The sequence below is a fragment of the Lutjanus erythropterus genome, chromosome 22, assembly GCF_056507025.1.
Source record: "Lutjanus erythropterus isolate fLutEry1 chromosome 22, fLutEry1.hap2, whole genome shotgun sequence".
Classification (NCBI taxonomy): Eukaryota; Metazoa; Chordata; class Actinopteri; order Lutjaniformes; family Lutjanidae; genus Lutjanus; species Lutjanus erythropterus.
In genome coordinates this window covers 1206272-1332540 of record NC_139338.1, presented here as the reverse complement: position 1 = coordinate 1332540, position 126269 = coordinate 1206272, and the positions used below count along the sequence as shown (strand labels likewise).

At 40.9% G+C, this 126269-nt stretch overlaps 2 protein-coding genes across 2 annotated transcripts; one reads left to right on the top strand and one right to left on the bottom strand.

Annotated features, from left to right (window-relative positions):
• Positions 1-11094: 11094 nt before the first annotated feature.
• On the top strand, positions 11095-81665 carry rint1 (RAD50 interactor 1). Its single transcript, XM_084710922.1, has 15 exons — positions 11095-11368; positions 20259-20384; positions 21523-21638; positions 23811-23984; positions 24098-24238; positions 25378-25561; positions 26368-26478; positions 26784-27009; positions 31983-32120; positions 32862-32956; positions 33740-33844; positions 39537-39757; positions 42120-42300; positions 79770-79888; positions 81182-81665. Exons 1-15 carry the CDS (start codon positions 11135-11137, stop codon positions 81393-81395), a joined length of 2385 nt encoding a protein of 794 aa, XP_084567048.1. The 5' UTR covers positions 11095-11134; the 3' UTR covers positions 81396-81665.
• A 9423-nt stretch (positions 81666-91088) lies between these two features.
• LOC146306371 (uncharacterized) lies at positions 91089-92113 on the bottom strand. The gene has a single exon (XM_084711496.1). It carries the CDS (start codon positions 91734-91736, stop codon positions 91089-91091), a length of 648 nt encoding a protein of 215 aa, XP_084567622.1. The 5' UTR covers positions 91737-92113.
• Between the last annotated feature and the right edge of the window lie 34156 nt (positions 92114-126269).

Genomic DNA, 126269 nt, shown 5'->3' with positions numbered 1-126269 from the left:
CTGAAGACCACAGCAGCTCGAGACTAACAAGATACTGCTGCAGTCGGGACAGGAGATACTGATGATGGCCCCACCAGGACTGGAGATGTGGATGGTGGCCGCACCAGGACTGGAGATGGAGCTGGCAGGAGGCTAGTAAGCCAATAACTAGCCTCTTCTGGAGCTGGAGTCAACAGAAAGCTAGTAGGTTGCAGGCTAGCCTCTTCAGGAGTTAGAGATGGTAGGGATGTACACTGGGCCAAGACCATGCCTAACTGCTGAACCAGGGCAGGTAAGCTTGCTGTGGCTTGAGGTGGACCCAGAGGCTCAGGATGAACGAGCCAAACATGGAAGCAGGAGAGTTTGGAGTCAGTGGAGCACACTTGCACACAACAGGGAGATAGAAGGTGTTGGTGAGGAGACTATGGGTCAAAAACCAGGTAAACACAGAGCCCAAGAAAACAATACAGCAGGGAGCAGACAGAAGGTGAGTCAAAGCCCCGCGAAGTCAGGGATCGGGGAGAAGTGAGTAGATACACTCCACTGGAACACACAGGCAGAAAAACTCAGACATTCACACTCCAACATAGTCAGAGGAAAACACTCAACAGCCACAGGGATAGGGAAAAAGAAAACAGGAACACTGTGGCAGATCTCATGGTCAGGAACTGAAGGAAGTGGTGATTTTTTTTGGGATTTAGACAGAGCAAGCAAGTCACAGGCAGGGTTGGCAACGGGGAAACAGTCTGTGAATATGTGCTGGAGAGTCTTGCGTTGATATACTGAAGAACAAACTGGCAGTGAGTGACTGAGCAGAAGTTTATATACTAGCCTAATTACAGAGGACTTTCAGCTGTGTGCACAGGTGAGTGGAGTTGGGCTGATGAGGTGAGAGTGACTGGCATGCAGGGCGGAGCAGAGACTGGGAGAGCTGGGAAACTGAGCAAGGGAAACTGGGCATGTAGCACTGTGACATATTTAGTTTGCTGAATAAATAAAAAGTCATTGAAATAAAAACAAAACAAATTATTTTGCATGATGAAGTTCTGAGGATGAATTAAAGGGATAGTTCATCCAAAAATTTAAATTCAGACATTACCTACTCACCTTCATGCCAATTGAAGGTTAGGTTTAGTTTGTTAGTCCACAAAAGACTGCTTTCACAGGAAAACAGCATTACAAACATCAAAAAACAACAGAATGAAAACATAAAATGCCTCCATACTGTTCATCTGGTGTAATCCAAGTCTCCTAAAGCCCCAGCATGCCAAGTTGACTTAAAAAAATGTTATTTACACCATGTTTTTTGCCTGAATCTTCACTGTAGATCCTTAGTTTGGAGCCACACTCGAACACGCAAACAGAATGTCGGAACTTTAGGAGGCTTGGATTATGCCTGACAAACAGTATGGAGGCATTTTATGTTTTTATCCAGTTATTTTTTACTTTTGAAAACTGGTTACCACTTATTTCCATTGTTTGTAATTCTGCAACACTTTTTCTGTGAAACTGCAGCAGTTTCTTGTGGACTAACAAAATAAACCCAACCTTCAGTCGGCATGAGTGTGAGTACATAATGACTGAATTTTCATTTTTGAGAGAACTATCCCTTTGAAGACTCTAAGAGCCTGAGGGGAAGAAGTTGTTCTTCAGTCTGGTGGTGCAGTGGCAGATATTTTGATATCTCTTGCCAGTTGGCAGCAGGGTGAACAGGCTATGGCTGCTGTGCTTATTGTTTCTTGGTGTCCTTTAGCTCTGCACAGACACCTCACCTCACCTCACCCCAATCTTTTGCTCAGACAGTTTTTCTCTGAAAGGACCAAAGTCCTGGAACTCACCACCTTATCACTTGAAATCTGCTGCAGACGTCACCACTTTAAAGAGAGGTACCAAGTCCTGGTTTAATTCAGCAACAGACTTGTACTCATGGGTTTTATATATGTCATGTCTTTAAATGTATGCTTTATTGTATCTTGTTGTATTCAGTTTTTTTATTGCATCCAATTGTGTATGTATACTGTATCTCTCCCAACAAATACACCTCAAATAAATAGAGGTTGGTGCTCCACGTGACTCTGCTGCACATTCACACATGCACACACCAACACACTCTCACCTCTACACTCGAACATAGTGTTGTTGGGCAGATGGTCTTGTGTTGTCATATTCAGGCTGACCTGCAAAGTAACAGGGTGACTGTTACAGCCATACATGCCCACAGGCCAGCACCGTCACAGGCTTTGGCCTTTCACTCCATTTTTACAGCACAATAACTTCTCCTGTGACTACTGACCAGCAACTGAGGCTATTGTAATGAAATATACTGCTTTGTTCATTAGCATTTGGTTTCTCTTTCAAGAAACTAGTCATCATTCATATTATTCATGACTTTTAGTTCAAGAATTCCAATATTTAAATAAAATCAAGTCTCCCACCTCTCTGCATCCAGCTTGTTGCTCTGCCTTCAAGTGTAGCCTTTCAGATCAACTATAAGCATATTTTGCTTCTCACAGTTAGCACAAATTAGTTATTTTCTGGCACAACCTGGCCTTTATAACTTTGACTGTACTGTCACTGGAAGTGTTCTATTTGCACAAGTCTTCAACACAGACGTTTCAAACTGAACTGACCACAGGGCCATTTTAAGACATACGTGATGAGCTAGGTGGTCGACTAGGGTGTTACCAGCTGGAGGTGTGCCGATACATTATTTTGCAATTAACTTTAGATAGAAGATGCAAGAAGCAAGATGCGAGATACAAGATATGAGAGTGATTTATTCAGTGGTGCAGTGGTGAATGGTGACTGTTACAGCTGGGACTTCAGTTTGGCTGAAACTTAGTAAAACACACCAAAAATATAGCAGCCCCCCCCCCAAAAAAAATAAAAATAAAATAAAATAAAATAAAAAAAAAAAAGCAGCAGGCAGTGGATAGATTGTGACATGTTGTGTTTCTACTGTAAAGTTGCCACATACAAAAAGTAGAGGGCAGCAAACACCACACAACAATAGTAGAATAAATCATATTTTTTCTTGAGTTCTCTGCACTTAAACTTGTATTAAACAGTAGATAATTGTCATTTACTCTCTTACTATTGTTTGAATGAGTTATAATTCAGTTTGTGTTTGATATAAAGAGTTGTAATAATCTATATGAATAATTCTGACTTTTTGTCATTGTTATTTCTCTGTTTCAATAACACACACAGTTACATGTACCACAAATTTCCAGTTATATTATTTCTGTCTGCCAACACAGCTCTGTCTGCTGTGCTGCACTGTTGGAAGTGGCTTTAAAAAAGAAGATTCAGTGTCTGAAAATTGTTTTCGAACAGATTCACTGACGAATTTCAGTCTAAACCAGGGGTCTGCAACCTTTAGGATCAAAAGAGCCATTTTGGGCCTTTTCACTGAAGATGTTTTTTTGGCAGCCATAGCTTATGGAGACTCAAGAAGACGAGCCATCATCACAATTTAGAGGAAAAGACACCAAACTATAGACACAGTCTTTGATATTTTAGTTGATGAAAATATTAACACTTGAAATTTGGTATACAACATACTGCAATAGATTTTTGAGTTTTGTGCCCAACTTTCTGCTGACCTTTAGTTGAGATAATTTACTATTCTTCTTTAGATAAATTTATAGTAAAAGTTAAAGTTAGAGAAACTAAAATAAATAAATAAATAAATAAATAAAAATTTGGTCAAAGTTAACTGTGAACCCGATTTGTTACTATTTTGTTGCCTTAAAATTAAATGGTTTATGCAATAATTTTTTAAATACATCATTTTGGCGTTTCTAAAATTCAAATATTTAAATTTGTCGAAAGAGGAAAAATAAACAAAAGATCAGTAGTTGGTAAAAATTTTTCAAAAAAATTGACTTGGGCTTAAAACTGATGTACTATGTATGTAGTATGTTGGCTTGAAATTTTGAGCTGTCTCAACTTTCATTCAGACACCTAAACCCAAGAGTGAAAATGCGTCTCTCAATGCTGCCTTTTCCAAACCATGTCTGTTCTGTGAAAAAAATCACATTTTGGAATCTGGGCTGTATTTCAGTTGTCTTACACATACATCTCAGCAAGGACTGTAAAAAATATATATCAAGTCAAGTTTGCTTTCAAAGACATCTAAGCCTTCTTCATTACACAAGACCTGAGGACAATAATGTTGCAAAATCAAGCAATGATGAGACAGAACCTCAGGCTGTGTCCAGTGCTCTTGCAGCAGTGCACATGGAAAAGAGTACATCCACAGGGGCAGGGGATGGTGACAGCATTGTGCCTGGTTAAGGCAAAGAAATATCCTGAAATGATAGAGACTTACACCTTCACGGACCCAGGAAGATCTGGTACATTTTGTACAGAAGATTTAGATAGACAACTGAATCTAACGGGCAGAAAAACAAAAAAACAAACAAAACTTTCTGACCACCATGAATCAAAGTGGATTTGTTAATAGTCATGTGTTGACTGACTTGGAAGTGAGTGGCTTAGAGAAGTGCACTTCCAAAGGTTTTCACACAAAAAAATGTACTGGTGAGCAAAATTCCTCTGCAAAAAGAGGTGGATAACTGGCCATATTTGAGAGATGTCAAACTGCCTTACATCAATGCTGACGTTGGACTGTTAATAAGGTACAAAGATATGGAGCCCTGGCAAGTGATAAACAGCCAGGAAGGAGGATTATATGCTGCGAAAACAGCTCTTGGCTGGGTATTAAAGGACCCCCTCAGAGAACCAAAAGATGCCCACATGAGGACAAATGGGCAACAAAGAATTAACGTCAACAGAATCACTCAACAGGACATAGAGGAGTTGACAAGATAGCAGTACAGTCATTACTTTCCAGAACAGAACTGCAATGACAAGTTGGAAATGTCATGGACAAGGTGACTTTCTTAGTGCATAACTACATCAACCTGTTAATAAAGAGCCTGTTTCAATGCCAGATTACAAAAGAGTGGCTGAACAATGTGCACTTAATCTCAAGAATCATTTCCTAAAAAACTCCATAAGGAGTACAAGGACTCAATCAGCGACATGATAGAGAAATCCAATGCAGTGAAGGTATCTCAGCAACAACAACAAGATGGCAGGGTTTGATATATCCCCTACCATGGGGTGTACCATCCTTGAAAACCAGAAGTTGCGTGTGGCCTTTGACTGTGTAGCTGTCATGGTTTTGGGTTTTGTTGGTTATTTCCTGTTTTATTTTGGTAGTTCTGGTCCTCCCTCGTGTGTCTTGTTTTTACTTCCTGACTTTGTCTGTTTTCCCTTTCTTTTTGATTGTCATTAGTTTCACCTGTTTGTCCACCTGTCTCTCGTTAGTTTTGTCTACTTAGTCCCTCTGTTTCTCTGTGTTGGTGTCAGTTCGTGCTTGTTTCCCTTGTCAGTCAGCCTGCATCCCATGTGTCTCCCTCCTGTGTCTCTACTGCGTTATTTTTCCCCCTGGACTGTTTTTTTAGTTTGTCTTTTGTGGATTCTGTTTTGTTGGTCTTTGGATTTTTACCTCGCTGGATCAGTGTAAGCCTTTGTTTCTTTTGTTTAATTTCATTAAACGGTGACCTCAAGGAGACTTAAAAGAAACCCTTGAAGAGTACAAAATGATGGTACATCTTTTTGGAAATATGTCCTCACTCAGCTGTGCAATATTTTCACCAGGAAAGACAGCAGAGGACAACTGAAGCAGATCATCTCCAGAAACAGTAGACTTTGTACTCAAAAAATGCTATGTGGATGACTGTTTGAAGGCTGTAGCAACTGAGAGTGAAGCTATTGCCATGGTTATGGAATTAGCTGCACTGTGTGCCACTGGTGGGTTTCATTTAACCAAGTGGGTGAGTAATAGTCGTGAGCTGTTGCCCTTAATCCCGGTAGAGGAGAAGGTGAAGGAGTTCAAGAATTTGGACTTAAATCATGATGCCCTGCCCATGAAAAGGGCTTTTGGAGTCCAATGGTGCACAGACACTGATAATTTTATGTTCACCATCAGTGTGAAAACTGAGCCAATCACAAGGCATGGAATTTTGTCAGCGGTGAGCTCAATTTATGATCCACTTGGCTTTCTCGCACCTCTTACCCTCCTCCTGAAGACACTTCTACAGCAGATGTGTAAAAAGAAACTTGGATGGAACAATTACATACCGGAGGGGTTTGCAGAAAAAAGGAAAAGATGGCTGGATGAACTTCTCTTACTTTCAGGGTTCTATGTGAAAAGATGCATCAAACCACCTGACTTTGGGCCTGTTGCATCACAGACACTGCATCATTTTTCTGATTGAAGCGACATAGGATCTGGAACAGTGTCATATCTTAGGCTTGTAAATGAGGAAAGAAAATACCATTGTGCTTTCATGGGAAATGCACGAGTTGCACCTGTAAAACAGATCACGATCCCAAGAATGGAAATCACTGTGGATGTTGTAGCTGTTCGAACTGACAAAATGAGAAAAGAGATGCAACTTAATCTGCAAGACTCCAGTTTTGGACGGACAGCTGCACAGTCCTGATATATATTGCAACAGAAACACAAAGATTGGAAACTTTTGTTGCAAACAGTGTGGCAGTCATCCAAGAGAATACAAAACCATGATAGTGAAGGTATGTCAGTACCACCCTCAATCCTGCAGACTGTGCTTCACTGGGGTTAAAAGCAGAAAATATGTTGAAGAACTACAATTGGATTAATGGTCCAACATTCTTCCAAAGTCCAGAACCAATGTGGCCTAAAGGCCCTGACCATAAAAACATGGGACATGATAATGTTGAGCTCAGTTACCAGTTAAAGTAAATGTAACTCTGTCAACAGAGACTAATAGTCCTGTAGACAAACAGATTTAACACTTTTCTAGCTGGTACAAGCTGAAGAAGGCAGCAGCATGGATACTGCAGCTCAAGGACATCCTGTTGCAGCTGAGGAGACAATGACAAATCCTTAAAAGGACAAACAGTGAAACAGCCACCATCCAAATATTGTGTGACTACAAGGCCAAACTGGAGAAGCCACCTTTGACTGTGCAGGGCATACAAAGAGCAGAGAAAGAAATCATTCAGTTCAGTCACGCCAGATAGAGGACATTTCCTCTTTGCAACATGGAGCCTGTGTGAGAAGCAGCAGATTTATAAGCTGGATACTGTTCTTCAGGATGGGACACTAAGGGTGGGGGGCAGGCTATGCAATTCAGCTATGCCCAAGGAGGCCATACACCCTGTTGTTCTCTCCAAGGACATGCACATCACAAGTGTAATTCTCCATGACATTCATGAGAAGTCAGGACATAGTGGCAGAGGCTATATACTGTCACAACGACGACAAAAGTGCTGGCTACCTAAGGCACATTCTGCAATACAGACACTGCTCTCCAATTGTTTTGTGAGCAGCAAACTACATGGAAAGCCAAAAGAGAACAAAAGATGTCTGACCTGCAAGACAGAGTACTTCGTGACCAACTTCCCTTTAGTACTGTAGGTGTGGATTACTTTGGGCTTATTGAAATAAGGAGAGGATGTAGAACAGGGAAAAGATATTGTATACTCTTCTCTTGTTTAGCATTCAGAGCACCTAGTGGCTCTCATCATGGTGGAGTATGGGAGAGGCAGATCCGCACTGTAAGAAAGGTGCTAAATTCAGTGCTGAAGCAACAAACACTTGGTGATGAAGGCCTTCAAGGCAATCGTTAATGCCAGACCCATCACAACTGCTTCAGATGACCCAAATGACCTTGAGCCACTAATCCTAAACCACTTGTTGGTGATGAAGAATCAACCCCTCTTACCTGCAGGATTTTTCCAAAGAGCAGATCTGTACGCACGGTGAAGATGGAGGCAGACACAATACATGGCAGATTTGTTCACAGAGTGTCTTCTGCTGCTTCAAGAAAGGCGAAAGTGGTCTCAAACCAGAGAGAACCTTGCAACTCTTTGTGGATGAGATGGAGCCCTGCAATTTATAGGCCATGGGCAGGGTCTTAAAAACTATGCCAAATAAAAAAGGGCATGTCTGTAAGGTTCTCATCAAGACGAAGACACTTGAGAGATCTATAGACAATTTTTTTCTGTTTCATAAAGCAGATTTATAAAAAGGGATGTTAATGTGAACTCTGGCCCTTGTGGTTAAATTTGTAATGAATAACTGACATGTTTGCTCAATATGCAAATATGGGGCAGGGAATGTAAGAGCCAGTGTCATTATGTTATATTTTTCTAGTGTATTTTTCTTCTTTTATTATTGTTGTATTGCACTAGTGAGGTTAATGGTTCACAGATTCTACATTTTTTATTGTTATTCCCTGTATCTGATTAATTGTGAGTATTTGAACAGACTTTTATTGGGAAAGTGTGCCTCCTACTATTGCAATTGAGAAGTCAGAAAAAAAGGCTGATTAGTCAGCAGTAATGAAGTAAGGAGGCAGCCTACAGCTAGTTTGGATCAATACAGCTATTTGGACTGTTACATTATTGTATCGGATGACCTTTTTTGTGGAATATTGTTTTTTGAACACTTATGTGGATCCTAATTTTGTTTTGCAAAAGGATTTTCCTCATGACGGATTTTATTTTGCTGTGTAAAAGGAGGATTATTTGCCTGTAAGTATGTAAAGTAAAAAGTCAACTATTCTTTTGACTCCATGTGGATTTGTAAGTAGTGTAAGATGGATGCACAGTGAAATATTCCAAAACAGAACATGTTCGGGCAGAAACCAAGTAGATAAGCAACCAACTGTCTCAAGGTGAACTGAAAGAATTTCCCATCACAACCACAACAGTAGCTAGCCTGATGCTAGTAGCCAGCTAGAGCATCTCCTCACCTGTTGTTGGGATCTAAACTCTTAAGCTTAGTTAGTGCACTGATAAGTAAAGCCTTAAAGTAAGAAATTGTTTAGTCTTCCTGGTTATGCAATGATGAAATCAGTGCACAAATATGATTGAGTGCATGCTTAAAGTTGCACAAACTTCATTTAAAAAAAAAATGTTGCCTTGCCTTGCTCTGCCTCCTCTTGCCCTCACTCTTCCTCTTCTTCTGTAGTCCATGCTGCTCTATTTTCCCCCAGCTTATTCAAGGTCTTTGGAAGCAGTAAAATATGATTTAGATTTTGGTTCACTAAAAAGGCCATTCTGCCTCTACCAGAAAGACTTTCTGACAGAAAGCCATGAAAGCTAACTTTTCCCATGTGTCACATTTTCAGGTTCAACTGACTTGTCCATGCTAGCTTCAGGTGAACATCATAACCAGAAGTTAATGAACAGTTAAAGTACCCCAATAACAATCATTCACAGCTATAAAAGCACAGTAAATTACTGTCTACTGAGTTTCCTTACTTTTACAGTTCATACTATAATTCTACAAAATCACACTGCTACATCACAGGAATTTGATGTGCATTTTACTGTTAAAAAGTGTGATACAGTGCATGCATTTGGTGCCCATGCAGCTGATGTCCTTTGTAATTTTTTTTGCCACTTCTCCTTACTGTTTGAGGTAAGTTGCATAAATGCTGGACTCTCCTCTGCTGACTACAGAATATTCTTATTGGTGTTTGGCGACCTCTGTTGGGCTTCATGCCAAATGGCAACATTGAATCTCTCCTGTATTATGACTGATTATGGGGGGTTACATCATAGATATAGCTACCATAAAAAGACAGTCATTTATTTTGATATCTCACTCCTTTAATCGTCTTGTGGATTCAGCCATTACCTGCTGGATAAGAGAGTTCCCATGTAACCAACTGCAGAGAGTTTAAGTAAGTGATTTTATGTCTGACAGTCTTGTTTTAAACATGTTGTACACACAACTTGTATTTTATCAGCAATTTCAATTTCATTATAGACAAATTAAAATATGTGCAATACAGAAAATCTGACATTAGTTAAATATGCAGATGACATGGCATTAGTGGCACAGTGTACAGTCATTAAATGTGCATTTCATCTATGTTGCAGACCTCATAAAGTGGTTTAATGATGATTTAATGATGAATATCATCTTTTACTGAATGTAACCAAGACAAAAGAAATGTGTCTACCAGGTAACACAAACAACCCCTCAAACCCTCTATTTGAACCAATTACAGTTCAGGGCCAAGAGGTGGAGCAAGTGAGCTCCTTTAAGCACCTGGGGACTGTGTTGGACCAGTCTCTTACTTTTACAGACCATGTGGAATGTTTTTACAAAAAAGCACAGCAAAGACTCTTCTTGTTGTGTAAACTAAGGAAATTTGATATTACTCAATGTACTTTAAACAGAGTATACCAATCCCTTACTGAAAGTATACTCTGTTTTAATATTGTGTCCTGGTTTGAGGACCTAAGTGTAAAAAACAAGATAAAGCTTTCCAAAGTAGTTAAACTAAAAGGACAGGCACCTTTCGAAGTCAGCCTACTACCTCAGCACACAACACTTTACATAGTTTTACTTTCTCTTAACCTCTACTCAGTCCCCACCTATCTATCTGTCTGTCTGTCTGTCTATCTACATATATGTATATATATATATGAAACAAGCTGAAATAATTGATTTTCTTATTTTTTCTTAATTTGTCTTTAGTCAATAATTACGAAATCGTGTGCAAGAAAATTTTGTTTTCATGTATTTTTGATTAATGTAATGTAATGCAATTTTGATTTAACTTTTCTTTTTTTTTTTTTTTTTTTTTTATCTTTTTGCGTGTTTCTTAATTTTGTGCATTAGGCCCAGTTTGTGTAACCAGAAACATTTGTAAACTGAATGCTGATGGTGAACTTTGATGAAAATAAAGAAATCTTAAAAAAAAAGAAAAAAAAAGAAAAAATCATTGTCGACGTGTCGTCAATGACGTGTAGACTCTCCAGTGTGAGTAATAGCCTTGTTTTCTCTCCCAGTCTGCCCAGTAGTGAACTTTAATGTTGGTGGAACAACCCTGCAAGGACTCACGTTCCAACAGACAGAGACTGAAAAGCACAAGTATCAACTTCTCTTTATTGATAACACACAGGCTAGAAATAAATTAAAATGTGGGCATATAATGACACGTAACCCCGTCTGAAGGCAGCGCCACCGCCCGCGGGTCATGCACAGATAGTAAACGAGCGCTTCCTCCCTGTACACACTACTAGCGCCTTCCTCCTCCCCCATACAGCAGTTTGTTGACGGCATTGAAGAGGAAAGATGGCGGCGCCCGCAGCAGCAGACCAAAGAATTAACAAATTGACAGATTCTCTTTTAAACCCTGTTTACACAACCAACCAAGACAGCGACTCTTTTTCTGAAGATTCGGGGGAGATACAGGAATATGTAGTGAATTTCCTTGAGAAAGAGGTTGGCAGCGACCTGAAATCGTTGAAGAATGTTGGTGACCTGCTCGAAAAGATGACAGAGGAAAACCACACACTGGAGGGACAGGTGAATTAAGAGCTTTGGCATTGTTTATGTGTAGTGACACCTTCAACACGATTATAATATTTTTTGGCTTTGTGTATCACACAGTTCTGCCCTTCAGTAGCTTTTCATGGGGTGCGATGACAGTACATCAAAGCTATATTCACAATGTAGCGTTAGTACATGTAGGAGTGTTCAGCGCCCAACTACAGAAGCGACCTAAAAGCACGTTCACTGATTTTATTTGAGTCCCCAAATAAATAGAAGACTGTGGAGAAAATTCTGCGAATTTAAGATTTAAATCTGCAAAACATCTGTTTTGCGTAAGTTGATGAGTAGTAAAAACAAGTGCTTGTTAATTCTGTCTAAAGGCACTTACTTGTCACGTTTATGAAGCAGGCTTAAATGATTTTTTTTTCCTGATACGAGGTAATAAAAAACAATTAAATTAAAGAAGCGTGTCTCCAGGAATAAAATTTAGGAAACACGGATAAAGGCCATTAGTTCCCAAACTGGGGTTTGGGCCCCCCTTAAGGGGTGCCAGAAATCATTGGGGGTTTCCCAAACTAATTTGCTCTGAGGTTGTCAAAATTAGATTTGTTTACTAATTTCATTTGTTAACTAAAACCATAATGTATGCAAAACTCTGAATACAAAACTAAAAACTATTTTAAAATATACATTCCTTTGTCCTAAATTAAAAACAGTAGGCTACTTTGTAGAGGTTAAATGTGTATAAACTGATGGTCTCAAGAATGGAAACAATGTAATTGATGTTTATTTGGGACAGTAAAGATTTGGATGAATCTTTTAGTGTATGTGTGTATGTGCTCAGGCTTGGGGGGGAGGGTCTTCATAATTCATTTAGTATCACCCAAAGGAAAAATTATTTTCTGCATCACCTACTGAAAGCATATAGTTTAAAGCAAATTGCATGACACTGCATTGTTTGGTGGTATTACTAATATATAGCTCAACACCTTTGCATATATGACATATTCTCTCAGCTGAGAATCTATTGTAGTGAGGAAATTGAGGGGGGGGGTGCTGTCTCCCTGTGGGTGAGTGAGTGTGGGGAGGAATTCCCATGTATCTGATTATTGATGACCATTTTGTTATCTAGTGCTGTGTGTAGTGGTCCTTGTATGGTGTGAGCAAAGTTATACTAATTCACTTGCAGTGTTGTGTGTTTAAGGGTTGGGGGGCTGCCTGAGATTATTAGTGATTGACTCTTGTGGGGCTTCCTAGGTTGGGGTGTCATTTAGCTTTTATAAATATCTATTTTCAATAAAGGTTATTTTTGCATTACATACCTGTCCTTGTGGGATGAATGTTTTCTTGCCTCTGACACCGGATCAGACTGGGTTAACAAAGGTGGTGGTAGCTTTATGCTAGGCAGTACGGTTGGTTGCAAGCGGTTCTGTGCCTATTCCTTGTCAGCTAGGGGTGGCGATCACCAAAGACGATATTATCACAGCACATAGCAAAACAATATCAGCATGATTTTACAACCTGATGAATATTGCATCTATTGCATTTATAGCCTAAACTGTGATTTATAGCAACTTATTAGCCTACCTTTTCAGCTGTAAATGATGTCCTTAAAGGAAAACTTTGTCAAGATTTGTGGACAACACAATCTTCCTCTTCTTTTTCTTTTTCTTCTTCTTCTTCTTCTTTTTCTTCTTCTTCTTCTTCTTCTTCTTCTTCTTATTGTTATTATTATTATTATTATTATTATTATTATTATTATTGTTGTTATCATCATTATTGTTATTGTTGTTGTTGTTTATATGAGGTTGAAACTGAATGTTAGTTGATATTGCTGCATTGTGTTTGGCAGGAGTGATTTTAGTAATTTGGAGGCCCTTCTCCATTTTGCTTAATGCAGTCACAGCTAGTGAACAAAAACTTATTAGTGTCTAGTAGTGTCCTAACAAAGTTCTGCCATGTGGCAGATAGCGCTGGTGTAGCTGGTTGTGTGCAGGACTGATGCAGCAACATGAGGAAAAAAACAGCAAGAAAGAAAATTCTAAAATCTATGAGCTGTAAACTAAATGCACTTCTAAAACTGATAACATAAGCACTCTTGATCCCGAGGAATTAGCTGATTCAGCTGATTATAGCATGGATATCTTTGTTGGTTCGTTTGTTTGTCTGCCAACAGAGAGCATGGCTTCCCTCTCTCCTTGCAATCCAAGTACAAGCACACCTACGTATCTGGATATGCTGGTAAGAGGACAAGCCAGAATGAATAAAAAGAAGAGACTGTCCAGCCATAGACTTGTACAAAGGCCTGAGCTCACAGACACGGAGTACAGCCTCATATTACTGTTTGAGGAGAAGATGTGTTTTTTGAATAAGCTCAATAAGCTGGACATCCTGGATGCCCTGCAGACAGAGATAAAGGAATTAAAAGAAACCATTAACGTTACGAAGTTTGAAAATGAGGAACTGAAGAATGGTTGGACATTGATAAAGAAATCAAACACCTCAAAGACAAGAATGAAGCTTGAAGGAGACCGTGACGGATCTTTAGCAGAGGTTGATGAGTGATAATTTAATGATCACTGGCATAAATGAGTTGTGGAAGAGTGAGTGAAAACTTTTTCCTGAAGGAGCTCATCCTCTCAGATGAGATGACAAATGAGATCAGCTTCTCCCAAGCACATTGTTTGGGTCTTTGTCTGTCTTGCTGCAAAACCAATTGCCCTTTGGGGACAAATAAAGTTGAAAGTTGAGTTGAGTTGATCTTATTTAGCCCATTTCTGTTTGAACTATGAATTTATTAGGGCCAGGGCCGATAAAAGACTATTAATAGCAGATCTTTTTCCTTATTTGATAAATTAACCCTTGTTATGAATGTTACCTTTGTGAAGGTGTAAAGAAAACACAGTTGTTGCACATATTTTGCCAATTTTACACTGCCGAACCTGCCACAACAGAAGTTCTGCTACTGTATACAGGCAGTGACTTTTTCTACTCTAATTTTTTTCCCTTCTTATGTACACTTTCGTTATGTGCTTTTTTCTCCATAATGTATTTCATTTTGTTTTATGTAGTTTTTGTTTTTTTCCCCTTTCAACCATTCATGTTGGTGTCATGTTAGTATCATTCCTATATTTAGAAATTAGGATATTACAGAATATGCTGAAGTACTACTATGTCTGCATTATCAGCATCAAGCTTTAGTTGTAATGTTTCAGCTGATAAAAAGAAGAGGGGAGACATTTTTACTTGGCGTATGGATAAAGACTGTGATATGTTTTGCTTACAAGAGACTCACTCTATTCAAGGATAGGGGGTGAGATCTCCTTCTCACACGGATGCTCAAACTCTAAAGGTGTTATCATTATGTATAGAAGGAAAATTAATATTGATGTTAAAGATACAATAATACATCATGCAGGGTAGGGCTGGGCGGTATGACAATTTTCTTATCACTTTTTTTTTTTTTTTTTTTAAATCATATCAGTTTCACGGTATTTGACGGTATTTTTCTTTCATGCAACAGTGTTCTAAACCACATTTTCTTCTAATGAGAAAAGAATTACTGCAGTTGATTGGCTTTAAACAGCCCATTTTACTGTCATAAGGATTGTATCATGTTTTTTTTTCATGTCCAGACAGGTAAAAGCATGACCCCTTCAAAGTATGGTTGCCATCACATGGCGGGGACGACTATACGATTAAACGTCCCCACACACACACTAGTCGGCACCAGAAATACTAGTATTTTAAATTTTTTAAAAATTAAATATTTAAAATATTTATCAATCTTTCATTCATGCATGATGCCAGTTATATGTTGCCTCTAAGTTTTTATGCAGCTGCATGCCACTAGTTGGGCTGCAGCACTGTCAGACGGCAGCCCCTCTCACCCAGTGCGTATGAACTGATCGCCTTGGCAACCCTGGATATTTACATCAGCAAAGTCAGACAGATGAATGTAGACTGTGACAGAATAAGCTGATATATATTCACTCGACTGGAGAAACATGTGCCCACATTAAGCACATACACAGACATAAACCTGCAAGCGGAGCTGCTGCTGCTGCTGCTGCTAGCACTGCTAAAGCTAGCCACACTGTGTGTCAGGCTGGCAGTTAACGTTAGCTATGGGTCCTTTACCCACAGACACTGTGACGCTCTTAGGTCTGAAAAGGTGAAGCGTTTAGTGAGTTGTTGTCATGTTTAGTACATTTGTTGAGAATTTATTTTGAAGGAACATATTATTTGTAAGAATTAATAAGTTAAAATATAAGTTACTGTTAATATTCATAAAAACAATTGAAATGTAGTTTAATAAGGGACTATATTCCAGCTCTAGGAGCAAAAGGGTGAACGCGATGTGATGACGTCAGTTTGTTGTTGTTGTGGCCAGCCATGCTGTGCCTCTTGTGTAGCACATGTTATATGTATGTTTCTCTCTTCTTTTTTTTATTTGCTAAAGAACGTCTGATTTGAATCAAGAGACTCGCTTCGACATTTTTTAGTAATAAGTTGAATCCGCGACACATTAATGTGTAAGGCTTGTATTGCACAGTGCAAAGTAGCGTGCATCTCAGCGGCATTTAAAGTACAATTTGGTGATTGTAGACTGTGACTAACTGCTTCAAATGGCTCTTAATACACCGAATTCTTTTCGGACAGTGTTTAACATTATAGATTAATAAATTCTACTAAATTTTAACTGCTTTCTGAGTGTTTTCTTAGTGTTAGACTAGTGGGCTAGTCTAAATTAAATTTTGCATTTAATCGACAGGGAATTTAGTTGCCAGGAACATCCCTAGTGCACACACTCAAGCAAGCACGCCTGTAGTATTGGTGTGCAGCAGTGAAATGGGTCCCTGCTGAAACACTCCCGCCGTGCACATTCTGGACGTTGCTTGGGTTATTCACTGGTATGGCGGTATATGAAAAATTAATATCATAATGAAAATAAAGACTGGTTTTCAGTACAAACCGGTATACCGCACAGGCCTAATGCAGGGAGATATACAAGCTTTAGTAGTGGATGGCCTAGAACAGGGGTGTCAAACTCATTTTGGTTCAGGGGCCACATACAGCCCAGTTTGATCTCTGACTGATGATGAAACACACAGGTTTGGTTTGTGACCAATTTTGGCTTTTTATTTTTTTAATCAGTCCGAGAGGACGACAGCATCCGCAATTGGTTAGTGATCAGTCTGCCCTCCTCTCCTCCCTCACCTGTTCACTCTGCTGTGAGAAGGTCTGAAAGTTTCTCACAGAGAAACACAGACCCTCCTGTTTTACATATAGGCCTCCTTATACAGTTGTTTAATTTTATAAGTGCATCTGGTTGGTGTCGATGTCATTAACCATCACGTTAGTTTCGACTGTTGTAATAAACTCCATCATTAACAACAGTCTCCTCCACACGCAGCTTCTCTGCTGCTGTGAAAACTGAATCGCGGGTGGATTAATATGTAGGGGAAAACCCAGAATGCGAGTTAGGTTTTGTCATTTTGTCTTCATAAAACATCCTGCTGATGAAGAAAGTCAACAGATCAGATACAGACAGGGTCAGAGAATCACACTGACCTCCTCTGTGTGTCTGTACTGTATGTGTGTGTATGGAGGAGCTGCACTGATGCAGAGAGGAGAGATGCTGGAGCCATGTGATAATAAATAACATCAAAATTTCAATGTCGGCCCTCATCAATACTCTGGTCTTTAATAACCACCACATGCCAAACACAGTGTGCTGTACAGCTGTTCAGATTTAAACGGATTTTAGTCATCGAATTACTCAAATTACTCTAGGAATGCTTTCAACTCTAAAATTAATGTCTTCTCTGTAATTTTCACACTTTGCAAAGTCATCCTGCGGGCCGGACTGGACCCTCTGGTGGGCTGGTTTTGGCCCGCGGGCCGTACGTTTGACACCCCTGGCCTAGAATTTGTCTAGATTAATCTACACGCAGCCAACTCTGATGATCTACTCTTTTTTGAAGATATTTTCAAAATGTTACAAAACAACAACAACAGTGCTAGAGTTAGACTTGGATCGAAAAGGCTTACAAACTAAAAATTATCATTCTAAAGCACATAATGCTATTTTTGATCTCATGAGCTCATTAGACTTAGTTGACATATGGAAAATGCAGTTTCCTAAGCAAACAAGATGGAGATGAGGGCATCAGGCAAGTAGAATAGGTTATTTTTTAATATCATTTTCATTGACTCCAAAAATTAATAAGGTTATGATTAAAGAGAGATTCAGGTTAGACCACCATCTTATAATGTTGAGTATTAGCACCACTAAGTTTCATAGGTGCCCAGGATATTGGAAATTAAACCTGCAGTTACTCAAAGATTTCATAAATATAACTGATAAATTTATTAAAGACTTTTTAAACTAAATAATGACACAGCTGACCCACTAATCATATGGGATGCTTTTAAATGCACCCTGAGGGGACACTGCATCCAGTATAGCTACAGGAAAAATAAACAGCGTGTGGAGAAAGAAAAAACATTGTTAACTGAGATAGAAAGCTTAACACATTAAATAGACAGTAATAAAAATCTATCCTAAACTCTACTGGACAATCTTGAACATAATGAAAGAGAGTTAGAAAGAAGAAGAAGAATTATAAGAATTAAGAAGAATTATATGCAGAGAAAGCTAATTTAATATATTTGAGAAACAGTTTAGAATGAATAGAAACAGGAGAGAGAACAACTAAATACTTTTTCAATTTGCAGGATGCAAACTCTGTAAAGAAAAATGTATAAAAACTTATAATAGGGGATAATAAAACCATTGAGAATCCAAAGGAAATTTTGCTTGAACAACACAAATATTTTGCAAAATTGTATTGATATCAGAGTCCTTCATTAGATCTATTCATACTAAAAAAAAAAAAAAGTTAAATTAACAGAGATAGAAATCATATTAGGGACTTACAGGAGGAGTTATATCAAGCCATTAACTCCTTTGAGAAAGGTAGAGATCCAGGAATTGATGGTTCTCCGGTAGACTTTTACCAAACTTTTTCTGAGTCTGTTAAGACTCCTGTGCTCAATACCTGTAACGGGTCATATAGAGTAGGGAAACTCACAGAAACACAACAAGAACGTGTAATCTCACTATTTTTGAAACAAGATACACGTAGAAAGTATAAGGATCCAACTACACTAAAAAATTGGAGGCCAATTACTAATTACTTATGATGCTAAAATATTAGCTAAATGTTGTCTCGCAAATAGACTGAAATAAGTACTGCAAAATATTATTCATCCAGATCAGTGATCACATAATTAAATAGTATGATCTTGTAAAAAATCTCTGCTTTAATATTCTTTGCTGATTTTGAAAAGGCATTTGATAAAATGGATTTTACTTATAAATATCTGGAATAATAATAATAACTTTGGACACTTAATAAATTGGATATAGGAAATGTATAAAAACCCAAAGTGTAAAGTAATAAATGTCTTTTTCTCTGAAACAATCCTTCAGTATTGAGGTTTAAAACAAGGCTGAGAGCACTTAATTTTGCATCAAAAGCATCCCTTATACTTAAATTTATTTTCAGTCCAAAGTGGTTCTCAGCAAAACTATTGAAATGTATTCATCCTTTGTTTCAAAAAGGACTCTATCCTTACCTGCAGTTAACTGGCTCTCAGTTTGCTGCATTAAAGAGAAAGTCCTTTCCATATTTATCAGGGGTTTTCCTAAAACGTGTGGAATATTCATATGTTTGTATTCATTTCCAAATATTGAATTAGTCTCTCAAAATAGTGACCTATATTAAGTCATTATTTTGAGAAAATGTTTTTATTATTTTGAAATACTAAATCATTATTTTGAGATGATAAGCTGTTATTTCAAGAAAGATTCACATTGCATTGACTTAGAGGTCTAATTTTTTTCCCATCATATTGGCAGAAATGGTCCTCCATAGGTAGAGACGTAATTGCCTGCCTATGCAATATGGTATAACTGCCTGTATTGTTTGAATTCACATCTCATCAGAGTTTTCAGCATATGGAAACTTTGTTTTTAGTGTTCATGCTTCAGAGACTTGGACTTGTGTGATGGCATCCTCAACCATTGTATTGCACTGTAGGATTGTGCCTTGTGAAGTTCCCATGTGCTACAGATAGTGCTGTGAAACCTACCCTATTGATGCAAAACTGACCAGCTTGTTAAGTCAACTATTTTATGTTCCAAAGTGAAAATGTTAGTTTTTGTTAGTGTTGGTATTGTCTTTCTTCAGGTATGGGCCCTTTATGCCTTTATTGATGAAACAGCTGAACAACTTAAGTTAGGTCAGGAAAGGGGGGCAAAGTTGGTGGACGACATTCAGTGTTAGGCTTCAGGCTGGAATGAAGTCCATAGCAGAGGACATTCAAAACAGAGTTAGCATCTAGTGTGATGACCCCATTGGTCAGACAAGTGATTCTGCTACCCTGCTCTTTTCTAATCAAACAGAATTATGAATGTATAATGTAATGCATTTTATGTGTTCCTGGATAAATGTGTCTTCTGCTACAGTGAATTTAAAGGTACAATCACTCTGTGTGATGATCTGCGGAAAGAGGTTTCTCTTCTCTGTGTGTGTGTCAGCTCATCTCTTTGTCTTTCTGTTACACAACTGACAGATATGTGAAAAAGTATGAGATTTAAAAAACACAACCCCAAACAGCATTGAATGTATGACAACAGCATCATGTCACATGCTTTTACACGTTCATTGATTCATCTCTTTATAGGTTTTATACAGAATTGCAAGGTAAAAGAAAATTTCAACATTCCCACCTTGAACAGGTGGTAGAAAGGGGCTACTGTGATTCAGTCTTTCCTTTTATACAGTCTGGTAGTCAATTTCTGTCTATTACTGTGTCAAATATGAGCAGTGATTCTGTAATTTGTGTCGCTTAGGTTCTGACTGTATCCAGCTCTGTGCCTCCTAAAGTTTCTGCTGCCCTGTCTGCTGCTGAGGATGCTAGATGTTCCCTGGATGACCTGCTGCAGAGAGAGCAACTTATATCCAACATGCTGAACCAGGTAGAAACCCAGAAAATAGAGGAAATAATACTAAATATTGATTAAAAGGAGCAATATGTAGCAATTGCACATGCAAAAATGTGTACAGCAGTCCAAATAGCAAGTTGAAGCCATAGACTGTATTTAAAATAGGTTCTATGGTTGAAGCAAATTGTTTGCCCTTGCCCTGAAGCTCAGGCTGGCTCCAAGAGCACTGTAGGAGTGCAAGATGTGCTCAACATTGAAAACTGATGATAACACGCAATGGCAAGTCCTCCACTGTAAGTTGATCAGCTGTTTAGAACTCTGTTAGTTGTCTGTCAGTATAAAGTTTAACCCGTTATCCTGAAAACAAAAGCCCACTGCTCTGAAAATACACACTATGGACTTTGAGTTAAGTGATTGCCTGTCTTACTGCCTGCTAGACCACATTAACATATTGCTAAATATAACCATTAACAACATACACGCCTTCTACAAGATTATTAATGATTTCTTATGACCTATAAACAGACACTAATCCATTCAGTGAACATTTGACATAAATTTGAACTCAGACTGATGAAGTTTTTCCATTCTGGAACAGAAATTTCAGAGGGCTCACCGCAGCTGTATAAGAGAGTTTGCATGTGACTCCCAATTTGACATAGTAAGCCAAACATCTCAAATTGCAAACGATTAGTATTTCTTCTTGTCACACAAACAGCTGTGCAACAGTTTAGTGTTCATTATTGACCCTAGAAAAAAATATAGTGTACGGTCCAATATAACATCAACTTCAAGGTCTGTACAATATCCATTTCATAATTAAGTATAAAATTAACAAAATCTCTGTTGAAAGCAGAAAATATCTGATCAGAGTAAGAGACTAGGAATCTGACTAAATTGTTCAATTAAATATATATATTTTTTTTTTCGATAGAACTTGCAACAAGGCTCTAATTTCAATTGAATACAGTCACAGTTACAGAATGGCTCCAGCATCCAGATGAGATTTTTTAAAAACAGGCTTACATAAATGTTCTCCATACCAACTGTTTCCATAATGTTACTTTAAGAGACAGAGTATACTCTGACTGAGATTATACAGTGTTTTCACCTATTCCATGCTTGGAGGAATAAACAATTATTTGTCTTGGATAATTATTTCATATTCTAGCACCTACAGGGGACCCAGCCTTGGATGGATAATCTTGGTCAGATGCTTAACGAAGTCGACACTATAGAGAGACACATGAAATACCTACAGTGCCTTCAACACATAGAGGAACTCAGGTACAGTAAATAATGGTAAGGGCTTGAAGACACCTGAGTTCTCAAACATAAATGGAAAATGGCACGACAGAAACAAAGAATGAGGAATTTGTGTAAAATAAATTTCACTGGCTCTCTGCAGAGTGGCCCTGCCTCCTCATGAACATAGAATGAATCTAAACCACTCTATCTAGACTCAAATCCAAAACATCTGTTTAAAAACTCTCACAAAACTCCTGTGGTGTAATCCCAGTCCCATTTATCTACTCATATGCTCAGTCCTTCCAAACAGCCTTGCTAATTAAATAATTACTGGAAGCCTTGAGGGCAAGTTGTACTTGTATAGATCAAAAAGCTTGGGACAGAATAATTCCTGTACAAATGCTGTTTAGGTTTATTGTGGATTTTTTTTTATATGCAATATATATAACTTTACTCCCATGCCTTGTGGTAACCCTTCTGCTTCTGCTCCTGCCTCAGTTTAGTGATATATATTGTAATCATAAAATTATGAACTTGGTGTTTCTCAGACTGCCTTGTGTAGTAGTAACTAAAAGTATGTTGTTGATAGACAAAGAAATTAAAAAGATTGACTTTTTGTGGTTCTTTATTTAAACTTAAAACTTCAGTCACACAACACTTATAGTCCAATATGTGTTGCCACCTGGTGGTGATTCCAGTCCACTGAAAAGCAGTGTAACTGACCTTTAATGCTGCTATATACAAATAGTATTTGGGAAACACACAAAAAAATGAGAGGAGTAAGATTTTTCTTTTGTATTTCAACAATAAAGTCAAATGTTAGGAATAAAGTGGAAATGTTGAGAATAAAGTTGAAATTTCGAGATAAAAGTTGAGCTTTTGAGAATATATCAAACTAGTATAGTTTTAAGTTTTAGTAACAAGGATTTCTTTTCTCTTTTAGCACTTAACACAGTGTTGTATTCAGTGATCAGAGATTGTGCCCTATCTAGATGATCTATAGTACATGGTCCAAAATGTATGGCGCAAGGGCATTTAGGGTGCGTCCACCTCCACTTTGCTCTTGAAACGACACATAGTAAGGCAGAGGCAGAGAGAGGTTGTATTTAGTCTCTTAATTAATTATAGGTCTGTTTTATTCAAACCAATCAGAGTGTTATCTGCCATTCTCTTGAAGAGCCAGATGTATGGAGTTATATTTGTGCCACAATCCTGAGTGAGCAATTGTAGATTTTGAGCACAGGAGAATATTTTGTGAGCACAGGGACATATTTTGTGAGCACAGAAAAAAAATTGTGCAAGCATACAAATCAATCTTTGAGGACAAATTAAATGTGTGTCTTCTCACAAACTCGTTCTTGGTGCAGGAGCAGTCCACAGCATACTCGCTCAAGATGTATCTCTCTCCCTCTCGACCTGCCCTCACTGTGCGCTCAAATTCCCCTGCTGCATGGAGGCCAGAACGCTACACCCAAGCTCCACACCTTCAGGATCAAACAACTTTATCAATTGTCCTATTGTGTCTTGTGATGCAACATATCCTCTATGAATTGCATGCAGTTGTTAACCATTGATTTCCTTGCATTTGGTCATTACCACCTATCTAGTTACTTAGCTAGCTTGTGTGGTTTCTACTTTTAAACAGACAATGTTTTTGGCACAGTCTCTTAAAAGTCCCAATACTGATAACCACACTGTTAATGATCTAAAAGAGAAAGAATTTCCTTGTTACTAAAACCAATTCTGAAGTAAAACTTCACCAATTCATCTGCACAAGGCATTTTGTAGAGAGTCACGTGTTGTGGTTAGTTCAATATATTATCAAAAGTTTGACTTTTTATCTTAAAATTTCAAGATCTGGCCCTAATACTCTGTTGTAGTTATTGCCAACTGCAACAGCAAAGAAAAAATGGTCGGTATCTGCTGATATGGCTCATAAACGATCGGCAGTCATATTAGCAGCAAAATAAACATGATCGAGGCATCCCCTCTGCAGAGCCAAGTGTCAGTGGGGATATGTTATTTATTTCTTGTATTTGTTGGTCTTATCTTTCTGAGAGTGTTTTTCACACATGCAAACCAATTTTGTCAACTGCATTGGCATTTGAATTTAAATCTTAATAGTCATAATAACAATATGACATTTAAAAAGGGTTCTCTCTGTCTGCTGTGGGCTTAAGCAGTAATGTGTGAAGTGTTGTGTGTCTACAGTGCTGAGGTTCAGCAGTGTCTGATGACCAGCAGTGTCTGGGACGCCATAAGAGCAGTAGACAGCATGGCTGCACTGGATGCTGGACTATACCAGTCGGAGTGTTCTCACCTCCAGGACTTCCTCCGAGAAACACTTAACTTCTGGCATAAGATCATCAAAGACCGACTTACAAAGTATATCTCCACCCAATCCCCATGTAGTGTTCCTTTATGTCACTTTGTGTCTAAATTTGGCATGGTTCAAAATGAAAAGTTAAATTGTATCATCTTCTTCATTTCTTTCACAGTGATTTTGAGAAAGTATTGACTCAACTTCATTGGCCAGTCATCTCCCCTCCTACTCAATCACTGACACCTACTGCCAATAATCAGGAGATCAGCAGTCAGCTGGAGCTGCTTGTCACACAGCTGCTTGCTCTGCAGACCTCGTATCCTTCAGTTTGGGATTCTAGACACCTATGTTCTGTCCACATCTATAGTTTATGCCTGTGGTAGCCTTCATTACCTTCAGACATACATAAACTTTATCTCCTACAAATTGTATTCATATACAACTCATGTGTGTTGGCTGATATGCTTAGTGGTGTGGCTGGAGGTAGAGTAGCTCTTAAGTAATCATAGGGTTGGCGGTTTGATACCCAGCCCCTACTGTGCACATGTCAAAGGGGTGACAAACACTGAAATTGCTTTAGAACGGGGTGTTAAACCCACTTTAATTCATGGGTCACATACAGCCAAATTCCATCTCAAGGGGGCTGGGCCAGTAAGACCATTGTATATAACCTAAATAAATAACAACACCTCCAACTCGACTTATCAGGGCACATCTCCTCAGACATATCCTCAGAGTAGGGTGTGACCGTGCTGCTGAAGCTGTTTTGTTTACCATATGGTAGTTATCTTTCTCAGCTGCATTGCTGATCTCTCGGCTATGACTAACAACAGGCTGCTGTTTCCTCAAACCTACCAAGAATTCATTTGTCTTCTCTGTTCTCAGTTGTCATTGTAAATTCTTGTATTTTTCACCACAGTGAGTCTGAAAGTGTTGCTGCATACTGTATTTCTTGCAAAGTCATCCAGTGGACTGGATTGGACCCTTTGGCCATATGTTTGACACCCCTGCTCTAGATTGTTAAATTAGCGCTTTGCATGGCAGCCCACTGCTACTGGTGTGAGTGAATGAGAATTACAAAGGGAACTTGGAAACTTGGATAAAAATGTGATATGTATATATACATACATATATATGTATATGTGTGTATATATATATATGTGTGTGTGTGTGATCTATTTACCCATAACTTTTTTAGTTATGTCATTGAATGAAGGTTAGCTGCCAGCAGTAGCTAAACATAGTATGTTGGCAACAACTCATGCATCTTAGAACTTTAATAGCATGAGCATCATCCAAGTATGTTTGAAGAAATGAATGACATGAGGCACAAAGTATAGGTTGACAGGGGTCATGACATGAAACAGGTCCCCAGCAGGATTTGAACTGAGGACTTTGTTGTTTCAGAAAACTACAGGTGCTTCAATGTTTGGTTTCTTTAACTTCCTCTGACAGTGATGACCTCTTATCACAGAGAACTTTGGCTTCTTGTGCACCCCCTACCCAGCCTGTTTCTCCAGCCACACCTCTGTCCCAAGCTCCTCCCCTCTGCCTTCCCATCCAGATCATGCTGCTGCCTCTCAGCAGGAGATTCAGATACCACTTCTATGGGAATCGACAGACCAACTCCCTCAGCAAGGTCTCTTATGCACAGAACACACACGACATTCTGTATACATGCATGTGCAAACACTCATAAATGTGCACTTAAGTTGATACACATCACTGTCAAGTCAAATTTTATTTGTATAGCTCAAAATCGCAATTTGCCTCAGGGGGCTTTACAGTCTATACAGTGTGCAAGACCAGCTGTCCTGTAAACAAAACAAGAAACTGAAACAAGAAACTAAAACAAAACAAATATACAATCTTCAGTTTATGTGTATAACCAAAGTAAGGTTAGTCACACAAACACATATCACTCACACATACACAGTAGTAATAAGCAGAATTCAAATAATACTGCAGCTTATTAACAAGTTTCTGTCTGTTTAAAATTAGTCTGGTTGTTTCATTACTATGATAAAATTATTATACACTCCCACAGTAGAAGCCCCACAAGTGGAGAGCACTTGGCATTCCAGTGCCTGGTATTTTAAATGTACCTCCTAACAACTGTTAAGTTAGGACCAAATATATGCCTGCTACTAAAGGATAAAGCTGTTAAATCTCTTCCCACACACACGTATTTCAAATACCATGCAACAGCTATGCATGCCTTCCAGGAGATATGGAGTGTATGAAAATATCTGCAGTTATCTCAGTGCTTAAATGACTAATTTGCTCTCTTTATTATGTTTATTATAAACATTTTGCTTGACTTGATGAATAAAGGTCCAATATGATACTAGTTTATAAAGTATATAAATGTTGTCAACCAAAAAATGTTTGTCATTGGCAAAGCTTTAGAACCCGAAACAACTCCTCTATCTGTGCGTTTTTCAGCCAGAGTGGTACCTCACACAGGTTCTGATGTGGATGGGTAACAACTCATCCTTCTTGGAGGAAAAGATCCAGCCTATTCTGGAACGAGCTGGGGCCACTGTCAGTGCCAGGGTATGTTGTTCTGTAATGGACTTTACTGCCTCGAACCCCTCAGGGTAGCAACAGTACAAACATAAATAACTTATTAATTCTTTGGAGTAGACACAAGCCACATACATGATGTTCTTTATACAACATAAATGAAGATTTAGAGATATGTCTGGTTTTATATATGCATGCTTCCTGGAAAACTCGCTTTTATTTTACTTTAGTCTGCATCAGTGGAATGTTTGGAATGTAGTAGGTGTCACTGTGATAAACGTGTGTGTGTGTGTGTATATACAGTAACTGTTGTATATGTGTGTGTGTGTGTATAGGTGGAGCTGTGTCGAGGCCTGTTGTCTCTGCTCCAGGAGAAGGTGGCCAGTGATGCTTCTAGACTGCTTTATGATGATATGCTGTTCTGTCACTTGGTGGAGGAGGTGCTCCAATTTGAGAAGGAGCTGCGAAGCAACCAGTCATACCCAGCAGCACTGCCTGGTCTGCTTCACCTCCTGCTTGAGGATTCAATCCTTCAGAAGTGGCTCACTGTGGAAAAGAAGAGTAAGTTGTCAAGTTTGAGGGTATGTAACTGTCCTGACCACTGTAATCTTTTGATTGTTTTTACATAAGTGTGATTTCATAGTCATAGACATATTTTAGTTATTTCATAAATCAGTTTATTATTAGGTCAACTACAATTAATTTTTTTATTTAACAACCCCTTGGCAATTTTAGTACAGAGTTTTGTGCTTTAGACACAATGTGGCTCTTTATAAGCTCAGTCAAGGTTTATCAGGGCAGGAATTTCATGGTGGCGGTGCCTGTTCAGGTTGGCCTCAGGCCCTGGGCTGTTTTGTGTGTTGACTCCTAGCACACAAGTGGCAGTGTTGAATATGGACAGAATTGTCGACATAAACTTTGTGTGATCACAAAGCCTGACATTGCTGTACAGTTCTGTTGCTGCAGACATGAGTCTGTTAACATTGGCAAACAGGTAGATTTGTGTTATATACACCTCTAAGAAGTGTTTTGTATTTTAATGTTTCTCAAAATAATGTGAAACTTTCACAAAGTAACGAGTTTGTTTCTCAAAACAGTCTCAAAATAATGGCTCACTAGTTCACAAATATTGACTTAGTACTTCAACATAACCTGAAAATAATGGCTTAGTATTTCAAAAACAATGATTTGTTATCTCTAAATAATGAGTTAGTTCAGTTAGGTTTTTATGAGAGACAGTAGCACTGTCAAATAGGCCTTGATAATGACTAGATGACTGAACAAAATATTGACATGCTAACATTTATTTGTGTTTAAAGGTAGAGTGAGTAGGATTTGTCAAAGCTGTTCCTAAATACATCAGAACATCAAATACTAACATTTTGGTGAAACGTCCTGAGCACAGCCAAACAATGAGAAAAAATTCGAAGTATAGGCAGAGAGCTGCAGGGCTTCTGCAAATACAGCCACCCCCACACACTTCTACTGCATCATAAGTAATGATTGAAAGGGATAATGTAATATGAATATACATTGTTTTGTAGGAAAATGGTGCAGATTATACCTGTAAATAATTGTTAGTCTATATTAATTGAGTAACCAAAATAGTCTGTAATAATTGATGTATTAGTCAGTAGATTACTCTCTGGAATAATTGAAACAGTAGTTGATAGATTAATAAATCATACTAATCATCAGTTTTCCAGAAAGGTGCAATTTGCAATACTAGAGGCCAAGTAGAACAGGAATATTTTGAATGGGCACTGCAGTAGTCTTTACAATTTATAAAACTGCTATTAGCTTAACAAGCACACTGTGGTTAAATAAAAAAAAACTGCTGAGGAAGCAGCTGGAATTATCGCTTTTATACTTTCTCTAATTGACCGGGTTCATTGTCTCCACTGCAGGCTCTCAGCTATGCTGTGTCTATGACCTGAGTGCCGCCCTCGGTCAAACATGCGTAGGAGAGAACAGAGAAGCTAGTGTGACCATAAAAGACAGCAAAAGAGCTATAGCTCTCTTAATGTAATTTTTCTTTTCATTTGTTTCTTTTCTGTCCTGTTACCCAGGATGAGTACATATTCACATACAACATTCAAAAGCTATGCAGCTTTTGAATTTTGGTTTAGAATTTGAAGGTCAGTGTTATGAATGAAGCTTCAAAGCGTCTATCTATTTGGTACAACCCTACACTGGATATTTCAATTCTCTCTTTCTACTTTGAGACTGGCTCATTATTAGAAGTCAAAGCATTAGAAGTCTTTTACAGCCAGATTTCAAGTCATAATGGGATGCATGTTTGATATAAAAAAAAGAAGACACGTTTTCAGTATGTTTTACTAATAAGAAAATGTTTGAATTAATATAATTGTCAATTTTTGCCACTTCACACAATTGAAGGTTGGACTATCTAGACTTCATACTGCATACATACATACATACTGCAGTTATACAGCTGGACTATACTGTCACATGCTATTTTAGGTCTTTATCCCATGAACTGAGGCTCAGCTAATGTGACAGTATCTCATCACAGTATACAGCATTGCATTTTCATTACATTTCTACCCCACCACACATCTTATTCAGTCATTCCAACTGACTCAATAATTATACCTTACCATATGCAACTCCCTCCACCTCAATTATTCTGCCTTAACCAAGTTGGCTTTGGCCCTCATCCTGATCCAAGTCCTTGACTAATTAGTATCTACCAGTACTGAATTTGATCTGATGTTTATATTTAGGCTACCTAAATTGATTAATAGTACAGATTAAAAAAGTATCTGATGCATTGAAATAAAAGCTGTAGACTGCTGACTTTGGCACACCTTATTTTTCAGGAGCTACTTGGTTCAGATAGTCAAGGCCCTGCTTCAAAACTGGTTAACTAAAATTATTGATATGATATAAATTAAGACGTATAGAAAATACAGAATTTTGTTCGAAGTGCAAAGTGGAAACTGTTTTCTCACAAAAGATCTTAGGCTGAGTACAGACACCAGTTTGGAAAGGCACCATAAACCAAAAAGTTCAATTTTGGCTTCCTATCAAATCAGGCACAGAGTTAACAGAAAGCTACAACAACTGATATGATCTGCCACCAATGCAATGTGTCATTTAATACTTGGCATGACTCTCAGCTTATCTCTGAAGACTAAATACCACCCAAAAAACTTAAGGTCAGCAGATGTTCAGTTGACCGAAGGCCACGGTTTCTGACAGTTTCAGGAAATATGAACCAACTGTACCTAGAAATTCTAAAAAAAAATATGCAGCATCTAAAGATTAACAGATGCTTGCCATTCCTTTGACCCATTTGAAAGACTGAATAACGTTAACAACCACTTATACGAAGTAACATCCATATGCAACAGCGCCCCCTGGGCTCACAGAAGTCATCGCAGCATATGGTGTCACAACAGCTAACAGTGAGAAGCCACAACATGAATATTTTGTAAGCTACTCTTTGAAGAGTCAGTGTTGGAGTTTAGCAAATCTATAATCCATCCATAATCCGTAATGCTGTTTTGTCAATCCAGATGTCAGAATCACTTACACCTGTGGGCATCATTACATCCCCACTGCAAGTTTGGATGTTGTATAAAACAACAATAAACAATAAAAGAAAATGCAACAATTTGCAAATCATTTTTGTTAAAATCGTTAAATATTTTCTCCTTGTACTGTATTTATTAGAGTAAAAGGACAGGATATTTAATGTTCAAACTGATAAAATTTATTGGTTTTTGCAAATATACATTTATTCTGAATTTGCTGTCTGCAACAACAAGAGTTTGGACAGGGGCTATGAAATTGTTGAATACTCAGAAACCACCTGTGTGCAACATTCCACAGGTAAACAGGTGAATTGGTAACAGGAGACAGTATCATGATTTGGTATTAAAGGGGCATCCTCAAAAGGCTCAGTAGTTCACAAGCATGGATAGGGTGAGGTTCACCACTTTGTGAAAAACTGCATGGGCAAATAACTTCCCAACACAAAACTGCAAGGACTTCACTCTACTCTTCACTCTACTCTACTTCAATCTACAATCCATATTATCATCATATCATCATAACATCATTAAAAATATAGGCAATCCAGAGAAATCTCAGCACGTAAGAGGCAGTGCTGAAAACCAACATTGAATGTCTGTGACCTTTGACCCCTCAGGTAGCACTGCATTGAAAAATGCATTAAATCATCATCACTGTATAAATGATATGACATGAGCTCAAGAACACTCTGGAAAACCATTGGCAAACGCAGTTTGTTGCTGCATCTACAAATGCAACTTAAGGCGCTACAACACAAAGAAAAAAACGAAAAAACAAAAATGTATCAACAACATCCAGAAATGTTGCAAACTTCTGTGGCACCCAAGCTAGTCTGACATATACTGACTCAAAGTGGAAGATGTGCTGTGGTCTGACAAGTCCACATTTTGGCTGTTTTAAGCAATCATGGACGTCATGTTCTCCATGCTAAAGAGGAGAAGGAACATCCAGGTTGTTACCAGCATTAACTTCAAAACACAGCATCTGTGAGACCCTGGACTGTTGAGCACCTGAAGTCATATATCAAGCAAGAATGAGAAAGAATTTAACTTTCAAAACTTTGACAATTGGTGTTCTCAGTTCCCAAACGCTGATTAAATGTTGTTAAAAGAAAAAGCGATGTATCACAGTGGTAAACATGCTCCTATCCCAGCAATGTGTTGCAGGCATCAAAATCATAATGACGGTATTTATTCTTCAGGTGAAGGGCTCATTGCATGGGTCAAACAGCCTCAGTAAAAAATAAAAAAATCAAGGTTCCTTCGAAAATTCACTAAGGCACAGTAAAGGCAAACTGTGAAGTCTGTATAAAATTAGAATGCCTTTGGCTACCTTCAACTTAGAAACTTCATTAGAATGAGCCAAAGTAATGTTCTAACTAAGCCCTCAAAATCTGACTTGAAGAAGATAGTGTCTAAGGATAGTTTAAGCAAAGGTGCTATCTCAGAGATATATAATTTATTACTATCCAATTCAACTGAGAATTCTAATTCTAAACGGAATGCATGGATAGAAGACCTTGAAAGAGATTTATCACAAGAGGATTGGGAATCAGTATGTATGAAAGCCCATTCTCAAACAGTCAATACTCGATTAAGATTGTTACAATATTGGTGGCTGATGAGAACATATATTACTCCTGTTAAGCTAAACAAATATAATAGTAATCTTCCAGATTTATGCACAAAATGCAATGAGGTGAAGGGGACACTGATTCATTGTGTTTGGCAGTGTAGTAAGATAAAATCTTTTTGGAAGGAGGTTAAAAAAGCAATGGAAAAGATTCTTGCAAATTGAATTGATCAGAAATAATAGATCAACATGTTCACAGTGGTGTTTTATTAGACATAGCCTAATATACAGTCCCTTACAAACATATGACAAGTCATGTGTTAGAAATGTATTTTGCATTGTCTCAACAAATTTCAAGAACGATGAAATAGAATTATAATCTACATTCTCCTGTTTACCAGTGGCAGTGGAGAAGATGGATGCCATGCTCTCAGCTGAGGGAGCTTGGAGCTCTCAGTACAAAGATATCAGTGATATGGATGAGCTGAAGGCTCCAGATTGTGCAGAGACTTTCATGACTTTGCTACAGGTCATCACAGGTAAGACTGTTCATTTAAACAATTTTGATGTATTTTAAAGAATCAGTTTGAGACATTTAAGAGGCTATATTAGAAGGTAGCTGAAGTATGTTTTCATTAGTGTATAATCTCCTGAAAATTGTTGTCTTTGCTACCTTAGAATGATGATGATGATGATGATGATGATGATGATGATGATGATGATGATGATGATGATACATGTGTCATCTTTCACGGAATCTGCCATGTTGTCAGTTAATTTGTCACTTGATCAGTCAAAACAGTCAATAAGCTATACAAGAATAGACTTTGTCAAAACTGGTGATGCACAGGTTAGTGGTTTTTAAGACCTGTACCCTGTACCTGTTCTACCTGAACATGAACTGAATGTTCTTCAGAGAGTGAGAAAAGGGACTTTTCAGCCTGCCAAAGTCTCAGCCATTGACCTCTCTGTGCTGTTCATGGTGCTGAACAGGAAGGCTACTGAAACACAGATGAGCTATATATCTATCTATAATTTGGTATTACATTTGTAGTAGGCAACTGCTACGATGTTTTGGGAAATTAATTACATTTGTGGTGTGGGTGTTACATGCAGCCCTAGTCCTTGTGTTCATACCTGCTCATAGCAACATTACTACATAGTTTAACAAGTGGCCAGATCTTCAACAAGGTACCTTTAAAGCATATTATGGCAATATATGCTGTTTGGGCACAGAAAACATTTTGAATAAAAGTTCTTTGTCATCTTGCTGTACTCAGAGCGGTATCGGGCCTTACCCTGTCCTTCTGCACAACTGAAGTTCCTGGGGCTACAGAGAGAACTGGTGGATGACTTTCGCATACGACTCACCCAGGTAATAATGTCAAAGACAGACCAGAGCAGGAATGCAGTGCAGCCAGTCAATCCAGGCCCTATACATAAGCAATTGAGCCAACAACTGTACACATTTGTGTCTGTAGTGGTTATTAGGGTAGTTACTAATGACTGATTTATACCACACTGAAACAAGTAACAAGCATTCTTTAAGATGTATGGTAAAACAGTAAAAAATACAGTAGAGTATACAGTAAAAAATCTTTTATGTTGTATTATGTTGTACTGAGTTCTTCTCAGTGTTGTTTAGTGCAATGACCTTTTATTGTTTTGTCTAATTGTCAGATTTACAGATGAAATAATAACTGGTTTCATGATAAACACTAAAATTGCTGTTGATCAGTATTACCGTTTCAAAATTTTAATCATCATTAATACCATGTTTGATTACCACACATTAAAAACCACTCTAAATGTTGTTCATCATCAACTTAATTTAGAAAGTCTCCCAATCGCAGGCACAGCAGCAGCATGGGTTTGTTTTTATTGAATGAGAACAGTAACATTGCAAAGGACCTATATGATACCATTTAAAACGTTTTCTCACTTGGAGTAATTATGTCTGTGTTTGTATCAGAACACTAAACATTTTCAGGACATTTTAACAAAACCATCATAATACCAATAACCAGGATAATTTTGATCACTGTAATTGCGATATGCAATTTTCATACTATTTCATGTCTAATATAATTATATATGGGCTGTAATCAATTGAAATTTTTAAAGATAGTAGTGGTTGATATTGTTTTATTCTTTCCAGGTGATGAAGGAGGAGTCCCGCTGCCCACTGGGTGCACGATATTGTGCCATCCTTAATGCAGTCAACTACATTTGCACCATCTTGGGAGACTGGGGAGACAATGTGGTGTGTGAAGTTAATTAAATGTATTTCTTTTATTTACGCATTTTTGTCACAGCACTAGAAGAATGTTGCCATGGCTGGACAGTTCTAGTTCTCATTTTTGTCACTCAAGCACAAGTACACAGCTCCATATTTTCATATGAAAGCTAATTTCACTGGGATTTTCTCATCTACATCAAGTGAGTCCTGACCTTGGCCTCATTTATTAATGTAATGCACAAAACAGGGCTTTAATGATGTGTACAACACTTAAAAGTTTGGATTTATGAGAATTCATTTGAAGGAGAATGTGCTCACCTATTTAGGGCTCTGAAAGGGCTGGCTGCATATCCTGAGTCACCACATTCACACAAACTTAAGTATTATCATACTTGTAGGCACACAGAAATCCAAGAAAAGTATTCATAAGGATTTTACATTCTTCATATGCTATATTGACAAAAGAATCACAACACCCCTCCAAAGCTCAAGAAGAGTGCGTAGAGAGCTTCATGGATTTGGTTTCCATGGCTGAGCAGCTGCATCCAAGCCTTACATCACCAAGTGCAATGCAAAGCGTCAGCTGTAGTGGTAGTGATAACTGAAAGCAAAAGGAAGACAGTAAAATACAATTTTTTATAGACTGAAGACTTGCTTCTACAAATTCTATAGCTGGAATGTTCCATAAGATGTAGAGGAGTGTGGGGACTGAGATAGCCCTTTTTTAAGGTGGTCCCTGAGGGACACAGCAATACCTGACCATGCTTGTACAGTGGCCAGCTTGGCCCTGTTAAGTCGTGCTGTTCTACACTCAAGAGAAACTATATACTGGTAAAATGCCAACTAGCATGCAAACATTGAAAATTTGGTACGAAACCACATTGACAGTATGTTTTTTTGTCCTGCAGTAAGGCCTGCTTACAGTAGTCTGCGCTGATTTGAGGTGAGAAAGAGATGAGTCATCACTAAGCAGGCATAGAATTAGGAGCTATTGAGGTTTCTAGTAGGTCTGGCACCGTCAACAGAAGACAGGTCCAAAGATCCCTGATCAGTGAGCACTCCCAGAACATATGCATTGAGTACAGTGAGTACAACTGGGACTCCGGTAAAAAGTAATTTCATTTTGAAGCATTTAATAGGTGTAACATATGCCCTGTGAATTGTCTTGAAATGTTGTAGTTGATGTGCAAGATTTTTAGATGTACTGCCTAAGTTGGACCATATTGTCTTCCAATTTGGTACCAGACCGTCTCTGCGGAGTCCATTGTCCCACACCTTTTCAGCGGCCAGTCAAGTAGAGAGTTGTAAATGCATGTTACTGTCCCCTGAGAGCCCTGTCCTGGGCCAATCCACTCCTCCATGGGGTGGTCTTGCAGGGGCTCATTCCTAGGCACCCTGTAAGCCTTCATTGCTGACCGCAGTCTCAAGTAAATAAAGTAAGATGTGCCCGGTAAATCATATTCCTCCTTAATATCCCAGAATGAACGGAGTCTAGTATTATCTAAAATATCACAGAGAATGTTAACACCTTTCTCAGACCGGGGAGGGAATGTAAACGACTGTCCACCTGATTGAAAATGATATGTTCCATAATGGAGATGTTTGATGTAATAAGTGTGTATTCCCCATCGTCTTTTCTGTTTTCTTCCAGACATTTATAGAATTGGTTATGATGCTCCTGAGTTGTAAATTGATGTTTCTGCACCCAATGCCTATGTACAGTTAGTCTTCCAGACGATGTGGTTTCACACGAGCTACCTTTAGCCCCCCCAAGAGACCTCAGATTCCAGGTTTCTCCAAACTTGCAATGGCCTAATTTGAAAAGCACAATAGTAAAAATAAAGGTTTGGGACAGCTAAGCCACCACTGAGTTTGCTTCTTTGTAAAGTTGTGAGCTTAACTCTAGCACACATTCCTTTCCAGATGAAATGTGAATGCATTCGGCAATAAATTTATGTGGTGGTTCTAGAGGGATCATAAACAACAGAAAATTAATGTGAGGCAGAATGTTCATTTTAAGTGCTGAAATTCTGCCATGCAAAGAGATATACAGAGACTCCCACCCCTTCAGATCATCTGTAATTTTCTTTTTTTCTGAATTATTTTATTAAGACTAAGGTAAATCTTAATGGCAAGGTACTTAAAGTAGATACATATGGGAATGTCAACAGTCAAATCGATATTCCTTGCAGCTGTGTTCAGTGGAAGTAGAGCAGATTTAGTCCAGTTAATTTTATATCCTGTCATTTTCCTGAATGAATTGAAGAGTTCTAGGATTTGTGGTAGTGAAGTCTGAATATTGGATATGAACAGGAGGCAATCATCTGCGTACAACGAAAGATAATGTCTAGATGTATATTATTATTACAGGGGTCAGCTGTACCTTACAATTTTGTACAAAAGATGAATATAAAAAAAACCCCAGACAATAATGACATCAGCAACATAAATTATTTACACAAACATCCCTGTCAATCTTGACAATACAAGAAGAAGTGCTGTCTTACAATCATAAACTTGCAGCTTTCAATGTTCAAACAGACAAACATTTCTGCAGCTTATTCTTTCTTAATCAGAGTTGATTTGATAAAGACAGAAGAAGCTGATAAGACATTTGTCTGTTTGTAATGAAGACTAAAAGCTGTGAGTTTATCATTATGTGGTCCTGACTGAGAACCGCCCTGATTCAGCTACTTATTACATGAGATTTGTAGTTTATATATTGAGATTTTTAGATTATTATTTATATGACTGAAATGTGGGCAATAACTATTAAAAAAGCTGATTATCAGATGTACATGATTTATTGCTTACAATTATACAATAGTCATGACAATAGTTCCCTGCAATGTCATGACATAAACAACTGGAGTCTCTTGCATTTTCCAGAGACACTGCACTGAACTCAGACACACCTACGTGAGGTGGATATTAGCTTCACTTTCAGTGCAAACATACCAACAATAGCCTATAAGAAGTACCGAACTATGAGAAATTCTTACACAGGGCTGTGTTTACTAATGGAGCAGATCCAGAGCTTCCCTTCGTTAGCTGCCAGTTAACTGCTAAAGTTAGCTCCGCAGCTGTAAAAACACTGAAGCCCACCAGCTACTAACAGCTAACGCTTACTAACGTTACCTGACCCTTTCCTGAATTCAACACTGATTTGTTGTCTAGACAGAGATTGTTCATGGGCTGGCAAGACTTACGGCTACCTAGCAATGGCTAAATTAAGTTAGCTGATACGTTTGCTGGTTGGGTATGTGACTTATAAGCAACTAATGTTTGCTAAGCTAGCTAGCTAGCCTGTTAGGAGTCAGCATCTGGGCTCTTCTGAAAATTTCCCCACTGTCGGACTAATAAAGGAATATCTTATCTTATTTTCACCTGTGCTAGCATACCCGGTCGGGGCTTCACAACTTATGTTGTTACAAAATAGCTATTTTTTATGTATATTTGCTTAAAGTGAGCTTACCTGAAGACCAGTCGTAACTGGCATGAGGTACCCTTGTCTCCAACGTTCCGTTGGCACCAGCTGCTTAACATGCAATGGGCCAATCCATCTCATCATCTTATCTTCTTCCGCTTATCCGGGGCCGGGTTGCTGTGGCAGCAGTCTAAGCAGGGATGCCTGGACACTTCCTCCAGGTCTTCCGGGAGAAACCCAAGGCATTCCCAGGCCAGCCGAGTGACATAGTCCCTCCAGTGTGTCCTGGGTCTTCCCCGATGCCTCCTCACGATGGGGCATGCCTGGAACATCTCCCCAGGGAGGCGTCCAGGAGGCATCCGATATAGATGCCAGAGCCACCTCAGCTGGCTCCTTTCGACATGGAGGAGCAGCGGCTCTACTCTGAGCTCCTCCCGGGTGACAGAGCTCCTCACCCTATCGCTAAGGGAGCGCCCCACCACCCTATGGAGGAAATTCATTTTGGCCACTTGTATCCGAGATACTGTTCTTTCCCAAAGTTCATGACCATAGGTGAGGGTAGGAACGTAGATTGACTGTTAAATTGAGAGCTTCGCCTTCGCTCAGCTCCTTCCAGTACAACGGCTGCATTACTGCTGCTGCTGCACCAATCCACAGCCAACCTATCTCTGACTTTGAAATAGAGCACATAATCCCTCCCTCTGGCAAACCACGTCCCTGCTATGGGCCAGTGCTTCTCAGACGCATTTACAGACTTTAGGAGTAGAATGCCGACACACAATCTGTGGCCGATGTTGGTGAGACACGTGTGTGCTGTCTGGGATGTGGTGGGTCCACCTATGGGGGCCACCAAACTGAACCTTCTGGGGTCATCTGGTCCAAGGTTCCTCCATCATGGCATCTGAAATGGCTTCTGGTGTCTTTCGGCTACTTGAAGAGAATGGACAGCCCTTTTATCTTTGCTGCCTTTAGGAGAGAAACAAAATATACATAGTGATGTCATACATGTGTATTCAACTATATTCCATGAAGATTTTAGAGTATGCACACCTGATGATTCAATTGATTAGCAACCATCATCCAGATATGAGGAGCTAATTAGTGAAAACAATTTTTGATTATTTTCTTATTTTGCTTTGATGAAAACTTACAAACTCGTAGCCAACAATGGTGCAACAATGGTTAAATACCACTGATGTATGATACAGTCACTTTACGACTATATCTTACATCATTATGATGAATGTATAGACAAATAATAACAAGTAATATAGTAATAAAAAATAAAAATGCATATTAGAATAATCATAAGTGGCATATTTTAAAATTTGTTTAATTTCCACCCTTTAAAGGGAGCTATGATGCATATTAATTTAATAACTAATTACTATCGACCCTTCACTGAACTGGACAATCTATTTTTTAACTTAAGACTTACACTGGTTATGACGTGGAGTCATTTCCTCACTGGAGTTATGTTTAGGTAAGATGATCACTGGCAGTGTATTTTTGCATCAGTGTGGGGCAAAGAGAATAATTGAAACAAATTACAGACAGATTATAATGTAGTGTTAGCCATTTCTGTCTCATATGTGGCTGATAAAGTGAACAGAAAGTACAAAAGAGCTGAATAACTCTGGTAGATGATACATGGTGTTCAGTTCACAGCAGCAGTGCAGACATCACTTTTAATATGGGAGCGATGGAGAAACATCTAGAAAATTTGACTTAAGTGACTTCTGGTAATAGAAACATGTTCCACATGTTGATTATCCTCATTTATCGTGCTTGGGTGCCGACTGAAAGTAAACCGGACAATGCTGCTGTCTTGCTGCTGCTTGCAGGAAGAGATTGGTGCTTTGTGCTTCACTTTTTGCATTCATGTGGAGCAATTGTCCTGCTGTAATATAGTAATAAAAAATAACCACAGCATTTTCCATACATGACACATATGGAGATATAACATTAAACATAAGCTATTAATGAAAAACCTATTAGTGAGCAACGCTTATATAGCAACATCATCTTGCAGAAACCTATGTCATGTCATGTGGAAAAAGGGTTTTGGAATGGCTTGACCCAGAAGCCCCAGTATTTTGATCAAATTTTGAATGTTCCGAGTTCTATACATCAGGAAAAGAACTGTGCTTTGCATTCTGTACACTCACAAAAATATAGCACTTTGGCTTTCATGTGAGAACAAACAGCACATAGCTGCTTGAGGAGAGTTAAAAATGGTAAAACCTTCTGACAATTATGTGTTTACTAGTTCTGTCTTTCCTTCTTCAGTTCTTCCTACAGCTACAGCAGGCAGCGGTTGCACTTGGTGAGGAAGTGTTGCTGGGAGGCCTGGGTGTGACGGAGGTGGGTCGCCTGGCTTCTCTGGAGGGCTCACTATTTGAAGGTCTGTTGGCGCTGCTGGATCGACTTAAAGGAGACATGATGGGAAGACTGCTAGAATGGACCATGAGAGAAATCATAGAAAAAGCTAAACTATACTGCCGAGACAGGTGAGACATCGATGTGGATCAATATCAAACTTTATTCTAGTGTTTTAACAAAGAAAACCCTGCTTATACAGTTGCAGTGGATTTGATTAGAACAATGTAGCCTACAACTTAAACTGAGAGTAACAATTTACTTTTGTTTCTATTGAGGTTTTGATATTAACTTTTGAATGAGTATTATCTCTGGATTGCACAATAAATTTTCGATTTTGGTTCGAGGTTTGATTCCAGTAGTGGTACCTCTGGTTTGGTTCTGTGTAGGGTTGTACCAAAAGATTATTTTCTTAACAATTAATGTAACAGTTATTTTTCATTATTCAATTAATATAACAAATAATGTACCTAAAGTTAATATTCATTCATTCATTAATATTTTAATCTATTTTTTAAATCATAATCCTGAAAAACAGTCATATAATGCATATTAGAATAATCATAATAGTGGCATATTTTAAAATTTGTTTAATTTCCACCCTTTAAAGGGAGCTATGATGCATATTAATTTAATAACTAATTACTAGCGACCCTTCACTGAACTGGACAATCTATTTTTTGACTTAAGACTTACACTGGTTATGACGTGGAGTCATTTCCTCACTGGAGTCAAAGGGCAAAGAGAATAATTGAAACAAATTACAGACAGATTATAATGTAGTGTTAGCCATTTCTGTCTCATATGTGGCTGATAAAGTGAACAGAAAGTACAAAAGAGCTGAATAACTCTGGTAGATGATACATGGTGTTCAGTTCACAGCAGCAGTGCAGACATCACTTTTAATATGGGAGCGATGGAGAAACATCTAGAAAATTTAAGTGACTTCTGGTAATAGATACATGTTCCACATGTTGATTATCCTCATTTATCGTGCTTGGGTGCCGACTGAAAGTAAACCGGACAATGCTGCTGTCTTGCTGCTGCTTGCAGGAAGAGATTGGTGCTTTGTGCTTCACTTTTTGCATTCATGTGGAGCAATTGTCCTGCTGTGATAAGACATTTCCAGTTTGTGGAGCAACAGAGAGCCAAACAACTGTAGCTCTGTCTAAAATATTCACACATTTTACATGGTTGTAGCAAGGCTGTCTCTCTGCAGGTTATTTTCCAGGTGAATCTGTGCTCTGACCAGATGCAGCAGCTCATAGCGACATGTCAACTCACATTATTCAAATTGACGTATTTTTGTAAATGAGGCCGTCGATTATGTTGATGAATCACCCCAGCCATAGTTCTATTCTCACCATCTTCTTTTTTTTAGGGTTGGAGGCTGGTGAGTATCCATCATCCTTGTCTCTGCTTTAGAGAGTCCAAATTGGTTTGTTGGAGTGTCTCATAGTGGGGTGATGCAACACGTGGTATTGGCATGAACCTCCTATGTGCTGTCCCTTCCCAGCTCCTGGTGATGCTCATCACTGGGAGAGGCAGATCAAGGATCTGTTGAAAATCTAGTTATGAATATTTAGGGCCCGACCACCGACCTCGGTGCAAGGACCCCATTGAAACTGCTCGGATTATTATTATTATTATGGCAAAAGTAAATTGCTTATTTGGGGGCTTTAACTATTCAAAAAACTCACCAAATTTCGCATGCACATCAGTTGCGGTGAAAATTTGCATATAGTAGGGTTGTCGGCAGTGGGTGGTGCAAACTGGCTAAACAGCAACCCCTGCAGCTCATTTCACCAATAAAAATTGGTATACACGTAGAACATACCCAGATGCACAAAAAAGTCTCTTGGATTGTATAAACTTACGAAACACTATATGAACAGTCAGAACCTGAAAACCATTACCTGCCTTGTTTACAAAGAAGGCTAAAGTTAATGACAAAAATTCAATAAGAAAGAAGTTGACCATATCTGACTCATATTTGGTCAGCGAGGCCTTAAGACCTGGGTAATGCTATATTGTGAAGATCATGACGTATCATCAGTGTTCCCGAGAGTGGCCAAATGACTTGACTTTCTTATTGTTTTTTAATGCCAATCTAATGCTTTTTTTTTAATCTATGTAAAGCACTTTGAATTGCTTCCACGGAACTGTTTTAGGAACTAGCCTTAGTCCCAGATGCTGACTGCCTAAAATCACACTAAGGTAGATTGCAGAAGGAAACTGATTGCTATTACAATGCAAAAAGACTGCCACAATTAAGCAGTAAGTGGAGATTTGAAATAGTTGGGAACGAAAAATCTGAACTTTGAAAATCATTAGGTAACTATGCCTAATTGCCCAACATTTGACTCCTGCAATTGATTTGGAGATGGATTTTCTCTTCCTATAGTTTTTGTTCTGCTCATTTTGTTTAAGAGGGTGGACTAGCACCAATATATTCTTTGTCTTACGTTTGCTCTTATTTCTCTTGTACTTTAGGTGGTTGTCCCTACCATCCCAGCATGACCAGTCCACCATGTCCCTGTCCAGTTCAGCATGTCCCATGATGCTCTGTGTGAGGGACCGATTGTTGAACCTTCATCAGGTCCTGAGTCTTTCTCTGTTCCAACTGGCATGGCAAGGTCTGGCTGAAAGACTTGACAACTTCCTGTACCAAGATGTAAGAGATTAATATGTGATAAAATCTCACTATACTGTTTGTGTTTCATTACTATGTGTGGCAGAGAATATTAAAAACCAAGTTCGAAGTAGACATCATTCCATCAGGATTACTCAACATTCTTCCATTGCATATTAATAGTATGTCTACAGTGAGGCTATACATTGAAATTTAAATCTAGAATTTTAATTAAAAACTTAGTTTCTCCCTGTAATTTGAGCTGGCTGCTTATCTGACTTGGTCTACAGCTCAAACAGCTCAGATGGAAGATGTTGATAGGGTACAAAAAAAGAAAACTTTCCATAAATTGTTATTTTAATTTAAATTAATTGTATTAGCTGTTAAGCTAATACAATTAACACGTCTGTTTTACTTAGTCGTCGTAAAATTGCAAAGTTATATTTAAAAACAAAAACAAAAAAACATTGCACTACACAGTTAGGCTGCAGTTAGCTTCCTGTTTAAGACTTTAATTGAGAAGGGGGCAAAATCAGTTAAGCCTGCACTGGGGGACTCTAAAGCATCTGCCTGAGGGGAGAAGTTGGTACTCATGATGGAGGACATAAACAGGGTCTGAAATAATCTTCTGGGCCTGTCTGATGATGGTTTGTTCACAGACAGACTGGAGTGTGCCAGTGCTGATGAACAAGGGTTCAAACAAAGTCCTTTTCATCCTGACCTGCTGGGTACAGTTAGTGAGGAATGAGTGGTCCCACTTAGTGATGAAGGGGTTGACATTAATCAGCTGCAGTGTTTCCAGAAGAACATGAGGCTGTAGGGTATTAAAGGCTGAACTGAAATCTACAAACAGTCTAGCATAGGTCTTAGGTTTTTCAAGATGTTTGGTCACAATGTGCACTATGCTGTTAATTCAATCATCAGTTCCTCTCTGGTGTATGTAAGTAAAGTGGTAGAGATATAGCTGTAGGCTTACATCCTGCTGTGCTTTGCTCACCACAAGTTTTTCCATACACTTCATCACAACAGAGGCTACAGCAACAGGCCTGAAGTCATTATTCTCCTGCGGACATGGTTTCTTGGGAACAATTTCCATTGTGCTGGTACAGTGTGAGAGTCTAATATCCTCTGGAAAATAGGGACCCAGGCAGATGTCAATTCATCTGCACGTTTTTAATAAAAAAAAAAGCAGAGATACCATCTGGACCTGTGGCCTTGTTGATACCACCTGTGGCCTTGTTGATACCACTGATACCAGTATCAGTGGTATCAACTAGTGGTACTCACTAGCATAGAGACAAGAGCACTTCTGTTGTATAAGACAATGCATGGTTGCTGCAGACCCAGGCTGGTGTAGTTTTGCAGGTGGAAAAAGTTCTCAAAAGAGCAGTGTTGCCAAAAGATGAAGCTCTAAAATACACGTCAACTTATAGTCTTAGGTCCTGATCACACAGATTGTACAACAACAACAAACAACAGCACAGGCATGTATCCATGTCACCTCGTAGTATGCATAGTATGATACAGTACAGTATAGTATTCAAAGTACACTTTCATCATATAATAATAATGATAATGATAATTAAAGCTGCAAGCAGCGTTTTACGGGCCCTCGCACACCCGCGCCACTCGGGGGGCCGGCGGCCGCGGCCTCGTGGCAGGATTCGTCCCGGGCGAAGAGGCTCTGTGATTGTCACGGCCTTTTGACGTCTCCTTAAGGAATTCGATGCCGCTTACTGTCGCCGCTAGGTGGCGCTATGAGTATGTCTCCTGATTGGCATGTGGATGTGTTCAGACCGGGACTTCTATGACACCTGTGAAGTTTGGTGAGGATCGGACCATTTGCACCCAAGTTATAGCGATTTCGTTTTTCATGGCGAGACATCAAAACTCGACGCCACGGCCACACCGTTTAACGTTGACCAAATCTTTTAATAAGTTTTGATTACATGCTTGTCTAGATGGTACACACCAGTTTTGACGTCAATTGGAACATTTCTGTAGGAGGAGTTTGTCAAAATGCGACACGTGGAAAACGCCAAAAATGACCACTAAATTCAAAATGGCCGACTTTCTGTTGGGTTTAGCCTATGAGACCCTCAGACTTTTATGTGTGTCTGGGCATGATCTACATGTGTACCAAATTTCGTGAAGATCGGTGAAACCTGCTGAGGAGGGCGCTGTTTAAGGGGCGTGGCCAAGTCATATGGCCACACCCATCGACCCAACTCATGCCATATGTTCCGGCCTGGACTGTTTATAAACATGTGAAGTTTCAGTCAGATCGGACCATTTATGGTAAAGTTATAGCAATGTCGTGTTTCATGGCGAGACAAACTTCGCCGCCATGTCCCGGCCACACCGTTCAAGTCTGATCAAATCTTTTAATAACTTTTAATCACAATGTTGTCTAGATGGTACACAGTGATTTTGAACCCATTCTGATCAATCCTGTAGGAGGAGTTCGTTAAAATACGACACGTGAGAAACGCCAAAAATGGACGCAAAATTCAAAATGGCTGACTTCCTGTTGGGTTTGGCCAATGGGTCCAAGAGGCTTTTTTGTGCGTCTGGGTGTGATACATATGTGTACCAAGTTTCGTGCCTGTCGGTGAAACGTGCCGCAGGGGCTTCTGTTTAAAGGGCGTGGCCAATCTATTTGGCCACGCCCATTAACGAAACTCATATCACATGTTCAGGCCTGGACCGTTAACGCACATGTCAAGTTTCAGGCAGATTCGACTAAGTATAGTGAACTTAATGCTAATTTTTCATTTTTGGCGAAACATCAACTTCGCCGCTCCGTCACGGAAACACAGTGTGACATCACGGCACGATTTTCATAATACACGATTATCAACATGTTAAAGACGGTTTGACCAGATTTGAGTTGGATATGGTCAACGTGCTTGGAGCAGGACCTCAAAGAGTAAAACATGTCATTTCCTGTCGCCACCAGGGGGCGCTATGACAATCACAGAATATTGTGACATAGATGTGTTCAGGGCGGGACTATTATCCATCACAGCAAGTTTGGTGCAGATCGGACCATTTATGCTAAAGTTATAGCAATTTCGTGTTTTTTTATGTGGGTGTTGCGAGATATCAAAATTCGCCCTTCCGCAGCGACCGCGCCCTTCAACGATACGAAGATCTTTTAATAACTTTTGATCACACAGTTGTCGAGCTCGCACAAACCAATTTTGAAGTCAATTCGCTGAAATCTGTAGGAGGAGTTCGTTAAAGTACGACGTGTGAAAATGGCCAAAAATGACCTTATTTTGAAAATACAATTCAAAATGGCCGACTTCCTGTTGGGTTTAGGGGGTCACTCCAAGAGGCTTTTTTGTCCGTCCCGGCATGATACATATGTGTACCAAATTTCGTACGCCTAGGGCAAAGTTAAAGCAGGGGGCTTCAATTTTGAAAACTGTTAGGGGGCGCCGTTGAGCCATTTTGCCACGCCCCTTTCTAACGACCATAAAATATCGAATTTTTCGCAAGACCTGATGAGTGTGCAAAAATCTGGGACTTTTTGAGCCTGTTTAGGCCCTCAAAAATGCGATCTTAGGGGAAAAAGATAAAAAATAATTAAAGCTGCAAGCAGCGATGAACGGGCCCGAGCACCCCCGCGCCACTCGGGGGGGCCGGCCACCGCCGCCCGCCGGCCGGACCCGCCCCGGGAGCGGCGAGGCCAGGCGTCGCCACGACCGTCTGACGTCGCCCCGAAGCCACGGTCCGCCCCGAAAACCAAACGGCATTCGACACCCACTCACCCCCGTGCTGATGCGAGGATGGGTGAAGACCTCAAGTGCGCACAAATAACCCACAAACTGTCTCTGTACCGCTCCTGTGGTCTGATTTAAATGTGTGAAAGAGGTGACAGTAAAATGTAACCCAAAAAGACACCATTTACACCGTGTTTTCAGCCTCATTGTCAACTGTAGCCTCTGAGACTGGAAATGCATGCACACGGCTGAAGCACGTACACAAGCTCTATCCCAAGCGGCACAGCTGCAGCCAAAAAACACCGTGTCTCCTCTATGTCCAAGTGCTCAGACATGTTCTTCTTTTTTGAAAGTTTGCTAAGGAAACTCTATGCATAACAGGTCACTGTTTCTGAGAAAAACTCTGTCTGTTGTCTGAGTGTTTTCCAGGATTAAATCATTCGTGCAGCATTGAGCTTTTTGTGTTCATTTTTACATTATAAAGCTGATCACTCTTCACTTCAATTGCACTGGATGTCACTATGGTTTTGTTTTCTGTGGAAATTCTTGGAGTATTTTATGTACTGGAGATCTTCATCCCTCCTCACATCAGCACAGGAATGAGTAGATATTGAGTGCAATTTCATTTTAGGGTGAACTACTTTTTAAAGGAATTCACTGTCATTTCATGCCCCCAGTATTACATAGGGCATGCTTATTATCACACATGTGAAGTTTGATGCAGATTGGCTCATTTACATTAAAGTTATAGCAATTTCCTGTTTCATGGCAAATGCCAGAATTCGCCACCCCACTACAGCCACAGCGTTTAACGCTGACCAAATCTTTTAATAAGTTTTAATCACACACTTGTCTAGATGCTCCACACCAGTGTTGAAGTAAATTGAAAAAAATTTGTAGGAGGAATTAGTTAAAATAGGTCTTGTGGAATACACCAAAATTGAGCACAAAATTCAAAATTGCTGACTTCCTGTTGACTTTAGCCTATGGGTCCAAGAGACTTTTTTGTTCATCTCCCTGTGATACATATGTGTACCAATTTTCGTGCACGTCGGCCAAAACTCACTATTTGCGGCGCCGCACGTCAAAGGGCGTGGTCAAGCCATTTGGCCACCCCCATGGACAAAACTCATATCACATGTTCAGACTGGGACTGTTAATGAACATGTAAAATTTCAGGCAGTTTTGACCAAGTACAGGGAGGCTAAAGCCACTTCCTGTGTTTTGGCGAAACGCGTTAATGGGCGTGGCCACGCCATTTGGCCACAGACATGGACGAAACTCATACCATATGTTCAGACCGGGACTCTTAATAAGCATGTCAAGTTTCAGGCAGATCTGACCATGTACAGTCCAGTTATAGCAATTCCTGTTTTATGGCGAAGCATGGACCTTCGCCACGCCGCCAGGGCAACGCCGTTTAACGAGACGTCCTGATCTTCAGGATATAGCATCATCAATGTCTCAAGGCTTTTCAGACCAAATTGGAGTTTGATACGGTCAACGTGATGGGAGCAGGACCTCAGACTGTAAAACACATCATTTCCTGTCGCCAACAGGGGGCGCTATGAGAATTATGGAATATTTTCATATAGGTGTGTTCAGGGCCGGACTATTATCAGACATGTCAAGTTTGGTGCAGATCTGACCTTTTTTACTAAAGTTATAGCCATTTCCTGTTTTATGGCGAAACATGGACCTTCGCCACGCCGCCAGGGCGACGCCGTTTAACGAGACGTCCTGATCTTCATAATGTAGCATCATCAATGTCTTAAGGCTTTTCAGACCAAATTTGAGAGTGATATGATCAACATGGTGGGAGCAGGACCTCAGACTGTAAAACATGACATTTCCTGTCGCCAGCAGGGGGCGCTATGACAATTATGGAATATTTTCATATATTTCCATTCAGGCCCATACACTGATCATACACATGAAGTTTGGTGCAGATCTGACCATGTACCCCAAAAAGTATGGCCATTTCCTGTTTCATGGCGAAACGCCAAAATTCGCCGCCACCTAACATCCAGGCACTTTAACATGCCGTGAAACTTTTAACAACTTTTAATCACACAGTTGTCTAGATGGTACACAGCGATTTTGAAGTCATTATGACGAACCGTGTCGGAGGAGTTAGTTCAAATACGATACGTGGAAAACGCCAAAAACGGGCGCCAAATCCAAAATGGCCGACTTCCTGTAGGGTTTAGCCCATGGCTCCAAGAGGCTTTTTTGTGCGCCCCGGTGTGTTCTATCTGCGTACCAAGTTTCGTGCGCGTCGGAGAAACATGCCGTCGGGGCTCGTCTGTAGATGGCGCTACTGAGCCATTTCGCCCCGCCCATTTGCGAGACCCTTAAAATACGTAATTTTTCGCCGGGACTGACGCGGCCGCCAAATTTCATGAGTTTTCATATATGTTAAGGCCTCCAAATAGGCGATTTACTTTTGCCAGAATAATAAGAATAATAATAATAATTAAAGCTGCAAGCAGCGATGAACGGGCCCGAGCACCCCCGCGCCACTCGGGGGGCCGGCCACCGCCTCCCGATGGCCGGACCCGCCCCGGAGCGGAGAGGCTAAGCGTGGCCGCGACCGTCTGACGTCGCCCCGAAGCCACAGTGAGCCCGGAAAACCAAACGGCATTCGACACCCACTCTCCGCCGTGCTGATGCAAGGATGGGGCAAAACCTCAAGTGCGCACAAATAACCCACAAACTGTCTCCGTACCGCTCCTGTGCTGTGATTTAAGTGTCTGTAAGAGGTGACAGTAAAATGTAACCCAAAAAGACACCATTTACACCGTGTTTTCAGCCTCATTGTCAACTGTAGCCTCTGAGACTGGAAATGCATGCACACGGCTGAAGCACGTACACAAGCTCTATCCCAAGCGGCACAGCTGCAGCCAAAAAACACCGTTTCTCTTCTATGTCCAAGTGCTCAGACATTTTCCTTCTTTTTTTGAAAGTTTGCTCAGGAAACTCTATGCATAACAGGTCACTGTTTCTGAGAAAAACTCTGTCTGTTGTCTGAGTTGTTTCCAGGATTATATCATTCGTGCAGCATGGAGGCATTTTGTGAGCTTTTTGTGTTCATTTTTACATTATAAAACTGATCATTATTCACTTAAATTGCACTGGATGTCACTATGATCATGTTTTCTGTTGAAATTGTTGGAGTATTTTGTGTACTGGAGATCTTCATCCATCCTCACATCAGCACAGGAATGAGTATATATTGAGTGCAATTTCATTTTTAGGTGAACTACTTTTGAAAGGAATTCAGTGTTGTTTCCTGCTCCCAGTATTACGTAGCTGTGTTCAGGGCATGCCTATTATCACACATGTTAAGTGTGATGCAGATTGGACAAATCTGTAGCCTCTGAGACTGGAAGTGCGTGCACACAGCTGAAGTGGGTACATATGCTGTAGCCCAAGTAATACAGCTGCAGCAAAGAAATGATGTTTCTCTGCTATGTGAAAGTCTTCAGACATTTTCTTCTGTGTTGAAAGTTTGTTAGTTAAACTGTGTGCCTAACAAGTCACTATTTCTGAGAAGAATGCTGTCTGTTATCTGAGTGGCTTCCAGGATTACGGCATTCGTGCAGCATGGAGGCATTTTCTGTTTGTTTTTCTGTTTATTTTTTTCATTTTAAAACTGATCACTCTGCAATTGAGCTGGATTTGACTACAGTGCTGTTTTCTGCTTAAACTATGGGAGTGTCTTGTGAACTGGAGATCTTCATCCCTCCTCACATCAGCACAGGAATGAGTAGCTATTGAGTGCAATTTCATTTTTGGGTGAAGTACTTTTTAAAGGAATTCACTGTCATTTCCTGCCCCCAGTATTACATAGATGTGTTCAGGGCATGCTTATTATCACACATGTGAAGTTTGATGTTTCATGTGTCATTTACATTAAAGTTATAGCAATTTCCTGTTTCATGGCAAAACGCCAAACTTCGCCACCCCGCTACAGCCACAGCGTTTAACGCTGACCAAATCTTTTAATAAGTTTTAATCACACACTTGTCTAGATGCTCCAGGCCAGTGTTGAAGTCAATTGAAGAATTTTTGTAGGAGGAATTAGTTAAAATAGGTCTTGTGGAATACACCAAAATTGAGCACAAAATTCAAAATTGCCGACTTCCTGTTGACTTTAGCCTATGGGTCCAAGAGACTTTTTTGTTCATCTCCCTGTGATACATATGTGTACCAATTTTGGTGCACGTCGGCCAAAACTCACTATTTGCAGCGCCGCACGTCAAAGGGCGTGGTCAAGCCATTTGGCCACCCCCATGGACAAAACTCATATCACATGTTCAGGTGGAGACTGTTAATGAACATGTAAAATTTCAGGCAGTTTTGACCAAGCACAGGGAGGTTAAGGCCACTTCCTGTGTTTTGGCGAAACGCGTTAATGGGCGTGGCCACGCCATTTGGCCACAGACATGGACGAAACTCATACCATATGTTCAGACCGGGACTCTTAATAAGCATGTCAAGTTTCAGGCAGATATGATCATGTACAGTCCAGTTATAGCAATTCCTGTTTTATGGCGAAGCATGGACCTTCGCCACGCCGCCAGGGCAACACCGTTTGACGAGACATCCTGATCTTCATAATGTAGCATCAGCAATGTCTTAAGGCTTTTCAGACCAAATTGGAATTTGATACAGTCAACGTGGTGGGAGCAGGACCTCAGACTGTAAATAATTTCATTTCCTGTCACCAACAGGGGGTGCTATGAGAATTATGGAATATTTTCATATAGGTGTGTTCAGGGCCGGACTGTTATCAGACATGTGAAGTTTGGTGCAGATCTGACCTTTTTTACTAAAGTTATAGCCATTTCCTGTTCCATGGCGAAACATGGACCTTCGCCGCGCCACCAGGGCAACGCCGTTTGACGAAACGTCCTGATCTTCATAATGTACCATCATCAAGGTCTTAAGGCTTTTCTGACCAAATTGGAGTTTGATATAATCAACATGGTGGGAGCAGGACCTCAGACTGTAAAACATGACATTTCCTGTCGCCAGCAGGGGGCGCTATGATAATTATGGAATATTTTCATATATTTCCATTCAGGCCCATACACTGATCATACACATGAAGTTTGGTGCAGATCTGACCATGTACCCCAAAAATTATGGCCATTTCCTGTTTCATGGCGAAACGCCAAAATTCGCCGCCACCTAACATCCAGGCACTTTAACATGCCGTGAAACTTTTAACAACTTTTAATCACACAGTTGTCTAGATGGTACACAGCGATTTTGAAGCCATTATGACGAACCGTGTCGGAGGAGTTAGTTCAAATACGACACGTGGAAAACGCCAAAAACGGGCGCCAAATCCAAAATGGCCGACTTCCTGTAGGGTTTAGCCCATGGCTCCAAGAGGCTTTTTTGTGCGTCCCGGTGTGTTCTATCTGCGTACCAAGTTTCGTGCGCGTCGGAGAAACATGCCGTCGGGGCTCGTCTGTAGATGGCGCTACTGAGCCATTTCGCCCCGCCCATTCGCGAGACCCTTAAATTACGTAATTTTTCGCCGGGACTGACGCGGCCGCCAAATTTCATGAGTTTTCGGATATGTTAAGGCCTCCAAATATGCGATTTACTATTGCCAGAATAATAATAATAATAATAATAATAAGAATAATCCGAGCAATTTCAATAGGGCCTCGCACCGCGGGTGCTCGGGCCCTAATTAAAGCTGCAAGCAGCGATGAACGGGCCCGAGCACCCCCGCGCCACTCGGGGGGCCGGCCACCGCCTCCCGATGGCCGGACCTGCCCCGGAGCGGAGAGGCTACGCGTGGCTGCGGCCGTCTGATGTCGCCCCGAAGCCACAGTGAGCCCGGAAAACCAAACGGCATTCGACACCCACTCTCCCCCGTGCCGATGCGAGGACGGGTGAAGACCTCAAGTGCGCACAAATAACCCACAAACTGTCTCTGTACCGCTCCTGTGGTGTGATTTAAGTGTCTGTAAGAGGTGACAGTAAAATGTAACCCAAAAAGACACCATTTACACCGTGTTTTCAGCCTCATTGTCAGCTGTAGCCTCTGAGATTGGAAATGCATGCACACGGCTGAAGCACGAACACAAACTCTATCCCAAGCGGCACAGCTGCAGCCAAAAAACACCGTTTGTCTTATATGTCCAAGTGCTCAGACATTTTCTTCTTTGTTGAAAGTTTGCTAAGGAAACTCTATGCATAACAGGTCACTGTTTCGGAGAAAAACTCTGTCTGTTGTCTGAGTTGTTTCCAGGATTAAATCATTCGTGCAGCATGGAGACATTTTGTGAGCTTTTTGTGTTCATTTTTACATTATAGAACTGATCACTCTTCACTTCAATTGCACTGGATTTGACAACAGTTCTGTTTTCTGCTTAAACTATGGGAGTGTCTTGTGAACTGGAGCTCTTCATCCCTCCTCACATCAGCACAGGAATGAGTAGATATTGAGTGCAATTTCATTTTTAGGTGAACTATTTTTTAAAGGAATTCAGTGTTGTTTCCTGCTCCCAGTATTACGTATCTGTGTTCAGGGCATGCCTATTATCACACATGTTAAGTTTGATGCAGATTGGACAATTCTGTAGCCTCTGAGACTGGAAGTGCGTGCACACAGCTGAAGCTGGTACACATGCTGTAGCCCAAGTAATACAGCTGCAGCAAAGAAATGATGTTTCTCTTCTATGTGAAAGTCTTCAGATATTTTCTTCTCTGTTGAAAGTTTGTTAAACTGTGTGCCTAACAAGTCACTATTTCTGAGAAGAATGCTGTCTGTTATCTGAGTGTTTTCCAGGATTACAGCATTCGTGCAGCATGGAGGCATTTTCTGTTGTTTTTCTGTTTATTTTTTTTCATTTTAAATCTGATCACTCTTCACTTCAGTTGCACTGGATTTGACTACAGTTCTGTTTTCTGCTTAAACTATGGGAGTGTCTTGTGAACTGGAGATCTTCATCCCTCCTCACATCAGCACAGGAATGAGTAGATATTTAGTGCAATTTCATTTTTGAATGAACTACTTTTTAAAGGAATTTACTGTCATTTCCTGCCCCCAGTATTACATAGGGCATGCTTATTATCACACATGTGAGGTTTGATGCAGATTGGCTCATTTACATTAAAGTTATAGCAATTTCCTGTTTCATGGCGAAACGCCAAAATTCGCCACCCCGCTACAGCCACAGCGTTTAACACTGACTAAATCTTTTAATAAGATTTAATCACACACTTGTCTAGATGCTCCACACCAGTGTTGAAGTCAATTGAAAAATATTTGTAGGAGGAATTAATTAAAAGAGGTCATGTGGAAAACGCCAAAATTGAGCACGAAATTCAAAATTGCCGACTTCCTGTTGACTTTAGCCTACGGGTCCAAGAGACTTTTTTGTTCATCTCCCTGTGGTACATATGTGTACCAATTTTCGTGCACGTCGGCGAAACTCACTATTTGCGGCGCCGCACGTCAAAGGGCGTGGTCGAGCCATTTGACCACGCCCATGAACAAAACTCATATCACATGTTCAGACTGGGACTGTTAATGAACATGTAAAATTTCAGGCAGTTTTGACCAAGCACAGGGAGGTTAAAGCCACTTCCTGTGTTTTGGCGAAACGCGTTAATGGGCGTGGCCAAACCATTTGGCCACAGACATGGACGAAACTCATACCATATGTTCAGACCGGGACTCTTAATAAGCATGTCACGTTTCAGGCAGGTCAGACCATGTACAGTCCAGTTATAGCAACTTCCTGTTTTATGGCGAAACATGGACCTTCGCCACGCCGCCAGGGCAACGCCGTTTGACGAGACGTCCTGATCTTCATAATATACCATCATCAAGGTCTTAAGACTTTTCAGACCAAATTGGAGTTTGATATAATCAACGTGGTGGGAGCAGGACGTCAGACTGTAAAACATGACATTTCCTGTCGCCAACAGGGGGCGCTATGAGAAATATGGAATATTTTCATATAGGTGTGTTCAGGGCCGGAGTATTATCAGACATGTGAATGTTGGTGCAGATATGACCCTTTTTACTAAAGTTATAGCCATTTCCTGTTTCATGGCGAAACATCAATATTCGCCGCCACACTATGGCCACGCCCTTCAACATGAGGACAATCTTTTAATAACTTTTGATGAGAGTGTAGTCCAGAAGGTAGGCAGGGAATTTGAAGCCATTCTGATTCTTCCTCTAGGAGGAGTTCGTTAAAATGCATGACAAGTGAAACGCCAAAAATGACCAGGAAATTCAAAATGGCCAACTTCCTGTTGAGTTTGGCCTATAGCTCCAAGAGACTTTTTTGTGCGTCTGGGTGTGATACACATGTGTACCAAGTTTCATTCATGTCCAAGAAACGTGGCGGGGGGGCTGAAGTTTAAAGGGCGTGGTCAAGCCGTTTGGCCACGCCCATCAACGAAATTAATGTCATATGTTCAGGCCGGGACCTGTCACACACATGTGAAATTTCATGCCGATATAAACTTGCACACAGAAGTTATTGTTAAATATGTCATGTTTTCGGGCCGCGGTCCTTCGCCGCTCTCTCGCGTCGACACCCTTCGCCGGACCGTCACGCCGTTCAAAATGTAGCATCACCCACTTGTTAAGGTCATCTTCACCAAATTTGAGCTAGAAATAATCAACACGCCTGGAGCAGCACGTCACAACCTAAAAAAAGTCATTTTCTGTCACCACCAGGGGGCGCTATGACAATTATGGAATATTTTCATATATTTCCGTTCAGGCCCGTACACTGATCATACACATGAAGTTTGGTGCAGATCTGACCATGTACCCCAAAATTATAGCCATTTCCTGTTTTATGGCGAAACGCCAAAATTCGCCGCCACATAACATCCAGGCACTTTAACATGCCGTATATCTTTTAATAACTTTTAATCACACAGTTGTCTAGATGGTACACAGCGATTTTGAAGTCATTATGACGAACCGTGTCGGACAAGTTCGTTCAAATACGACACGTGGAAAACGCCAAAAACGGGCACAAAATCCAAAATGGCCGACTTCCTGTAGGGTTTAGGCCATGGCTCCAAGAGGCTTTTTTGTGCGTCCCGGTGTGTTCTATCTGCGTACCAAGTTTTGTGCGCGTCGGAGAAACATGCCGTCGGGGCTCGTCTGTAGATGGCGCTACTGAGCCATTTCGCCCCGCCCATTCGCGAGACCCTTAAAATACGTAATTTTTCGCCGGGACTGACGCGGCCGCCAAATTTCATGAGTTTTCATATATGTTAAGGCCCCCAAATAAGCGATTTACTATTGCCAGAATAATAAGAAGAAGAATAATCCGAGCAATTTCAATAGGTCCTCGCACCGAGGTCGGTGCTCGGGCCCTAATTAAAGCTGCAAGCAGCGATGAACGGGCCCGAGCACCCCCGCGCCACTCGGGGGGGCCGGCCACCGCCGCCCGCCGGCCGGACCCGCCCCGGAGCGGAGAGGCCACGCGTCGCCGCGGCCGTCGGACGTCGCCCCGAAGCCACGGTCCGCCCGGAAAACCAAATGGCATTCGACACCTACTCACCCCCGTGCCGATGCAGGGATGGGCGAAGACCTCAAGTGCGCACAAATAACCCACAAAATGTCTCTGTACTGCTCCTGTGGTGTGATTTAAGTGTCTGTGAGAGGTGATAGTAAAATGTAACCCAAAAAGACACCATTTACACCGTGTTTTCAGCCTCATGTCAACTGTAGCCTCTACACAAGCTCTACCCGAAGCGGCACAGCTGCAGCCAAAAAACAGTTTCTCCTCTATGTCCAAGTGCTCAGACATTTTCTTCTTTGTTGAAAGTTTGCTAAGGAAACTCTATGCATAACAGGTCACTGTTTCTGAGAAAAACTCTGTCTGTTGTCTGAGTTGTTTCCAGGATAAAATCATCTGTGCAGCAAGGAGACATTTTGTGAGCTTTTTGTGTTCATTTTTACATTATAAAACTGATCACTCTTCACTTCAATTGCACTGGATGTCACTATGGTTTTGTTTTTTGTTGAAATTCTTGGAGTATTTTATGTCCTGGAGATCTTCATCCCTCCTCACATCAGCACAGGAATGAGTACATATTGAGTGCAAGTTCATTTTAGGGTGAACTACTTTTTAAAGGGATTCAGTGCTCTCAGTATTACGTATCTGTGTTCAGGGCATGCCTATTATCACACATGTGAAATTTGATGCAGATTGGACAATTCTGTAGCCTCTGCTGAAGCTCGTACACATGCTGTAGCCCAAGTAATACAGCTGCAGCAAAGAAATGATGTTTCTGTTCTATGTGAAAGTCTTCAGACATTTTCTGCTCTGTTGAAAGTTTGTTAAACTGTGTGCCTAACAATTCACTATTTCTGAGAAGAATGCTGTCTGTTATCTGAGTGGCTTCCATGATTACAGCATTCGTGCAGCATGGAGGCATTTTCTGTTTGTTTTTCTGTTTATTTTTTAATTTTAAAACTGATCACTCTTCAATTGAGCTGGATTTGACTACAGTTCTGTCTTCTGCTTAAACTCAGGGAGTGTCTTGTGAACTGGAGATCTTCATCCCTCCTCACATCAGCACAGGAATGAGTAGATATTGAGTGCAAGTTCATTTTAGGGTGAAGTACTTTTTAAAGGAATTTACTGTCATTTCCTGCCCCCAGTATTACATAGATGTGTTCAGGACATGCTTATTATCACACATGTGAAGTTTGATGCAGATTGGCTCATTTACATTAAAGTTATAGTAATTTCCTGTTTCATGGTGAAACGCCAAAATTCGCCACCCCGCTACAGCCACAGAGTTTAACGCTGACCAAATCTTTTAATAAGTTCTAATCACACACTTGTCTAGATGCTCCACACCAGTGTTGAAGTCAATTTTGTAGGAGGAATTAATTAAAATAGGTCATGTGGAAAACGCCAAAATTGAGCACGAAATTCGAAATTGCCGACTTCCTGTTGACTTTAGTCTATGGGTCCAAGAGACTTTTTTGTTCATCTCCCTGTGATACATATGTGTACCAATTTTTGTGCACGTCGGCCAAAACTCACTATTTGCGGCGCCGCACGTCAAAGGGCGTGGCCAAGCCATTTGGCCACGGACATGGACGAAACTCATACCATATGTTCAGAACGGGACTGTTAATGAACATGTAAAATTTCAGGTAGTTTTGACCAAGTACAGGGAGATTAAAGCCACTTCCTGTGTTTTGGCGAAACGCGTTAATGGGCGTGGCCACGCCATTTGGCCACGGACATGGACGAAACTCATATCACATGTTCAGACCAAGACTGTTAATAAACATGTCAAGTTTCAGGCAGATTTGACCAAGCACAGGGAGGTTATAGCAACTTCCTGTTTTATGGCGAAACATGGACCTTTGCCGCGCCACCAGGGCAACGCCGTTTGACGAGACGTCCTGATCTTCATAATGTAGCATCATCATGGTCTTAAGGCTTTTCAGACCAAATTGGAGTTTGATATAATCATCATGGTGGGAGCAGGACCTCAGACCGTGAAACATGACATTTCCTGTCGCCAGCAGGGGGCGCTATGACAATTATGGAATATTTTAATACATTTCCATTCAGGCCCATACACTGATCATACACATGAAGTTTGGTGCAGATCTGACCATGTACCCCAAAAATTATAGCCATTTCCTGTTTCATGGCGAAACGCCAAAATTCGCCGCCACATAACATCCAGGCACTTTATCATGAGGTCGAACTTTTAACAACTTTTAATCACACAGTTGTCTAGATGGTACACAGCGATTTTGAAGTCATTATGACGAACCGTGTCGGAGGAGTTTGTTCAAATTCGACACGTGGAAAACGCCAAAAACGGGCGCCAAATCCAAAATGGCCGACTTCCTGTAGGGTTTAGCCCATGGCTCCAAGAGGCTTTTTTGTGCGTCCCGGTGTGTTCTATCTGCGTACCAAGTTTCGTGCGCGTCGGACAAACATGCCGTCGGGGCTCGTCTGTAGATGGCGCTACTGAGCCATTTCGCCCCGCCCATTCGCGAGACCCCTAAATTACGTAATTTTTCGCCGGGACTGACGCGGCCGCCAAATTTCATGAGTTTTCGTATATGTTAAGGCCTCCAAATATGCGATTTACTATTGCCAGAATAATAAGAATAATTAAAGCTGCAAGCAGCGATGAACGGGCCCGAGCACCCCCGCGCCACTCGGGGGGGCCGGCAACCGCCTCCCGCCGGCCGGACCCGCCCCGGAGCGGAGAGGCCACGTGTCGCCGCGACCGTCGGACGTCGCCCCAAAGCCACGGTCACCCCGAAAACCAAAGAGCTCTCGACACCCACTCTCCCCTGTGCTGATTACAAGGACGGGTGAAGACCTCAAGTGCGCACAAATAACCCACAAACTGTCTCTGTACCGCTCCTGCGGTGTGATTTAAGTGTCTGTAAGAGGTGACAGTAAAATGTAACCCAAAAAGACACCATTTACACTGTGTTTTCAGCCTCATTGTCAACTGTAGTCTCTGAGACTGGAAATGCATGCACACAGCTGAAGCACGTACACAAGCTCATCCCAAGCGGCACAGCTGCAGCCAAAAAACACTGTTTCTCTTCTATGTCCAAGTGCTCAGACCTTTTCTCCTTTTTTGAAAGTTTGCTAAGGAAACTCTATGCATAACAGATCACTGTTTCTGAGAAAAACTCTGTCTGTTGTCTGAGTGTTTTCCAGGATTAAAGCATTCGTGCAGCATGGAGACATTTTGTGGGCTTTTTGTGTTCATTTTTACATTATAAAACTGATCACTCTTCACTTCAATTGCACTGGATGTCAATTTCTGTGGAAATTCTTGGAGTACTTTGTGTACTGGAGATCTTCATCCCTCCTCACATCAGCACAGGAATGAGTAGCTATTTAGTGCAATTTCATTTTTGGGTGAACTACTTTTTAAAGGAATTCACTGTCATTTCCTGCCCCCAGTATTACATAGGGCATGCCTATTATCACACATGTGAGGTTTGATGCAGATTGGCTCATTTACATTAAAGTTATAGCAATTTCCTGTTTCATGGCAAACGCCAGAATTCGCCACCCCCACTACAGCCACAGCGTTTAACGCTGACCAAATCTTTTAATAAGTTTTAATCACACACTTGTGTAGATGCTCCAGGCCAGTGTTGAAGTCAATTGAAAAATTTATGTAGGAGGAATTAGTTAAAATAGGTCTTGTGGAATACACCAAAATTGAGCACAAAATTCAAAATTGCCGACTTCCTGTTGACTTTAGCCTATGGGTCCAAGAGACTTTTTTGTTCATCTCCCTGTGATACATATGTGTACCAATTTTCGTGCACGTCGGCCAAAACTCACTATTTGCGGCGCCGCACGTCAAAGGGCGTGGTCGAGCCATTTGACCCCGCCCATGGACAAAACTCATATCACATGTTCAGACTGGGACTGTTAATGAACATGTAAAATTTCAGGCAGTTTTGACCAAGCACAGGGAGGTTAAAGCCACTTCCTGTGTTTTGGCGAAACGCGTTAATGGGCGTGGCCACACCATTTGGCCACAGACATGGACGAAACTCATACCATATGTTCAGACCGAGACTCTTAAGGAACATGTCAAGTTTCAGGCAGATCTGACCTTGTACAGTCCAGCTATAGCAATTCCTGTTTTATGGCGAAGCATGGACCTTCGCCACGCCGCCAGGGCAACGCCGTTTAACGAGACGTCCTGATCTTCAGGATATAGCATCATCAATGTCTCAAGACTTTTCAGACCAAATTGGAGTTTGATACGGTCAACTTGGTGGGAGCAGGACCTCAAACTGTAAATAATTTCATTTCCTGTCACCACCAGGGGGCGCTATGAGAATTATGGAATATTTTCATATAGGTGTGTTCAGGGCCGGACTATTATCAGACATGTCAAGTTTGGTGCAGATATGACCTTTTTTACCAAAGTTATAGCCATTTCCTGTATTGTGGCGAAGCATGGACCTTCGCCGCGCCGCCATGGCAACGCCGTTTGACGAAACGTCCTGATCTTCATAATGTAGCATCATCAATGTCTTAAGGCTTTTCAGACCAAATTGGAGAGTGATATAATCAACATGGTGGGAGCAGGACCTCAGACTGTAAAACATGACATTTCCTGTTGCCAGCAGGGGGCGCTACGAGAATTATGAAATATTTTCATATATTTTCATTCAGGCCCATACACTGATCATACACATGAAGTTTGGTCCAGATCTGACCATGTACCCCAAAAATTATAGCCATTTCCTGTTTCATGGCGAGACGCCAAAATTCGCCGCCACATAACATCCAGGCACTTTAACATGACGTGAAACTTTTAACAACTTTTAATCACACAGTTGTCTAGATGGTACACCGCGATTTTGAAGCCATTATGACGAACCGTGTCGGAGGAGTTCGTTCAAATACGACACGTGGAAAACACCCAAAACGGCCGCCAAATCCAAAATGGCCGACTTCCTGTAGGGTTTAGCCCATGGCTCCAAGAGGCTTTTTTGTGCGTCCCGGTGTGTTCTATCTGCATACCAAGTTTCGTGCGCGTCGGAGAAACATGCCATCGGGGCTCGTCTGTAGATGGCGCTACTGAGCCATTTCGCCCCGCCCATTTGCGAGACCCTTAAATTACGTAATTTTTCGCCGAGACTGACGCGGCCGCCAAATTTCATGAGTTTTCAGATATGTTAAGGCCTCCAAATATGCGATTTACTATTGCCAGAATAATAATAATAATAATAAGAATAATCCGAGCAATTTCAATAGGGCCTCGCACCGCGGGTGCTCGGGCCCTAATAATAATAAGAATAATCCGAGCAATTTCAATAGGGCCTCGCACCGCGGGTGCTCGGGCCCTAATTAAAGCTGCAAGCAGCGATGAACGGGCCCGAGCACCCCTGCGCCACTCGGGGGGCTGGCCACCGCCTCCCGATGGCCGGACCCGCCCCGGGAGCGGAGAGGCCACGCGTCGCCGCGACCGTCCGACGTCGCCCCGAAGCCACGGTCCGCCCCGAAAACCAAACGGCATTCGACACCCACTGACCCCCGTGCTGATGCAGGGACGGGTGAAGACCTCAAGTGCGCACAAATGACCCACAAACTGTCTCTGTACCGCTCCTGTGGTGTGATTTAAGTGTCCGTGAGAGGTGACAGTAAAATGTAACCAAAAAGACACCATTTACACCGTGTTTTCAGCCTCATTGTCAACTGTAGCCTCTGAGACTGGAAATGCATGCACACGGCTGAAGCACGTACACAAGCTCTTCCCCAAGCGGCACAGCTGCAGCCAAAAAACACTGTTTCTCCTCTATGTCCAAGTGCTCAGACATTTTCTTCTGTTTTGAAAGTTTGCTAAGGAAACTCTATGCATAACAGGTCACTGTTTCTGAGGAAAAACTCTGTCTGTTGTCTGAGTGTTTTCCAGGATTAAATCATTGGTGCAGCATGGAGACATTTTGTGAGCTTTTTGTGTTCATTTTTACATTATAAAACTGATCACTCTTCACTTCAATTGCACTGGATGTCACTATGGTTTTGTTTTCTGTGGAAATTCTTGGAGTATTTTGTGTACTGGAGATCTTCATCCCTCCTCACATCAGCACAGGAATAAGTAGATATTGAGTGCAATTTCATTTTTAGGTGAACTACTTTTTAAAGGGATTCAGTGTTTTCCTGCTCCCAGTATTACGTAGCTGTGTTCAGGGCATGCCTATTATCACACATGTTAAGTTTGATGCAGATTAAACAATTCTGTAGCCTCAAAGACTGGAAGTGCGTGCACACAGCTGAAGCTGGTACACATGCTGTAGCCCAAGTAATACAGCTGCAGCAAAGAAATGATGTTTCTCTTCTATGTGAAAGTCTTCAGACATTGTCTTCTCTGTTGAAAGTTAGTTAAACTGTGTTCCTAACAAGTCACTATTTCTGAGAAGAATGCTGTGTGTTATCTGAGTGCCTTCCAGGATTACAGCATTCGTGCAGCATGGAGGCATTTTCTGTTTGTTTTTCTGTTTATTTTTTTCATTTTAAAACTGATCACTCTTCAATTGAGCTGGATTTGACTACAGTTCTGTTTTCTGCTTAAACTCAGGGAGTGTCTTGTGAACTGGAGATCTTCATCCCTCCTCACATCAGCACAGGAATGAATAGATATTGAGTGCAAGTTCATTTTTGGGTGAAGTACTTTTTACAGGAATTCACTGTCATTTCATGCCCCCAGTATTACATAGCTGTGTTCAGGGCATGCTTATTATCACACATGTGAAGTCTGATGCAGATTGGCTCATTTACATTAAAGTTATATCAATTTCCTGTTTCATGGTGAAACGCCAATATTCGCCACCCCGCTACAGCCACAGCGTTTCACGCTGACCAAATCTTTTAATAAGTTTTAATCACACACTTGTCTAGATGCTCCAGGCCAGTGTTGAAGTAAATTGAAGAATTTATGTAGGAGGAATTAGTTAAAATAGGTCTTGTGGAATACACCAAAATTGAGCACAAAATTCAAAATTGCCGACTTCCTGTCGACTTTAGCCTATGGGTCCAAGAGACTTTTTTGTTCATCTCCCTGTGATACATATGTGTACCAATTTTCATGCACGTTGGCCAAAACTCACTATTTGCGGCGCCGCACGTCAAAGGGCGTGGTCAAGCCATTTTACCACGCCCATGGACAAAACTCATATCACATGTTCAGACTGGGACTGTTAATGAACATGTAAAATTTCAGGCAGTTTTGACCAAGCACAGGGAGGTTAAAGCCACTTCCTGTGTTTTGGCGAAACGCGTTAATGGGCGTGGCCAAGCCATTTGGCCACGGACATGAATGAAACTCATACCATATGTTCAGACCGGGACTCTTAATAAACATGTCAAGTTTCAGGCAGATCTGACCATGTACAGTCCAGTTATAGCAACTTCCTGTTTTATGGCGAAACATGGACCTTCGCCGCGCCACCAGGGCAACGCCGTTTGACGAGACGTCCTGATCTTCATAATGTAGCATCATCATGGTCTTAAGGCTTTTCAGACCAAGTTGGAGTTTGATATAATCAACATGGTGGGAGCAGGACCTCAGACTGTGAAACATGACATTTCCTGTCGCCAGCAGGGGGCGCTATGACAATTATGGAATATTTTCATATATTGCCATTCAGGCCCATACACTGATCATACACATGAAGTTTGGTGCAGATCTGACCATGTACCCCAAAAATTATAGCCATTTCCTGTTTCATGGCGAAACGCCAAAATTCGCCGCCACATAACATCCAGGCACTTTATCATGAGGTCGAACTTTTAACAACTTTTAATCACACAGTTGTCTAGATGGTACACAGCGATTTTGAAGTCATTATGACGAACCGTGTCGGAGGAGTTAGTTCAAATTCGACACGTGGAAAACGCCAAAAACGGGCGCCAAATCCAAAATGGCCAACTTCCTGTAGGGTTTAGCCCATGGCTCCAAGAGGCTTTTTTGTGCGTCCCGGTGTGTTCTATCTGCGTACCAAGTTTCGTGCGCGTCGGACAAACATGCCGTCGGGGCTCGTCTGTAGATGGCGCTACTGAGCCATTTCGCCCCGCCCATTCGCGAGACCCTTAAATTACGTAATTTTTCGCCGGGACTGACGCGGCCGCCAAATTTCATGAGTTTTCGGATATGTTAAGGCCTCCAAATATGCGATTTACTATTGCCAGAATAATAATAATAATAATAATAATAAGAATAATCCGAGCAATTTCAATAGGGCCTCGCACCGCGGGTGCTCGGGCCCTAATTAAAGCTGCAAGCAGCGTTGGACGGGCCCGAGCACCCCCGCGCCACTCGGGGGGGCCGGCCACCGCCGCCCGCCGGCCGGCCGGACCCGCCCCGGACGGAGAGGCCACGCGTCGCCGCGACCGTCCGACGTCGCCCCGAAGCCACGGTCCGCCCCGAAAACCAAACGGCTCTCGACACCCACTCACCCCCCTGCCGATGCGAGGACGGGTGAAGACCTCAAGTGCGCACAAATAACCCAGAAAATGTGTCCGTACCGCTCCTGTGGTGTGATTTAAGTGTCTGTAAGAGGTGACAGTAAAATGTAACCCAAAAAGACACCATTTACACCGTGTTTTCAGCCTCATTGTCAACTGTAGCCTGTGAGACTGGAAATGCATGCACACGGCTGAAGCACGTACACAAGCTCTATCCCAAGCGGCACAGCTGCAGCCAAAAACAGTGTTTCTCTCCTATGTCCAAGTGCTCAGACACTTTCTTCCTTGTTGAAAGTTTGCTAAGGAAACTCTATGCATAACAGGTCACTGTTTCTGAGAAAAACTCTGTCTGTTGTCTGAGTGTTTTCCAGGATTAAATCATTCGTGCAGCATGGAGACATTTTGTGAGCTTTTTGTGTTCATTTTTTTTATAAAACTGATCACTCTTCACTTCAATTGCACTGGATGTCACTATGGTTTTGTTTTCTGTTGAAATTCTTGGAGTATTTTGTGTACTGGAGATCTTCATCCATCCTCACATCAGCACAGGAATGAGTAGATATTGAGTGCAATTTCATTTTTAGGTGAACTACTTTTGAAATGAATTCAGTGTTGTTTCCTGCTCCCAGTATTACGTAGCTGTGTTCAGGACATGCCTATTATCATACATGTTAAGTTTGATGCAGATTGGACAATTCTGTAGCCTCTGAGACTGGAAGTGCGTGCACACAGCTGAAGCTGGTACACATGCTGTAGCCCAAGTAATACAGCTGCAGCAAAGAAATGATGTTTCTCTTCTATGTGAAAGTCTTCAGACATTTTCTTCTCTGTTGAAAGTTAGTTAAACTGTGTGCCTAACAAGTCACTATTTCTGAGAAGAATGCTGTCTGTTATCTGAGTGGCTTCCAGGATTACAGCATTCGTGCAGCATGGAGGCATTTTCTGTTTGTTTTTCTGTGTATTTTTTTCATTTTAAAACTGATCACTCTTCAATTGAGCTGGGTTTGACTACAGTTCTGTTTTCTGCTTAAACTCAGGGAGTGTCTTGTGAACTGGAGATCTTCATCCCTCCTGACATCAGCACAGGAATAAGTAGATATTGAGTGCAAGTTCATTTTAGGGTGAAGTACTTTATAAAGGAATTTACTGTCATTTCCTGCCCCCAGTATTACATAGATGTGTTCAGGGCATGCTTATTATCACACATGTGAAGTTTGATGCAGATTGGCTCATTTACATTAAAGTTATAGCAATTTCCTGTTTCATGGCGAAACGCCAAAATTCGCCACCCCGCTACAGCCACAGCGTTTAACGCTGACCAAATCTTTTAATAAGTTCTAATCACACACTTGTCTAGATGCTCCACACCAGTGTTGAAGTCAATTGAAAAATCTTTGTAGGAGGAATTAATTAAAATAGGTCATGTGGAAAACGCCAAAATTGAGCACGAAATTCAAAATTGCCGACTTCCTGTTGACTTTAGCCTATGGGTCCAAGAGACTTTTTTGTTCATCTCCCTGTGATACATATGTGTACCAATTTTCATGCACGTTGGCCAAAACTCACTATTTGCGGCGCCGCACGTCAAAGGGCGTGGTCAAGCCATTTTACCACGCCCATGGACAAAACTCATATCACATGTTCAGACTGGGACTGTTAATGAACATGTAAAATTTCAGGCAGTTTTGACCAAGCACAGGGAGGTTAAAGCCACTTCCTGTGTTTTGGCGAAACGCGTTAATGGGCGTGGCCACGCCATTTGGCCACGGACATGGACGAAACTCATACCATATGTTCAGACCCAGACTGTTAACAAACATGTGAAGTTTCAGGCAGATCAGAGCATGTACAGTCCAGTTATAGCAACTTCCTGTGTGTTGGCGAAACATGGACATTCGCCACGCCGCCAGGGCAACGCCGTTTGACGAGACGTCCTTATATTCAGGATATAGCATCATCATGGTCTTAAGGCTTTTCAGACCAAATTGGAGTTTGATATAATCAACATTGTGGGAGCAGGACCTCAGACTGTAAAACATTTCATTTCCTGTCACCACCAGGGGGCGCTATGAGAATTATGGAATATTTTCATATATTTCCATTCAGGCCCATAAACTGATCATACACATGAAGTTTGGTGCAGATCTGACCATGTACCCCAAAATTATAGCCATTTCCTGTTTCATGGCGAAACATCAATATTTGCCGCCACACTATGGCCACGCCCTTCAACATGAGGAAAATCTTTTAATAACTTTTGATGAGAGTGTAGTCCAGAAGGTAGGCAGTGAATTTGAAGCCATTCTGATTCTTCCTCTAGGAGGAGTTCGTTAAAATGCGAGACAAGTGAATCGCCAAAAATGACCAGGAAATTAAAAATGGCCGACTTCCTGTTGGGTTTGGCCTATGGGTCCAAGAGACTTTTTTGTGCGCCTGGGTGTGATACACATGTGTACCAAGTTTCATGCACGTCGGTCAAACGTGGCGGGGGGGCTGATGTTTAAAGGGCGTGGTCAAGCCGTTTGGCCACGCCCATCGACGAAATTAATATCATACATTCAGACCGGGACCTGTCATGCACACATGAAATGTCATGCCGATGCGAACTTGTACACGAAAGTTATTGCTAAATATGTCATTTTTTCGGGCCGCGGTCCTTCGCCGCTCTCTAGCGTCGACACCCTTCGCCGGACCGTCACGCCCGTCAAAATGTAGCATCACCCACTTGTTAAGGTCATCTTCACAAAATTTGAGCTAGAATTAATCAACACGCTTGGAGCAGCACGTCACAACCTAAAAAAAGTCATTTTCTGTCACCACCAGGGGGCGCTATGACAATTATGGAATATTTTCATATATTTGTGTTCAGGCCCATACACTGATCATACACATGAAGTTTGGTGCAGATGCGACTATGTACCCCAAAATTATGGCCATTTCCTGTTTTATGGCGAAACGCCAAAATTCGCCGGCACATAACATCCAGGCACTTTATCATGACGTGAAACTTTTAATAACTTTTAATCACACAGTTGTCTAGATGGTACACAGCGATTTTGAAGTCATTATGACGAACCGTGTCGGAGGAGTTTGTTCAAATACGACACGTGGAAAACGCCAAAAACGGGCCCCATATCCAAAATGGCCGACTTCCTGTAGGGTTTAGCCCATGGCTCCAAGAAGCTTTTTTGTGCGTCCCGGTGTGTTCTATCTGCGTACCAAGTTTCGTGCACGTCGGAGAAACATGCCGTCGGGGCTCGTCTGTAGATGGCGCTACTGAGCCATTTCGCCCCGCCCATTCGCGAGACCCTTAAATTACGTAATTTTTCGCCGGGACTGACGCGGCCGCCAAATTTCATGAGTTTTCAGATATGTTAAGGCCTCCAAATATGCGATTTACTATTGCCAGAATAATAAGAAGAAGAATTAAAGCTGCAAGCAGCTGTGACCGGGCCCGAGCACCGCCGCGCCACTCGGGGGGCCGGCCACCGCCGCCCGCCGGCCGGACCCGCCCCGGGAGCGGAGAGGCCACGCGTCGCCGCGACCGTCGGACGTCGCCCCGAAGCCACGGTCCGCCCCGAAAACCAAACGGCTCTCGACACCCACTCACCCCCGTGCCGATGCGAGGACGGGTGAAGACCTCTAGTGCGCACAAATAACCCACAAACTGTCTCCGTACCGCTCCTGTGGTGTGATTCAAGTGTCTGTAAGAGGTGACAGTAAAATGTAACCCAAAAAGACACCATTTACACCGTGTTTTCAGCCTCATTGTCAACTGTAGTCTCTGACAGTGGAAGTACATACACATAGGTGTACTGGAGATCTTCATCCCTCCTCACATCAGCACAGGAATGAGTAGATATTGAGTGCAATTTCATTCTTAGGTGAACTACTTTTGAAAGGAATTCACTGTCATTTCCTGTTCCCAGTATTATGTAGATGTGTTCAGGGCATGCCTATTATCACACATGTTAAGTTTGATGCAGATTAGACAAGTTACACTAAACTTATAGCAATTTCCTGTTTCATGGCGAAACGCCAAAATTCGCCGCCACGCTGCAGCCACAGCGTTTAACGCTGACCAAATCTTTTAATAAGTTTTAATCACACACTTGTCTAGATGGTCCACTCAAGTTTTCAAGTCAATTGAAACATTTCTGTAGGAGAAATTAGTTAAAATAGGACATGTGAAAAACGCCAAAATTGAGCACGAAATTCAAAATTGCCGACTTCCTGTTGACTTTAGCCTATGGGTCCAAGAGACTTTTTTGTTCATCTCCATGTGATACATATGTGTACCAATTTTTGTAAACATCGGCGAAACTCACTATTTGCGGCGCCGCACGTCAAAGGGCGTGGTCAAGCCATTTGGCCACGCCCATGGACAAAACTCATATCACATGTTCAGACTGGGACTGTTAATGAACATGTAAAGTTTCAGGCAGTTTTGACCAAGTACAGGGAGGCTAAAGCCACTTCCTGTGTTTTGGCGAAACGCATTAATGGGCGTGGCCACGCCATTTGGCCATGGACATGGACGAAACTCATACCATATGTTCAGACCAGGAATGTTAATAAACATGTCAAGTTTCAGGCAGATCAGAGCACGTACAGTGCAATTATAGCAACTTCTTGTGTGTTGGCGAAACATGGACCTTCGCCACGCCGCCAGGGCCACGCCGTTTCACGAGACGCCCTGATCTTCATGATGTAGCATCATCATGGTCTTAAGGCTTTTCAGACCAGATTGGAGTTTGATATGGTCAACGTGGTGGGAGCAGGACCTCAAACAGTAAAACAAGTCATTTCCTGTCGCCAACAGGGGGCGCTATGAGAATTATTGAATATTTTCATATAGATGTGTTCAGGGCCAGACTATTATCAGACATGTGAAGTGTGGTGCAAATTGAACTATTTATACAGAAGTTATAGCAAAAAATTAAAAAATTGAATTTATGGCGAAACGCCAACATTCGCCGGCCCACTATGGCCACGCCCTTCAACTTGAGGAATATCTTTCAGTAACTTTTGATGAGAGTGTAGTGCAGAAGGTAGCCAGCGAATTTGAAGCCGTTCTGATCCTTCCTCTAGGAGGAGTTTGTTAAAATGCGCGACAAGTGAAACGCCAAACCTAACAGGAAATTCAAAATGGCGGACTTCCTGTGGGGTTTGGCCTATGGGTCCAAGAGACTTTTTAGTGCGTCTGGGTGTGATACACGTGGGTACCAAGTTTCGTGCACTTCGGTCAAACGTGGCGGGGGGGCTGCTGTTTAAAGGGCGTGGTCAAGCCGTTTGGCCACGCCCATCAACGAAATTAATAACATACGTTCAGACCGGGACCTGTCATGCACACATGAAATTTCATGCTGATACAAACTTGCACACAAAAGTTATTGATGAATATGTCGTTTTTTCGGGCCGCCGTCCTTCGCCGCTCTCTAGCGTCGACACCCTTCGCCGGACCGCCACGCCCTTCAAAATGTAGCATTACCCACTTGTTAAGGTCATCTTCACCAAATTTGAGCTAAAAATAATGAATGCATTTGGAGCAACATGTCAAAACCCGGAAAAAGTCATTTTCTGCCACCACCAGGGGGCGCTATGACAATTATGGAATATTTTCATATATTTGTATTCAGGCCCATACACTGATCATACACATGAAGTTTGGTGCAGATCTGACCATGTACCCCAAAATTATAGCCATTTCCTGTTTCATGGCGAGACATCAAAATTCGCCGCCACCTGGCGCGCAGGCCCTTTATCAAAAACGTAAACCTTCAATAACTTTTGATCACAATGTTGTCTAGATGGTACACAGCGATTTTGAAGTCATTACGACGAATCGTGTGGGACGAGTTCGTTCAAATACGACACGTGCGAAACGCCAAAATCGGCCGCGCCGTCCAAAATGGCCGACTTCCTGTAGGGTTTAGCCCATGGCTCCAAGAGGATTTTTTGTGCGTCCCGGTGTGTTCTATCTGCATTCCAAGTTTCGTGCACGTCGGAGAAACATGCCGTCGGGGCTCGTCTATAGATGGCGCTATTGAGCCAATTCGCCGCGCCCATTTTTGAGACCCTTAAAATACGTAATTTTTCGCCGGGACTGACGCGCCCGCCAAATTTGGCGGCCCTACCTATATGGCAAGTCCCCCAAAAATGCGATTTATTTGTCGTCACGGGAAAAATAAGAATAATAACTCTTGCGATTCCAATAGGGTCCTCGCACCGGTTCGGTGCTCGGGCCCTAATTAAAGCTGCAAGCAGCGATGAACGGGCCCGAGCACCCCCGCGCCACTCGGGGGGCCGGCCACCGCCGCCCGCCGGCTGGACCCGCCCCGGAGCGGAGAGGCCACGCGTCGCCGCGACCGTCCGACGTTGCCCCGAAGCCACAGTGAGCCCCGAAAACCAAACTGCTCTCGACACCCACTCTCCGCCGTGCTGATGCAAGGACGGGCGAAAACCTCAAGTGTGCACAAATAACCCACAAACTGTCTCCGTACCGCTCCCGTGGTGTGATTTAAGTGTCTGTAAGAGGTGACAGTAAAATGTAACCCAAAAAGACACCATTTACACTGTGTTTTCAGCCTCATTGTCAACTGTAGCCTCTGAGACTGGAAATGCATGCACACGGCTGAAGCACGTACACAAGCTCTATCCCAAGCGGCACAGCTGCAGCCAAAAAACACAGTTTCTCCTCTATGTGCAAGTGCTGAGACATTTTCTTCTTTGTTGAAAGTTTGCTCAGGAAACTCTATGCATAACAGGTCACTGTTTCTGAGGAAAAACTCTGTCTGTTGTCTGAGTGTTTCCCAGGATTAAATCATTGGTGCAGCATGGAGACATTTTGTGGGCTTTTTGTGTTCATTTTTTACATTGTAAAACTGATCACTATTCACTTCAATTGAGCTGGATTTGACTACAGTTCTGTTTTCTGCTTAAACTATGGGAGTGTCTTGTGAACTGGAGATCTTCATCCCTCCTCACATCAGCACAGGAATGAGTAGATATTGAGTGCAATTTCATTTTTGGGTGAAGTACTTTTTAAGGGAATTCACTGTCATTTCCTGCCCCCAGTATTACATAGATGTGTTCAGGGCATGCTTATTATCACACATGTGAAGTTTGATGCAGATTGGCTCATTTACATTAAAGGTATAGCAATTTCCTGTTTCATGGCAAAACGCCAAAATTCGCCACCCCACTACAGCCACAGCGTTTAACACTGACCACATCTTTTAATAAGTTTTAATCACACACTTGTCTAGATGCTCCAGGCCAGTGTTGAAGTCAATTGAAAAATATTTGTAGGAGGAATTAGTTAAAATAGGTCTTGTGGAATACACCAAAATTGAGCACAAAATTCAAAATTGCCGACTTCCTGTTGACTTTAGCCTATGGGTCCAAGAGACTTTTTTGTTCATCTCCCTGTGATACATATGTGTACCAATTTTCGTGCACGTCGGCCAAAACTCACAATTTGCGGCGCCGCACGTCAAAGGGCGTGGTCAAGCCATTTGGCCACCCCCATGGACAAAACTCATATCACATGTTCAGGTGGAGACTGTTAATGAACATGTAAAATTTCAGGCAGTTTTGACCCAGTACAGGGAGGCTAAAGCCACTTCCTGTGTTTTGGCAAAACGCGTTAATGGGCGTGGCCACGCCATTTGGCCACGGACATGGACGAAACTCATATCACATGTTCAGACCGGGACTGTTAATAAGCATGTCAAGTTTCAGGCAGATCTGACCATGTACAGTCCAGTTATAGCAATTCCTGTTTTATGGCGAAGCATGGACCTTCGCCACGCCGCCAGGGCAACGCCGTTTAACGAGGCATCCTGATCTTCAGGATATAGCATCATCAATGTCTCAAGGCTTTTCAGACCAAATTGGAGTTTGATACGGTCAAAGTGGTGGGAGCAGGACCTCAGACTGTAAAACACATAATTTCCTGTCGCCAACAGGGGGCGCTATGAGAATTATGGAATATTTTCATATAGGTGTGTTCAGGGCCGGACTATTATCAGACATGTCAAGTTTGGTGCAGATCTGACCTTTTTTACTAAAGTTATAGCCATTTCCTGTTTTATGGCGAAACATGGACCTTCGCCGCGCTGCCAGGGCAACGCCCTTTGACGAAATGTCCTGATCTTCATAATGTAGCATCATCAATGTCTTAAGGCTTTTCTGACCAAATTGGAGTTTGATATAATCAACATGGTGGGAGCAGGAGTTCAGACTGTAAAACATGACATTTCCTGTCGCCAGCAGGGGGCGCTATGATAATTATGGAATATTTTCATATATTTCCGTTCAGGCCCATACACTGATCATACACATGAAGTTTGGTGCAGATCTGACCATGTACCCCAAAAATTTATAGCCATTTCCTGTTTCATGGCGAAACGCCAAAATTCGCCGGCACATAACATCCAGGCACTTTAACATGACGTGAAACTTTTAACAACTTTTAATCACACAGTTGTCTAGATGGTACACAGCGATTTTGAAGCCATTATGACGAACCGTGTCGGAGGAGTTCGTTCAAATACGACACGTGGAAAACGCCCAAAACGGGCGCCAAATCCAAAATGGCCGACTTCCTGTAGGGTTTAGCCCATGGCTCCAAGAGGCTTTTTTGTGCGTCCCGGTGTGTTCTATCTGCGTACCAAGTTTCGTGCGCGTCGGAGAAACATGCCGTCGGGGCTCGTCTGTAGATGGCGCTACTGAGCCATTTCGCCCCGCCCATTCGCGAGACCCTTAAATTACGTAATTTTTCGCCGGGACTGACGCGGCCGCCAAATTTCATGAGTTTTCAGATATGTTAAGGCCTCCAAATATGCGATTTACTATTGCCAGAATAATAATAATAATAATAAGAATAATCCGAGCAATTTCAATAGGGCCTCGCACCGCGGGTGCTCGGGCCCTAATAATCCGAGCAATTTCAATAGGTCCTCGCACCGAGGTCGGTGCTCGGGCCCTAATAACTAGAACTGCAAGCAGTTATGAACGGGGGCCAAGCCTCCCCGCGCGACCCGACCCCAGCGGCCCTCGGAACCCGCCGCCGCGGGCCCCGAGGGACGCGGGGCTCGGGGCGATCGCGGTGACGCGCGCCGTCGTCCGAGCCGCGGCCTTCCAGTTCAGGGCAATTGTCAGGACACAGTCTGATGCTGAGCTGCAGTATTCACTGTAGTGGCTGTGCACTGTTAGTGCCACAGGCAGAATGCGTGGTGATTTTCAGGTAGTTGTAATAAATCCCGCCCACTTTGACCAATCATTACGTAAGTTGGCGGTTGGCATCAGGAGGGAGTCCAGATCATGTGCAGCGAATTTCGTAGGAATCTGAGCAACTTTTTGGAAACTCGATGTTTTTGGGTTTGTAGCGCCCCCTATTGGCCGATCCGCACCAAATTTGGCACAGAGTCTGTGGATGACCTCTGGAACCACCGTGTTAAGTTTGAAGTCAAAAGAGTGTAGTTTGACCGAAATATGACACAACATGTGTTTTTTAAGCTAGCCAAGAAATCGTTTGGTTATAATTAGCGAATTTTTTGTCGTGCAACAATTCTTTTGATAACTTTAGGTGAGACACGTCTAGACATTGTATGTGCAAAGTTTGGCACAGATGGCGCTTAAACTGTAGGAGGAGTTCCAAAAAGTAGGTTTCGGACACGCGGCGACCTAGCGACGGGAATTTTTGGCGAAAGTGGGCGTGGCCTACGTCAGAAAATCCAGCGCTATTCAGGGAATATGGCAATATAAGATTTTTCAACGTGTCATTTAAAATGTGAAAGTTATAGGCAAAAATGCGTTATAGCGCCCCCTTGTGGAGCACAAACGCGATTTTCGGTAGGCGGGATCTGAGTCCTATTCTACATGTACCCATAAAATTTCAAAGCCCTAAGTATTATACTTTGGCAGAAATTAATTTTTTTTGTTTATCTTGTAATAAGCCCCGCCCACATTGACCTGTCATGACCCCCTTGAAGATATGGCCTCAGGACCGGCCCTCCTTCATACAGACCAAATTTGGTAGAAATCGGTGCAGCCGTTCTAGAGATATAAACTTCCCATATCTCTAGCGCCCCCTAGGAGCCAACATTCGCCAAATTCAGCTCATAGGCTCCCAGTCTCATGCCAACCAAGGATCTCTGATTTGGTGTCGATAGCATTTACTTTGACCGAGATATGCATCATTTTCCATTTTTAAGGCTAGCTACGGAAATTTGTTCGTTAATAATTCGCGGAATTTTCAACCCAAAAAAAATCTTTTGATAACTTTAGCTCATGAGTACGAGAACAGTGTACGGGCCAATTTTCGTGCAGATCGGACAAAATCCCTAGGAGGAGTTCAAAAAAGCAGGTTTTCCAGTTTTCGCGATTTTGTGAAAAAATTATTTAGGCGGAAGTGGGCGTGGCCAATTACAAAGTGACTCAGCTCCATTCAACGAATCTCTGGATATAAGGTTTTTGAATGTGCGACATACGGTCTGGGAGTTATAGGCCAAAACGCGTTGTCGTTGGTTATAGCGCCCCCTGTAGGCGGACGTGTGCAGTTTTTTGCGTCTGAGTTACGGGCGGGGGTGTGGGCCAGCCCTCCAAATTGCACCGCCCTACCTTGCACAGTTTAGCCTGCAGCAGGACTTTTAGTGGCGGAAGAATAAAAATAATAATAATAATAATAATTAAAGCTGCAAGCAGCGATGAACGGGCCCGAGCACCCCCGCACCACTCGGGGGGCCGACCACCGCCTCCCGATGGCCGGACCCGCCCCGGAGCGGAGAGGCCACGCGTGGCCGCGACCGTCCGACGTCGCCCCGAAGCCACAGTGAGCCTGGAAAACCAAACGGCTCTCGACACCCACTCACCCCCGTGCCGATGCAGGGACGGGTGAAAACCTCAAGTGCGCACAAATAACCCACAAACTGTCTATGTACCGCTCCTGTGCTGTGATTTAAGTGTCTGTAAGAGGTGACAGTAAAATGTAACCCAAAAAGACACCATTTACACCGTGTTTTCAGCCTCATTGTCAACTGTAGCCTCTACACAAGCTCTATCCCAAGCGGCACAGCTGCAGCCAAAAACACTGTTTCTCCTCAATGTCCAAGTGCTCAGACATTTTCTTCTTTTTTAAAAGATTGCTAAGGAAACTCTATGCATAACAGGTCACTGTTTCTGAGAAAAACTCTGTCTGTTGTCTGAGTTTTTTCCAGGATTAAATCATTCGTGCAGCATGGAGCTTTTTGTGTTCATTTTTACATTATAAAACTGATCACTCTTCACTTCAATTGTACTGCATGTCACTATGGTTATGTTTTCTGTTGAAGCTATGGGAGTGTCTTGTGAACTGGAGATCTTCATCCCTCTTCACATCAGCACAGGAATGAGTAGCTATTGAGTGCAAGTTCATTTTAGGGTGAAGTACTTTTTAAAGGAATTCACTGTCATTTCATGCCCCCAGTATTACATAGATGTGTTCAGGGCATGCTTATTATCACACATGTGAAGTTTGATGCAGATTGGCTCATTTACATTAAAGTTATAGCAATTTCCTGTTTCATTGCGAAACGCCAAAATTCGCCACCCCGCTACAGCCACAGCGTTTAACGCTGACCAAATCTTTTAATAAGTTTTAATCACACACTTGTCTAGATGCTCCACACCAGTGTTGAAGTCAATAGAAAAATCTTTGTAGGAGGAATTAATTAAAATAGGTCATGTGGAAAACGCCAAAATTGAGCACAAAATTCAAAATTGCCGACTTCCTGTTGACTTTAGCCTATGGGTCCAAGAGACTTTTTTGTTCATCTCCCTGTGATACATATGTGTACCAATTTCTGTGCACGTCGGCCAAAACTCACTATTTGCGGCGCCGCACGTCAAAGGGCGTGGTCAAGCCATTTTACCACGCCCATGGACAAAACTCACATCACCTGTTCAGACTGGGACTGTTAATGAACATGTAAAATTTCAGGCAGTTTTGACCAAGTACAGGGAGGCTAAAGCCACTTCCTGTGTTTTTGCGAAACGCATTAATGGGCGTGGCCAAGCCATTTTACCACAGACATGGACGAAACTCATATCACATGTTCAGACCGGGACTGTTAATAAACATGTCAAGTTTCAGGCAGATCTGACCATGTACAGTCCAGTTGTAGCCACTTCCTGTGTTGTGGCGAAACATGGACCTTCGCCGCGCCGCCAGGGTAACACCGTTTGACAAGAAGTCCTGATCTTCATAATGTAGCATCATCAATGTCTTAAGGCTTTTCTGACCAAATTGGAGTTTGATACGGTCAACGTGGTGGGAGCAGGACCTCAGACTGTAAAACACATAATTTCCTGTCGCCAACAGGGGGCGCTATGATAATTATGGAATATTTTCATATAGGTGTGTTCAGGGCCGGACTGTTATCAGACATGTCAAGTTTGGTGCAGATCTGACCTTTTTTACTAAAGTTATAGCCATTTCCTGTTTTATGGCGAAACATGGACCTTCGCCGCGCCGCCAGGGCAACGCCGTTTGACGAAACGTCCTGATCTTCATAATGTATCGTCATCAAGGTCTTAAGGCTTTTCAGACCAAATTTGAGAGTGATATAATCAACATGGTGGGAGCAGGGCCTCAGACTGTAAAACATGACATTTCCTGTCGCCAGCAGGGGGCGCTATGACAATTATGGAATATTTTCATATATTTCCATTCAGGCCCATACACTGATCATACACATGAAGTTTGGTGCAGATCTGACCATGTACCCCAAAAAGTATGGCCATTTCCTGTTTCATGGCGAAACGCCAAAATTCGCCGCCACCTAACATCCAGGCACTTTAACATGCCGTGAAACTTTTAACAACTTTTAATCACACAGTTGTCTAGATGGTACACCGCGATTTTGAAGCCATTATGACGAACCGTGTCGGAGGAGTTCGTTCAAATACGACACGTGGAAAACACCCAAAACGGCCGCCAAATCCAAAATGGCCGACTTCCTGTAGGGTTTAGCCCATGGCTCCAAGAGGCTTTTTTGTGCGTCCTGGTGTGTTCTATCTGCATACCAAGTTTCGTGCGCGTCGGAGAAACATGCCGTCGGGGCTCGTCTGTAGATGGCGCTACTGAGCCATTTCGCCCCGCCCATTTGCGAGACCCTTAAATTACGTAATTTTTCGCCGAGACTGACGCGGCCGCCAAATTTCATGAGTTTTCAGATATGTTAAGGCCTCCAAATATGCGATTTACTATTGCCAGAATAATAATAATAATAATAAGAATAATCCGAGCAATTTCAATAGGGCCTCGCACCGCGGGTGCTCGGGCCCTAATAATAATAAAAATCAGAACAATTACAATAGGGTTCCCAGCACCGCTGGTCCTGGGAACCGCGTATGCCTTGCATTCGCGGTCCCCAGGCCCCGCGGGCTTGGCCCCCTAATAATAAGAATAATCCGAGCAATTTCAATAGGTCCTCGCACCGAGGTCGGTGCTCGGGCCCTAATAAGAAGAAGAATAATTCCTTCAGTTTCAATAGGGCCTCGCACCGCCTTCGGTGCTCGGGCCCTAATGATAATTCTTCTTCTTATTATTATTATTATTAGGGCCCAAGCACCAAACGGTGCGAGGACCCTATTGGAACCGTTGGAATTATTATTTTTTTTCTTCCTACAAATGAATCTCATTTTGATCATACTCAAAAACGCACCAAATGTGGCAGGCACATTAGTCCCGGCGAAAAATTTAGTATTTTAAGGGTCTCTGAGTTTGGCGGGGCGAAATGGCTCAATGGCGCCATCTACAGAGAAGCCCCGACAGCACTTTCCACTTGTTGTGTTTTAACGAACTCCTCCTACAGGATTCATCATATTGACTTCAAAATTGCTGGCTACCATCTAGACTACTTTGTGATCAAAAGTTATTAAAAGCTTTCACTCATGTTAAAGGGCCTGGACGTTAGGTGGCAGTGAATTTTGACGTTTCGCCATGAAACAGAAAACTATAACTTTGGGGTACATGGTCGGATCTGCACCAAACTTCACATCTTTGATAATAGTTCCGCCCTGAACACACATATATGAAAATATTCCATAATTATCATAGCGCCCCCTGGTGGTGGCAGAAAATGACTTTTTTTAGGTTTTGACATGCTGCTCCAACCGTGTTGATTATTTCAGACTCAAATTTGGTCAGGAAGACCTTAACAAGTGGGTAATGCTATATTTTGAAGATTGTGATGGTTCGTTAAAGGGCGTCGAAGGACCACGGCCCGAAAAAGCAACATATTTAGCATTACCTTTTGTGTAGAAGTTTGCATCAGCATGAAATTTCACATGTGCGTGACAGGTCCCTGCCTGAACGTATGACATGAATTTTGTCGATGGGCGTGGCCAAAAGGCATGACCACGCCCTTTAAACAGCATCCTGGCATACCAGAGTATACAGTATTTGGTGGTACTTGTGTAAAAGTTGTGTGAAACGGCTCGACTCTACTGTAGTCCACTGTACTGTGGTACTGTCTTAACGTAGCTGGAGCTGATCATCATAGCGATGATATTCACATAGCTGGGAAACAAAACAAGCCTTGCTTCAGTCTGGAGAAGCTGTAGCTTTTATTCACTAACAAATTCAAACCTAAAATGCACATTTACAGCACAGTGGCTGTGCATACACTGCCAGAAGACAACTTCACAGCTCACCTTTTACTCTGCTCAGCACATTCACTAGTAACTGTTACTATAGTCAGTAATTAGTCTGCCACCTTACCTCTCTTAGGCTCACTAAAGTTACACACTCACTACGATATACTACTCTGAACAGTCAGTAATCTGCACTGTTTCGCTGGTTCTTCATTTTTATTAGGAAATCCTGAAACTTTATCCTTCAGATGCCATGTTTCTTCTTTTCATGAAAGCCATGTTTGCCTCAGCTGCACTGCAACACAGAGACTGACCCCCGTTGGCAAGTGCTATGCACTGTTGGGATGCTGAAAAATCTGGCTTTAGGCTCAACATATCTCCCTAACTCATTAATCTTGCTTGTACACCCCTCTGGGTTGTCTTCTAATAATTAACTGAGATGTGAAAAAGTCTACCTGAATATCTATACAAGAATTGAATTCCACTACTTATATTTGACTCACAAAGGCCTCACATATACCACCTTGCGGTTTTAATACCCTCAACAATGACAAATTAAAGGTCCGGTGTCCAAGAGTGTGTGTTACCAGAGAGCAGTTTCTAACTACACACATACATAGAGCTCTTCCACAGAGACTGCTATGTTGCTCTGCCATATTTCAACAGTAGCCCAGATTGGACAAACCAAGATGGCTGCAGATACGGCTTTTCAAATTTGTGTGAGTTTCACAACTGCTGCACGTTCTTCTCCATGTTAGGAAGAGGAGGGTAAGGTAAAGGGGTTGCTGTCTGCTGCTAGATGCCAGAAAATTCTACACAGTGGTCCTTTAAAATGCACTTGATCTAATGAGCATCCCAAGCACTTGTGCCACACTCCGCCTGAATTTAAACCAGGAGTGTGAGACTTTAACATATAAAACAGCATCCATTACATTTGACAAGCGATATAAAAATTTATGTTGTCTAAGCTTGTTATCCTGAAAACAAATGTGCACTGCTCTGAAAGTACACACTCTGGAGCTGGAGTTCAGTGACTGCCAGCCTCACTGCCTGCTTTAAGGTTTTTAAGCTGACCCATGTGGTTTCCAAGCCATGCAGTTACAGTAAAATAGATTCAGTATATCCATGTGTCTCTCTCTGTCAGGTGATCCTGTCTAATCATTTCAGTGATGGCGGTGCAGCTCAGCTTCAATTTGACATGACCAGAAACTTATTTCCTCTGTTTGGTCACTACTGCAAAAGACCTGAGAATTTCTTCAAGCAGTAAGTGTGTATTTGTCTCTGTTTGTATGTGTTTGTGTGTGTTTACGTTAATACATAGCATGCACAAGTGTATGTTTACATGTGTACCTCCTTCCTCAGTGCTACTACAGTGAATGTGTCTACACATCTGCAGTTCCTCAAATATCTATAACATGACCATAGAAAGTAAAAGTAAAAAATAATATAAAAAACCCACAACATTACACAACAGTAAATTCTTGTGTTTGTTTACGGTAATACTCTGAAAATGTTATTCAGTCCCTCTAGGAAGCCAATCCCCATGAATTTTGCAAGACCTTGCAATTTTGTCCAAACTCTGCCACTTTTCCGCAAATTTGATAGATCATGTTTTTAGGAAGGCTGTCATGAAATTAAGGCACTTCTGGCCACAACAATCCTGCTAAAAAGCCTGTGACATCCTGGAGGGACTGGTTATTAATACCTGAGGGAATGATTGAGGGAGACAAAATGGAAAATTATATTTATGGTGTATGATTGTGTTTTGTGTTTTCAAGAATGTTTAAAAATAAATATCTACATTGTATCTGTGTGAGAAAGGGACAGATTAACTATGTACATCTGTATTTTAAAGGTTTAGTTTGGATTCACTCAAGTCACACAATAACACAAACAAACTACCAGATCAAGGCAGCAGTAGACCAGCAACTCCGATGTTCTTTTTTTTTTAAAGATTATTTTTTGGGCTTTTTGCCTTTATTGTGATAGGGCAGCTGAAGATATGACAGGAAAGGGGGTAGAGAGAGAGGGGATGACACGCAGCAAATGGGCTGCAGGCAGGAATCAAACCAGCAGCCGCTGCAGAAGACTGACAGCCTCAATACATAGTATGCACACTATACCAACTGAACTATAGGGGCTTTATCTGTTAGATAATATAACTGTTTTGTCAAAGGATTCTGTTGGGTTTGGAGAAAGTGATATTTGGATTCTGTAATTTCAGTTTCCTGTTAGAAAAGTCAGCAGCAACATTAAGTGGTGAAAACTTTATAAATATAGTGAACACTTAAACTGATATTGATTTTTTTTAAGGTGCCTAAAATATGTTTTGCTGCTGACCCTGTCCACAGCAGCACAGCACAGAACTCTCAATCTGCTCCTCATTTCTGCTCTTCCAAACTAGGGGCATGCCTATAGTCTGTATATGTCTATAGTATTACTATGGATAATATTACTTATGTCTCTTATCTGAAAAGATTAAGATTGGAGTTACAATGGTAACTTTTTTCTACCAACATTGTACTTAGCATGTTCTCCCCCTTTCTCTCTCCACAGTGTTAAGGAAGCATGTATCATCTTGTGTCTTAATGTGGGCTCTGCTATTCTGCTAAAGAATCTCCTCAAAGAGTCAGAGGGGGAAACAAGAGAATGGGCAGGGGCAGGGGATCCTCCACCAGAGTCTGCATTGCATGAGTTGGGGGTTTTTTGCCTGGCACCCTGTGATGTCTTGATTCTCCTCAACCTCAGAGCTTCCTGGCCTGGGCAATAACAGTGCCCTCTGGCAATATCTGTTAGTGTGGAGTGTACATCGGTTTGAGTTCTTTGCAATTCTTTCTTATTGAATTTTTGTCATTAACTTTAGCCTTCTTTGTAAACAAGGCAGGTAATGGTTTTCAGGTTCTGACTGTTCATATAGTGTTTCGTAAGTTTATACTTTTGAATTGTCATTGAAATAACCTGTTTTGGGCACCTACTTTCCCAACACATCAGTTGACTTAAGCATACCATAACAAAATATAAACAACAATCTTCTTTTGACTGGTGGATTATGTAATAAACCCAGCTGACAAAGTCTTTTTTATTCTGTTTGTTTTTTTACATTTAAGTTTCATGAAAGCATCAATTTTGTGTTTTGCAAACATGAGTAGAAATGACAAAATGGCAGAAGTCTTTAGAAAAGATTCTGTTAGCTGAAGCAGTAGCTGAACTGTCTGAGAAGGCAATTAAAATCACGCCCCAAAATTACACTGAATTTTTATTAGGAAAAGATGAAAAACTTTTGAAAAAATTGCGCACTGTCATAATTAACTGGCCTAAATAAGTGCAACATTGTAGAGATGCCCTGTTACTAGAAGAAATCTATCAGGAGGATCTGCAAAGATGTGGGAAGAAAAGATTTTTGGGCAGTTTTTTTTTTCAGCAGGACTTAAATTGAAAATGAGTTTCAAACATTTGTCCCACCCAACCCATCCATAGGTGGAAATTATCCTGGTTTCATGTGTGAGACTTGCAGAAATGCAAGTCTACTTTCTTTTTTTTTTCTTTTTTTTTTTTTTAATGAGCCAAAACATTGACCCTTTTAATCTTAAAACTATATTATTTTTGCATTAAAAAAATAGCCCAAATAGAACCTTAGCCTTAACCAACTCTATTCTAAAATCTTATTCTTGCAGCTGACACACAAGAGAAGGCCTCACAAATTCAGCCATTTGGTAGTCAATACAGGCCAGGTGCTGAAGGTCAATGATCTGACACCAAATCTACATACCATAATTATGTGGAGAACAAAACAGGTACACATATAAAAAACACCATGCACATGGCCATATCTGCATTACAGACAGAAAATAAAGTCAGCTTCTCAATCCAGAGCAGGGCTGCTTACAAATTTAAAGTTACAAATGAGTGACTGCTAAAATGTAGATATGCCTATTTCTTGTAATATTTTTTTTACCACAGCCCCAACTGCAACCTAAACTGATGAATCTTAGTAATGGACCGTACAGTACAGTCCATTAATACAAGTAAAAATTGCATTCATTTTATTGCATTTACTTGAAATACATGAGACAAAATTATTTGTGTATCATCATAACTCCTACCCCTCTGTTTATTGAGATTAGGTAGGAACACTAAAATAACAGTTTCCTGCTGGCAACTGTAGCTGCCAGTATTTTACTGTAAAACCTACATTCTATAATATTACATAAAGCACAGTATTGTAATATTTCTTCAGTAATAAACTGTTGTTATAGATTACAGTAGGTCAACTGTAGAAAAACAGTTACATGCTGGCAGCTTTCTCTGCCAGTGTTTTATGTAATTTAATGAGGAAATTTGTTACAGTGTACTGTTCCATTATATACCATTCTTAATTATTGCAGATTTTAATGAGTTTGCTTATCTGACTGTAAACATGCAGTAAATTATTTTAAAGGAGAATTAGACCTCTTGTGCGTTTAACCCACAAAGTCTGCAAAAAGCTATATACTTGGAATAGAGAGGTGAAGTCTGTCCCCTTCCACTGTGCCCCAGTAACAACAATGCAAACAAAAATTGCTTTGATGATGAGGATCACAACAACAACAACAATAATAATAATGGAGTAATATAGGATTACTGGCAGTGAGAATGTAAGCAATAGGTTGTTACTATTATTATCGTCATCATCACTATTGTCAGCCATCAATAGCAATGTCAGCAACTACAAACAAAAAACAACAGCTACAACACTAGTAGTAATAATCATAACATTAGTGGTAATGGTAAGATATAGTAATAGAAAGACTACGATTGCTTGCACACTAAAAAAAATTAACACACAGTGAAACCTGACACACAATGTGCAAAATTTCAGCCCAGGTCTGCATGAGCAAATACTAAACACGGTTTGCAGTTACAGTTTTTTTTTTACAATTGCTGAAACACAATTTTGCAAACAGGGCTCATTTTCTCAAAACACTACACACAATTTACACAACCACACACATAAGTAGCAGAACACCTCAGATCTTTTGCGAAATGTAACGCTTCATTCAAAACCATACAAAAATGAGTAAAAACCCAACTTTGTCACCATAAGCACACACATGCCTCATACGATCTGATTTCAGTTAAACATCGCTGTGCTCAATCTAAAACACATCTAACATTTCTACTTTTTTATGAAATAGTCTGGGTTTTTTGTTTTTATAAAGATGTTGTTATGGCTGCAGTTTCCAAACTTTTTTTGGGTTGCTCCTCTTTTAGATGCTGAAAATCATTGTTGTAACCGATGTTGCACATTTGATAAATATATAATATATATATATGTATATATATATATATATATATATATATATATATATATATATATATATAATATAAAACTAACCTGCTGCCCCTTTACAGTTCTCATGCCTGACTGGAGAGTTTACAGTTAAGCAGGCCATGTTTGATCTATTGTTTGAATTGTGTGGTATGTTGAAAGGCACTGTTTTGTAAGGGACATATTAGATTTCTGTGTCTAATATAGAGAAATGTGTTTAGTGAGTTGAAAAAACACTGTGTTTAGGGTTTTTCAAAAAAATGTGAGGCTGAGAATGTGCTTATAGTTGTGCAGATCTGAGCTGAGGTTTTGCTCCTTCAGTATCAGATTTCACTAACTGTGTTATTGTTAATTTTAGTGTGGAAGCAATTGTAAAAACCTTTGATCTTTCAAAATAAATCTTTTGAATCACTTTTGATTTTTCCAAACCCAGTTATTGTTATTATTATTTATTTATTTATTTTTCTGAAAGGGGGTCATGCCAAAAAAAAGTTTGGAAAACCACTGCCCTAACAATATCTCTAAAAAAAAAAAAAAAAAACTTAAAAAGCAGAAATGCTGAACATGTTTTAGATTCAGCACAGCAATGTGTAACTGTTTCAAACAAAATCAGATCAGGGGCGCTACTGAGTCACTGATGGAGTAAGACGCACCTTTCAGAGCTCCTGTAGAATTCCTACTAATTTCTTATTGGAACGATGCTCATCATCCCAAATTGCACGAAATACGCACAAATATACTATCAATAAACTAAAGTACAGTAATAGGTCAGGAAAATCTACGTGGATGGCATCAAACCTTCGAAAATATAAGTATTACGGCCCGTCCGCCACAAGGCCCAACACCACCTCGGGGAAAAGTTCAAACAACCCAGAAGAGGCCCCACCCACACCCACACCCACAGAAAAATCTGTCATGGACATTGGATCGGTCAAAGCTGATATCCTTTCCTCCTTAAGAAAAGACGGTTATGAGGTTATAAGAGAAAAGCTGAAGAATGCCTTAGCAGATGATTTTGAATCCCTAAGAAACGAATTAAAGGCCGTTAAAACTGAAATCAATAACAACACAGGTGCAATGCGCACGGAAATTGACCAGGTGAAGGCTAATATGCAAGCCATTGAGGAGGGTCTGTCTACTTGGTCTGATGAAGTAGTGTCAGTGCAAACCTTGGTAACGGACCTGAAGAAGCAAGTGTAAGTTTTGAAAGAAAAGTGTGAGGACTTGGAGAGCATGAGAAGGGGGAACATACAGATTGCGGGGGTACCTGAGCAACCAGGATCAAGCTCCCTCACGGCTGTTTCCAAACTTCTCAGAGAGCTGTTGCAGATGGAGGAGGTGGTGCAGGTCGAGCGCTCACACCAGAGTTTGATGCAGAGAAAGCCGGGGGACAAGCCATGCGTAATCATGGCAAGACTACATAATCAGGGAGACGCCGTGGACATCCTGAGGAAAGTTCGGTACCACAGGGGACAGTTTAACTAGCCTGCAGCGTCACCGCCGCCATCTTGCCACGTCTTACCCCCCGCTCGGGCTCACACACCCCACTCGCTCTCTCTCTCACACACACACACACACACACCCTTCTTGATGCTTGTTGATCTTGTAATGTTTTATAGTTGATAGGGTTTATACAGCAATGTTGATGTTGGTTGTAAATGAATGTCATCAGTGTGAATAAACCCTGTCATACTGCAAAGAGAAGTTGTCCTGGTTTTTCATGTGTATTGTGATAAAGCTGGTTGACAAAGTCAGTGCCTGAGCTCTTGAGACTGAACTTACACCTCATCATTGGTACGGGTTTTCCCGGTGGTGCCCCATTGTAAGTTAACTTCAATATTATGCTTATGTAATAATTAATTAATTATTAATTAATTAAATAAATATTTTAATAATCCATAATTAATATTATTAATTATGAATTATCGCCAATGATCGTATGTAGCTCCTCCTCTGCACAACATGGTTAAACCCTGACCCTCCAACATATAATATGTGGATTGAGAAGGTATGGGAAATTTACCAGATGGAACAGATAACATACTCCCTCAAAAAGAAATATTTTTTTAAAAAATGGAGCCCTGTTGTTGCCATACTAACATAGTGAAGTGATTGAAATCCACATGCACACCCCTAGAGTACATATGTATCTTCTTACCTGATTCACCTTGTGAAGTATACATTACACTCATGCCACTCTATGCATTTACATGCAGTTCCTCTCCCTGACCTTTACCTGTTATTTTATTTATCCATTTACTAATTCATTTCAATTTTTCTTAGTATTTTTTGCTCATTATTCTTTTTTTGTTTTTGTTTTTTTTTCTGTTTTTTGTTTGTTGGTTTTTTGTTTTTTTCTTCCTTTTTCTTTTTTGTTTAGCTTTGTTTTCATAATTTATACCTTTGTTGTATTTCAAAATTAATACTTGATGTGCTTGGTTTGTTTTAATTTGTTGTGGTTTGTCTATAAGCCACACAGATACAGTTGTAAAGATAGAAAAAAGCAGTATGGAGACACTGAAAACGATTGTATAACTTACTGGAATTGAAATAAAAACTAAGTTTAAAAAAAAGGTATGTGTGTGCCACATGCTGACAAAGTTGGGTTTTCACTCATTTTTGTACAGTTTTGAATGAAGTGTTTCATTTTGCAAAGGATCCAAGGTGTTCTGCTATTTGTGTGTGGTTGTGTGAATTGTGTGTAGTGTTTTAACATCATGAGACCTGTTCTCAAAATTGTGCTTAAGTAATTAGAAAAAACTGGAAAAGGAGAAGTGAAGAAAGAGCTCACAGTTGTGATCATTACTGCTGTCTATATTTCACTGGATGCTAACGTTAGCATAGCTCTCACCTATCTGACACTATAAACAGAAAGCAGCTGTCTCATCCAGATGAAGCTTTCATTGTTGCTGGGGACTCCAACCAAGCTTGCTTAAAGACTGTATTGCTGAAATCTTAATAAATTCTATATGACTTTAAAGGGCAGTTTTCTGTGATTATTTGTGTCTATGTGTTGTGGTAACAGCTGGTTGGGAAGGTCATCACTCAGATTTCACGCCTCTTTTGAGACTGCATTCACGGCTCATTTATTACTCCCTGGTCACAGGGTGGTGCCCCATTATTATTAATCAATATTAAAAGTTTTATCTATATTAACATTATTACTCACAATAATATTATTAATAGCTACTAATAACTGAGCTTATTTTTTCATAATGCCCATCAGCCCTGAAAACAGATGGCCATCTGTCATCGTCAGTGACAATGAATTCTCATGCCAATGACAAGCCACTGCTTGTCATGGACTTCTGGTCCAAGGTGGCCGTGACAGCGACTCTAGGTCCCAAAGATAGGCAGCCACCTGTCCTGGTCTATGATAATGACTCTGGGCCCAAAGACAGGCAGCCGCCTGTCATGGTAAGTGACAACGAATTCTGGTGCCAATGACAGATGGTGGCCTGTCGTGCTCGGTGATGATGATGCTTGGCTTCAACTACAGGTTGCCACATGTCATGGATTGGTATCAGATAATGCTAAATGAAAATGTTGTTTCTTGCATATCCTGAATGCATCTTCCAATAACATTGCCTCTTCTGCTATTCTCTCAGTAGTTGCAGAAAAGGCCTTTAATCGCCTTCGATCAAATGGAAAGTATAAAAATAGAAGTTGTATGGGTGTGGGATCTAACTTTACTACCATGATTAAAACAATGTACTCATATCCCTCAACAAGCGTGTAAGTAATAAAATCAATCCTTTTAACATTTCAAGATTTTCCAGACGAGAAGGCCCACTTTCACATATTATTATTTATTATTTATTTTACAAAGATTCTTTGGCACAGGCCATGAGACAATCAGCTGACACTGACCAAATTACAATTAAATCTACAAACCATTATTTAACTGTACTTGCAGATGAACTCTTGTTGTTTTTCTCAAACATCAAGCAGTCTCTTTCATGTGCCCTTTGAATATTACACCAATTATACAAATTTAGCTATATTTCAAATTAGGAAATAAATTATGCTATTTTTTTTTCTTGTTTCCACTAGGAACATGAACATCCTTGTAGCAACTCATTTTAAATATTTTGATATCTATTTATACATCACTTAAAAAAGCTGTCTGTTTAAATAGATGGTTAATGATGATGGTTCAGTGGTTAAAAATACCTCTCTCATTGTCTCTCATATATATATATATATATATATATATCAGAGTTCCCAGAGTGGTCCAACATTTTCCCCAATTTAGAGGAATCTTCACGCTTAGTTCACCACAAATCTTATGGGGAAATAGGAACTAAGGAAGAGAAAGACCACAGTAAAACAAAACAGCAAAACAATCAAGGAAATGATGACAGGAGGAGCTGATGAAGTTGTTGGCACAGGTGAAGCTAATGAGCACATGGCCATGGACACCCTGCAGGCCAGCATTAGCACTATCCATACTGAAGTAAAGACAGGATATACAGACATGAAGAACAAACTAAACACTTTCCGCGAGACAGTCAAACAAGACATGAAGGAAGAGCTTTGGAATTTTAAATAAGAAATCCACCAGAAACTGAGTGAGATTGGGACAGAACTGAAAATTACAGGGGCCAGGTGGAATGAAGTAGAGAAACGTGAGGTTGAAGAGTCGAACATCAATGCAAAAGACGTGCTTCTCCAAACTTTGCAGGAACAAGAATGCATTCAGTCCAAGTTAACAGACTTAGGAGCACGTTCCCGCAGGAACAACTGCATCTGCATCTTTGGAGTCCCCAAAGGGAAGGAGGGGGACAATGCATGTGAGTTTCTGGAGAAATTCATCAAGTCCAAGTTTCAGCTCCCTGACATTGATCTTAAAATACAATGCTGTCATAGATCACTTGGACCCAAACCACTACCACAAGCCGCTCTGAGATCCTTGATCGCTTGCTTCCTCGTCTACAGAACCAAGGAACTGGCACTGAACACCGCATGGAGAAAAAAAGAGGTACATCTAATCTACTATCTAATCTAATTTATTTTGACCATGATTACCTGGTAAAAATTATGAAAAAAAAAGAAGGGAATATGCTCCACTGAGGATGGTGTTAAAAGAAAAGGGACTTAGGTTTCAGACACTGGCTCCTGCAAAACTCTGAATCTTTTATGAAGAAAGACCCACTACATATAACAATGTAAAAGAGGCTACGGAGGACATGCTGAGGAAGGGGATGCTGACAGCTGATGAAAAATCCACTGAGGGCACAACCTGTTGGCACACCCCGGGAATGCAAAGCTGTGACACCTCACAAGAAACTGGGAGAGAACTCTAACTTGAACTTTAAATGTTAATGGACTGCAAATCCCATCAAAACAAATTAATAACTAAAATGAAAAGAGAAAAACAACAAATATTTTTTGGGCAGTAGAGGGGTTGCAATATTAATCACAAATAAAGTAACATTCCAACTCACAGAATAGATAACAAATACAGAGGGACAATATATTCCAGTAAAAGGATACACTGATCATAAACCACTTACAATGAATCTGTACAGACCCCCAGGTAATGACAAAGTATTTATTAAGAAATTATTTAATATAATCATTGAAGACACCGCGGGGGGTTTTATTTGTGGTGGGGACTGGAATATAAAATTGCATCTGGATACCGAAGTTAAAAACACAACATTGAGGCTTAATACTAGTTTATTAAGTGTCCTGCTGTGTAAAAAATATATTGAAAAGGAATTTAAGGATTACTTAGAACACAGTGACAATGATGAAGTATCTCCAAGTACTGTATGGGATGCAGCCAAAACAGTAATCGGGAAAACTCATAATGTGGTCTTCGATTAAGAAAAAGGAAAAGCAGAAACAATTTAATGATCTTTAGATAAACTAAAAAAAAAGGGAACCCTTTATTTTCCAGGCCTGTAATTATGTAGTAATATAAGGGAAATTACCGAGAAATTACAGTAAATTAAGAAGTAAAATACACATCGTGGCAAGTAATGGGAGTAGAATAATTTGAAAATTACCATAAATATTAGGTAATTACTAAATAAAATGAGACCAGAATTAGGATATTAGGTTAGTTATTGTGTAGGAATTAATCGATCTTTAATATCAAATAATTGGGTAATTACTTGGGTGATTACTCTGTAAATTACGACTAGACGTGAGATGTTGGGTCAGTAATTATATAAGAATTTATTTATTCATTTCTTACTTATTATCAGTCTTACCTGTTCACAAGCCAAGACGTTTTGCAGCAATTGTTGTAGATGTTCCAAGGTACTGCTGGACATATCACTGCTCTTTACCCATAATGACCTTTCTGCCTGTAAAATGTAGCGTTCACTTTCTCCTTTGAAACATATGACCAGCTTCATCACAAATAAGGGCACACTGGATGAACATGAGCAGGTACCAGTAATATCACTGTAGTTAACCCATAATTACCTTTTTCACTGCCTGCAAAATGTAGTAAACGCGGTTCCGTTGTAACGTCTGGGTTATTTCAGCAGAACTACTGGCACATTAAAAGGATGTTCACTGTAATTACCCAAATAGGCTATTGTATCTTACGGTGCTACTCTATTGTATCAATTAAGCAAAAATATTTCCTAAGTTGTTAGGTTCAGAGTTTGGCCAGGACCCCAGACGCAGAGAGCGAGATAAAAGCAGTTCTCAAAGAGTTTATTGTTTCACAAAAAGCAAAAAACAACGGAAGGCGAGGGCAGGTGCTGGACGCGGTCGGCTGGCTGGCGCAGCGGGGTCGGCAGGAGGGGAACCGTGCTGGCGTAGGATCAGGAGCATGAGAGCTGCACCCACGGTCGGAAGAGGAACTGAAGGCTGCACAAAAACACTGTTGATTAGAGTCACGAAGGAAAAACACCAAAAAATCCACTAGAAAGCTTGCTGCGCTACATTACCGACAACGACTGAATAGTCCGGCACAGGAGTGGAGACTAGGCCAAGCTCATATACCCGGGGAAGTGCACTGATGAGAGCCAGGTGCGTCTCATTATGCTGAGCCAGCCAATGACCGCCGCCGCTGCCACACACACTGCCCTGGAAGGAAAGGGGAGGGGGGAAAAAGGGAAACAAGGAAAACCGAAACACCAAGAACACCAAAACAAATCCAAAAAACTCAACAACCATGACATTACCCCCCCCTCAACGGACGCCACCCGGCGGCCTGCCAGGCTTGCCAGGAAAGTCCCTGTAAAAGTCATTAATAAGGTCCGGATCCAGAATAAAAGAACGGGACACCCATGACCGTTCTTCTGGACCATACCCCTCCCAGTCCACCAAAAACTGGTATCCCCGGCCCCGTCTGCGGACGTCCAGCAACCGCCGGACAGTGTAGGCAGGGTGGTCATCAATGAGCCGGGGGGGTGGAGGGGGTTCGGCCGGAGGGCACAGAGCACTGGTGGACACAGGCTTCAACAGGGAAACGTGAAAGGCCGGGTGAACATTAAGGGCTGCGGGCAATTTGAGTCTCATCACACAGGGATTGATTACCTTTTCTATTTCAAAAGGGCCGATGTACCTGGGGGCTAGCTTCCTGCTCTCCGTCTGCAGAGGGAGGTCGCGTGAGGAAAGCCACACCTTTTGACCCGGCTGATAGTGGGGGGCAGGAGCGCGACGTCTGTCCGCCAATCGTTGATTGCGAGCCGCAGTCCGCGTGAGAGCCGCCCTTGCCTCCCGCCAGACCCGCCGTGCCCGCCGGAGGTGCTCCTGAACGGACGGAACTGCCACTTCGGTCTCCTGGATGGGGAAGAGGGGAGGTTGGAAACCCACAGAGGCCATAAAGGGGGACATACCTGTGGCTGAGCTGACCAGAGAGTTGTGGGCGTATTCCACCCAGGGAAGATGGGTGGACCAGGAGGCGGGATGTCTAGCGGTGACGCACCGGAGAGCTGACTCGAGGTCCTGGTTGGCCCGCTCCGTCTGGCCGTTGGTTTGGGGGTGGTATCCAGACGAGAGGCTGGCTGAAGCTCCCAGAGCCTGGCAGAAGGCCCTCCAGACCTGGGAGGAGAACTGGGGACCCCGGTCCGAAACTATGTCCTGAGGTATACCATGAAGTCTGAACACATGTTGGACGAGGAGGTTGGCCGTCTCTAGGGCTGAGGGGAGTTTGGGCAGAGGAACAAAATGCACAGCTTTGGAAAAACGATCAATAATGGTAAGGATTACTGTGTTACCCTCTGACGGTGGGAGTCCAGTGACGAAGTCCACTGCAACATGAGACCAAGGGCGATGGGGGATGGGCAGTGGACGTAGGAGGCCAGCAGGAGTCTGGTGGGAGGATTTGTTGCGGGCACAGACGGAGCAGGCGGAAACATACTCCTTGGTGTCAGACGTTATGGAGGGCCACCAGAAACTGCGTCGGAGCAAGGAGAGGGTGCGATGAAACCCAGGATGACAGGCGACTTTGGAAGCATGTCCCCACTGGAGCACAGGAGTTCTGGCGGCGGGTGGAACAAACATCCGGTTGGGAGGGCAGCTCTCGGGAATGGGTTGATCTTGTTGAGCCTCCTGCACGACTTGCTCAATCTCCCACCTGGCCGCCCCCACCACGCAGGAGGAAGGGAGGATGGTCTCCACAGGTGTGTCTTCCACCGGTGGAGTAAACTGTCTGGATAAGGCGTCGGGCTTAACATTCCTGGAACCAGGGCGGTAGGTGAGGGAGAACCGGAACCGACCCAAGAACAGGGCCCACCGAGCCTGCCGGGAGTTTAGTCGACGTGCAGACCGTAGATAGGAGAGGTTCTTGTGGTCAGTCCATACCGTAAAAGGGTGCGTGGAACCTTCCAACCAATGCCTCCACTCCTGGAGAGCCAAGACCACAGCGAGGAGCTCCCTGTTGCCCACGTCGTAATTTTTCTCTGCTGGGGTGAGCCGACGAGAGAAGAAGGCACAGGGGTGCATTTTGTGGTCAACTGGGGAGCGTTGAGAGAGGACAGCCCCTACCCCAGAGTCAGAGGCGTCGACTTCGACCACGAACGGTAATGCAGGATCTGGATGGGAAAGCACAGGTGCAGAGGTAAACAGGCACTTTAATCGGTCGAAGGCAGCATCGGCTGCCTGCGACCACACAAAGGGGAGCTTGGAGGAGGTCAATTGAGTGAGTGGGGCCGCTACTTGGCTGTAATTGCGAATGAACCTCCTGTAAAAATTTGCAAACCCCAAAAATCTCTGGAGGTGTTTTCTGGTGGCGGGGACAGGCCACTCGGCCACCGCTTGAACTTTGGCCGGATCCGCCTTCAGCTGTCCCCTTTCCACCACGAACCCCAAAAAACTGACAGATGTGACATGGAATTCGCATTTCTCTGCTTTCACAAAGAGTCTATTCTCTAATAGTCTTCTTAACACCAGCTTTACATGCTGGACATGTTCATCAAGGTCTCTGGAAAAAATCAAGATGTCGTCTAAATAAACAAACACGAACCTATTAAGCATGTCCCTTAAAACGTCATTGATCAAAGCCTGGAAAACAGCTGGTGCATTGGTCAGACCAAAGGGCATAACCAGGTACTCGAAATGTCCCAGGGGGGTGTTGAACGCCGTTTTCCACTCATCTCCTTCCTTAATCCTGATGAGGTGGTAGGCGTTACGGAGATCTAGCTTGGAGAAAATGGTTGCTTGGTGCAAGGGGCCAAAAGCGGAATCAATCAGAGGGAGTGGGTACTTATTTTTCACTGTAATGTCATTTATCCCCCTGAAGTCTATACAAGGGCGCAGGGTTTTGTCTTTCTTTTCAACAAAGAAAAAACCCGCTCCCACTGGGGAAGAGGAAGGGCGGATTAGCCCCGCAGCTAACGAGTCTGTGATGTACTGCTCCATGGACTCTCTTTCAGGCTTGGACAAATTGTACAGTTTTTGAGATGGAAATGGGGCTCCAGGGAGCAGTTCAATGGCACAGTCATAGGGACGGTGTGGGGGAAGAGAAAGCGCTTTGTCCTTGCTAAAAACCTCCTGAAGATCATGGTACATGGGGGGAATGGAGGACAAGTCAATAGGTTCGGTAGGCACAGGTGGCGAGGAGGCACTGGAGGGAATGGCAGAGTGAAGACAATGGGAATGACAGAACGTACTCCAATTGGTAATGGCCGAGGCGGACCAGTCAATATGGGGGTTGTGCAACTTTAACCAGGGGAGCCCCAGAACCAGAGGTGAAGTGGGAGAGGGAATGATTAACAGCGAAATTACTTCCTGATGATTACCAGAGAGCAGCAGGGTCACAGGGGCAGTACGGTGGGTGACACTAGCCAGTAATTGTCCACTCAGGGTGAGAACGTTCCTAGGCTCAGGGAGAGGCTCAATAGGAAGGTTCGCTTGACTACACAGTTCAGAGTCAATAAAATTGTCATCAGCTCCACTATCGACCAGTGCCTGCAGTGGTATCGTGTTATGTGGGAGTCTGAGCATACCTTGTAGTTGAACTCGGGTGGAGGGAGAGGAGGAAGAGATAGTACGGCTCACCAGCGCCCCCTCCGTGGCTGATGAGCCTCCCCTTTTGGCAGTTGAGGACAGGTGGCGAGGAAGTGGCCAGGCTGACCACAGTAGATGCATAGCCGGTGCAGTAATCGGCGCTCCCGTTCTGCGGGAGACAGTCTGGCTCGACCCAACTGCATGGACTCCTCTTCGTTAGGGACGGAGGAAAAACCCGCACGAGGAGCGGGGGCAGGCACGGGGGTGAGGTCCCGGGGAATCCCGCGTTGCGGAGTGGACACCGGAGGGTAGTTGGAAACCACAGGAGGAGGGGCGCCCTGTCTCCCTATTCTCTCCCTGCATCTCTCACGTAGCCGGTTATCGAGTCTAATGGCTAATGAGATTAATTCGTCAAGAGACTGGGTCTCGTCTCGTGCTGCCAATTCGTCCTTAATATTATCAGCTAATCCCAAGAGAAAAACACTTTGAAATGCGCGCTCATCCCAGCCGCTCTCGGCTGCCAAAATGCGGAAGTCGATAGCGTACTGGGAGACTGGCGCTGAACCCTGGCGGAGGGAAAGGAGCCGGCTGCTGGCTTCTTTCCCTTGGACCGGGTGATCAAAAACCTTGCGCATCTCATTTACAAAAGAGGAATAAGACTGAGTTACCGCCGAATTAGTGGAGATAGCCAAAGCCCAGGAGGCAGCCCGATCTGTTAACAAACTCATAATGAAGGCAATTTTCGATCTATCTGTGGCGTAAGTCTGGGATTGCTGTTCAAACACTAAAGTACACTGAAGCAAGAACTGACTACATGCCCCTAAATCTCCCGAATACCTGACCGGGGTGGGGATGTATGGTTCCCGGGAGAGGACGGGCGGAGGAGCCGGAGTCGCCAAGGAGGGAGCCGAGGAAGGAGGAAGATTCCCAGGAGGAGCCAAACTGGGGATCTGACTGACGGCCTGATCCATGCGGCTGCCGAGCTGGGATACGCTGGTCACCAGGGTCTGGAGAACGCCTTGGATCTCGTGGATGGCTTCCCCCATCTGGCCAACACGTGCTCCTTGAGAGGATAGCGCCTGCCGTAATTTATCTGTCTCCGCGGGGTCCATGATTTGGCCGGACTATTCTGTTAGGTTCAGAGTTTGGCCAGGACCCCAGACGCAGAGAGCGAGATAAAAGCAGTTCTCAAAGAGTTTATTGTTTCACAAAAAGCAAAAAACAACGGAAGGCGAGGGCAGGTGCTGGACGCGGTCGGCTGGCTGGCGCAGCGGGGTCGGCAGGAGGGGAACCGTGCTGGCGTAGGATCAGGAGCATGAGAGCTGCACCCACGGTCGGAAGAGGAACTGAAGGCTGCACAAAAACACTGTTGATTAGAGTCACGAAGGAAAAACACCAAAAAATCCACTAGAAAGCTTGCTGCGCTACATTACCGACAACGACTGAATAGTCCGGCACAGGAGTGGAGACTAGGCCAAGCTCATATACCCGGGGAAGTGCACTGATGAGAGCCAGGTGCGTCTCATTATGCTGAGCCAGCCAATGACCGCCGCCGCTGCCACACACACTGCCCTGGAAGGAAAGGGGAGGGGGGAAAAAGGGAAACAAGGAAAACCGAAACACCAAGAACACCAAAACAAATCCAAAAAACTCAACAACCATGACATAAGTACTGCATGAAAAGAAGTGCGTGCCTGTAATGTCACTGTACTTTACCCATAACTACCGCTTCACTGCCTGTAAAATGTAGTGAACACTGTTCATTTGAAATAAATTGGTAGTTTCAGCAGAAATAAGGGCACATTGCATTAAAATAAGCCACTATCAGGTAATATCACTGTACTCTACCCATAATTACCTCATCACTGCCAGTAAAATGTAGTGAACACTGTTTGTTTGAAATAAATGGGTAGTTTCAGCAGAACGCACACTGAAATAAAGTACCATGAAATGCCACTTGTTACTTTACAGTTCATCTCCACATTATCATATCACATAATCACTTCAGCTGTACCAATAAAATGGCAAATTTTATTCCAACATTATGAGCGCTGTCACAACTGTGACCAGTGCCATACCTGCCAATTAGTCACCTTTTTCAGTTTGAGACAGGTTCTTCACGTTAATTGTGCAAATCACCTCGTCACCTTTTGTGTTACTCGATACTTTGCAGGTACCAGTACAATTTTGGGAAATGAAGATTGACTACAGTGTGCTGTGTGGCTCCAAAGTCAAAATATTACTTTTTGACAGTACAAAACAGACCACATTACCACACCTTAAACACACACACAAAAAAATACTGAATCTTGTTGATTTCTTTAGAAAAAAGTTAAACAAATCAATTTACCAAATTAGTGGTGCACACAGTTTATGATGCAAGATGCAGAAACATGTTTGTTTAATTTTTATGACAAAGTTTACAGAGAAAATGTTTTCACTGCACCAACAATTAAACTCTGAAACTTCCCTTGCAAGGAATAAAAGAACTCCTGGTCTCCTGGTAAGGCTGTTAAGTTCTGCTCTGACTAAAAGGGATAGTTCACCCAGATATGAAAATTCAGCAATTATGTACTCACACTCATGCTGATGGGAAGTCAGGTGAAGTTTTATAGTTCACAAAACATTCCTAAAGTTTTACAGGAGAAAGGCTGAATCTTATGATGTTTTTCTGTTGTACCAAATAAGCAAAATATTTCCTAATTATCTACGGATCAGTATTAGCTTCAACTATTTGGGAGATGACACTTTTTTCCTGTGCAATTCCAGCAGTGTTTTGAGGACTATATAACTTCACTTACCTTTCATCTGCATGATAGTGAGTGGATATGAGTGAGTGGTTATTTTTTGGGACAACTTTTAACTATGTCCTTAGAGGACCAAACAACATTATATTAAAAGATTTAAAAACTATCAACATGAACAAAACAAGACCTGTTTCTCATTTTCTTTAACTGAAGGGCAAAAGATCACCCTTAGTTTTCATTCTTGTAATTTTTTGGGTAAGGCTCTCATTTTTTTCAATCAAGTCCTTGCAAAGTCGTGCATAGGCCCTCAAAGTCATCCCATCCTTGTAGTCTGGGATGTCCTCCTTTTGTCCAGCGAGGTACATCTCTGCGATGGCAGCTGTTAAGGACACTGTCTTCCTATCCACCTTGAGTTTCTGGAGAGTAGTACTCATGCTCTTGGTCTGCTGAAAATGCTTTAGCAGGATGTTGTACCTGTGCAACATTTCCTCTGCTTTGGTAGCTTGTTGACAAAAAGAAGAAAAGAGAGAAAAAAAATCTGTTGTATTGTAATTGTTTTTGACAGTTCATGCAATCCAAAATCATTCTTTTATTATCTGTAGCTTTTTGTAGGAGCACGGCAGTTTCTCTTACTGGCAGCTGGCCATCTACATTTATACAATCTCACAATAAATCTAAAATGATATCTCTACTTACTGTAACAACACTAGCTGCAACATGTACTCATGTTTGATACGTCTACTCAATCATTGATGGGAAATCTGCAGTCAAAAGACGTTACTGAATTACCTCGTTTACCAAAGTTCCGTTCGTACTTGGATTTCTTCTGCCTCTTCTGCAGCAGCCTTTTCCTCTTCAGCAGCTTCTTCTTCATTCTTCTTTTCTTGTCATTCTCTTCTGAAGAAGAATCAGAGATTGTGGTAGATGAGCTTGATGTATCAGATGAATCGTTCGTGGACCTGCACGACTCTGATGAACTTGGGCTCCTGGGGGCTGGGCAAGATGGCAGCCAGCACACACGCTTCGTTGTGAACTCTTCCAAGTTTTGGGCACCATTTGCTCTATAAACCAAGGTAAACCAAACAGAACTTCACTTTCAAGAACTGGTATGTGAGATAAAGGACATTATAAGAACTAAAGTCTAACTTGTTAACGTTTTTGAGAAGATACACTGACTTTTTTTCTCCCTCTTGTTTGAGCTAACACAAACGGGCTAACTAGCCAAACGATAAGACAACAACATGACGAAAAGAGTGAAAGAAAAAAAGGGGAACATTTTGATGGACTGGAATGATGATTCTTCGCTCAACTTATGCTCTCCTTTACCTGATACTCCTCTCTCAAGCCCGAACTCCAAGAAAGCATGCTCAAGAGATAACGACGAGGTATCCAATGCAGATATACTAAAAGCTATCCAACACTTGACGAGCAGGTTCACATCTCTCGAACAAAAGATAAGCCAAAACACTGAAGAGATTGTAGCTATCAAAGAAAACTTCGCAGGCATCGAACTCATGGCGAAGACAAACCATGACAAAATGAAAGTGATGAGTCGCCGACTCAGTGAACAGGATGAAGAGATTGAAGAAGCAGAGCGTTACAGCCGACGCTGGAATCTGAAACTCTTCAACTTACCAGAATCCACCAATGAGTCCGTGGAAGATCTAAGAAAAGAGATCTTTCAGATTTTTGGACAAATGGCTCCAGATGAAAAAAGCAAGCTTGGCTTTCTCGTCGACACGATTCACCGAGTTGGTCGTACCAGAGATGACAGAAGTCCTCGTCCTGTGATAATCCAATTCACCATGCGCACCTTCAGGCAGAAAATATGGAAAACTTCGATGACCGCCGCAGTGATGAGGGAGAAAAAGCTGCGACTTGCAGAGGATCTGACATATGGGGAAAGACAATGCCGAAAGAAACTTTGGCCACTGGTTGAAAAAGCCAGCAAAGATGGGAAAAAGACTGCATGGCGTGGTCCAGATGTGATCATTGAAGGAAAGAGGATCACCGCTGACTCTATGAAAGATGTCTTTTGAGACACCCATTGGTTTATCTTTATCTCTCCAACTTCAGAGATTAATGTCCTCCTTTTTTTCCATTAAGGAAAAAAAAAAAAAAAATCTTATAAACCACTTGTTAGACTGTTAAACAAATTGCTACGTTATGCATTCCAGTTATATTTACTTAAAATGATCTCTAGTGCCTAAACTTGAAAAAAAAAAAAATTTCAAGGCATCTGCACAAGCAAGCCTATTTTTTTCTCTATTTGTTCTTCAGACATTGTGCTCTTATATTATTATTTTTACTTTTCTCACTGAAAATGAATGATTTTAAGTTCAACTCGTTGAAAATGGTCTCACTTAATGTTCGGGGATTAAGAAACAACGTAAAAAGGAAAGCAATGTTTCTCTTTCTTCGAAAAACAAATGCTAATATTATCCTCTTACAAGAAACTCACTCATGCGACTCAGACAGTAAGTTTTGGAAAAGTCAATGGGGAGAGCAAGCTTACTTTTGTCATGCTACACATAATTCAGCAGGTGTTGCGCTTTTATTTAATAAATTTACAGGTGATATCTTAGAAATTTACAGCTCTGATAGTGGTAGATGGTGTATTGTAGTATGCAAACTGGATAACACCGTTTTCATAATATGTAATGTTTATGGCCACAATGGAACCACACAAGCCCGAGCTATGTTTACAGAAACCTTGTCCAAAATACGGGACTTACAAAGTAAAAATAAAGAGGCACTCCTGATTATGGGAGGAGATTTTAATGATGCCCCAAATGATAGGATTCAGAATTCCAGAGAGAGCTTCTTAAACTCACTTTTCAAAGCCACACAATTTATGAGCCAAGAATTATCAGTGACAGATGCATGGTGTTTTTTAAGTCCAGACTGTAAAGAGTTTACTTGGTCTAATACAAGAGGAACATTACAATCCAGGATTGATTTATGGTTAACCTCCTCTTCATGTTTACAACATATTTCGGAAATTTGTCACTCATACGCTCCCTTTTCAGACCATAAACGTATCTCAATACATTTAACTGGTTCTAAAGAAAGCAACAAGAAATTGATGGGATATTGGAAGCTAAATAATGACCTACTTAAAAATAAAACTTTTCAAGACTCAATTAAATCAATGGCTTTAGATATCTTTCCTAAAAAGGATATGAATAATATACAGAAATGGGAATACTTTAAGTTTAAAGTTAGAGAAATGGCCATCCTCTGCAGTAAAAATATCAAAAAAGCTAATGACAAAAAAGAAAAGGAAATTATGGAGGAATTAAAAACCTTTCTAAATAAGGGAAATCTATCAACAGATGAACAGGTTAGATTATTGCAACTCCAAAATGAAATCAACAATTTTTATACTGAAGCTGCTAAAGGCGCATTTATTCGCTCTAGGGCAAAATGGTTAGAACATGGTGAAAAAAACTCAAGTTACTTTTTCGCTCTTGAAAAACGTAATCAAAAAAGATCTAACATTTCGGCACTGAGAATAAACAATAATCTAAACACTAATCCCAAAGAAATAGCAGAATATATTTGTGCTTTTTATGAAAAACTGTATAAATCCAATTATGAACCTGAACACTGTGGGAAATTCTTAGACAATATTAAGGAATCTATCCCAGTGATCTCAGAAGAATTTAAACAACATTGTGAAAACCCAATCACGAATCTGGAACTCATTGAAGCTTTAAAACATATGAAGGCCGGGAAATCTCCGGGGATCGACGGTTTATCTACTGAATTTTATAAATTCTTTTGAAACTCCACTTTTGAATATGTATAAAGATTGTATTGCAAACAATGAAATGACACCAATTATGAAACAAGGTTTAATTAGCCAAATTCCAAAACCAAACAAAGACCCCCTATATATAGATAATTGGAGACCCATCACACTTCTGAATGTGGATTATAAATTATTTGCATTTGTCTATTCGAAACGCTTAAAATCTAATCTCGGAGAAATAATAAGTGAATGCCAAACAGGTTTTATGTCTAAGCGACACATTAGTAATAACATTAGATTAATTTTAGATTTACTTGACTACTCAGAACATGTGGAGTCACAAGCAGTTATTGTATTTCTTGATTTCTACAAAGCTTTTGACACATTAGAACACCCTTTTATTTTTAATACATTAACATTAATGGGATTTGGAGAAAACTTTATCTCGATCGTTAAAATGTTATACAAAGATATCAACAGTAACTTAATGATCTACCCTAACACCTCTAAAAGATTTCCAATTACCGTTCTGTCCGTCAAGGATGCCCAATTTCTCCCTTCTTATTTTTAATTGCAGTAGAGCTTCTCTCCCTAAAAATCTTAAATAATGACAATTTAAAAGGCTTAACCATATTTGAAAAGGAACTCAAAATTACACAACTAGCTGATGATACAGCTCTACTTTTAAAAGACAAATATCAAGTTGAGCCGGCTTTACAATTAATTAATGATTTCTCTAAAGCTTCAGGTTTACATCTCAATATTAACAAGTGCGAAATCTTGTGTCTTTATGATACAAATTGTGCAAACATATGTAATATCCAAATCAAAAAAACAGTAAAATACTTAGGCATAGATATCACTACAGACACGTCCTCTAGACAACAACTTAATTTCCTCCCCAGACTTAAAAAAACACAAAATATAATGAATATGTGGCTTCAACCTGACCTATCTATTTTTGGCAGAATTCTCTTATCTAAAGCGGAAGGTATCTCAAGACTGGTATATCCTGCTCTATCTCTATTTGTCGAGGACTCGTCATCCAAAGAAATTAATAAAATACTTAGCAATTTTACCTGGAAAAATAAGAAACACCATCTGAAGAAGGAAATTCTCTCGGCATCCAGGACACAAGGAGGCTTTGAATTGTTAAATTTCATTGATTTAAATAACACTTTCAAAATAAAATGGATTAAGGAATGTCTCAAATCCCCAAACTCAATCTGTTTTTTTTATTCCAAATAATATTTTTAAGAACACATTTTTTACTCACCTGTAACTTCAATGTCACCAAATTACCCTTAAAACTATCAAAATTTTACCAACAGGCACTCCTTGCGTGGAAATTGTGCTACTCTCACAACTTTTCCCCTCACAAGACCATAATATGGAATAATGAAGATATTACTGTAGAGAAAAAATCCATATGTAAACAGAAGTGGATTGATAAGAACATTATTTTTGTATGTGACCTTTTTGATTGTCATGGTATAATGCTTAGTTAGGAACGTTTTCTTCATCTTAAATCCTTCCCCGTTACAAGTAAAGAATTTAATTACGTAACTAAAGCATTCCCTGATGGCCTTTCTCTCCTGATGAGAAGCCATTATCAATATCAAGAAACACTTAGAATAGAACCCCTTCTAATGATAAATGGACTTGATATAATGGACTCAAAATGCAACAATAAACATATACGTAATACTTTTCATGAAAAGAGAAAAATAACTCCACGAGGGAAGGCATTTTGGGATAACTTCTTTATGGACATTGATTGGAAAAAAGCCTGGACTTTGCCTTATAAGTATTGTATTTCCAATAAAATAAAAGAGGTTCACATCAAGGTTTTACACACTATATATCCAACAAATTTATTTTTCTCAAAATTTTTAGTTATTGAAAACAAATGCAGTTTTTACAATATGGAACCAGAAACTATAACTCATTTATTCTACCACTGCGCCCAATCTATCAACTTCTGGACTCAACTTGAACAATATATAGTGTGTAAAATTAAGATAAACATCTTAATTGACTGTAGAAGTGTAATATTGTATTTTGTCCATGGAAATAATGACATCTCCTTTATCACAAACCTATTCATTTTGTATGGCAAATTTCACATACACAAATGCAAATATTCCAAAACTCCACCCAACTTTAGAAGTTTCTTGCATGAGTTTAAAGAGTACATGAAATCCCTTACACTAACTGACACAAAACAAAGCACCACATCCACAGACATATACAAGAGGTTTTTTATAGAAGATTAATGTATTTACATTCTGATTCCCTATATTGTGTCTGTTTACTCCTATTGATGCTATTATTTTATTTAATTTGTCACTTTTTTTTCTTTAGCCATATATTTATTTTCCTGCCTACTTTGGTTAGTTTACTGACATCATAAACAATAATTATATTTAACTATATTTTAATTATTTATTTACTTTGTTGTCATTTATACAATAGAGCACCTGTCTGCTGTTCTGTATACTACTGTTTGCATATATAATCTGTTCAATAAAGCTTTTCTTAAAAAAAAAAAAAAAAAGAACTTGGGCTCCTCCTCTTTACCTTTGTCATGAGTAAAAGTGAACAAGTTAGGTATCAGTACAGTAAGCCTTTAAGTCTACATCTTACTGGATTCATTGTTAGATGCAGCAATAAAATAGTGTTACCAAAAGTTTAGAAATACATAGTTAATACATAGTCTAATATTTTTACTGTATGGGACATACCATGCCATCTTCTCAGTTAATATCTCTGATTAAAAAAAAAAAAAATCATGTAAAAACTTCTACTGAATTCATGGGACCTTGAAAAATCCTATAGCTGTACTCCAAATTCTTTGTAAATTATACTGTAAATTTTTGAAGTTTGGCCTTCTGAGCTAAATTTTAGCATTTTTTGGGAACTGAAAAACAAACTTTTATATATATATATACATATATATATACATTGGAAGATTTAACCAAGAGAGTTAATTTTAATTTCCTTTCAACTGTTTTTATGTGAAAGTGTTGGTATTCATAACAAACATATAAAAAATTCAAAGATGTTATATTGCTCTTTTATTGTTTATGATCAGCAAATTAGCGTAGTTTTCAAAGTTTTCACTGTCTGTAATATTACTTGTAATACTAATTGGTTCAGAAGGTTTGAATTTGTGAAATAATATATGTATAAGGTAAGGTAAGGAACTCATGTTAATATTATATCCTGGCAACAACATGACATACAGACAGACAGCAGAGCCATAACAAGGAATAACTAACAAATTTCCTACACCCACTGAAAAACTCTCTATCTTTGCCTCTTTAGAAATCATACAGAAAAACCTTGAAGTCAATACAGTGCAAATATGTATCTATGAAAAAACTGAATGTAACATTACACCTAATTTGTAATGAATATCAAAACTTTCACACATAAATGTTACAAGGAAATTAAATGGCTCTTTCTTGATTACATCTATAGTCAAAACATGTTTACTTTGTTTTTTCATGCAGGTCCAGACAACCTCTTTATGAAATGAAAATGACAGATTATTTGGTCAGTTAAAAAAATGACTTTGTTGTCATTCAATTCAGTACTGTAACCATTAAGCATCAAATATTTAAATAAAAACATGCTGCCAAGATTCCTTAGGGTCTCATGGATGTCCAGGACAAATTTCAGGCCAATCTTGTGAAACAATTGGTGAGGCCTTCAATACACCTACACAGAATAACAAAAAAGTTTTTGGTGTACAGCTATATGATTTAAAGGGTCCCACAAAATGTTTTTATTAATACAAATATTTTTTTTTAAAAACAATAAAAAGTATTAATTCATTTGTTACTTAAACATTAATCATTTCATTCACTCCAAAAGGGGCAGTTGACAGTCTACAAGTAACCTGACATCACTGCATTCACTCATGTGCACCAGAATACTTTGAGCAGCTTCATAACAGGGAATTGTAAACAAGAAAAGAAAGAAAGACAAAAAAAAAGGAGGAAGGGGAAAAAAGGAGGTGGGGGTGGGTGGGGGCTGCCTTACTTGTGCATAATTTTCAGCCATGACGTCAAGCTGAGATGAGATTTGTAAAATATGGACCCTTTCCTGATGGAGCAAGATGTACTGTGTTTTGATTTTCTGCAAATCCTGTAGAAAAACAGAAATATTCTTTTTATGGCTACTGATTACAGTAAATTAAGTATTTCCACCAAATTACACAAACATGTTGGACATACTTGGCCAGTTTTTAAAAGGAGAACTTACCATCTCTACCCATCTTTTGAGCTTGTTGTCCTGCACATATTCATTTTAAGACGGCATTTGGGACACTTCATTTTCTTCGCCAACAGCCCTCTTTCTTGCAGCCATCTTATCTGTTTCTTACCAGCCCTCTCTGCGTTCTTTAGCAGTTTTCTGATCATAATCTTGAGCCGGATAAAAAACACAAACAAACAAAGAACAAGAAAAAGACAAAACAAAACAAAAAAACAACACAGTGAAATATTAACGCTAAGTATATAGCAGGATCGAGCTGCCACCTACAAACTTGAATTAGACCTTTTATTTTATGGTTTTTTTACTTACCTGTTAGGCTACAGCATGGGCTACAGATGTAGGCTAGGAAAAAGACAGCTTCAGTTTGTGCCAAGCTAGCCGTCAGTTTGAGATGTATCGCTTGAGTTGACATCGAAGACTTTGGCAAAGCAGGACGGCATGTAGAATATTCACAGAGGAAACATCAGTAAGATCGGAGCACAATGTTTTATCACCTCTACTACAAATTCACGTTACTGAGAATTGTTGAAAATAACACAATTGAACGGGTAGTTCCTACAAGAAGATGAGGGCAAGGTCATGACCCACCCTACTCAGCCACTGATTGGCTAGCACCTCACGTTTCTTTGTTTAGGACTGAGATTGGTTAATAGACGATAACATGATCAAAGTAAACCAATCAGCAGTAGTGTAGGTAGGGCGGGTCCTATCTTCGCTATATTTACTTCATGCGCAGGCCCGCTTGACGACAGACTTATTATGTGTGGTGAATGTGGATGCAGTAATTCTTAGGAGTAAGTCAGAAGTCCTGTCAGTATTTAACTTGCCCTAGAGACGGTTGAATCAAGCGTGTAATTTTTCTTGTAACAACTTGCGGAGTGAAATCCACACACTACAACTTCTGCAAGGACACTGAAGTTACACCATCATTTTACAACCAGGCAGTGAGCGGAGTGCTCACACAGGTGAGTTGGCTAATTGAAGTTATTAGTAAAATCTGTCTGTAGTAACACTTCCCAGCTATTTTTTGTAAATATAATTATAGAAATGCGGAAATAGAAAAATAACTGGCAATTGACATTATCTTATATTACCTTTGTTCCCACCGTTTCCTATGGTAATGTTAGCCATGAAGTTAGCTTGGGAAAGCTAGGCTATTGTGTTAGCAGCATCAGACGCATGTGGCATGTGGGAATCCCATTCTGATTTTTGCAAACCATAGGTTCACCATCACATGTCATAACAGTGTTAACGTCACATCGCCTGTTTTTAGTCGGCTTAATTTTTTCCTCAGCATGTCTAATCTTAAATGATTTTCTGGTACATTATACCTTCAGTTATCTGCTTGGGCACCAGAATTCCATTCAACTGTTGCAAAGCGGTAATGTTACAGGACATATTACTTTATCACACATTGAGTGATGTAAATGTATCAAATTTAGACTGGCTTTTAATTTTCTGCATATTCTTGGTTATGTTTGGTATTGGCAATTAAATATTTAATTTTGACCATCATCCAAATGTAGCTAGAAACTTTAAAACTGTCAGTAGTGATGGGAAAAATGAAAGTGCATAACAACACAATGCTTGGGGTTCGAGTAATACCTGCCATTGTATAAACAGTTTCATTTGAACATCTTAATTCTTTTTTGTATGTATACTGCCGTACATTATGCAACATCTTTTAGCCAGTTTTGAAGATGAAAGTCAATTTTGCAACAATATTAACCCCCTTAACTAACTATAGAGTTTATCGGTTAGTGTATAACATGCAATAATGGTGAACTCCAAGCACAATTAGGATGATCTTGAAGAAGATGTGTGATTTACTTTTAGACATCTGATGTTTGAAGTAGTCAAGGACTTATTATTCACATTTTATACAGGGCAATGTGGCTGTAACCAATAGAACAGGATAAATGTGAATTCAAAATTTTGTAGATGAGTATGCTTGATAGTACATAAAAGGTTTATTGTGTATTTGGAGTTAACTAGTGCAACACCAAATACCACAAGTTCTGATTTTCAAAATAGTATGTTAAAAAGGCCATGAATGCTTTAACCTTTGCCTAATGTCTAAGTGATGGCCCAGACCTTCTTACATTATATTTTGAGTACTCACATCAGTTCAAAAAAAAATGAGAAAAGTAATAAGTGATTTTTTTTTATCTTATCTTAATATCTTAAACTGCAAAAAAAATTATTAATAATCAACAGGTACAAGATGCTGTCTACTGGAAGTGAACCCACCCAGACCATTAACAAAGAGTGTGAAGAGTTCTATGATGTGGATATAAACAAGGGTAAGGAATTACATTTTTGTTATGTCATTCGTATTCTAAACGTGACCTTCACTGATATAAATAAGATTTATAGCAGGAAAGTTAAGTGATTGGTGCAGCTGTTAAACTGGTCCATTCAACAACTTGTTCTATTTATGTTTCATATTTTCTTTACTACCTTCCCCCAATACAGATGTGTTCATCATAGATGCAAGAGCTTCTGCTGTGTGGTTGGAATCTCACAAACATTTGTTTTCAAGACCTGTTTTGACCCCGTCTCTTCTACACTACAACACAGAAGATGCAAGAGTGGCACTGAAAAACCTGTGAAGCAATGAGTACACAACAGATGAGGACTGGGAAGCAAATGTTGTACCTTTTTACTTTGTTTTTCATAATGTGACTGATAGTGAGCTTTTCATGATGAATACGAGAGATGAGCTTGATCTCAAGGTCTTTGTTCTTGGTAAGGATTTATTCTTAAACATGATAATTCAATTTCTTGCATTATCTGACTAGATATATCATGCAGGCCACTGGTGGGTGAAATAAAGGCAAGGCTGTAGTAACTGCAGAGATAATAAAGTGTGGTTAGTTCACCATAATCACAAACATTTATCTGCCAGACATTGCTGATGACTTCATTTAGCATTTGTGATTTTCAGGTTGGCACCTGGAATGCTTTGTGAAACTTTGAGCATGCCACTGCTTTTGTTTGAACTCCCCCACCATTGCAACATGCTGAATTTGTCTAAAAAAGAATCAGTCTTCAGCATGCTTGTCTCAAAATATCACTGGAGACTGAGCTGGGATTTAGACTGTATGTGCATTTAGAGTTGGCAACATGCAAGTAATCATTACAAGATTTTTGTTTTTAAGGTAGACTCTCATCAGGAGAGCATGCAGGCTTCTGGATTAGGAATAGAAAGTAACAAAAGTGATGTGTATTTGTAGCGCTTCCTTTTTCACGTGTCTTGTATTTTACAGCCCTTGAGGAGCAACTGCCACAGCCAGTTGAAGGATGTATGGAATTGGCGAATGAAGAATGTGAACAACATAAAGAACAGAAAATTCATCAAGAGCATGTAGATCGGACATGTAGAAGGTATGTGGCAAAGAGGTTTAATTAAGGTACAAGTTGTTGTGTACATGAAGCCAAGACGGTGTTTGTGTAGTTAATGCAATGTACTTCCATGAAGAAAGTCTTTCCTCTTTCCCGCAGAATATGGCGCCTAAGACAAGGGGCAGAAGAGTGAAATGGACCAAAAGCCATACACCTGACATCGCGGCACCTGGGACCACCACAAAGGAATCTGAGGTAGAAGGTAACTGGCCTGAGTAATTTTAAATGAGCTTTCCCACTTAACATTTTACATGAGAAAAAGCATATGAAAGTGTTGCTGTTTGTAGCTCATATGTTAGGGTAACGTGACAACTTGATGAAACTTTGTAAGAGCAGTTTGCAAGTGAGATGGTGTGCAAATCAGTTGGTTGCCTGACTGTGAAAGACATTTTACCAGTTACAAATTTCGTGTGTCTGTAGATGTAGATTTGCAGCTGTGTGCGGGCAGGAGTGAGGAGAAGTATCTTTCCTCTGGTAACAAAGCATTCAACCAACCTCAAGACAGGTCGTTGGCAGCGTCAGCGCAGCTGATCATAACAAAGCTGAAAGCAGAAAATCGAGCCTTGCAAAAGGAAAGAGACTACTGGAAGGATCAGCTTAAGGACTTTGTTACATCCTCAACTCAAGCCAGTGCAGGTGCACAGCAGCCTCAGAGACCTCTAAAGGTCCAGGTAATGTGGCACACCTAAAACTCAAGTACAGTGATATTTGGCTAACATGCTGACCAAGTGTTGCATGCAGTTACGTTTTTTGAACTTCACTAAAAGTTTGACTCAAAATTTGGCCAAATTCATACAGTTTTGCTTGTGCCAGTGATTGACCCCTGTGGCTTAGGCTATAGTGTTTTCATGTTATAGAAAGCATTCCCTCGGTTACAGAAACAAAGAGAGAACAAAAAATGTGACCACATTATTTCATGTGCATTACAAAATGACAGCAAGTAAAGCAGACTTTTTCAATCAGTTAATGCATCAACTTTTTCATGTTTAATCTAAGAAACAGCAAAAAAAAATAAATAAATTAAAAATCATTCTTGAGTAAAAGTGCAGATATTGTGTTAAAATACTACCTTGGTAAAAGTGAAAGTCACTCACATGAATAATATTTAATAAAAGTCTTAGATAGTAGCTGAGATTATTGTACTCAAGCAACATAAGTAATTTTCATTACTGGCAATAAATGTACTTAAGCAGGGTACAAGTGAAAGTAAACAACAGTGTTGTATAAAGCACCCAGAACCCATATCATGTCTAAAATAAGCACACAGTAATCACATTATGTTCAATAATAGTAAAACTGTGTCTGGTCACAGGCTCACCTCTCTAACTGTTAGGCCAATCTGGAAAGTAACTGGTGACTGAAATGATCAAATAAATGTAGTGGAGTAAAAGTACAATATTTGAAGTATCAGACAATGGAAATACTCAAGTAAAGTACAAATATCTAAAATTGTACTTAAGCACAGTACTTTGTACTTTGTTACATTCCATCCCTGGAAAAATGTCTGCAAAAACAGTTGCTGTGGATGAGTTACAAGGGATGAAGGTGTTGTGCACACCAAAAACAGAGGAGTGCACATTTTCATCTGATGTGTCACTGATTTCTAACTTCCATACAACACCTTGAGCAGTATGGATTTTTTGTTTCACAGGGACAATAGTGTGTTAACAATTAACATCTAAGTTAATTTACCTCTGGGTCAGCTTGCCATCAGGGATGAGATTGAAAGAAGCTGCAAGCACTGGAATGCTAGCATGCTGCTGCTCGATACTGCGACAAATGATTATTGAAACCATTTCAACTTTTCAGTAACTATGTATTTCTAAACTTTTGGTAACACTATTTTATTGCTGCAACCAACAATGAAGCCAGAAAGATGTAGACTTAAAGGCTTACTGTACTGATACCTAACTTGTTCACTTTTACTCATGACAAAGGTAAAGAGGAGGAGCCCAAGTTCATCAGAGTCGTGCGGGTCCACGAACGATTCATCTGATACATCAAGCTCATCTGCCACAATCTCTGATTCTTCTTCAGAAGAGAATGACAAGAAAAGAAGAATGAAGAAGAAGCTGCTGAAGAGGAAAAGGCTGCTGCAGAAGAGGCAGAAGAAATCCAAGTACGAACGGAACTTTGGTAAACGAGGTAATTCAGTAACGTCTTTTGACTGCAGATTTCCCATCAATGATTGAGTAGACGTATCAAACATGAGTACATGTTGCAGCTAGTGTTGTTACAGTAAGTAGAGATATCATTTTAGATTTATTGTGAGATTGTATAAATGTAGATGGCCAGCTGCCAGCAGTGTTGGGAATAACGCCGTTATAAATAACGCCGTTACGTAATGGCGTTATTTTTTCACTAACGGGGTAATCTAACTAATTATTTTTTCCGCCGTTACAACGCCGTTACCGTTACTGACGGTCAAAAGCGGTGCGTTACTTACTCTGAATAAATTGAAGAAACTACCAGCCGTAGCGAGTCTACTCTGCTCTGTTTATTTGTCATCCAAGACTTGGGGTGCGTTCAGGTTCGAGAATAGCGCACGTACTTCTTATGACTCCAGGCTGTTTGTCCCTGCTCATTCAATTAGACAATGCTTTCCAAAGCTTGCTAACGTTTCTGTGTTTGCTACACCTGAATGCTAGCCTCGTTCCCATCCCCCACTGTCAGCCAGCAAGAATGCTGCTTCCATCTTGAGGACGGCAGACGCTTTGAGGCTGACAGGAGGAGGAGGGGGACGAGGCTACCTGAATGCACCCCCTGGATAGATGCGATAGAAGTGATTGTGATTGGCTGAGGGTTAGAGTCATGTGTCATGGTAAGCCAATCAGAGCCGGTGTTTTCACACACAAACCGGAACAGCGCGTGCGGCAAACACACACACGCAAAACAGATGCAGAGGGATATGATGGCAGAGCATTTTTCAAATTCTTTGACATACAACAACTTCTTTTTAAAGTAACGGAAATAGTTACTTTCCCTGGTAACTAGTTACTTTTACTATAGAGTAATTCAGTTACTAACTCAGTTACTTTTTGGAAGAAGTAGTGAGTAACTATAACTAATTACTTATTTAAAGTAACGTGCCCAACACTGGCTGCCAGTGCTCCTACAAAAAGCTACAGATAATAAAAGAATGATTTTGGATCGCATGAACTGTCAAAAACAATTACAATACAACAGATTTTTTTTCTCTCTTTTCTCCTTTTTGTCAACAAGCTACCAAAGCAGAGGAAGTGTTGCACAGGTACAACATCCTGCTAAAGCATTTTCAGCAGACCAAGAGCATGAGTACTACTCTCCAGAAACTCAAGGTGGATAGGAAGACGGTGTCCTTAACAGCTGCCATCGCAGAGATGTACCTCGCTGGACAAAAGGAGGACATCCCAGACTACAAGGATGGGATGACTTTGAGGGCCTATGCACGACTTTTCAAGGACTTAATTGAAAAAAATGAGAGCCTTACCCAAAAAATTACAAGAATGAAAACTAAGGGTGATCTTTTGCCCTTCAGTTAAAGAAAATGAGAAACAGGTCTTGTTTTGTTCATGTTGATAGTTTTTAAATCTTTTAATATAATGTTGTTTGGTCCTCTAAGGACATAGTTAAAAGTTGTCCCAAAACATAACCACTCACTCATATCCACTCACTATCATGCAGATGAAAGGTCAGTGAAGTTATATAGTCCTCAAAACACTGCTGGAATTGCACAGGAAAAAAGTGTCATCTCCCAAATAGTTGAAGCTAATACTGATCCGTAGATAATTAGGAAATATTTTGCTTATTTGGTACAACAGAAAAACATCATAAGATTCAGCCTTTCTCCTGTAAAACTTTTGGAATGTTTTGTGAACTATAAAACTTCACCTGACTTCCCATCAGCATGAGTGTGAGTACATAATTGCTGAATTTTCATATCTGGGTGAACTATCCCTTTTAGTCAGAGCAGAACTTAACAGCCTTACCAGGAGACCAGGAGTTCTTTTATTCCTTGCAAGGGAAGTTTCAGAGTTTAATTGTTGGTGCAGTGAAAACATTTTCTCTGTAAACTTTGTCATAAAAATTAAACAAACATGTTTCTGCATCTTGCATCATAAACTGTGTGCACCACTAATTTGGTAAATTGATTTGTGCTCAACTTTTTTCTAAAGAAATCAACAAGATTCAGTATTTTTTTTGTGTGTGTGTGTTTAAGGTGTGGTAATGTGGTCTGTTTTGTACTGTCAAAAAGTAATATTTTGACTTTGGAGCCACACAGCACACTGTAGTCAATCTTCATTTCCCATAATTTTACTCGTACCTGCAAAGTATCGAGTAACACAAAAGGTGACGAGGTGATTTGCACAATTAGCGTGAAGAACCTGTCTCAAACTGAAAAAGGTGACTAATTGGCAGGTATGGCACTGGTCACAGTTGTGACAGCGCTCATAATGTTGGAATAAAATTTGCCATTTTATTGGTACAGCTGAAGTGATTATGTGATATGATAATGTGGAGATGAACTGTAAAGTAACAAGTGGCATTTCATGGTACTTTATTTCAGTGTGTGTTCTGCTGAAACTACCCATTTATGTCAAACAAACAGTATTCACTACATTTTACTGGCAGTGATGAGGTAATTATGGGTAGAGTACAGTGATATTACCTGGTAGTGGCTTATTTTAATGCAATGTGCCCTTATTTCTGCTGAAACTACCAATTTATTTCAAATGAACAGTGTTCACTACATTTTACAGGCAGTGAAGCGGTAGTTATGGGTAAAGTACAGTGACATTACAGGCACGCACTTCTTTTCATGCAGTACTTAGGAAATATTTTTGCTTAATTGATACAATAGAGTAGCACCGTAAGATACAGTAGCCTATTTGGGTAATTACAGTGAACATCCTTTTAATGTGCCAGTAGTTCTGCTGAAATAACCCAGACGTTACAACGGAACCGTGTTCACTACATTTTGCAGGCAGTGAAAAAGGTAATTATGGGTTAACTACAGTGATATTACTGGTACGTGCTCATGTTCATCCAGTGTGCCCTTATTTGTGATGAAGCTGGCCATATGTTTCAAAGGAGAAAGTGAACGCTACATTTTACAGGCAGAAAGGTCATTATGGGTAAAGAGCAGTGATATGTCCAGCAGTACCTTGGAACATCTACAACAATTGCTGCAAAACGTCTTGGCTTGTGAACAGGTAAGACTGATAATAAGTAAGAAATGAATAAATAAATTCTTATATAATTACTGACCCAACATCTCACGTCTAGTCGTAATTTACAGAGTAATCACCCAAGTAATTACCCAATTATTTGATATTAATGATCGATCAATTCCTACACAATAACCAACCTAATATCCTAATTCTGGTCTCATTTTATTTAGTAATTACCTAATAATTTATGGTAATTTTAAAGTTATTCTACTCCCATTACTTGCCACGATGTGTATTTTACTTCTTAATTTACTGTAATTTCTCAATAATTTCCCTTATATTACTACATAATTACAGGCCTGGAAAATAAAGGGTTACCAAAAAAAAAAAATAGAAATTAAACATGTAGAACTGAATGATCGACAATTATTAGATCAGATAAATAGGACTAAACAAAATTTAAAGAAACTATATGACAGTTTAAAGGAGGTGAAGGCTAAATTTACCAAACAAAGATATTATGATAACGGGCCAAGACCTAAACAATTACTAGCTCAGAGGATAAGAAGGCAACAGGATGAACGATCCATTCACAAAATCCAAGATCCACAGTCCGATGAAATGTGTCTAGAAGAGATACAACGTTTCTTTGAAAATTACTATAAGGACTTGTACACACAACCAGATAGCGCTGGGTCCTCAAGCATTCAAAACTTTGTAAGTTTGCTGGATCTACCATCCATTGGAACAGAACAGAATAAAATAATTACAATTTTTTTTAAAAAACAATTTTCACTAGGTTATGAAAATTAAGTGGTATGGTACTTACATGGGAATTTTTAGCGCACTGCACACAGCTATAATGGCTCCTTCTGCTTGTTCTCTCATGATCCTTACAATCCTCTCCACGGCCAGGAAGAGAGAATTCCACCTCGTCTCATTTGGCCTCAAGAGCTGGAGTTTGCATTTTTCTTCAATTATCTCTGCAGCTGCAGTGGATCTACCGCTTTTGTTCCATAGACTCCATCACTTTGAAAATGCTGAACGAGAGAATCTCTTGTAGATGGTATTGGCATTTGCTTCTGAAGCATCAACTGTTGACACCAGGTTCAGAAGGTGGCAGGCACAGCAGTGATGCTTTGGCAGTTGGTATTCCAGGCCATCATCTTCATCCAACATGGTTCCAGCTTCAACAAACTCAAGATCCACAATGTTCTCCCCCTCTTCCTCTTCTTCGCTGTTCTCTCTTTCTGCTGTTTCACTCGGCCTTGCCCCCTCAAGTGGTTCTTCATTATTATTTTCATCCAGCTCTCCATAGACTCGAAAAGCTTAATAAAATTAGAGCCATTATCAGTAGTTGTGCGCACAATCTTGTCACGGATGTTGTACTCTGTGTGTATGTCTTTAAGGATACCAGCAAGTGCAGAAAAAGTATGTGATCCTTTAAGCTGTTTGCATGCTAGGGCAACAGAGCATCTCTCCATTGTTTCAGGCTCTATCCAGTGTGCTGTGACACCAATGAAACTTCGTCTGTGTGCTGTCCAGCAATCGGTAGTGGTAGCAATGAACTCGACCTCACTCATGGCAGCCTTCAGATTATTCTTCATTTCCAGTGTTGCTTTCTCAACTTTGGTTTTCATGGTACCTCGGGACATTACAACCACATCTGGTTGTAGGTGATGCACTAGAGTTTTAAACCCCTGCTGTTGGACAATATTGAGAGGGTGCAGACCTTAAACAACAAAGTTTATAATGGCATCATCCACACTTTTTTGTGACACTCTTTTGGTTTCCCACAGTTTAAGCTGTTTGGATGGGCCTTCATCTGAGGTTGATTTCCTCTTCAAAGTAGGTGAAGTGAGGTCTTTATACCTCTCCAGGTGATTTACGTGCTTTCTCTAGGAGTGACATATACACAAAGAGAAGAGAAAAGTAGTTCAGTGGACAGAATTACAACTGTTATATAAATGTTTTCTTCGGGAGGAGTTGCCATAGATGACTACTAGTGGCACACAGGGGATGTTAGCCTTCAGGGCTTTCAGCCTTTTCTGCCAGAAAAACGTATTTATTTTAACCCAAGCCACCATTTCACCCTAAACCTTCCCAAGAGGGGCTTTCTGGCAGACAGCCCTGCAGAGAAACATCTCCCAACAGTGGCACGATGGCAATGAATTGAGGGTTATCTGGGTTTTTTTAGACGAGAGCTAGCTAGTGTTAGCTCAGGCCTGCATGCTGCTAATGCTATCAAAACAACGTGTTTCCATAGCATTGCTGTTGTTAACTGACCAACAGAACATGCTAAATTAGCTAATGATAACAACTGCAAACACACTTTTACCTGTATGTGTTTTTTCAGATTTGACGGAGAATTCTTGAACGCCAGAAGCTCGTGGTTTTTAGGTTGGCACAAGACACAACGCATTCGCCATGAATCATTCTTGGAGCCGACAACATCGAAGAGTTCTCTTAAATAAGACCACGGATGGGGAATGTTTTGCTCCTCCGAATCTCTTCTGTCGATGTCAGCAATGTTTCCTGCTTCACTTTCTTCGTCCATGACGCTCCTGGTGTTCTTCTCTGTCACAAACTGTACACTCACTCAACTCGCCTCGCCTTCTCTCCGTGGTTGATTTTCCCTCTCTGTGTTGTTACGTCTTTTACGTCATGTTGTCATCCGCAGAGGTTGAAACAAGTAACGAGCCAGTTTTGAGAATGTAAGGAGTACAAAGTACAGATATTTGTGTTGAAATGTAGGGAGTAAAAGTAAAAAGTAGTCAGAAAAATAAATACTCAAATAAAGTACAGGTACCTGAAAAATTTACTTATGTACATCTCTGCATTTCACTACTCAAAACAAACAAAATACCAGGTGCGGATGGATATACCTGTTTTATACCTGGAGTGGTATAAAACATTCAGGGAAATATTATCACCAATATTATTGAAGTGCTTCAATCTTATACTTAAAGGGGAAGAAATGCCAGTATCTTGGACACAAGCAATAATTTCTGTAATTCCAAAGATGGGTAACGAGAAATTTGAGTGCAGTTCATATAGACCTATATCCATTCTAAATTTAGAATACAGACTGTTCGCTTCAATAATTGCAAAAAGATTAGATAACATAATTCCAGACATAATAGATGAAGATCAAACAGGTTTTCTCAAGAACAGACAGACACAAAATAACATAAGATGGGTTCTACACTTAATGGGCCATATGAGTAAAAATAAAGATAAATCTATTGTTCTCAGCCTTGATGCCAAAAAGGTGTTCGATTCTGTTAACTGGGAGTGCTTATATTTAACACTGCAACAATTTGTGTGGTGCTCCTATAGCTCGGTTTGTAGAGCATCCGCACAAAGTGTTGAGGCTATTAGTCCTCTGCAGCGGCTGCTGGTTCAATTCCTGCCTGCGGCCCGTATGCTGCATGTCATCCCCTCTCTCTCTCTCTACTCCCCTTCCTGTCATATCTTCAGCTGTCCTACCTCAATTAAGGCAAAAAGCCACAAAAATAATCTTTAAAAAAAATACAAAACATTGCAACATTGGCTTTAATAGTTCAGTAATTCTATTATTAAAAAGGTTAGGATTAGGATTAAAGAGGTGGAATTTAAGATCTGCCTTTATGCAGATGACATATTGATCACTCCCAGAATTTACTTAAATTGACGTACTGTTTGAAAGCATTTGGTTGTAACTCAGAATGTAAATTAAATACACACAAAACACAAATCATCTGATATAATTATAGAAATACAAATATAATACAATACATATACATATTTATATTTGTATAACATATACAAATATAATATAATTTTTAAAACTTTAACTGGGATGATGACACTATTAAGTATTTGGGGATCAAAATTCCAAAGGATTAAATTTAATACTTACACTACACATTACTTGCCACTCACTAAAGAAATAAAAGCAGATTTGAACAGATGGACCTTATTACCATTGGACTTGTATAATCAAATAGACATCATTAAGATGGATATTTTACCACAATTACTTTTCTCTTTCAATCAATACCCATAGAAATATCATCTAAACAATTTATTGAGTGGAAAAGAATGTTCTCTGGATTCATATGGCGGGGCCTAGGATTACGTATAGCACATTGCAACTGCCCAAAGAGGGGGGACTATCTCTGCTGAATATGGAGAACGATTATAAATCAGCACAATTAAGATACTTGATTTGTTGGTGTAACGAATATTACAGTGCTAAATGGAAAAAAAATGATTTAATTCAATTGGAAATACCACTTCAGACATTATTTGGTGATATAAGTCTATATTTATTGCAAACAGAAAGTCTAAATCGCTGGACAAAAACACCCTTAAACATTTGATTTAATGAATGTCATAAATTAAGACTGGAAAATCAAATTAAATTGTTACAATGGGTGGCACAATATAAAGGATTTAAACCTGCCAAAATGGATGGACAATATAAATACTGGTCCTTTAATCCTCCCCTGTCAGAAATGAGACAGTATGTTGTTATACCTTTAGATAGCTCCCAAAAACTTCAAGATAAATGTTATTTAGAAAAACAAGACTTCTACAGGTACCTTCAGGTTAGAGCCCACTTTAATAGTAATATGAAAACAACAGAAGAATGCAACACGGACTTAATTAACATCTTGATTGATGCATACAAATCTAAACTTGTCAAATCGCTATAATCTATTCATGTTTACAGTCACACAATGGGAGATCCACACATGTTAAAGCTAAATGGGAGAAAGAAGCTAAAATAACCATCTCAGAAGAGGATTGGCTGATCAGTTGTAAAACCCAATTGAATACTTATAGTTCAGGTCTTTGGAGGGGATTTACATATAATTAAATTTTTCATCACTCCAAAAATAAAACAATTTCAGAAAGATCAGCCAAGATGTGGAGAATGCTGGAGGGAGTGTGGAAACCACCAGGCAGTTCATTTCCACATCTTCTGGGACTGTTCAAAATTCCGACTTTACTGGGGGAAATAGTAAGAATGACTAATTCAATAATGAGTTTTGAAATTAGACATGATTTCTGTATAATATATCTTGGGAATATCACTACCATACTCAGCTCTAGTGAGTATCTGTGAGTATCTGATTAAAATAATGTTGGCAGCCAGTAAAGCTATAACAAGGATGTGGTTAACTAAAGACCCCCCAACAAAAGAGGCATGGATTGGTATTGGAAAAAATATATATAACATGGAAAAGCTAACTTTCTCACTGAATCTATGTATGGACAAATTTACTAATTACTGGAGTAAGTGGACACAAGCTAAAGTTAGTAACTTTCAATGTAGGATTTTGGAGTAAAACAGTCCCCTCTAATGTGTATTGTAGATAATAACAAACAAACAGACTTTGGACCTACGCATGCTTTGGAATTTTATGGAAATGCACTTTCAGTGCTCATTGTGTGGTCATACAAACAGATTTATTTTATAACATAAATCTTAATGACATTTGAATTTTGTGCCAAACTCAAACTTTTATGAACTTTCTGCTTACCTTTAGTTGAGATAATTTACTATTCTTCCTTAGATAAATATATAGTAAAACTTAAAGTTAGACAAACTCAAAATTTGTTTTTCAAAATTTGGTAACAGTTAACTGTGAACCTGATTTGTTACTATTTTGTTTCCTTAAAATTAAATGGTTTTACGCTATAATTTTTTAGATAGAACATTTTGGGGTTTCTAAATTAAAATTTTTCTGAAGAAGAAAAGTAAACTATCTCAACAAAAGATCAGTAGTTGGTAAAACTTTTTCAAAACTGAATAATTACATTTTAGATGTGAAAGAATTTCCTCAGTGTTGGACAACCCAGAGGTGAAGGACTTATTCTTACCCATCAACACTGTAGCAGCCCTTGGCATCAATAATGAATGCAGAGAGTCACCAAACGGGTGCAGTCATTTTAATTGGCATCTCTTCAAGCACTGTGAAACTACAAGTAAATAAAAAAAAAAAAGGTATAAACACAAATGTCAGTGTTTCACATAACACCAGTATAAACAAATTCTTACAGAAATACACAAATTTTACAGTGTAATATTTACACTCACATGTGCATACACATCCTATTGACTGGTTCAGTCAACTCAAAAAATACCCATACACAGGTATACAAATGAAAGAGAATGCTCCGTGAATTAACACAAAACTTTCCTGACATCAGAGAATAATACTACATGCAAAAAATAGCAATAGCATTTTATAACAACAACGATATATTTACAGTCCATAGTTTGAGCGTACATACTTTGCTCCACTTACCAAGGGTGCAAAACTCCTCAAACCCTGGCTAGCTTCTTTTCTAATGAGTGCATTTCTCTTTACAATGCTCCTTAGTCAACCCAAACTCGGCAGTGATGCACTGAACAAGGTAAAACAAGCATTCACAGAACAATGTGTATTAAAGTCATATTATGTGTAAATAAAACAATTATAGTGACCGACTGCAAACTTTAACATACCGTGCTGATCCATGCAGAGACTCCTGTGAGGTGAGTGATAAAACCCGCCTGGAGTGTTACTTTTGGTTTCTATGCGGGCTCCATCACATGAATCACTGACTGCAAATGACTGACAGTTTAGCTGCCACTTACACTCCAACCAAATCATGTTATGATGAATGAACTCAGCAAGGTAAACCAATAATGAATCATACATGATTTCCAGACTATAATAAATGATTACACATGAAGCTATGGGTCGGTCACATATACAAATAGGCTCTAGGCCACCATAATGAAACAAACATGTCTGATGTAAGTGTATATTTACAAGTATGTTCCCCTACATGTACCTTGACTCAACAAACTAAGCTGTCAGTCCCTTTTATGGTTTCCACCACACGTCCGAGGTGCCACTCATTCCTTGGAAGTGTGTCTTCTTTGATGATGACTATGTCATTCACTTTCAGGTTGTGCCAGGGTAGATGCCACTTATGCCTTAAAGAGGCATTCAGGAGGTATTCTTTCTTCCACTGGCTCCAGAACTGCTCAACCAGATACTGCACTCTGTGCCACCTTTTTGCAGCATACAGTTCTTCTTTCACAAATTTTCCAGGAGGTGGTAAGGCAGCCTTAGATTTCATCAAGATGAGGTGGTTTGGACTCAAGGGTTCCAGTGACTTTGGATCATTGATTCCATCAACATTTAGTGGATGGCTGTTCACAATGGCCATTGCTTCATAGAACAGCGTTCTAAGGGAGGCATCGTCCAGTCTACCAGGACACTGAGCAATAGTAACATTCACCACATTCTGAAAAGTATGAATTCACACTGTTTATCTGCCAGAAAGGCTTCCAGGGCCCTTGTATCACATTGCTTGAGGGCTTCCCTGAACTCATTTTCAGCCCCCACAAAGTTTGTGCCCTGATCGCAGCGGAGGTGATAAACAGCCCCTCTAAGGCTGATAAAGCACCTTAATGCGTTGATGAAAGCGTCTGTGGACAAATCTTCCAGCATAATGATATGGACTGCTCGAGAATACAGGCATGTGAAAATAAGTCTGTATCTCTTGCACTCTTTGTGACCCGGCTTGATGACAAATGGGCCGAAACAATCCATACCACAGAACGTGAAGGGAGGCTTCACAACGTTCTCTGGGAATTTCTGACATTCTTTGTTCCTCAGCTGGTCGTCTGAGCTTCCTGCATTACACACATTTGTGTATCAACTTGGCAACTGATTTGCTCCCACCAATGGCCCAAAATCCATTGGCTTGGAGTTCCATCAGGGTTTGCCTTCACCCCTGATGGCAGCTCTGGGTATGGTAGTGAGACAGAATCAACTTGGTGATGTGGCTGTCCTTAGGGAGAATGATGGGGTGCTTTATTTCCTGACTGAGGGCTAACTCTTTCAGTTTTCCACCAACATGAAGAAGTCCCCCATCCAGAATGGCAAAAGAGGGGACTTGAACTTGTGAGTTTCCTCTTGACAACTCTTTTGGAGTCTCCTTAGTTCTTGGGGAAAGGCTTGTTGTTGGGCGAGCTTAATCAACACCTCAGTAGCTCTCCTACGCTCATCAAGAATCACAGTGTCTCCATGATGTTGTAGCTTAGACCCTAGTCTCTTGATTCTGGCAACTACCTTAACAAATGTTATCCAGGTGGAGAACTGGCTCAGGTGGCTTAGGATATCATTCTTCTCGCTGACCTGGGTTGCAAATACTTGAATCAATTTAACTTCTGGATCCCCAACGAGCAACTCTGTTCAGGACTTAGGTGGTGGGAGCACCTCTTGTTCCCATAAAAACTTGGGCCCTGATATCCAGCTAGCTGAGGAGATGTCTGCTGCATGAAGACCTCTGGAGGCATGGTCAGCTGGGTTTTGTGCTGTATCAACATAGTGCCATTGATTTGGATCTGTATACTCTCTTATCACAAAAACATGGAACCTGCTTGCCTCATTGTTGATGTAGACTAGCACTACTTGGGAGTCAGTTAAGAAGAATTCTTCATTAATTTTCATCTCGAGTTCTGCCTTCAGCATAACACTCATCCTGGCTGAGGTGACTGCAGTTGAGAGTTCCAATCTCGAGATGCTTGTGATCTTTGGGGGTGCAACCCTTGCCTTTGCCATTACAAGACTGCAATTGATCTCATTCTTGTCATTTTTGTACCTTAGGTAGGAGCATGAGCCATATCCTGCATTACTGGCATCTGAGAAGTGGTGCAGTTCCACCCTCACAATGTTGCCAAAGTTTTGAGCGTGGTAACATCTAGGTATTGTGATTTCTTTTAACCTTTGGAGACCCTTCTTCCACTCCTCTCACTGTGAATGCAAGTTCTCAGGAATTGGATCATCCCATCCAATGCCTCTACGACACAGCTCCTGTAGAATGCATTTTCCACTCAGAGTGAAGGGAGCTACAAACCCAAGTGGATTATATAGAGAGGCAACAACTGACAGGAGACCACAGTGTGTTAGGGGGTGGTCCTTTGCATCAATGTTGAAGGTGAAAGTGTTGTTCTCTGTAGACCACTGAATGCCAAGTATGTGACCATCAGGTGTTGCACCTGGGTTAAGGTTGAGAGGGTTGGTGGTTACTGCCCTTTCAGAAGGTGCTACACAAGAGAGGACCTCCCTTCTGTTTGAGTTAAACTTGTGTAGATACAGACCCGCAGCTTTGCAAAGCTGTTGTGCCTTGACAATTAATTCTTTTGCCTCTTTGACTGTTGGAACACTGGTTAGCCCATCATCCATGTAGAAGTTCTTCTTTATGAAGGCTGAAGCTGAAGGGTAGCTGGCCTTGTGCTGCTGTGCTAGATACTTGAGGCCACCGAAGAGGTGTACTGTCATTCTGTGCTCCTTTTGTTCTGTTTGTAACTGTCCGTCTTCCCACCAGAGGAACCTCAAATAGTTGCGATCTTCTGTTGAGATGTAGAACTGGTGGAACATCCTTTCAATGTCGCAGATCATAGCAATGCTTCCTTTCTAAAGCGTCAAAGAACTCCCATCAGAGAGCTTTCAGGGCCTGTCAGTAAAGTGTCGTTTAGAGAGATGCCATGGAATTTTGCTGAGCAATCAAAGACAACTCTTAGCTTGCCTGGCTTCCTGGGGTGGTACACCCCATGATGTGGGATGTACCACACAATCTCTCCTTCAGAAGGTGAAGGGGCTGGCTCTGCGTCACCTTTGTTGATGGTCTCTTGCATGAAGGCTGTGTAATGGTCATAATACTGTTTGTTGGCCTTTAACTTCCTTTTTAGGTGTTGTAGCCAAACAGTAGCCAGCCTTTTATTGTTTGGGAGAGATGGTGGACCACTGCCATTGAAGGGCATCTCGAAATGTCCGTCTTCCTTCTGCTTAAAGGTCTCATATTATGCCCCTTTCTGATAAGTTTTTATAGGTCTCAGAGGTCCTCAAAACATGCTTTCGAAGTTTGTTTCATAAAACACCACTCGGATCATGCAGATCAGCGTGTCTTTATACCCCTCTATTTCAGCCTCTCTCAAAACGAGCTGTTTCTGTGCCTGTAGCTTTAAATGCAAATGAGCTGTGACTAGTCGCGCCCCTCTCTGGTGGTGGGCGTGGCTTGAATCAGCTGGTCCTGGCTGCTATGTTTACGCTGAACGCCATGACGGACATGGCTGCTGTCAGACGCGGTAGATTTTAAACATCTAATTTTGATCCAGAGGAGGCTCCTGCAGAAATTCAAACACTGCGGATGTTGCCGGACGTGTCTGAATGGTAAGTCTACAACTTTGTGTGTCTTGATACTTTACAGTTAGTCGATGTGTGTGTTGGTACAACGTTAAAATGTAACTAGCTCGGTAGCTAATGCTAACTGTAATTTTGGCGAATAAGTGACATTATAATTTGTGAATATGGTTAACCGTCATGTCTCCGGTGAGACACGTTAATACTCTGTGGACAAAGGACCTCTACAAGTGTTACAGGTGTCCCAATTACTAACATATTTTGACGATTGCTGACAATAATTATCTTTGTTTTCCAATATTCTCTGCAGAGATGACTATCAAAATAGTCCTTTATGTAGCCACATTTTTTAATCATAATACTGAACTTGTTTTAGTATATATAAAAAATTTCAGTCTGTCTGTATAATTTATTATCATTTTATCATCAGTTTTCAGACGTCAAGGCTGTGTGCAGTGGTTTGTAAACTACACTGTGCTGTCTCCACATAATGTGCAACAATTTACCTGTTCCTATATTATGTATTTGAAATTTGCCAAAGCTTCCTGCTCATCCATCACAGCTTGTCTAATGTCTTTCAGGTTTGAATTTCATAGGCCTAATATTTTGTTGAAATATTTACATTTTTCTAAATTTTGTGGATATGCTCACAACAAATCTTAGAATAGACTCTGGATGAATTTATTTATATGAGCATTTAAATCAACCAATGCTCTTATTATAATACATGTATCCTATAACACTTGTCCCTATCTTCAGCATACTGTTTTACACTAGTATGTGTACCACTGCTGTATATATTGTTGTACATCACTTACATACAAATGCATGTTTACATATTCTTACACGTCTTAGTTTTTTTTTCTACTGTTGTATATAGTTTAATTCACAATGCACATGTTACGACCCCTCCTCCCTGCCACGAGTTTCTCCCTGCCCCTGTTGCTGCTGTTTTTTTCTCTCTCTTGCAGCAGGGTCGTTAGTGGGATGGGCCACACCTGGGCCCGGTGTGCTCCTTCCTGTTAAATAGCTGCCAAAGCCTGCAGTCTGCCTCTTCTTCTCCTGCTTCTCCTGCCAGCACTCAGAGGGCTAACACCACAGCAGCATGAGCCCAGCATGTTGTTTTTTTTTGTTTTCCCATGCACACACACATCCACATGCACCCATACCTGCACTACACCACTGATCTCCTGATTTCTTACACGTTTGTTGAGTTGTTTGGGTATTTTTGGTTAAATAAATTAAGTTCTCAGCCGGCCACCTCGCGTCTGTCTCCCTTTGTGTTGCAGCCATTGAGCCAGGCTGTGACAGATGGGGGCTCGTCAGTTGTTTGACCCAGTAGTGGCTTAGTATCACTGTAGGTTGATACTCAGTGTAGTCTGTTCTGTGCGTTTGTTTTGTAGGGGTAGACGTAATCTGGTTGTGTGGGGAGGCACTAGCGATTGTGGTAAGTTGGCTGTTTTTGTTGTTTGTTGAATTAACAAGTGTTGGGTGAGATTAAAATGCTGGTGTTCTGTGGCTCAAAGATGTGCAGTCCAGTACACAGTTGAAGTAAATCACTGTTGTTCTGTCTCTGTTAGGCTAAGAACGAGCTCCCTAGGGGTTCGTTGGGGGGTTTGTTAGTGTGGTGTGAACGTGGCTAGAGCAGTTGTCTCGGGAGCACGTCTCAGGCTGCAGGGGGGGCCGCCAATTGTTGGTTGCTTCACCGGGCTTGCGGGTTTCAGTGCATAAGTACCCACCACAAGTAACACCTGAAGCCTAGGGAGGGAGTTTAGTTAGTTTTTGGTTAGGCAGTTAGAGGGACAGAGCTGCAGTGGTGTTTCAGCTGTGTATGGGCTCTTGAGCTCTGTTTTTTTGGGTGTAACAGGTAGTAGAGTTGTGCGCATCAGGTTTGGTTTTTGTGATTCGGGCAGGTAGGATTTCTTTCATCTGTGTTCCTCAGTCATGGCTACTGTTGAGGAATTTTTGAAATCTCCTTCAGAGGAGTTGTTGGAGCGTTGTTCACGGGAACAGTTAGTGAAACTTGCCGACCATTTTGAGATGGAGGTTGGAGACAGACGGTCGAAAGAAAACATGAAGCACATTCTGCGAGAGAATCTGTTGGAACTGGGGGTTCTCCAGTCTAAGTTGCATGCGGATGACGTGGGCTTAGACACGGTTGGTGCATCTGCCTCTAGTGTAGCTGGGGTTAGTTCAGAGTTGTTGAGCAGCGGCGAGAGTTACTTTTGTTACAGGTTGAGATTAAAAAACTTGAGTTAGAGGGGCGCAGGTTAACGTTGCAGAGTGCTGGTGCTGGGGGTCAGGCTCCTGTTGTGTTGTCTGGGCCTTCTCGTTCTTTTGATATTGCCAGTAATCTGCGTTTAGTTCCTCAATTTTGTGAACGTGACCCG

Excerpts from the sequence above, each read along its gene's own strand:
- rint1 (XM_084710922.1), top strand. The coding sequence starts at position 11,135 with ATGGCGGCGCCCGCAGCAGCAGACCAAAGAATTAACAAATTGACAGAT. Across the intron at positions 11,369-20,258 it reads ACCACACACTGGAGGGACAG|GTTCTGACTGTATCCAGCTC; the intron begins GTGAATTAAGAG and ends TGTGTCGCTTAG. Across the intron at positions 39,758-42,119 it reads AAACTATACTGCCGAGACAG|GTGGTTGTCCCTACCATCCC; the intron begins GTGAGACATCGA and ends CTTGTACTTTAG.
- LOC146306371 (XM_084711496.1), bottom strand. The coding sequence starts at position 91,736 with ATGTCCCCCTTTATGGCCTCTGTGGGTTTCCAACCTCCCCTCTTCCCC.